This window comes from Pelobates fuscus, chromosome 8 (assembly GCF_036172605.1).
Source record: "Pelobates fuscus isolate aPelFus1 chromosome 8, aPelFus1.pri, whole genome shotgun sequence".
Lineage (NCBI taxonomy): Eukaryota > Metazoa > Chordata > Amphibia > Anura > Pelobatidae > Pelobates > Pelobates fuscus.
In genome coordinates this window covers 151,388,414-151,532,592 of record NC_086324.1, presented here as the reverse complement: position 1 = coordinate 151,532,592, position 144,179 = coordinate 151,388,414, and the positions used below count along the sequence as shown (strand labels likewise).

The 144,179-nt window shown below is 41.3% G+C and overlaps 1 protein-coding gene across 2 annotated transcripts; it reads left to right on the top strand.

Moving 5' to 3' along the window:
- The first annotated feature begins 29,317 nt into the window (after positions 1 to 29,317).
- TTYH3 (tweety family member 3) lies at positions 29,318 to 131,936 on the top strand. 2 transcript variants are annotated; one of them, XM_063430436.1, is made up of 14 exons: positions 29,318 to 29,589; positions 63,417 to 63,586; positions 76,112 to 76,223; positions 78,210 to 78,430; positions 84,051 to 84,146; positions 99,381 to 99,453; positions 100,872 to 100,947; positions 109,709 to 109,764; positions 109,907 to 109,999; positions 110,311 to 110,403; positions 111,070 to 111,206; positions 114,470 to 114,643; positions 116,067 to 116,142; positions 129,005 to 131,936. In XM_063430436.1, the coding sequence occupies exons 1-14, from the start codon at positions 29,464 to 29,466 to the stop codon at positions 129,068 to 129,070; spliced, it is 1,569 nt and encodes a 522-aa protein (XP_063286506.1). In that variant the 5' UTR covers positions 29,318 to 29,463; the 3' UTR covers positions 129,071 to 131,936. The 2 variants fall into 2 exon arrangements, with proteins under 2 accessions (XP_063286506.1, XP_063286507.1); XM_063430437.1 differs by lacking the exons at positions 114,470 to 114,643; positions 116,067 to 116,142.
- Positions 131,937 to 144,179: the final 12,243 nt, after the last annotated feature.

Below are 144,179 nucleotides of genomic sequence, written 5' to 3'. Positions count from 1 at the left end.
CACTAAACTGAGAATTTAAAGTGAATTTCAAATTTAAGGCCAAAGTAGCTTAGTTAGAGAATTTGAAATCTGCATTGAATTCTCACTTCGGTAAATAACCCTGCATGAAAACAGGATTCACTTAAAGGGACACTATAGTCACCCAGACTACTTCAGCTCAATGAAGTGGTCTGGGTGTCAGGTCCCTCAGGTTTTAACCCATCACATGTAAACATAACAGTTTCAGAGAAACTGCTATGTTTACATTTGGGGTTAATCCAGCCTCTAGTGGCTGTCTTCCGGACAGCTACTAGAGGCGCATCTGTGATGCTGGAGGCGAACTTCGCCTCCATCGCGCAGAGCGTCCATAGAAAAAGCATTGAGCAATGCTTTCCTATGGACACTTTAAATGCGTGTGCGGCACTTGCCGCGCATTCGGCTCCAGGGACGTCAGACGGGGAGGAGAGGACACCAGCGCTGAAGGAGCACGGCGCTGGATTAAGGTAAGCTGCTAAAGGGGTTTTAACCCCTTCAGCGCCATGGGAGGGGGACCCTGAGGGTGGGGGCACCCTCAGGGCTTTAGAGTGTCAGGAAAACCGCTTTGTTTTCCTGACACTATAGTTATCCGTTAAAGAAAGTGCTTGATTGCTATACTTAATGACTGAACTGCATGCCATATAGCATTTAAATGCACAGAACAAAAGTTGCTAATTTACCTATTGTGATATCCCTTTTAACTTTGTTTTAAACAAATTGATATGTTAACAAATTTAAACCTATTTAGTTTAGAAAAACGTCGCCTGAGAGGGGATATGATAACATTATACAAATATATTCGGGGCCAATACAAACCATTGTGTGGAAATCTATTCACAAACCGGACTTTACATAGGACACGAGGCCATGCGTTTAGACTGGAAGAAAGAAGATTTCGTCTAAGGCAAAGGAAAGGTTTTTTTACTGTAAGAACAATCAGGATGTGGAATTCTCTGCCTGAAGAAGTGGTTTTATCAGAGTCCATACAGATGTTCAAACAGCTACTAGATGCATACTTGCAAAGACAGACTATTCAAGGATATAATCTTTCAATGTAGGGTAATAACTGCTTGATCCAAGGATAAATCTGACTGCCATTCTGGGGTCAAGAAGGAATTTTTTGTCCTAGCTTGTTGCAAAATTGTGCTTCAAACTGGGGTTTTTTTTTTTTGTTGCCTTTTGGATCAACAGCAAAAAACAGGTGTGAGGAAGGCTGGACTTGATAGACGCAAGTCTCTTTTCAGCTATCTAACTATGTAACTATATGTAACATTGTTGACTCCAGAAGCTCTTAGTAGGATATCAATATATATCCAAATACTAATCCCCCCCCATCCTTGGTATATAAAAGTATTTATAAATGGAATTTCGGCTTGATCATATATCAATAGAGCGGTTACATTTCTCCATCTTGTAATGCTTTGGCAGAAAGAATAATAAAGAAAAAAACATATTTTGTTTTTTAAATTTCTCCTATATGAAATCATTTAAACAGATCTGCACAGCTTTTGGTAACGAAGATGTTCAGATCCCAAGGAGGAAAATATATCTTTCAGGACAATATCTATGACTTTGGCACCCAGAGCTTTTGTAGTGGCCAATCCATCAGTTTGAGTGAAGAGTGCGAGAGGATTATTATTTGAATTTTTTATATAGCGCCATCAGATTCCGTAGCGCTGTACAATGGGTGGACTTACAGACATGTTAGATGATATGCTTGAACTTCTATTTGAAGAATCCAATGACTTGCTCTGGAATAATGAATTCCCTCTGTAAACCAGAGCCCATGAGGACAAAAAGGAACATTGCCAGAACACCGGAATTATGTTTATGATTTTTTTCTGATAACCATGGGAATGAGCGTTAAAGGACAAGACAGGCCAACGGAAAGTCCGAATGTACAGACAAGAAGTCCAAAATATTTGTCTGGTCCATTTTTATGGTGCCAACACAAGAAGCTTTTTGTTTTCCTTTTAAGCCATACTATCTACTATGGGAAAGCTGACCAATAAGCCTAACAGATGATTGTCTGGCCAGAAACTATTTTTTCCCCCAGCGTTGAGATAGCCCTATGGGCTTTGTACCTTATTTTCTGTTTACATAATCAGCTGTAGTGGTGATGTCTGATATCATCTGGTCCTAGTCTCCCTCTGGGTGTTTTCAAAAGAAACCTAGAGAGCTAATCACGCTGCTTTTATCTCCTTAAAATTTAAAGGCAGACTTAAACACCTTTTACCTTTAAGCAGTTAGATAAACCACCCAACCGAGCCTTAGGGCACCTGCAATTACAATTATCTATTTTATTGGCCTGAAAGACAATACTTCTGAACAGAAATCAGAAGTTTTCCAAATTGAAGTTTTAGAATCCATTCTTCTAGGACAAAACAGAAGATTTTCGAACAGCTTGTGAGAGGAGATAGCCTTTAGCAACTAGTTGTTCAAGTAAGGAATAACATAAAGTACAAGTTCTTAAAGCTAGGCCACCAAAACGTTTGTGAAAATCCTTGGCTAAGGAAAGACTGAAACTGGTATGATGCAATTGTGACCATTTTTAAATCCAGCTGAAACAATGTGTCTGGTTTACTTACTACAAAAGTACGAGAATAGGTTTCTAGATCTTGCTAGTGCACAAAAACAATTTCCACGTTGCCGTTTCCTTTCAAAGTTAGAACCTCTCAGAAAAGTGTTACTGACAGCTTCCTGGATTATACATTGGAATCTATAAACTTTTAGGAGGAAGACATTCGTAGTCTAGTTTATAGCCTTGGTGGATCATATTTAGAACCAAAAGTCCCGAATAGACCAAGCCCATACACCTACAAGGAACTGTAGCCATCCTCCCCCATTGGATACCTGGCATCAGAATTTAATTATTTTGAAAGATTTCTCTAGGATTTTTTTCTCTGAATCACTTGCTAGTTCCACATTTAGTATTCTTTTAATTATTGCATGAAGTTCTGAAAAAAACAAACAAACATATATTTGAGAATTAATTTCTCTTCTGGGGCACGTTTTTCTTTCCCTTCGTCATATTTTTTTCAGCAGATCGATTAGTGATAAGCCAAAAATCTTGCCATATTCTAATGGTAAATTACACCGATTATATTTTGAAACGGCACACACAGCCCGGGACTACAACCAGATGGCTCTCTTGCAACCGATGAAAGAGTCATAGATCTCACAGATAGTTTCAAGGCCTCTTGTCAATGGATCACAGAGGAATTCTCTGGCTTTTCCTTGTGGTATTCAAGTTTTATGAGATCGTTAGACAGAACTTTTTCTAATGAATCAAGCTATATATTTTGTGCCCTGGCAACTGAAGCACATGTGATCAAAGCTTTGAGCTGCAGTCAATAACAGCAAATCAGTCTCAGCCTTTTTGTAAATATGTTTTTTAAAACTAAATGTATTACCCAAAGGCAACATTGTTTTCTTCCCTAGCTGAGCATAGAATTTCATCCAGAGGTGTAACATCTTACAGCAAACGGCATTATAGCTGCCCTGTCATAGCCCGACCTTCTATTCAGTGTCCCCCAATATGTTTAATATTTCTATTGGTCCCCTAAATCAACTTTATTTGTTTGATAGATTGCGGAGCGAGATGCTTGTTTAATGCACCGCCATGATTAAGAGTCTGGCAATGACGAGGACGGGGACAAGAAGGCTCTATAGTGTTAACTTTTTTTTTATTTTATTCAAATTAAATTATGTGTAATATATACATATTTAATGTGAAATTAAAGCCCTGTTTCTCCTGAACAAAATGAAATATAATACGTGTGTGTATACTTAATATAAAAGAGGTAAATTATAGTTGAACAGACATATAGCTCGAATTCCAGGTTTTGTTTACATTTTTTTAACAGAACAAGTACAATTGCCTCCGTCCTTAAGGGGTTATGCCCCACCAATGGCCACAATTAGTCAAGCTTAGGAAAAATACAAAAGACAGAGTATTCCCTACTTTGTCTTATGTTTTTAAAGAGAAATAGAGCAGAAAGGAAGATAAGATCGGGGAAGAAGTGGAAATAATTGGGGAAAAGTACAATCGGGGTGACAGGTCCACTTTAACCACAAAGTGATTTTTGAACCCTCTTTTTATAAGACGCATTGCAAAGGGGAAGATTGAAATTGTTTTGTTTCTGAGACTGTGAACATTTCTATAATACCTCTTTATTAAATCAATCCAGATCTTTTTTTTTTAGAAAAATAAACTAATTCATTATTCGTCCTCAAGCAAGTAACTCCTCCTGCCAAACAGAATACTCAGAATCTGGATCCAACGAAACCTTCAGCCTCTTTCTTTTTTTGCTGAGCCAGTGAACCTAGTCACCTTTAACCCCTTAAGGACACACGACATGTGTGACACGTCATGATTCCCTTTTATTCCAGAAGTTTGGTCCTTAAGGGGTTTAACATACTGCAGTTCCAAGATCCAAGATCCATAAAAGTACCTTGTTTTGGCATTTTAACTGTTTTAGCTGTCGCTTCTGTACCTTATTTACAACACAGACTGCACACTTTATATGCATCTGGCACCACAAGACCCTTTGAAAAAGCTTGTGTGAAGGTGAAACGCGTTAGTGTTTTATACTATACTTTTGGTTGTAAATAAAACTAGTTTTTATTGAATTTGGACCTTCCTGTTATTATCTCTCATAACTCATACCTCAGTGTACTAGGTAGGGAAGATACCACCTAAGCTATATAAGATTGAGCATACCACCTAAGCTATAGAAGATTGAGCATAACTTTACTGTGCTCTCCTTTGTGAGTATACCTCCTTTTATTATTATTTTTTTTAGCTATACAGAGAGCACTATCTTCTGTTTTTATTTTCATTTTATACGCTGGTGAACTCTCACTGTGATAAAACGGCATATTGGAAGAGACCGCTTCTACGAAGCTGACCACCATACTCTGCTGACCGGCCAAAGGATACATTTCCACATAAGATCAAGACCGAGACCCAGATCAGTATATCCACAGACAGGGATTGTACCGTCCAAGCGCATATTTCTGAAGCAGACTTTCAGTTTGCATAAAGGCAAGGTGTAGACATACTAAATATTGCTGACAAGCATCTAGCATCCAGGAGCCAGCTGAGAGTGTTTAGACATCCTTCCACTGTTGTTTGATGGGTCAAAATAAGCCAACATAATTAACCGTTCTGTGCATGCTGCTCATAATGCATCTGGGTCAGCAGTGAAACTCATCACAACCTGTACATTTGTTCCACTTATAGAAGACCATCAGATTAAATAAGTATACAGTCCAGGAGGCGGTCTGAAACAACCATCTCAAAGCACACTTTTGTGGAACATATTGCTCCTGGAGTGTGTCCATAACTGCTGTAAAGCCAAAAAGTTCCTGCGACTCCACCATGCGCACTATAGAAAATAAAAACATGAGTTCTCAAATAAATAACCTGCCCTGCCAAGAGACAAATAGAATGCTAGAGATAATGGGGTTTTGGTAGAGGCGTATTGCTTTAATGATAAGTTAGGGGGGGACCAGCATTGTAACGGTTACAGATCTATTAGACTGCCATTTCTGAGAACTCTCTCTTTCCATATTAAAAAATGACTTAGTGACTCCTTAACATTTTTTTTATATATAGAATAGTTTTATATAATTAGCAGAAGGTGATGTCTCAGCTCTGTAGAACCAGATGGGCAAAATTCTGAATTGTGGTTGATTTGGACTAACGCCAACGTAGAGATTTGCAGAAACATTGACTTAAAGTGGACTTGTTCCCTAGAAACTGTATATCATTAATCAACACAGCAGAAAATCCATCTTTATGTTCTATGATTTTATTTATTCATTAAAACACTTTGAGTACTAAATGTCAACATACCTTCGTGGAGCCTTATATTCCTGGTGTTATAAATAGGACTGCTAATTACCCGGTAACCTTCGTCTTCTGAATAACTCCGTCCTTAATTCTGCACCAGTTATATGCTTTAGTTCTATGTATTGGCTGCTGTAAATATGCAGTCAGGGTTAATGGCATTCTAGACATGAGCATGGACTAGACATCACAGAAGCTTTTCAGGTTACGTCATCAGTCGCGTACATACGATGGGGCCCCAGTGCAAAAACTGATCCATTGGCCCTCCCCCCCCCCCCCCCCCCCTTGAGTGACGGGCCTGGTCTCAGCTGCGACCCCTGTATGTACGCCACTGTACATACACACATACATACATACACACACAGACACACACAAATACAAACACAAATACAGACACACACACCGACATATACAGACACACACATACAGAGAAACATTCATACAGACACACATATACAAAATATTTTAGTCACCCTCCTGTTTCCTACATTTTAGATGAAGCAGGGTAACTTCCATGGGGTCCAGTGGGGGCTCACCCTGATGGGAGTCTGACTCCCTCCTCTCTTCCTCCTGTGCAGCTCTGTCTGATAGCTGGGAGGAGTGACGGGGCAGTCACTTCCTACCCGCGTCTGATGTCAACACAGGGGGCCCGGTCATGTTAAAGCGCTGCAGCGCTGACCGGGTCCCCTGGAAATCCATTGCCATCAGGTGACCCTGACAGCATGGGCCCCTTCACATGCGGCCCCGGAGGTTCTACCACGTGGGCCGGGGCAGCAACAAATGGCGGCGGACACCCGGTCGCGGGACCACTGTATGTACGCCACTTGACGTCATGTCCTTTTCCATAATTCCATTGACGGTGCCACTGTTTCAGTGCCTAGGGTCATTTTGATAAAATGTCACTAAGCTACCCAGCACCATCTGTTACTGCTACTGGGGTTTGGCAATGCATTTTTTTTCCTGATTATACAGTATCCCATGTCTCGCAATCCTCCAAAGATAATCCAAATAGATTGTACAGAAGCAAATATTTTTTTTAAAATATACACATTAGGTTTGATAATGTAATTGTTTAATATTCTGTAGCTATATTGCTGCGTACAGTAAAGACAGTGCCATAATAACAGTGATGCCTGTATCTGAAAATCTACTTTAAGACGTGCATGAGCAAATAAAGTCTGTCTGCCAAATGAGGGACAGCAAACCTGCCTCTGGGACTTTGAGTGAAGCTTTTTATTTAATTTTTGCTGATTTATTTATTGTTACTATTACCGATCTCATGCATATGCATGTTTGGTCAAAGACACCTGGTGTTTATCAGCCATCCACAAAACAAGTGGATGACCATAGGAACCGTATGTAGTTATACAAATGACCTAAAACAGGGGCAGGTAACCACGGCACTCCACTATGCTCTTACAGCCACAGCAGGAATGCCGTTTCCATTGTTCCTGCAGGCACTCGGGGCGGCAAAAGATGCCGCCCCCAAATGCCCCCGTGTTTCCCCTGTCATGGGGGGGGCATCTGATGGACCCCCTGGCAGGCGCCTGTCTCCCGGTCAGACACGGCGAGGGAGCTGTGTTCTCTCTGCTCTGCTCCCTCGCGCACCGTTTGCTGATGCCAGGAGCCGGAATATGATGTCATATTCTGGCTCCTGGCATCAGTAGACAGCCGCGTGGCGAGAGGGAGCAGAGCAGAGAGACCACAGCTCCCTTGCCGCGTCTGACTGGGAGACAGGCGCCCGCCGCACTGAAGACCCACTGAACCCCAGGGACAGGTCCACGCCAGCTCTCCAGGTAGGGAGTCTGGGTGGACATTTTTAAATTTTAAAAAACAATAATGTGTGTTTCTGTGAGTGTATGTGTGTGTGTGGGTGTGTGTGTGTGTGTGTGTGTGTCTGTGAGTGTGTGTCTGAGAATGTGAATGTGTCTGTGAGTGTATGTGTGTCTGTGAGTATGTGGGTGTTTGTCTGATAATGGGAGTGTCTGTGTGTGTGAGTGTGTGTGTCTGTCTGTGTGTGTGTCTGTGAGTGTGTGTCTGTGAGTGTTTTTTTCTGAGAATGTGAGTGTGTTTGTGAGTGTATGTGTATGTGTGTGTGTGTGAGTGTATGTGTGTGTGTGTCTGTGTGTGTATGTGTATGTGTGAGTGTATGTGTGTGTGTGTCTGTGAGTGTATGTGTGTGTCTGAGTGTGTGTGTGCACGCGTTTATATATGCATACGAGTGTATATAATTTTTTGGGGGGGTGGGGGTAGATCTTGGGTGAGTTCCCACACTTTATTCCCCAGGACTTGACCCCTGGGCAAAACATTAAGTGAGATGGAGTCCACAACATCTGGCGTGCTAAAGGTTGCCTACACTTGGTCTATGTATTTTGATGGTGAAATCACAAGCAAATATAAAAATATTTAGACCTGCCCAAAGAGTTATTCTGCCTCCTTTAAGATGATCACTGTAATGGTTTCAAATGTTCATGAATCTGCCTAAAAAGGTTTGCCCAGTACCATAAATCCAGAAAGATGGCAGTCTATGTATTTGATCTTTAGCCCAAGAGCATGAAGTACACTATTAAACGGACAATATAAGCACCCAGAGCACTTCATCTCATTGAAGTGGTCTGGGTGCAGTGACCATGCCCCCCTTAGTCCTGCAATTTAAAATAGTGCAGTTTGTCTAAGACAGTCTCTAGTGGTTGTCTACCAGACAGCCACTAGAGGAGCTTCTGGGATTTTATAGGACATACGCCTAACTGACGCTGGACATCCTCACGCAAGAGGACATCCGGTGTCAAGAAAATCCTCATAGGAAAGCATTTATTCAATGCTTTCCTATGGGGAGAGACTAACATGCTTCCAGGGCTAGCTGCGCTGAAGGACAACGGCATTGGAATCGGGTAAGTGTTAAAGGATTTTTAGTGCCAAAGGGGGGGGGGGGGGGAGTTGAGGGTGGCAGGGCAGAGGGTACCATAGTGTTAGGAATACAGATTTGTATCCCTAACACTATAGAATCCCTTTAAGAATAAATATAGGGAAAAAATGACACCCCCTGCGCTACTACCCCCACCCCCCCCCATCAACATTATATTTAATTTTATAAATAATGTCCATGGTTTATGGAATAAGTAGTTTACCCACCACTCATACAAAATGATTGGATCTGCTCTATAAATTTAAGGCAGGCCTATTGCGGTTGCTATACAATTAAACAAGTAGTTTTCAGTTAGTGTTCAGTGGCAGACGGGTGAAGCACAAGTCACGCCAACATGTGCCACATTGACATCAGTGCTGTAAGTGTTGCAATGGTTTCTGAAATGTGCATGTTTTTACGTGTCAACAATCAGAACTGTGATTCTAATTTGGCTATTAATTAAATAATTACTAAACACCATATAAATCTGCTAGCCAACTGCCTGTGCTAATGTACAGACGAAATGGTTAGTACATTAGCACACGACTCTCACAACAACATTTTGCATGATGGGATCTCTTTAAATGCAATATCAGAATGTTTATTGTGAAAATATAATTTTATTACATGACAGGAGGCTTCGTATTTTGCATATCTCTCTTTACTAAAACTCCATAGCAGTAAAGAAAGTGATAACAAGAACCAATCAAAAAACAGTAGGAGGTATAGTATTCCCAGTGAACAGGCTCCTCCCCCTCTTTCTTTACTGCTCCATCAGCAGACAGGTCAGAATATTGAGCTCCTCATATTTATTCATTATTGATTTTATTTGACTTTGTTAACCTTGTTATTTTCTGTTTTCACTCTTATTTCTTATTGCCTCACTTTGCTTATATCTTATTGCCTCATTTTCTAATTTTTCCAAATTTGCTTGGGGCTCCTTTATTTACCTTTGCCCTTCTTACTCTGGGCACCCTGATATCCCTCCCGGTTTTCCGTTTTATTCCGGACATTTTCGCCGTTTTTCAGTCCCCTTTCTCTAAGGAAACATTGGCTACACAGCCCTCGCCACTCCCGGCCGCCTAACCGCGCGTTTTAACGCTCCGGCCGGCGGCCGGATCTACTTTCCCACACTTTCAGTGTGACGGCGGCCATCTTGGATCTCGCGAATCGCGAGACCCGCGGCCGCCATTTTGGAGCCTCACACACACTCGGTTGCTGAGATCTGCAGCTACTCGGATCCTCCAAGGTAAGCATATATATTTATATCCTTTTCTGCTCAGGTTTATGTTAATCCGCCTGTTGTCACATCCAGTTGCTCATACATACCCCATTACTATTTCAGATTGCTATCAACTCACATTGCTCTCATCCAGGCAGGGGTCCCCACAGACAGTCTCTGTTACTCCTGTGGTATATGTGCACTATAGGGCTCAATACCCTGTGCTCCTTGGGGTGAAACCCCATAAAGGTGAATGCCTATCAGAGCTCTACTGTTGTAACCTCTGTATACTGGGTGCTGCCCAGGCTGCCTATCAGAGCTCTACTGTTGTAATCTCTGTATACTGGGTGCTGCCCAGACTGCCTATCAGAGCTCTGCTCTTGCAACCTCTGTATACTGGGTGCTGCCCAGACTAAAAACCCAATACTACCCTGCTGGGGTTATATCTGGTACTGCTGGTACCATAACTACCGTAGGATACTCTCCTAACGTTGACCCCTGCCTTACTGCCCTTTTAACAGTGCCAAGTCCTTTCCTAACATTATGGAAGACTCACAAACTACCCCAGTGGATTTTCAATCCATGGTTAATGCAGCAGTGGCCGCGTCTATGGAAAAGGCCCTATCACACGTGATGGCCGCTCAATCAGAACGCTCCAAACCACGCCACACACGCCAAGACACTGAGTCTGAAGACTCTGAAACCCAGTCTAAAGACGACACCCGGGGTAGTAAACGCCATTGGAAAGGGGAAAAAGACCCCAAATTGAACAAAGGCAAAAGACCCACCAAGCGGAGCAAAACGACAACATCTGTCGCCCCTTGCTCCTACCCAAGTTCTATCCTCAGAGGAGGAAGAAGATATCGATGGCACTATGGCCATCTTGGATGAATGGCAGGCTAACGCGTCCCATTCTGACGACGACGCCTGGGACTCAAGATCTAAACCCTTTCATGCAGGGGATTCAGACTCTCTCGCTGCAGAATGGCAATGGACAGGGGACAACACCCTGCCTCAGGATGAAGCTATCCTGGACCCCATGGGCCAGACACTCTTCGATCCACGTAACATCAGACACCCCCGCTCGACAGACTGGACACCACCAGAACACCTGGCTAAGTTTATGCACTTATGGATGCGTAAACCCATGGACAAGGTAGTTCGTAACCGACTGAGATCGGAATGCCCCCGCCCTTCCCTACCAGATCAAGTAGCCATGACACCTGAATTTGACCAAGTAATCACTACTTTCATGAGTAGAGGCGGTCACAACCCCCGCCGCGGGGTGGAGAGGGGATTCAAAGGAGTCCAAGACAAACTCTTAGATACCTCCGGACCCCTATCACGCATCATGTACCTAGCAGACGATGCTTTCCAACGGGCAGACCAATTCGATGCCGACATGGTCAGGGAATGGGCTCATGATATCCGCGAATGGGCTCAACGCGGTTTTTGTTTCCTCGGAAACGCAAATGTGGCCCTCTCATCTGAGAGGCGTAAGGCAGCACTTCTCCGAATAGACGGGAAGTTGGTGGATTTGGGCACCAAGGACGTGGCACCAAGGACGTGGCAGATCCCGATTCACTCCAGGTAAGCTATCATCTACCTATGACCACTTTGCATGCAGGTCGTCTCTCTCTTTTCTTTCAGAACTGGACGACCATTTCGTCAGACGCTTGGATACTCCAGACGGTACAGGGATACATCATAGATTTCGTCAGTACACCTTACCAAGAGTCCCCACCACGACCGATCAACTGTTCGACAGAGGACTCAAAGCTCATCCAAGCCGAACTTCAGGAACTCTACAACAAAGGGGCGATAGAACCCGCCACAGACACCGGAGGATTCTTCAGCAACATTTTCTTAGTGAAAAAGAAGACAGGAGACCTCAGACCGGTCATAAACCTACGTACACTCAACGCTCACGTGGTCTACCGCCACTTCAAAATGGAGGGAATCCACCTTTTACGGGACCTCCTACAAGACGGCGACTGGTTCACAAGATTGGACCTCAAGGATGCCTACCTGTCAGTACCGGTACATATCGACAGCAGATACTTCCTCCGCTTCCTGTGGAACGACCAACCATGGCAATTCACTTGCCTCCCTTTCGGCCTCAGTTCGGCCCCATGGTGTTTCACCAAACTGTTGAAGCCGGTAGTTACTCATCTGCGCGCAAGAGGAATTCGCTGCATTATATACCTGGACGACCTCCTAATCTTCTGCTCCGTCAAGTCAAGACTCAGACTACACACACGTTTTGCCATGGAACTCCTAGAATCCCTAGGGTTTACGATAAACCATCAGAAATCCGCTACAACTCCGTCCCAAACCATACAGTTCCTGGGTTTCGAAATCGACTCGGTCTCCAGCACGCTCCGACTACCGACAACCAAGATCGCAGCGATTCGGAAGGAAATCCGCAAGACGATCCGATGCCAATCAGTTCCCCTACGCAACCTAGCTCGAATCGTAGGCCTTCTCTCGGCATCCATCCAGGCCATTTTCCCGGGCCCGCTCCACTACAGGGCGATGCAACGCCTCAAAGCATCCTTCCTCCGCCGGAACCCCACTTACGATCAACCCGTACCAGTGACGGCAGAAGTCCGGGAGGAACTTCAATGGTGGCTGGACAGCATGCAGGCCTGGAACGGCCGAGCTATCTTCGGCGAAACCCCAGATTTCGTACTGGAGTCGGACGCCAGCCTTTGGGGTTGGGGCGCCACGAGCGAGGATGTATCGACAGGGGGAACCTGGACTCCACAGGAACTCAACCTACACATCAACTGCCTCGAACTACTGGCAGGCTCCTTCGCCATACGCAGTCTGGCAAAGGACAAATCGAATTGTTGCATTCTCCTCAGGATGGACAACATCTCAGCCGTCCGCTACATCAACCGCTTAGGCGGAGCCCGCTCACGACTCCTATCCGAACTCACGAAAGAGGTGTTCGACTTCTGTCTCCCACGCAACATTTCCCTCAAGGCGGAATACCTCCCAGGGGAGACGAATTTAACAGCCGACTGGTTCTCTCGACATTGGAGAGACGGCAGCGATTGGATGCTGGATCCAGAGATATTCAATGCCCTCTCGAGAAGGAGAGGACCCTTCCATCTAGACCTCTTTGCATCCCGCAACAACAGACAAACGCCAGACTTCTTCAGCTGGCTCCCGGACCCAGAATGCAGAGCAGTGGACGCTTTCCTCCAGACCTGGCCCCCCTTCGGCGCCTACGCATTTCCCCCATTCGCCATGATAGCGAGGACTCTCCACTATCTGAAGACACACCAGATCTCTCTGCTCCTGATTACCCCCCTATGGCAGAGTCAACCGTGGTTCCCGGACCTGCTAGCGCTATCCTACGCAGATCCGCTCTTACTACCATCCCATCCGACTCTCCTCAGGGATCCGAAGGGGAACCCCCACCCGCTGATAATGGAAGAGAGACTCTCCCTGGTGGCTTGGACTCTTTCCGGGGCACCTGGCGAGTCAGCGAACTATCGCAGACTGCTAGGGACCTCTTATGGGAGTCGTGGGCACCGGGGACGAGACTATGCTACATCTCTGCTTGGACCTCCTGGTCCTCTTGGTGCTTGGAACGGGATCTCAATCCACTTACGGCACCTATTCCCACCGTCCTGAACTTCCTGACGTCACTTTTTACAACAGGAAAATCTTATAGGACCATTAACGTAGTCCGATCAGCGATCTCAGCGGCCCATATCCCCATCCAAGGAATTCCAGTGGGCAAGGATCCTATGGTATGTAGACTACTGAGGGCCATGCGACTCAAACGCCCTCCGGCCCCCAAATACAATCAACTATGGGATGTGGACCTCGTCCTCAACTTCTTAAGAGAATGGCCGCCTAACGACAGACTCTCACTCCGCCAACTTTCAGCCAAAATGACGGTGTTGCTCTGCCTAGTTTCCTTTCGTCGGGTATCCGACGTTAGAGCCTTCGAAGCCAATGCCTTCTCAATGGATCCTGAAGGGGTGACATTCCATGTCTCCCGACGCACCAAATCTAACTCTACCACTATTTTTTACCCCTTTTTCCTCACGGAACCCCAATTGTGCGTGGTCGCAACCTTACGCAGCTACATGACGGCTACCGCCTCTCTCCGCCCGACTCCCTCCGGTCAACTTCTGATCTCCTATGTCAAACCTCACAATCCAGTTTCCTCTACCACTCTCGCTAGATGGGTACGCTGGATCTTGTCACTAGCAGGCGTAGACGCCTCTTTCGGGGCACACTCGGTGAGAGGCGCGGCTGCTTCTTCGGCCTTTTCAGCCGGAGCTTCACTATCAGATGTCCTACGCTCAGCTGACTGGTCCCGCGAATCCACTTTCCGGACCTTCTACTTTAGACCGAACTCCTGCGCGGCTTTTTCCTTATTACATCAGCGTTAAAAATGCAAAATACGAAGCCTCCTGTCATGTAATAAAATTGAAGATTATGCTAGCTTTAGTGTACTAATAATCTTAATTTTAATAAAGACAGGAGGCGAGTATTTTCCCACCCATACCCACCCTTTCGGTCTTCAAATTTTCTATACTGTCCTTCTCCTATTCTCCTATCTTCTACTAGGATCTAGTCTCTGCTCTCCCTGCATATTCGACTGTTCTACGCATTCTGTAAATATCTTAAGTCATGATTGTTGTGCCCTATGTTTCTTTAGAAGGAAATGTATGTATTACCGATATATTACTATTTAATTATATAATCTTACATAAAAATACTGTACGAAAGTCTCCCATGCTTTCAAAGTCTCTCGACTAGTACCTAACCTATTCCACACTCTCGTTTCAGCGTAACTCAACGTGGACCTCCAACTATCGCTACGTGGATTATCCCAAGTTTATCCTAACTGGTTTGGATTGATTCCCCAAGTTTCCCTTACACTCCACATGGATGGTCCTAAGACTCTCGGATTTATTCTTCTGTTACAGACCCAAGACTGGCTTTCGAATCAACATTATTTGAACTTTGCCGTCTGCGATGTCGCTAGTTGAAAGAGGGGGAGGAGCCTGTTCACTGGGAATACTATACCTCCTACTGTTTTTTGATTGGTTCTTGTTATCACTTTCTTTACTGCTATGGAGTTTTAGTAAAGAGAGATATGCAAAATACTCGCCTCCTGTCTTTATTAAAATTAAGATTATTAGTACACTAAAGCTAGCATAATCTTCAATTGTTTCAATGTTCTGTTGATGCAATTCAGAGCACGCTTCCTGGAACCTCTTTAATAATGTATACATATAGGTACGCTAACCATACTACTAAAAAAAAATGTTCTCTTTAGATTGAACGGCGCACCACTTTATAAAGATGCAAATGCCGTAAGCACTATAGCAAACCTTCAGACTCGGTTCTTATAACGAAACAGCCTGATTGCTTTGTAATTGATTAAAGTAACTTAATGTTCCAGGAAAGAGTACATTAAATAATATTTGACTAACAAAGACATGCACAAGTTTGGTGTCCAGATTATAATACATTAAGACATTAATATGAATGAATGTGCACTAATGTCATATTTAATAAATAAAATGCACAGAAAACTAAAACCTCAGTAGTCAAATGTCATAAGAAATTAAGAAATTATTCAAAGTCATGTTCGCCCCCCCTAATACAGCTCTGGATCCCATCCCATTACATATTCTGCAGGGCAAAACGAAATCCGCACTATGACATGTAAACTATTAACAAAAAAAGGCCTTTTTTTTTTTTAAATAAAATGCATTGCCTTAAAGGATTACTATAGTGTCAGGAAAACAAACTTGTTTTCCAGACACTATATAATCCTTAGGTCCCCCCCTCCCTCATGGCCCCCCTTCCGCTGGGTTGAAAGGATTAAAACACCTTCAGCCTACCTTTACCCAGCGCAGGGCTCCCTCGGCACTGGTGACCTCCCCTCCCCCTCTGACCAGGGCCGGACTGGGGATACAAAGCAGCCCTGGAAAAGAAAATCTATGCCAGCCCCATAAGTCATTGCGCCATATATTGTCGCATGTAATATGTAAGGCTATGTCTTGCCATCCCAGATGATTGAGTAATATATATATATATATATATATCAAATATATATTGCTTTTTATAATATAAAATATTGGTCCTTTCAGAGTAAAACGTTTAATTATACAGTAAGCATACTCACATGCAGACACAGACAATCTCACTGACACACGCAAGCTCATTGATACACAGCATCATAGACAAACAATCTCACTGATATGGATAAGCTCATTGACATAAAAACACAAGCTCACTCACTAGCAGGCACACACACACACACGCAAGCAAGCTCACTCACTAGCAGACGCACACACACAGCTTAATGTAGTGGTTCTGGTGTCTACAGCCTGTCCCTGCAGGCTTTTCAATGTAAACACTGACTTTTCAGAGAAAAGGCAGTGTTTACATTGCTTCCTAGTGACACCTCTAGTGACAGACACTCATACGGTCACTAGAGGTGCTTCCTGTGTCAGTGCGGATTGGCTGAGATCATCAAGCTTGATGATCTCAGCCATAGAGGCAGGGCCAGTCGAGGGGAGACCAGAACGACGTTGGGAAAAAAAAAAGGTGAGTTAAAACACTATTTTTAAAAACACACACAGACACACAAATACACCACGACACACACACATACCTTGACAGACACACACACACACACCTTGACAGACACACACATAACATGACAGACACACACACACACCATGACACAGTCACACCATGACACAGACACACACCATGACACAGACAGACACACACACACACACACACCATGACAGACACACACACACCATGAGACACACACACACATCATGACAGACAGACACACACACCATGACACAGACAGACACACACACCATGACACAGACAGACACACACACACATCATGACAGACACACACACCATGACACAGACACACACACACACCATGACAGACAGACATAAACCATGACACAGACAGACACACACACCATTACAGACAGACACATAATTGTTGCTACCTGTGCTGGCGGCCGCAGGGAGAACTCTTCTGGCGGCCACAGGGGGAGCTGTCTGTCCTGGCAGCCGCAGGGGGACCTGGCTCTTCTGGCAGCCGCATGGGGGGCTGTCTGTCTCTGTCTCTGCTCCCCAGCGCGCAGCTTAATGAGACCGGGGCCGGAATATGACATCATATTCCAGTCCCGGTCTTATTAAGTAGTGCGCAAGGGCAGGGGAGCAGAGACAGAACAGCCAGCTCCCCCTGCGGCCGCAGGTCACCTAGATGTCTCCCCAGCCACAGGTGCCGACGGCCCACCGGGAAATTTCCTGGTATCCCAGTGGGCCAGTCCGGCCCTGCCTCTGACGTCCGCTCCCGAGTGGAGCCGAATGCGCATCCGTGGCCGGAGCCGAACGCACATTAAAAACACCCATAGGAAAGCATTTCTCAATGCTTTCCTATGGACGTTCTGCTTGCTCAATTCGATTTTTGCATTGAGCGTCGGGGAAGCGCCTCTAGCGGCTGTCAGGAAGACAGTCACTAGAGGCTGGATTAACCCTGCAATGTAAACATAGCCATTTCTCTGAAACGGCTATGTTTACAGCTGCATGGTTAAAACCTGGAGGAACTGGCACTCACACCACTACATTGAGCTGAAGTGGTCTGAGTGACTATAATGGTCCTTTAATATAGTCTGTTTGAGATGATTACATTGCATATCCCTGCTATTGGCATTATAGCAGCTTTCAAACTTAATTAAAAACACACTCCAAGCAAGTGGGCTATAGTGGTTATGGTGACAAGTCTTCCGGGCACCCTCCCAGAGTAAGTAGTCAAAATTTTAAAGAATGGTTACCTGACTTTTCGCTGAGCGCCTTCTTCCACCTCCACTGTCTCTGCCTCTGATGACATAGGAGGGAAGAAGTGACATTTGATAAAGGGGAGATAGTGCTATTATCTAAAGTGAAAATTCAAAGTGAATTTCAAGTTTAAGGCCGAAATAAGAGAACTGGAAAATTAAAATTAATTATATACAGTTTAATGCTTGACATGAAATGAGCTTAAAGTCTTAGTACAGGACCAATCAATTTAGGGCATCATAGGGCTGTCTAAAGCCGGAGAGTGTAACTAGCTCATGGCACAAAAGCACAGATATCTCAGTATGTTCAGGGTGTCAAGCAGAAACGCTACACATACCGACTCCTACCACCATGACCACTTCTAAAAGCAGAAGTGGTCATAAATGTTGGAATAAATATTTATAAATTGGAATAACCCTTTAAAGATATTTGCCTTTGAATATTTATAGTATGCCTCCCGACAGTCCTGCTTTTGGTGTGACACTCCTGATTTAGGGGTCCTGTCACACTGTCCTGTTTTAGTCCCTGGTGTCCTATATCTGGGAACACCAAAGAACAGTACCTGGACAGCACAGTGTGAGAGCATCATTAGGTATGCTGTGCAGTGGGCACTAGGACCATGCAAAGAGCGCTTTCGTATTGCTCCCCGCATGTTACTGTGGGGATGGCCAGGCATGCATTTCACAGATGGACTACTATGGGTGTTGCTGGTGATGCCCCCACACAGCGGTGTATCCTGGTTTTGTGCTGCCACAGGCACACACACTCACACTAACAGGCAAACACACACACAGTCAAACACACACACACACTAACAGACACACATTAACAGACACACACACTAACAGACACACACAGCCAGGCACACACAGTCAGACACACACAGTCAGACACACACAGTCAGACACACACACACACTAACATTAACATATATATATATTTTTATTTAACCTCCCCCCCAGCCTCTTTACCTTTGGGAATGCTGGGGGGGGGGGGGTCTCTTTCTCCCTGGTGGTACAGTGGCTGCTGGGCTGGTTGCAGGGCGGGCTGCTGGGCTGGCGGGCGGCGCTGGCGAGGGAGCTCTTCCTCTGAGCTCTCTGCTCAGCTCCCTTGCGCGCCGCCCGCAGAGTGAGGCTGGGAGCCGGAATATGACGTCATATTCCGGCTCCCAGCCTCACTCTGTGGGCGGCGTGCGAGGGAGCTGAGTAAAATCTTTACAAATGGTTTAAAACAGTTTTAAAAATGTAAATTGTTTACAATATATATATATATAAGCTTGGTACAAATGTATTAAAGAGAATACTCTACACAATTAGAAGACTTGATTCATTATACAGTTACTTTTTAATTGCTACGGTTACAATAATACAAAGAGAATGAATTCTCTTACAGATATTAATCATTATAGGCACCCAGACCACTTAAGCTCAATGAAGTGGTCTGGGTACCAGGTCCCCCAGGTTTTAACCCTGCAAAAGGGACACTATAGTCACCAGTAGTGATGTACCGAACTGTTCGCTGGCGAATAGTTCCCGGTGAACATAGCGTGTTCGCGTTCGCCACGGCGGGCGAACACATGCACGGTTCGATCTGCCCCCTATTCGTCATCATTGAGTAAACTTTGACCCTGTGCCTCACGGTCAGCAGACACATTCCAGCAAATTAGCAGCAGACCCTCCCTTCCAGACCCTCCCACCTCCTGGACAGGAGGACACCTCCTGGACATCCATTTTAGATTCATTCTGAAGCTGCATTCTTAGATAGAGGAGGGAAAGTGTAGCTGCTGCTCATTTGATAGGGAAATTGATAGCTAGGCTAGGGTATTCAGTGTCCACTACAGTCACTACACTACAGTTTTTTGTTTTTTTTTTCTGTGTAATGTAATTGCAATTGCCTGCCTGCCTGCCAGCTTCTGTGTCAGGCTCACAGTGGATACTGTGCCCACTTGCCCAGTGCCACCACTCATATCTGGTGTCACAATAGCTTAAGCTTGCATTTAAAAAAAAAAAAAAAATTTCACTGTAATAGATTGAATAGCAGTTAGTTGTCTGCAAGCATCTGGGTGTCAGGCCTTCAGCGTGTACTCTGCCAACCTCTGCCAGTGTACTTTGCCACTCATATCTGGTGTCACAATAGCGTGCCTTTAAAAAGAAAAAAGTTTTTCACTGTAAGCTAATAGCAGTTAGTTGTCTGCAAGCGTCTGGGTGGCAGGCCTTCAGCGTGTACTCTGCCAACCTCTGCCAGTGTACTTTGCCACTCAAATCTGGTGTCTCTATAGCGTGCCTTTAAAAATAAAAAAAGGTTTTCACTGTAAGCTAATAGCAGTCAGTGTCCTTAAAGCGGGTGTCAGGCCTTCAGCGTGTACTCTGCCAACCTCTGCAAGTGCACTTTGCCACTCATATCTGGTGTCACTATAGCGTGCCTTTAAAAAGAAAAAAAGTTTTTCACTGTAAGCTAATAGCAGTCAGTGTCTTTAAAGCGGGTGTCCGGCCTTCAGCGTGTACTCTGCCAACCTTTGCAAGTGCACATTGCCACTCATATCTGGTGTCACAATAGCGTTGATTTAAAAACAAAACATTTTTTTTCACTGTTATAGATTGAATAGCAGTTAGTTGTCTTCAAGCGGGTGTGTCAGGCCTACAGCGTGTACTCTGCCAACCTCTGCCACTGCACAGTGCCACTCATATCTGGTCGCACAGTATCTTGCACGCATAGTACCACTAATCCACAAACAAATGACAGGCAGAGGAAGGCCACCCCGCAGGGGCCAACGTGGTCGTGGTGCTGTGATTCCCTTTTGCCCTAGAATAATGCCCAGTTTTCAGAGGCCACGTACCCTGAACTTGAAAAGTTCTGAGGACATAGTTGACTGGCTAATACAGGACACCCAATCTTCTACAGCCGCTTCACTTGGTATGTCAGAGGAGTTATTTACACATCCGTTTGAAGAAAAGAGTGATGCGCAACCATTATTGCCAGAGGATGTAGATAACAGGGATATATCTCAGGCAGGCAGCATTACACACATGGACGTACGGTGTGATGAAGAAGATGTTGTACCCGCTGCTGCTTCCTTTGCTGAGTTGTCAGATACAAGTGAAGCGGTTGATGATGACGATGCATCCATGGATGTCATGTGGGTACCCGCTTGGCAAGAAGAAGAACAGGGCGAAAGTTCAGATGGGGAGACAGAGAGGAGGAGGAGGAGACGAGTTGGAAGCAGGGGGAGGTCGTCGCAAGGAGCTAGTGGCACAGTCAGACAGCATGCATCGGCACCCGGGGTCAGCCCGACAGCACGCCAATCAACGCATGCTGTGTCCACCACCAGAATGCCGTCATTGCAGAGCTCAGCAGTGTGGCATTTTTTTGTGTGTCTGCAACTGACAACAGCGATGCCATTTGCAACCTGTGCCAAAAGAAACTGAGTCGTGGGAAGTCCAACACCTAGGTACAACTGCTTTGCGTAGGCACATGATCGCACATCACAAACGCCTATGGGATCAACACATGAGTACAAGCAGCACACAAACTCAAAGCGGCCATCCTCCTCCTGGTCCAGCATCTTCAGCCACGTCAACCACTGCTGTCCTCCTTGCCCCTTCTCAACCATCCGCCACTCCGTCTCTCGTCTTGAGCAGTTTCTGCTCATCTGCCCACAGCCAGGACATGTTTGAGCGTAAGAAGCCAATGTCAGAAAGTCACCCCCTTGCCCAGCGTCTGACAGCTGGCTTGTCTGAACTATTAGCCCGCCAGCTTTTACCATACAAGATGGTGGAGTCTGAGGCGTTTAAAAAATTTGTAGCTATTGGGACACCGCAGTGGAAGGTACCCGGACGAAATTTCTTTTCACAAAAGGCAATACCCAACCTGTACTCGATTGTGCAAAAGGAAGTAATGGCATGTCTGGCACACAGTGTTGGGGCAAGGGTCCATCTGACCACTGATACCTGGTCTGCAAAGCATGATCAGGGCAGGTATATCACCTACACTGCGCATTGGGTAAACCTGCTGACAGCTGCCAAGCATGGAATGCGTGGCTCTGCAGAGGAGTTGGTGACACCGCCACGACTTGCAGGCAGGCCTGCTGCCACCTCCTCTACTCCTCCTACTCCATCCTCTTCCATAACCTCCTCGGCTGAGTCCTCTTCTGCTGCTGCGTCTTGCTCCACATCAACGGCACACCCCCAGCTCCCCAGGTACTATTCCACATCCCGGATACGGCAGTGTCACGCCGTCTTGGGTTTGACTTGCTTGAAAGCTGAGAGTCACACTGGACAAGCACTCCTGTCCGCCGTGAACGCACAGGTGGAAAAGTGGCTGACTCCGCAGCAACTGGATATCGGCAAAGTGGTTTGTGACAACGGAACAAATTTGTTGGCGGCATTGAAGTTGGGCAAGTTGACACATGTGCCGTGCATGGCACATGTGTGTAATCTGATCGTACAACGCTTTGTGCATAAGTACACAGGCTTACAGGACATCCTGAAGCAGGCCAGGAAGGTGTGTGGCCATTTCAGGTGTTCCTACACGGCCATGGCGCACTTTGCAGATATCCAGCGGCAAAACAACATGCCAGTGAGGCGCTTGATTTGCGACAGCCCGACACGTTGGAATGCAACACTCCTAATGTTCGACCACCTGCTCCAACAAGAAAAAGCCGTTAATGAATATTTGTATGACCGGGGTGCTAGGACAGCCTCTGGGGAGCTGGGAATTTTTTTGCCACGTTACTGGATGCTCATGTGCAATGCCATGCGTCCTTTTGAGGAGGTGACAAACCTAGTCAGTCGAACCGAAGGCACCATCAGCGACATCATACCATTTGTTTTCTTCCTGGAGCATGCCCTGCGAAGAGTGCTGGATCAGGCCGTAGATCAGCGTGAAGAGGAAGAGGAAGAGTTGTGGTCACCACCACCACCAGAAACAGCCTTATCAGCATCGCTTGCTGGACCTGCAGCAACGCTGGAAGAGGATTGTGAGGAAGAGGAGTCAGAGGAGGAATGTGGCTTTGAGGAGGAGGAGGAAGACCAACCACAACAGGCATCCCAGGGTGCTCGTTGTCACCTATCTGGTACCCGTGGTGTTGTACGTGGCTGGGGGGAAGAACATACCTTCATTGAGATCACTGAGGAGGAGGAAAGGTAAATGAGTAGCTCGGCATCCAACCTTGTGCAAATGGGGTCTTTCGTGCTGTCGTGCCTGTTGAGGGACACTCGTATAAAAAGGCTGAAGGAGAACGACCTGTACTGGGTGTCCACGCTACTAGACCCCCGGTATAAGCAGAAAGTGGCGGAAATGTTACCAAATTACAACAAGTCGGAAAGGATGCAGCATTTGCAAAATAAATTAAAAAGTATGCTTTACACAGCGTATAAGGGTGATGTCACAGCACAACGGGAATCTAACAGGGGGAGAGGTGAAAGTCATTCTCCTCCTCCCACGACCACGCCGGCAAGGACAGGACGCTTTAAAGACGTGTTGTTGATGGAGGACATGCAGAGCTTTTTAAGTCCTACGCATCGCCACAGCCCTTCGGGATCCACCCTCAGAGAACGACTCGACCGACAGGTAGCAGACTACCTCGCCTTAACTGCAGATATCAACACTCTGAGGAGCGATGAACCCCGTGACTACTGGGTGTGCAGGCTTGACCTGTGGCCTGAGCTATCCCAATTTGCGATAGAACTTCTGGCCTGCCCCGCTTCAAGTGTCCTGTCAGAAAGGACCTTCAGTGCAACAGGAGGTATTGTCACTGAGAAGAGAAGTCGCCTAGGTCAAAAAAGTATAGATTACCTCACCTTTATTAAGAGGAATGAGGGATGGATCCCGAAGGGACTGACAGTGGGCGATACATTCGACTAAAAAAGGCCTGATGAGATGAGCTGCCTTGGGCTAAAAATGGTCCACACGCTGCTGTATTTTAGCTCTGAATGCCGGTTGACTTGCGTGACTTATCCGCCACCAACTAGGGTTCAAGCCGCAATGTTTTAGGACACTTTCTGCCTGGGAAACAAACATCAATTTTTATGGCCGCGGCTGCAACAATACCTAATTTTTGTGTACATGCCTAATTTTTCGGCCCTCTGGTGCTGCACTGTGGCTTCAAAAACCAAACCAAAAAAAAGGCACATAACAGGGATTAAACTGATAGGAATAGTACTACTTAACACACCACTCCTATCTGGTGGCACATTAGATTGCACACGCAGTGCCCCCAAATTTGAAGTATGAGGACCAATCAAGCATCTTTTTCCATCTCCCGGTTCCTAAAATCGATGCCATATACACGTCCCCTGATAGGGCGCCAGCTCGTTATTCTCTTGGGCGCCAGCTCGTTATTCTCTTTTTCACTTCACTAGGGACACTTTACTGCACTATGGGCACTTAGACCCACTCTTTGTCTTGCACACTGTTATTCCTAGCCAGCATCTGTGATGGGAAATCAGGCAGTCATCTAAACGTTTAGACTGAGCTTTAGCTTAGAACACCCTTGAAAGTGTTTAAGGAGATTAGGGCTAGTTTAGAGGATTCTTCTTAGACCTCTGAGTCTTTATAGCCCTTCATTTCTGGAAACTAGCTAAGAGAAAGGGTGGCTGTGTGTCTGTGATACATTTAACTTTATATCACCTTATTGACACTTTATCACTCCAGTCTCCATACTCTCTGCCTATACCCATCTATTTAGAGGGAATTTCCTTGCCCCTGCCAACATTATATAATCGGTAATAGTATTACCATTATTACACAATTAGGTGTCTGAGGACAGGTGTCAATCCATATCTGCCAAGTGACCCTATGTAGGGGGAACAGTCCCTATTCTGCTCTGTGTCAGTGTGTATCAGGGATCCTTAGGATAGGTGTCAATCCATACCTGCCAAGTGACCCTATGTAGGGGGAACAGTCCCTATTCTGCTCTGTGTCAGTGTGTATCAGGGGCTCTGAGGACAGGTGTCAATCCATATCTGCCAAGTGACCCTATGTAGGGGGAACAGTCTCTATTCTGCTCTGTGTCAGTGTGTATCATGATCTCTGAGGACAGGTGTCAATCCATATCTGCCAAGTGACCCTATGTAGGGGGAACAGTCTCTATTCTGCTCTGTGTCAGTGTGTATCATGATCTCTGAGGACAGGTGTCAATCCATATCTACCAAGTGACCCTATGTAGGGGGAACAGTCCCTATTCTGCTCTGTGTCAGTGTGTATCAGGGATCCTTAGGATAGGTGTCAATCCATATCTGCCAAGTGACCCTATGTAGGGGGAACAGTCCCTATTCTGCTCTGTGTCAGTGTGTATCAGGGTCTCTGAGGACAGGTGTCAATCCATATGTCAAGGTGTCAATATGTCATATGTCAGGTGTCAATCCATATCCATTGTGATTTAGAAATGTTAGGTGATTTATGCCCTTTATGGATTAAAACCAGACTTTGCATCAACTGTGTAATTTTCCATGGGAGTTTTGCCATGGATCCCCCTCCGGCATGCCACAGTCCAGGTGTTAGTCCCCTTGAAACAACTTTCCCATCACTTTTGTGGCCAGAAAGAGTCCCTGTGGGTTTTAAAATTCGCCTGCCCATTGAAGTCAATGGCGGTTCGCCCAGTTCGCCGGTTCACGAACGTTTGCGGAAGTTCGCGTCCGCCGTTCGAGAACCGAAAATTTTGTGTTCGCGACATCACTAGTCACCAGAGCAACTACATCTTATTGAATTTGTTCTGGTGAGTAGAATCATTCCCTTCAGGCTTCTTGCAGTAAACACTGTCTTTTCAGAGAAAATGCAGTGTTTACATTACAGCCTAGTGATAACTTCACTGGCCACTGCTTAGATGGCTGTTAAAGCTGCTTCCTTGGACAGTGCTGCAGAGTAAGCAACACTGCCATTCTGTGTCTCCACCCTCTGCATGGAGACATTGAACTTTCCTCATAGAGATGCATTGATTTAATGCATCTCTATGAGAAGATCCTGATTGGCCAGGACTGTGTTTGACTTCCTTGACAGTTTCAGCCAATCCTATGAGGAAGCACTGTGATTGGCTCAGACCACCAGTTCTGATGATGTCAGCAGACAGGGTCAGTTCACAGGCAAACAGTGGCAGAGCCAGGAGCTGTAGGCTTGAATACAAGTAGGATTTTACTATATTTAGGGAGGCAAGAAGGGGCCAAAGGGGCTAGATGGTGATTTTAATACTATGATCTCAAGTATACATGTTTGTGTTCCTGACCCTATAGTGCTCCTTTAAAATATAAAATAAAATAAAAAAGTAAATCTACACAAAACCACCAACCATCTGCTGACAGCAAGTAAAACCCTACTGAGAGTTAATACACCCGGTCCGAATATGGTATAAAGTGACCTGAAAGACCTACGAGTTCTATAAGTACAATCTTACGGTACCAACCATAACAACTTGCTCAGAGACACGCGTGCCTCATTGCCTGTTGGCTTAAACGTCTCCTGTGCATGCGATGTGGGATTACAACCTGTAAACAAATACAATAAAAAAAACAGACCCCGTAGCCATATGATAAATAACTACACAGACCGAACCTAAATCACTGGGAACGCACCATCCCTCATAAAGCCGCTACACACTCACATATGTTTACATCTTGTCATTAATAAGGGTTAACGAAACTTGATTCAAAACTGGCATGTTTAACTCAACCGGACCTGCGAGTCCAACGCGGACAATGTATAAATATCAACTGTTCCTAACATTTCTGGAGGCCTGCGCGCTTCGCTGTTTGAATTGCTCATTTGTTCCATGTTAATGCTGCCATGAAAAATAACAAAAAAAAAACCAATAAAAATGATATTTACTTAAAAAATGTATCTAACAATAAAAGAAAACAAAAAATAAGCATGACTATAAAAATAAACAATATATACATATATGAGAATAACAAAAATGTTAGAATAAAAAAATAAAAAAAAGTAAATAAGACCAATAATATATACATGTAAAATTAACAAAGAAAATATAAATATATATGTGAATAACAAAAAATGTGAGCATGGAAAATAAAAAGTTAATTAAAAAGTGATTTACTAAACAATATGTTTATGAATACATTTCAGAGAAATTATAGTTTTTAACTTTTAATGTGGCCAGCTGCCACATAACATAATAACCCTGCTTGTTTTAACTATATGCCCACTCGCTATGAGAGCTGCCAGTGCGCCAATAGTTCAGATAGTTAAAATTTATTTCTGGATTTTAAGCGCCGAGGCTTGTATTTTATGCATTTCAGCTGTCCGCCAGCATTTGGTCCTGTTGAAATCCAGGTACAAATGTGGCTCACTCAGAGCCAGCATGGCAAAATCCAGACATTGTTAAATCTTATGAAGAATATACTTATTTGTATATAACCATAAGGTTTTGCCGTACGTAACCATAAGGTTTTGCAGTTCTGGCAAGGGCCACTGAGAGTTTTTGTGAATAACACTATGTATAGTCAAATTCAGGCAGAAAGAGCCAAGTTGTGACCACAGTAATTTTTGCCTACATTTTGACATTCGATTTTAATTTGCTAAAATTTAAAGTTAATTGAATAAATCTGTTCATGAACATTTCTTCCGCCTTTTGTATAAAAGTTTTTTTTCTTCATTATAAATGTATTTTTCTTCTGGCGTGTTCTTTTATTGCTAAACAACTCCAGTACTCACTCTCTAGATACTTACAGGAACGCTTCAAACACCAACGCCATTCAAACCGTTTTAGAATGGTTTGACTTCCCACCTGGAGTCCACTGGTCATTGTTCCCCTCCACAACTACAACCAACAGAGAGCTGGACATTCTCTGTCTGAGCTAAGCCCATTAGTGGAAGGGAACGATCAGCTAACCCTCTCAGCCAATGAGCTGGTCCTGCACTGTAGGGCTTAGCTTACAGTTACTAAGCAGGAGCTTCCAGCTCTTTGTTGAAAGTAGTGGAGGCGGGAAGTGGCGCCCAGCAGACACCATGAAAAAGTCAAACAATTCTAAAACAGTTTCACTTCTTACAACGGCCAGGATTCCAGAGCATTCCTGGCACCAAAACCACTACATCTCATGGTATTTCTAGTGTTCATTTAAAGGTTAGTTAAAATATATTAAAAATGGTGTTAAGAACCGTATAGTTATCAAACGCGTTTACTGCTGCCACAATCTAATGGTTGCGAGGATGGATAAACCTACAGCAAAGCTGAGTTAATGTAAAAAGATGTTATGCAAGGGTTGGTTATCAGTACAGCTACCTTTTTTATTTTTATGTGCCCAACACACCTACTGTCCCTAGTCTCTAACACACTACAGCCCGTATTTCACCCCTCTATAACACAACCCCCATCTCACTACACAACAGCCCTTACCCCTTACACTACACACAGTATAGTCCATTTACAGTGACACACAATACAGTCCATCTAACATTTAGACATGGGCACACTTGACAAAAAAAGGAGCACAAATCAATTTGCATGCACTAGAGGAGCTGCAGCCAAATCCTGCTATACCGTGTACAAATTTCCTAGGCAGGTAACAAGAGGTATCATATGCTCATTATGTCATCCCAAGTAAATGTTTTGTGGTAAGTAGGAAGATTTAGCAAAACCAATTTCAAATGGTTTGACATAACATTTAGAATATCCCATTATGGTCTGCAGTGGTTATGGTGTTTGTAGACTGCAGTGGTTATGGTGTTTAGAATATCCCATTATGGAGTGCAGTGGTTATGGTGTTTAGAATATCCCATTATGGACTGCAGTGGTTATGGTGTTTGTAGACTGCAGTGGTTATGGTGTTTAGAATATCCCATTATGGAGTGCAGTGGTTATGGTGTTTGTAGACTGCAGTGGTTATGGTGTTTAGAATATCCCATTATGGAGTGCAGTGGTTATGGTGTTTAGAATATCCCATTATGGAGTGCAGTGGTTATGGTGTTTGTAGACTGCAGTGGTTATGGTGTTTAGAATATCCCATTATGGACTGTAGTGGTTATGGTGTTTGTAGAGTGCAGTGGTTATGGTGTTTGGTGTAACACTGAGCTGTCAGTGATGTAGCAGCATTGTAGGATCCCTATGGCTGCTTTACAGCTGAACACAAATCATTTCCCGGAGGCCCCTCCCATAGGGCGTGTCTGCTGCCCCGAGCGCCCTCTAATGGCAGCAATGCTCCCTGCACGTGAATCATAGCGGGGCCTGCACGCTGTGCGAGGTATTACAGCCCAGGGGACGGGGCTAGTCAGGCAGTCTGTGTTGTCGACTCTGGGGGAGGAGTTCTGGTCAGGAGGGGGCGGTTAGAGGGAGGAGTTTAGCAGAAGCTGATGTAAGGGCTAGTTCAGTCATGGGGCGGGGACTTGTCCAAGCTGGGGGACGGAGCTATGACGTGAGGCAGTGTGTTGGGGGCGGGGCTATGATTCCAAGAGGGGCGGGGTCATGTTTGCGGGCGGTCCAATGAGGCCGTGAGGGCGGGGTCTCTCTGCGGGGGGCGGGGCTGCAGCAGATCGATTCTCAGGCGGACAAAGAGCCGGAGCCTGGCTGCTCTCAGTGGGTCTGGCGATGTGTTGGGCTCCCAGGGGCCGAGCCGGGGAATGAGTGAGCCCATGACTGGCAGGCCGCGGCTTTGAGCCTCCTTCACCATGGCCGCCGCCATCAGCTACACCCCACCATGGTGGGTCAACCTGCTGCACCGGCTCCCCCACCTCAACCTGCACTGGGACACCCTGGAGGGGGACTTCAAACCTGAGGACACCGGCTACCAGCAGGTAAGACCCCGGGGGAGAGGGAGGGGAGAGGGTCACACCATGGAAAGACATGGAAACAGGGGGCCTGGCCCTTTAAATGGCCCCCTCCCCCACTTAGCCTTGACTCTCAGAGAATTAAAGGAGGGGGGGGGATCTAAAAGGTAGACAGACACCTCAGCTATTACAGGACTACAACTCCCATGAGGCATTGCCAGCAGCTAGAGGGGGGTCTACCTCCCCCATTCTGCATAATCAGCTGTAATGCTGACCCCTCACTGTAACACAGAAGCTGTTCTCCTTTAGTAAACTGCTATTGTGTCTACATTTACCTTAATATTCTAAATATGGAATTCTCACTTTAAAAAAAAAAAAATATATATCACAAATACATCCCCTGACTGTAATGATTGCTGTTGCTAGTCTGTGTGTGTGATTGAGTGGATGAGATAATGTCCACATTAAGATACAATAGAAGGAAATACCACATATGGTGTCCCTGTGCTTGATTTGTAAATAAAGTATTTTCTCCATGCAGGGGGTCAGTTTGTTATATTTTCGAATTCACACTGTACCAGCATACTACATATAAACAGCATAACGATTCGAATGTCATCCTTTCACTGCTGAAGATCATGTTACCCATTGTTGAAAAGAATTTAAAAAAAAAAAAAAAAATCACTGTGTGACATGAGAATTATTTATTGACTTCTGTTTTTAAATGGCACCAACATGTTCTGCAGCGTGGTACATTGCTTATAGAAATGATGAGCATTACATAACCAAAAAGGCAATAAAGGCTTTACCCATGGGATCTTAGGGTTTGTGTGTACAGTGCTTTTTTTTTTTTTTTTTTTTTTATATAAAACAAGATACCTCTTACTACAGAGTTTCGTTTTCTTTTCTTTTTTATTTAATGGCTATTATCCATACATATGTGCTTTATATACATGTAATGATTTTAGTTAAGTGATTAGATCTCATGTCTAAAATTATAGCTACTCTACAGGATATATATTTTCTTTCTTATTTCTTTTTCTCCTACCGTGAGAACAATGGTCACCCTGTGTTTGTGTGTTCAATGTGACATTTGCTTGCTATTTTCCATTCGACAGAATTATCCATTTTGTTACAATATTCGTGGATTCGAGCAAAAAATGGCCGACAGTCAGAATGTACATCCCAGAATCCTTGTAGGTCTCCCCCCTCCAGTTTTAGGGTCTAGATTTTGTGTGATATCACTGTCATGCATTGAACGTTTGTGTTTTTTCCTACAGATCTCAAAATAAACCACATTCGTTTAACCCTAAAAGCAAGTCTACGCTATGACTAGCAGTGGGATTAATATTAATTTAGTGCTTAGCTGTCATGCATTGCTAACATTGGTTCCCATCTGCTCTGAGTCCTTCAGTATGTAAAAGTAAAAAAAAAAAAAGTTATTTTTTCATAAGTACGAATCTGCGATGTTTCCCACACCCCCACACATATATAGTGAAAAGAGGAACTTTTAATATTTTGAGATTCTTGTATTTTTTTATTTTTTTTTTAATATATTTTTGTATTTATCATCTAAAAGGAATGTTGTGCATTTGTGTTTCCTGTGATCCTGTGAGTCCTATGAAGTCATGTCAGTGGCTGTGATTTGCCCCCTAAAGCAAGTTTGTCACCTTTTATTTTCGTTTTGCTTTGGAGGAAAATGACCGGATTATTCACTAAACTTTGCGGTTTTGGAAAATTATTTCAGAATTGCAAAATTTAGACATATAGCTGCTCTGGAAAAAGTCAACGCTTGGCTATTTCAGGCTCCGTTTTCCAAGTCCAATTTAATTTGGTAAAAATTTGGAGTTTACTGATTAACTCTGTCAGTTTGTGATCCCAGCCAGCGGAGATTAATGTAAACAAAGGCCAAACACTGACAATCCTGCAATCTCATGCACTTCTTCTAACTGAATCGTGGTTAAAGTCACCTGCAATTGGTTTTTCATAAAGGTTGTTGTTGTTGTTGTTGCGTGATTTTTTTTTTTTTTTTATCACACTGGGTTTTCCAACAATAAAAAGAGAGAGAAGTCAAAATAGGAATTACTTTGTTTCATGTATCATCTGTTTTTTTTTTTTTGCCCTCTGTGTGGCAATAGGTTACGCTTCTCTAGACACATCCTGCCATTTCCCATCAGCTGTCGCTTGCAATGGCTGATGGACAAAGACAACATGTTGCACAGTGCGCTGTAGACTCGCATTGTGCCATTTTGTATTCACCCACATGTGCGACTTTTTAGTAATGATGGGTGCTCTTGGTGGCTCTATCTAGTTAAAGGAGAAGATTTCAGTTCCAACTTATCCCGTTGTAAATGGACGTTTTACGTGTGCAAAAAAGACCTAAAACTGAGTGTCGCTTTAAGATGCATTCTTTTGCGTGGTTTGTCACATCTGTGTGTTTTTATTTCATTCAGCTTGCACATATCATTATCAAGGTAGTGTTGGGCACGGAGGTTAGCATTGTGTGGGCATTACAGCCATTTTTCCACTTGTTCGGTGACCATAAAATTGCTAGGTTAACAAAATGTGGTGGATGCTAAGCCTCTAATGAAAGCATCCATTCTGTAGCACTTTAAAATGGCCTTTGTTTTGTGCCATCCTTTTACTTACTATGTATTGTTTTTACATTTCTGGATAAGCGTTTCAAATGTTTTAATATTTTTGGCATAAACATTTAAATATATATTTTCTTTTCTTTAAAATATCAAAAGATATACATATAAATATTGTTCATAATCCTTCATTTTAAAGGTTTTTTTTTCCCCCCAAAAAAATTAATTCGGGACCTATAAGCCTATATTTCAACTATACAGACTGGTTTGGTGAATCTTCTCAAATGCTTTATTAACTATTGGAATAATTCGGCACCTCCTGAATCAGAATGCAAGTTCCTATGCTGTACGGTGTATTATTAACCATCCCCTTTTGTGAATTTATACAATGATAATGTTCGTACCTGGATACAACTGAAATGCCTTCTGTTGCCCTTCTTGCCTCCTCCAGACTTCATACCTGCATTTTTTTTTTTTTTTTTTTTTTTGGGAAATGGAGAAAACGTTTAGTAAATTCTTCCAAACAAATTGTATTGTATTGCGTAGTATCAACAAGTACATGGTTATTCAAGGGGCCCAGGAATTCTACCATTGTCTGAATTTTGGTTGACACTGTCATCTTGTTTAGCTAGGAGTCACTTGCAGCCATGGATGGCGTGAAGTGCAATATAAAACCTTGTAGTATGTCTTGCTAAATTATTAAGTACGGTAGTTGCGATATAAAAAAAGTAATTAAACACGCTAATTTAGACAGGCGCTCTAACAAGTGGTTATGGTATAAGATGTTTCTGGGTAATAGCCACAGGTAGCCAAACCTATTCTTGAGTAATTTGACAAAACCTGGACCCTTGGTACTGGAATTGCCAAAAAAAAAATTCATTTACATTGTCTCATAAAAATGCAAGGTTAGTTAAAATACAATGATACAGAGATCTCCATGGTCAGGTAGCTCTGCGCGTTTAACATATCATTGTCCAAATTCCACACGGATTATATATATAATTTTTTATTTATTTTTTTTATTTTTATTTTTTTCTTATCCGTGTGGAATTTGGACACTAGGGAGAACCCTCTAGAAAAACATGGAAAACTGGGCTGTAGTGGTTTTGGTATTCTGAAATGTAGTATTGTGCATCAACTGCATAGCCAAAGGAAAATCTACCTCCGGCACAAAATCTCTAAAAAGTTCTGCTTTAGGGACAGTCAGTTTAGGTCACACTGCTTGAAAAGGGTCTGTGATGGAGCAGTTCTCCTTTTGTGCTCCCCCCCATTCATTCCTTCCTGCATTTTATTCCCCAATGGACTGCATGTAAAATAAATACACTTTCTTAGTGTAATAAATCTAAATTCACATTGTTTTCATTTTATAAAAGGAATATGAGATATATATATATATATATATATATACTTGTATTTTTTATTTTAGTTTTTAACCCTGGCTGTGGTGGAGCAATTTTTTAAAGTGTATTTTGTGCTCTAGTCTAGATGGCTTCATGCTTTGACTTTGTTTCACATAGTTTAATTCGCTTTCTCACCTTCTGATTGCGTAAAATTGTTACCCTCTTCATGAGGATAATGAAAGAATCTGTGCACAGCTGTGAGTAATTCCCTTTTTTCTATTGCACTCTTCCTGCCCAAAAATGCTAGAACTTCTTCCGTCTATATATTGGTACCTAATGTCTGGGGAAGGATCGTTGTTATTTGTGGCTTACCTTATAACCCACAACATGCTAGAGTGGCTCAGGGTTATTGCCGGTAAAGAATGTTTTGTAAATGCATAGGTGGAGGTGACACAATGTAAGCCCCATTCCTCAAGAAACATGACCTTGGTCTCTGTATTTGCTGAAAGAGTATATGTTTATGAGGCTGGATTTTAAAAAGAGCCCACAGTGGGACATTTGTGTGTGTGTGTGTGTTAGTTAAAGTACAGCATTATCTATTGGAGCAAGCATTACAGCAGGCAGTGGTTAGGGTAGTGTGCTTTCGTTAAAAAACAAAAAATTAACCATACATTAGACATGTATTTTTTTTTTTTATTAAATCTTTGTCATTTACCAGACAGTTTCTTAAAGGGACACTATAGTCACCAAAACAACTTTAGCTTAATGAAGCAGTTTTGGTGTATAGAACATTCCCTGGTAGCCTCACTGCTCAATTCTCTGCCATTTAGGCGTTAAATCACTTTGATTGTGAACCCTAGTCACACCTCCCTGCATGTGACTTGCACAGCCTTCCTAAACACTTCCTGTAAAGAGTCAGCTAAAGTTTATCCTTCCTTTTATTGCAAGTTCTGTTTAATTTAGTTTTTCTTATCCCCTGCTATTTTAATAGCTTGCTAGACCCTGCAAGACCCTGTATGTGATTAAAGTTCAATTTACAGAGCAAGAGATGGAATTGTTTAAGGTAAATTACATCCCATTGAAAGTGAAACCAGATTTTTTTTTTTTTTTTTTCCCTCACAGGCTGTGTCAAACATAGCCAGGGGAGGTGTGACAAGGTGCTGCATAAACAGAAACAAAGTGATTTAACTCCTACATGGCATTGAATTGAGCAGTAAAACCTGAGAAGCATGATCTATACAGTAAAACCGCTTTATTCAGCTGAAGTCTTTTAGGTGACTATAGTGTTCCTTTAATTTTACAGGCTTTCAGCTGCTCCATGTGCTTCCTATCAGGCTGTCACATTATGTTAAATGTACTTTATGACCCCCAATCAAAATGTAATTCATTAATCAAATAATAATGTCCACATATAAGTATACAAGAATTGAGATTGAGTTATCTGCAAATGGGTTACAACTAGGTGAGAATGTGTAAATAAGATAGTCAATGATCTATGGCTTTTTATTTAAATGTGAAGCTCAGTATGTAAATGGCAAACACTGACTCCTCCCATTATTTCTCATGTACCCTGTGCTAACCTTATTAATCTTGCCACCTGGGTATATGTTTTCCTTAACGTGTGTTCTAATACTGCTTAGATTACTACGGATTTACATCTATTCTAATACTGCGGTATATGAACAGTGCTGCCCAGCAGTTGGTAAGGTTCACATGATGTCAAAGAAATCTGTTAATTTCTGCATGTTCTATGCTTTTATTATTAAACCTGAGAATCACATATAGCTCCTCGTACTGGGATTGGAAGTTAGTGGCTGCGTGAACGCAGTCAACTTGCCCTCGAATTACACCCACAAAGTGTTCTTTGCCGTAGTTCCACAATCAGTTTCCGGTCGCGAAAAACTCATTCCAGCAGAGCTGATTTTCTTAGTGTGCCGACAAGAACCTTTAGTGGTGTAGACGATGTAAGCTCGTTAATTGCATTTTTAAAAAATGTATTTATTTTTCCTTCAGTCTAATTCTTCGTTCATTACCAGGCGTTTGTGCTGTGCAGTGATTATGATTTTCATTTCTCATCGGGTTAAAAGTAATTGCCTGCTGGCTCCTAGACCTCTTTACGCTTCCCTCCTGACATCATAGAGGTTAAATTAGATCTGCTGCAATCCCTTTGGTGGAAGACACAGAATTCTCAGCTAGTGCTTCTTGTGCTCTTAAATACTACATTAAGACAAGATCAGAGTGTTTTAATGTCGATGTATGATGGATACTGTGTTCCCTTGTTGAAATAGTATTTCTCGTTCATTTATTTCTGTATTGTGGTTAGTGATGTTAATGTGTTGATGCAAATGGACCACTCTTTCAATTTTAAATAGATTGTATGTAAGACATTTACGTGTCTGGGTCTGAGAGCAAAATGATTACCGTACCCCTTCTAATTCGGACTACCCATTCTACTTAAGTCATAACTAGCATGATATGTTCATAACTAGCAACATGCCTACGCAAACATACACTGACGCACATAGAGATGCGAGAGCACTCTTGTACAGCAAGAGAGGGGTTCTGGTTTGCTCCCCGTATTGGAGTGTAGGTATGTAGTTACATAGTAACAGGCATTTAAAAAGCACAAATGGTTCCTTCCAATATTTATAGGAAAGGCAAAAAATAGGGGTAATGTAACTGCCAACTTTATTTGCTGGACTGAAAACTGCTACAAATAAGATCATTATTATTTTATTGGAAGTTAAAGCAGAACCAAGGACTGTTTCGTGTTGCTAGTGAAAGTTGTATATAGAACCTCACAAGAAATCTAACAAGGCCATCCACTAAACTGGGAATTAATGAAGATTCGCCTGTGTAACTGCAGATTGTAGGCCCTAACCGATAATTAAAAAAATAAACTAGGAAGTGAGAGTATTTCTATATAAACAGACATGTGAATGTTTGTTTATTTTATAAACCGCTAAAGGTCAGCAGTTTTGCTTTAGTCCATAAGACTAAACAATGCACAGGAAATTGTAACCGGCAACAAATTGAGATCTTGCAAAAGGAATTTTAGATCTAAGAAGCTGTACTGTCCTAAGCGAAGTGAAGTTTAAATCTGCACAGCAGTCCATGTATAAATGTATCTGATTGGTGGACCATTTTGGGAGTTGTAGTTATGCAACAATTTAAAGGGACTCTATAGGCACCCTGACAACTTCATCTCGTTGACGTTGTCTGGGTGCAGTGACCCTGTCCCCCTTAGTCCTGCAATTGAGGCAATGCTTTTCTAAGGGAAAAGCCTAATGCAAGCGTGGCACTTGCCACACATTAGGTCTCCCTATTGGACGACGTCGGAGGAGGCAGAACTTGACAAAGCGCCGAGAGACATCAGCGCTGGAATCGGATAAGTGAATAAAGGGTTAATTAACCCTTTTATGTGCCATATGAGGGAACTACAAAGGTGAGGGGTCCAGAGGGCACTATAGTTTTAGGAATGGAGCTGTGCATTCCTAACACTATTGTTTTCCCATAAAATGACTGGGACACTACACCCAGACTACTTCATTGAGATGACGTGGTCTGGGTGACGTTAGTGGTCCCTTAATCATTTTCATAGAATGGAACCAAACGTGGCTCTGCATCATGCAAAAATAACCCTGCAATGACTTTGTAAATATTAATGGAGTGTTCGCTTTGTGTTAGTTAAGCTATAGATTCTATGGTATGTAGATATCCATTGGGCTATCAGACTGAGGGAGAAGCACTATTGAACCTTAGATTTGACAAAGGGTTATTTAAATTCTATACACAAAGGATCCGCCACCTTTCTATAACTAGAGTGGTTAGATAATCATATAATAGAATACAGGCGGGGTAGGGGCTGCATGAGAAGTACAGTGAGCTAGACCCTTTTGATAGGTGAAAAGTAGAAATGAACTGTTTGCCAAAGAGTGGACTGTTAAAATAAATGTGGTGTGTTGCTGTCCCTTTTAAAACCACATTCCAATCATGAGATGGACTTTAGTTTGTTTTGCGGTCTATTTCTACAGTGATTGTGACCCAGCTACAAAAGCCATTGCTTTCTTTGCTGAACTCCTATTTTTGTCCTGGCTGGTTCCAATTTTATTCGTTTAGAGAAGCAGTTGAGCGTTTCTTTTTTTTTTTTTTTTTTTTGCTTGTGTTTTATATTTATTTTGTTTTTTACTCTTCTTTTCTAAAAACACAGATGCATATGATCTCATTCATATCAGTTGAAAACAGATGGAAATGGGTAAAGGAAATCTGGTTTTATTTAGCATGTTATCAGAGGGGAAGGGTGTCCAGAACCTTCAAAACATTGTGTATCTGGGTGAAATGGTACAGCAAAGTTAGAAAAACTGGCTATTGCTATAAACTATGCATTTTGTGTTCATGCCTAGAAACATATTTGTTTCCTTTAATTAGAATTGCAATCTATTCCTTGTTTTGAGTGATGCACCAATTAACCCCTTTCACACTTTTATTTTTTTATTTTTTATTATTATTATTATTATTATTAATTTTGTTTTAACAGTGTACCAGATTTCCCAGTGCCGGACAATATAATACTGTAGCAGAAACAATCTGACATTTAAAAGGTCACTAAAAGCACCATATCAATTGTCCACCACAGCAGGGAGTTCCTTGCACCCAGTCTCCTTGGTTAGAGTGGCTTTTAACTGCAGTGATTTACAAAAAAAGCGCTGCAGCTATATAAGCCAGCCAACCCCCGAATCCCCCAGCTCTATCCCCCAATGAAGGAATTTGGTTTTGCGTTTCTTTGCCTTTATAGATCAATCCAGCTTTTGCCTCTGGAATCCACATACCGCACTCAGAACTTGAGTGGACTGGCATCTCTCCCTTTCTCTGGAGATAGCCCAAGCACAAATTCAGCAGCTCAGGGATCACTTGTTTGCAAAACTGTAAATAGCCTGATAATTGCTGCAATATTAAATAACACTAATTAATCTCCCTTCCTACCATGCACTTTCAAACTTACTGAATAGAAAGCAAAACATAATTGTTAATCAACCTTTTGAGTACTTACCCCTGCACTGCCCTACTCTTGGCATCTCTGTGTATAACTATGCTTTTCCTTGTGAATGGGTTATGTGCTATAAAGCAGGGGTAGGCAACCTCTGGCACTACTGATGTTGTGGACCTCATCCCCCATAAAGCTAGCAAAGCATTGGGGAAGATGTACTTCACAACATCTGGAGTGCCAAAAGTTGCCTACCCCTGCTATAGAGAAATTTGGATGCCACGTACATACCTTCTGGTAGTTTATACCCAGGTCCATTTGTAACCAATTCATTCTGAGCACTTGCACATATTCCAAACCCAGGTACATAATCTATTATCAACAACTGATGTGTAAGGCACCATGTGTCTAAAAGGACCACTATAGTGCCCTGAGGGTGCCCCCACCCTCAGGGTCCTACTCCCGTGGCGCTGAAGGGACTCTCCTCCCTTTTCTTCAGTCATCGGCTGAATGCGCATGCTGCGCGCGCATTCAGCCAGTCTTATAGGAAAGCATTATCAATGTTTTCCTATGGACGCTGGCGTCTTCTCACTGTGAAAATCACAGTGAGAAGCGGCTGTCGATGAGACAGCCACTAGAGGCTGGATTAACCTTATTATAAACATAGCAGTTTCTCTGCTATGTTTACAGCAGGCAGGGTTAATCCTAGATGGACCTGGCACCCAGACCACCTCAGTAAGCTATAGTGGTCCTTTAACCTACTTCGGGGGGAAATTATTTTTACCTGGAATCCTAGTACTTTTCCCCAAAGCCCAGCAAGTTCTTGCTACTGATCGTTCGTCAATGCAGTGCTTTATGCTAAGTTTGTGGTGCTGATGGTTACTTCATTGGAGATATCAAAACTTGATTGCTATGAAAAAGATACATTTTTTGCACCTCGCACCAGCTCTTTATTGCTGCCATCTTCTATGGGGTCATTTACCAAACACTGTCTTGTCTCAGTTTGACCCCCGAGTGGATAATTACTCTCTTTGTATTTGGCAATCTAAAAAGGGAAACCTTCTTCAACTTGGTATAATGGGACTGATTGTGTTGGGTTGACAGGGATACACTAAAGCAGGGGTCCTCAATCTCCGCCCCCCCCCCAGATGTTGCTGAACTACAACTCCCATGATTCTCTGGCTATCTATGTAATTCAAAGAATCATGGGAGTTGTAGTTCAGCAACATCTGGGGGGCCGGAGTTTGAGGACCCCTGCTCTAAAGGTAGATCCCCAGATGTTCTATAGCTACAACTTTCATAATGCTGTCATTCCAAAGGCATGCAAAACATCTTTGTAGTTGTAGTTCTACAGCGTCTGGGATCTTCTTTTTGGGCACCCTTGGGGTAAAGGAATCAGACTTCCCAGGATCAATCTGCAGAGCTGGAGCTGTACGGAGATCAAAGAATGTCCAGTGTCATTTTTTTCAGAGTTTCTTTAGGTGTGGAATATCCAACCTTCTCCTCTTATTGTTCTTGAGTTCCCAGTTTCTCTCTGCCAACCAACCTGGGAAATAAAACGTTAGAACTTTACTGGAACCAGTCTGGCACGGCTTTCAGCAGAATGGCAATCTGTGTATTTATTAAGATGCTTCCAGCAAGCGTCCCTTGCATTCCTTTATTTATTTTAGTCTATTAATTAATCGGTAAATTATGCCAAGTTTATGGTAGAATTCATGTAATCCAAACTCCGATACGCTGGGAAAAATTCTCCAAGTCTTATTTTGGCCAATAACTTTTGCTCTGGCATCGTCTTATATTGTTAATTAAATAAAGCCATTTAGCCAACTCACTCAGCAGCTAAAACCCATGATTTAGTAGTCACTATATCTGTATGTGCCTCTGTTATCTATTATTTTTCAATGGACTATAATTTATTCATAAAAAAAAACACACCTCCCCTTTCTTTTTAATACTCTGGGTAATCCAGGCTAATTTTCTATTTAAAGCCCAGCTGTCTGCTCATCACCTTGAAATGGTTGGTTCTAATTAAAATCACCTTACACTTTTAAGGCTGCCCGAGGCTATGAAACTGTTCAATCACAGCTGATTTTATCTTTAGGAAGAAACGTAAAACTATAATTTACCTTTTTTGTTAAATTTCCTCTAATCCATTCTACATCCCAACTCCTTTTAAAATGTGGTTGTGTAGTTGACATGCTACACTCAGCCCTTCATCTCTCATTTAATTCTTTGGTTTTCTGAAATGTTTTAGAATTGACTATATTTCCCCAAGATCAATACAGCATTAACTTGTTTGTAGTTCTTTTATCCAATTATAGCCAGCGTGATATGTGCATCAGCTAGTAACCTCTATTAAATATTGCATAGCAATGGTGTAATGGTCAAGAGACCGTGTCTTATAAGCAATAATGAACTATTAAAATACATTTATCTGGCGCCTATATTCTTACATCACTTTGTCATCTCTTGCAGCAGAGAATACATTGTTTGTTTTGTTTTTTTTCTGTTTCCTTTTCCATTAATAATAGCAATATTTTAATAATTTATTTGCAATACCTTTCCTGTGTTTTATAACCGAATACATACAAAAACACAATAGGGGTGGATCTGCTAGGAAAAATTAGAAGAAAGGCACAACATGTGTTGGTTAAAATTAGTATCAGATAGACTTGGCCACTCACACTTTGAATGCCGAATCCTAGCTTTCATTGTATAAGTGATGATATCAATGGATTCTCCTGTTGCTATGTTACAGCCTCAGTATCCTCAGTTATATTGGACCATAGATGTCATAAAAAAGTGCAAAGAATAAAGTGCTAATTGTTTGTCACTTGCATATCAGTTAAAAACAGCATGTGTGGTAATGAAATACCAGTCCACCAGTCCTACGCGTTTCGTCCCAGCAACGGACTTGCTCAGGGACAAGGAGCTGTGCAGACCAACAAAATACAGTACAATTAAACCTCCCACCCCTCCTCCTTTTAAAACCCCTTGATTGATTCAAAGTTAATTCTTGTTGGTTCCTTTGTTCTTCTAACAGAATGCATACCTGCATATTTGTGATATTCGCTCTTTCGGTAGTCCCAACTTCGAGACCCAATTAAGTCACAGTTTACTAATGACTGCATTATATTATTGCATTTTTAACGGAGAATGAGCATCAGTTAAAGGTGAAGCTGCATTTTTTGGAGACATCGCACTGCTACATTTTCACAGATCACGTTTAAGCCCCGGGGGTTGTTATTGAGTTTAGTGCCACTTTGTGGTTGTCGTTACAGAAGATGTTTAGCTACATTGTGTCTGAGCTTGTCAACTAGTACCTGCTTTTGACACCAAGCATTTAACAAGACTTGATAAATGTTTCTTTAAAAAAAAAAAAAAAAAAAATCTACTTTTTCAAGGGACTAAAGTGGCAACCCAAGGTACTTGCCCTGATTCTAAATAATGCTAATTACAAAGAGTGGGGCCTAGAGCTAGGGACAAGGACATGGCCATTTGCTAAACTAATTTTCACTAGTTATAACTGAGGTGAAAATAGCTGATCTGGAAATATTCAGTACCTGAAATAGTTAGAATAACAATATTTTTCCTTCAATTTTGCCATTTGGATTTATTTTGCAAAAATTCCAAGTGTAGTCTCTCCTTTTGTCTGTGTGTGTGTGTGTGTGCTGCATCTAATATCTGTGAATAGTGTCTGCTGGCTGTATGTAACATGTAAGATACGTGTTACCTATATGTAGTGTGTGTATGTATGTGTAAACAAGCTGCCTGCAATATGTGTGTGCTGGCTATATTTTTTTTTTTTTTTTTTTTTTTTTTTTAAATATGCATGCATTTAATTATGCAGGGTTTTCTTTTTTTCTTTTTCTTTTTTCTTTTTCTTTTTTATTGGATTTATCTAAAACTGATTGCATAAGCTGCAGATCTCTTGTTTTCAGTCTTTTTTTCCAAGCCCCTTTAGAGTTTGTCTGTTCCGAGGAAATTACCAATCGGAGGCTTCTCATTGAGCCAAGCACTCTGAGCCAGACACGCAGAGTTACACTGAGCTCTGGGGACGATTGCACACTCAGAGACTCACTGTGACTTAGGGGAGAAGGCAATCGCCCCCTAGCTCTGTGGAGGTAACCGGATCAGGAAGATAACCTGGCTGTCTGAGTAGAAATTTGCTATTTTATAAACTGCAATTAAAATGAGCATATCCTCACACATAAGCAAACTGAAGTGCTTTCTGTTTGTGGAGTGTTCTTTTAAGGGGCCGCTATTGGCAACCAGCCCACTTCAATTTGATGAAGTGGTCTGTGTGTGTGGCCCTGTAGTCTTAGTTCTGCAATATAAATTTTCTTCATACATCAATGTATCTTATTGCTGAACTAAACACACCTACCTCTAAGGCTGTCTTCCTGAGCCTCAAGAGGTTGCTTCTGCTGCAAGGAGGTAAAGAAAGTGACCTTAAAGGGACAAAATAGTCACCAAAACAACTTCAGCTTAATGAGGCAGTTTTGGTGTATAGATCATGCCCCTACAGTCTCACTGCTCAATTCTCTGCCTTTTTAAGGTTGACATTTTCCACAGAGGTCATGTGATGAAAGGGAATTTATAGTCATGAAAAATGAATATTCTTTAAAGGGACACTATAGTCACCCAGACCACTTTAGCTCAATGAAGTGGTCTGGGTGCCAGGTCCCACAGGTCATAGCAGTTTCGGAGAAACTGCTATGTTTACATTGCAGGGTTAAAGGACCACTCTAGTGCCAGGAAAGCATACTCGTTTTCCTGGCACTAGAGTGCCCTGAGGGTGCCCCCACCCTCAGGGACCCACTCCCGCCCGGCTCTGGAAAGGGGAAAGGGGTAAAAACTTACCTTTTTCCAGCGCTGGGCGGGGAGCTCTCCTCCTCCTCTCCGCCTCCGTTCCTCCCCGTCAGCTGAATGCGCATGCGCGGCAAGAGCTGCGCGCGCATTCAGCCGGTCACATAGGAAAGCATTCATAATGCTTTCCTATGGACGCTTGCGTGCTCTCACTGTGATTTTCACAGTGAGAATCACGCAAGCGCCTCTAGCGGCTGTCAATGAGACAGCCACTAGAGAATTAGGGGGAAGGCTTAACTAATTGATAAACATAGGAGTTTCTCTGAAACTGCTATGTTTATAAAACAATTAGTTAACCCTAGCTGGACCTGGCACCCAGACCACTTCATTAAGCTGAAGTGGTCTGGGTGCCTAGAGTGGTCCTTTAATGCAACCTCTAGTGGCTGTCTTCCTGACAGCCGATAGAGGCGCATCTGCAACGTTGAATGCGTAATTCGCATCCAGCGTGCAGAACGTCTATAGGAAAGCATTGAGAAATGCTTTCCTATGGACTGTTTGAATGCGTGCGCGGCTCTTGGCGCGCTTTCCGCTCCACTCGGGAGCTGACTTGGCAGGGGAGAAGAGGTCACCAGAGCCGAGGGAGCCCGGCGCTGGATCAAGGTAAACTGCTGAAGGGGTTTTTAACCCCTTCATTGCCATGGGAGGGGGACCCTGAGGTTGGGGGGGTTGAGGGGGGGGGGGGGGGGGGACATTCAGAGATTAAATAACTTTTGTTTCTGTTTTTGTACCCCATACCGCACATTTCCAGTCTATGACACAACCTCCATTAACAAAACAGTTTAATTTTAATCAGACCTAATCACACAGTGTGTTTACTTTAAAAACTATCTCCTACTCTGTTTATTGAGCTGTAATCACACATGGGGCTGTTGCATGTTGTTTATTAGCAGTAGATAAGAAATTTAAAATTAATCATACTGTGCAGAGGGAAGCTAACATTTTTAGACTTTTTTTTTTTTTTTTTTCAGGAAGTGCATAGGGAGATCTCAGCCAGGGGACTCGTGACCAGGGATGCATAAGCAGAAACTAGTGATTTAACCCTTGAATGGCAGAGAATTGAGCAGTGGGGACTGCAGGGGCATGCTCTATACACCAACACCACCTCATTAGGCTAAAGTTGTTTTGGTGCATAGGGTGTACATTTATCTATGAGCTGATTATAGAATTGAGCCTCTGATGACTATTCTAGAGTTTGTTGTAAAGTTCCAGCATTTTCTAATTGTGTTTTTAAAAACTTAATAATAAGTGTCAGGGTGAAGTGACGCGTGGCGCTTTAGAGTCGGAAACGAAATCACATGACTTCCCTGGAGGTAAAGAGACATTCAGAAAAAAAAAGCAAGCAAGCCATAACAGACACCTTGGGCTTATTTGAGTCACTTGGATTTTATGTTCTGCTTCACTGTCTCACGATGTGCAGAGCCACCAGTGCCTGACTCCCATTCTACAATCTTCTCTGAGATTTTCTTTTTACTGGGTTGCTAAGCAGCCGAGAGGGAGAATAAGGAAAAAAATCAGTCTATTAATAAAGTTATTTTAATTACTGTGCAAAGCAAAGTACACGAGCATCCCACAGTATCACTCATTTCATGTACAATGTCTCTTTTGTTTAGTGTATCTTTTTATACTTCTTAAACATCTTCTTTATCATTTGCTGGTTCTTTCTCCGAAAATGATCTTTCCATCTGTCATGCACAGTGAGGGTAATTTTTATTATATATTAAAAAAAAAAAAACAAGACTCATATATAGTTTTATGTCCAAATGCAAAGTAAAGGTTGTCAAAGTAACATGTTGGTGTCAAAGAACTGTGTGTGGTGGGTTTTTGGATCTAAATGGAACCCTAATTACCCAAATATGGTCAGGATCAAAATGTTACTTGCCCAGTTTAGGTCTGTAGAAATACAGGATCTGGGTTTGATTCTAGAGAAGGTGTCAAAGCTGAATTCTGCTCGACACACAGATCAGTGTAAATCTCGCGAGTCCCGCGGCCATCAGACTGCGAGATTTACACTGGGGAGCTGAAGGGAGCTGCTGGTAAGGTAAGTAACAGCTTGCTGCTGGCCCCCCACTGCTCAGTACATGCCACTGGACCACCAGGAAATGCCATAGTCCCCCTCCCTGGCCAGGGAGGGGGGACAAAAAAAAACAAATATTTAATAAATAAAAATATTTAATACTATAAATAATAAAATAAAAATGCCCTCCCACACACTCTGCATTATTTGTATACACACACACACACACACACTCTGCATTTTATATATATATATATATATATATATATATATATATATATATATATATATATATATATATATATATACACACACACACACACACTCTGCATTATATACACACACACACACACACACTCTGCATTATACACACACACACACACACACACTCTGCATTATATACACACACACACACTCTGCATTATATATACACACACACACACTCTGCATTATATATACACACACACACTCTGCATTATATATACACACACACACTCTGCATTATATATACACACACACACACACACACTCTGCATTATATATACACACACACACACTACATTCTTCATATACACACACTGTAAATAAATATTCAACCTACTGATGCCTCAAATAATGTAATTTTATTGGGATCTATTTTTATTTTGAAATTTACCAGTAGCTGCTGCATTTCCCACCCTAGTCTTATACTAGCGTCAATAAGTTTTCCCAGTTTTTTGTGGTAAAATTTATACCGTACTCTTCCTTACATACACAATATACACATTATGTCGTATTTATTTTAAAATATTATTTGCTAACTTCAATCACACTCGATCTACGATATGGGATTAATTTAAATATCGGTGTTTACACGTTTCATTTGGAGTTTAAATATTTAGGAATGGTTTTTAGACCTGCACAGGTACTTCTCTGTAAGCGGTTTAGAAACACTGTACTACACGATCTCAAAATGCTATTGCTGGCACCCATATGTTTTCAATTATCTTCTGTACAACTATATAACTTTTTTTTCACTTCACTAAGGAAACTGTCTCTACAGAAATGCAAAAATGTATTCACTCCAGTAGAGTAGGAATTGTCAAAAATTCTAGGGCAAAACAGTTGAACTGAAATCATAGCGGACTATTTTTGCTTAAAACCTGAAATTTACTTTATCCAGTTACATTTTAGTGAATAGGTGTAGAATATAGCTATACGTATGTTCCCCTGGGATACTGGAATCTGGTGCCCTAGCCCCTGACCTATTTCACAACCCTAACTGGTAACATTAATGGACAATGTAGACTGAAGTAAGTAAAAAAAAAAAAAAGCCTCCAACACTATTTAAAGCTTAGCAGATATTGATTATCTTCTGGGTTAGGCTGTACTGTCAACCCAGTGAAAAGATATACTGAGAGAAAGTAGGGATCAAATCTTATCCCATGAACACTTATCGCAACAGTTTATCACAAAGAAAAGTTCCAGTCATCAAATAGGACTAGTGGATCTGCTCTGTAATCTCACAACTGCATACCACAGCTCCTATCCATTCACCAATAACCTGGTGTCCAAGTAGGCGCAGCTGTTTGCACAGCTGTAGTCTGTGCACGTGAAATTCCTCAGCCCAAATTGCTGCAGTCTTCTGCCACCTTCAGCTGAGAGTTGGCTCTGGGTTCCCTTTGCATATCCAGCTTTGCTCTGAGGCAAAGTTGTGATGGTGCTTTTTAACCCTTTAGGGACCATTGTCCTATATTGCACAAGTCGCTTGCCCACTTCCCAAAAATCACTGCTTAGTGATCAAATGCCAGAGGAAGCTAGTGTTTCAATATTCGTTGTACTGTCTATACATCCCCCCTATACTTGTAAATCTGTCTCAATGTTACAGTGCAATCCATTCAACATAGAATTCTTGTCACTGGGAGGGTTACTGATTCTATTACTGTGCAAGCCATGTAATAAACTTCCTTCAAGTATTTGTCGGGTGGGGGAGGGGGGTACTACTTTATTACACAATGGCTAGCTGCAAGAGATCTGATTTGACTGTATATATGATCTCATTTCACAGGAAGCCAGTTTGGCTTGTAGCCTGTGAAGTCTGCCTGACAACCAGAAACGCTAATGGCAAAATCTAAAGATCCTCATTGTGTGGTCTTCTGAATTTTGTTGTGTGCAATCTATTCTTATGGAGTCAAGTGCAACTTTAGCCGTTTTATTCCCCTCCCTCCCCCCCCCCCCCCCTCCACACTACCTCTCAATTCCACAAAGCACCAATTATTTCAAGTGAATAGTGGTATTACCAATGCTGAAAGGAGTAAAATATGTCATGTGTCAGATTGTACAGTTGGCAGTGCACAAGTAAGAATTTGGCAGTCTGTCACTCGTCTGATTTTAATTAATTTTTTGTTACAGGGACACTCCAAGCTGGAGATGACTCCCATTAGATAATGCATTAAACAGCATGCAAGACAATTGTTATAAAAAAGGTACTTTAAAGGGACACTCCGAACCGCTGAAGTGCTTTAGGTGTAAAGAGTGTGTCCTTTTTGTAAAATACCAATAGAAATGGTAATTTTTATAAATGAATCTGGTTACACCCCCACCTGGCTGTCGCTCAGACAGCCAGTCCTGTTACTTCCTGGTTTGGTTAGCCTAGTTGCACTGAACTCAAGAGGCAGCAATTGCCCAAAGCACCTGCCTTGCAAAGACTTCTCATTGAGTTGTATTGGGAAGTCTGTGATTGGACAGCCAGAAAAGGTCTGTTTTGGGTTAGAAGGGTAAGGTTTACAGAGGCAGCAGACAAGAGGAGTGCAGGTTTTGTAAGCTATATATATTACACTCCAGCAATGTGGAACAAAATGCAGGTGTGTTTTCAATGGGAGCATATCTACTAAACAGTGTTTGTTGTCAATGGAGTGTCCATTTATCAGTGTTTCTGCTTTTGCGGCAAACTCCAATTTTGTTGCTGTTTTCTAGATTGATTTTCCCAGACTAGGACGTAGTTAGCCAATCCTAACTTTCTCATTTTCATTTGTAGTTGGCAGTACTTCCATTCATCAGTTAAGATAAATTAAATGTCGGCCTACGAAGAAAGCATGTTCATCATTCAACGTTTTGAATGGTCATGGGAGCATATTCTTTCTTTAGAGATGTCTGTGAGTGAAGGGTCAGCTTATAGCTGCTGTGATTTATGAAAGGACAAAGACAAGGGGCTTTCTTGTGCCACAATCCGAGAATTCCAGGTTATTCTTATTAGACACTCATTTCTCCCCCACTCAAGTTCATGCGTTCTAAAAAAAAATATATTTTAAAATGATCAGTAATCTAAACCCATTAAAATAAAAATACTGATAAAAATCCAATAACCCTTTAAACAAATGTTTATAAAAAATCACCTTCAACTAACCAATCCGAGATGAGCGTTTAACCAATCCCTTGCAAAGTAACTCTTCTACTAGATTTGGTATCTGATATTGTATGGAATATGGTTCTCATAAGCCTTCTCCCGGTTATATATAAAGAATATCGCTGCTAGAAGGCAAGATCCAATCCTGGTTTCTGAATTCATATGTTTCAACATTTAATATAACAAAGTTACAATCAAGTGGCTAATTAGGAAATAGAATAAAATACTTTTGTGTATGTGACCATGTGCTGGAGAATTAAAGGGCCTTTTGTGGAATCTAAGGACTTTCTATTTATAACTAGGAATGATCTAACTCTTGAATACATATTTTGAAAAATAATGGCATTACTTTTAATATTTTAATGTTAAGTTTCTTTAATAATAATAATAGATTTTAGTGTTGTAGAATTTATAATGTAAAGATTTTTTTTTAAAAATGTGTTGAATATTGTTGAGTAGGAGGGAAAGAAAAAGCGTTGTTTTGTGTTAGCCCATCACTCTACAAAGACGTTCTTCTGTGATCACCACGGAAACAGGTGAATTGTTACCTGGGATAAAACAAACAAACAAAAAGGAATAAGAAAAATAAAGTCTTGTTTATAATAGATGTACAAGGAATGAGGCTAATGGCTTGTATCTCTGCAATGACTCGAGTGTGGAAAAGAAAAGTTCACAGACGGTAAAAGACAGACTGCAGAGCTTGAGAATTTGGAAAGGCTGACTTTCTCATTTAAAGTTACACAGGAAACGGAGGGATTAGGGGAATAGAACTCTGCCAAGACCGACCACAGCTTCAGTCTCCAAGCCAGAGGATTGTGCGATTGATCCACTTAATCTTTTTTTGATTCACTTTCTTGTCTAAAGGAAGGAAAGTTTTAAAGTGGCACTTGGCTTGTAAAGTACCCCCCTTATAGGGCGATCGGATGGAATGCAATTTTACAAAATAGTGAAAACAAAACACTTGATAGTTTTTGAAGAATAGCCCATGCTTCCCCATTAGTGGAAACTGCACGGTGCAATAGGCTGCTCTGTTCTCTAATTCGTTACACCCATTATTAAATCCCCCCCATTACTGATCTCATCTGAAATAACACATCTGTGCAGTTGTTTAATCTCACCTGTCGGCCTGTGCAGAATGGGGCAAAAAGCTGTATTAAATAATAATAGTGTGTGTGTGTGTGTGTGTGTGTATATATATATATATATATATATATATATATATATCTATATATATATATATATATCTATATATATATATCTCTATCTCTCCCAGTTATTGTAACATTATCTATCTGTTTGTATAAATGCCCCAGGCATTATCATTCCCTTTTTAAAGGTAGGCTTTACATTTGACATGAGTAGACTACACGGTGTGTTTTTTTTTTTGTTGTTTTTTTTGTTTTTTTTTTAACCAAACTGTGTGTTTGGGGAACTTTTGGAATTTGAATTTATAGTTTCCTTAAAAATAAATGATTTGCAGATGGTATTAAACATATGTTTGGCTCATATACCTTTGCGAATAGCCAATATTCTAACCAAGCAGTAATATCACGAGCCAATACTTTGGGGAAGGAGTGTTGTATTTATTTTAAAAGGGCACTCTCTAAACCCATAACCAATGAAGGTTAATGGTGGTTCTTAGGAGTAAATCTTGTGAATCCCCCACTGTTCCAACCGTACAACAACAAAAACTGTGCTCTCAGAGCACTCAGCCCAGCCTCTTGCCCATTGCCAACAATGAAATTCAGAGAGCACTGTAATCGCTAGCTTGGATGGAATTGGTATTTGTAATGAGAAGGTATTTATGCATTGTCAAGGCGGCTGAAGTAGGAAATGTCTGTTGATGCTACGGAGAGCACAGTTTTTTTTTTTCAAACCTCTGCAAAATTGACAACCACAAACTCTTTGCATAACTATACACACTGTGCTGCAGTGGTTATGGTGCTTGTAGCTCTGCTTTAATTCTGCCAGTTATATTCATGGTTCTTTTCTCAGTGTCCGTTTGTTCTCCACTGGAGAAGGCATTTTTGCTGCAGAAAAAGTTTCCTTTGCAGTTTCCAGGGGTCTGCTTAAATATTGTATCTGTTAAGAACCCACTAAAATGACACAATTTTGGGTCCTGGACGTTTTTTTTTTTTTTTGAAGCTGTATTTTAAAATAATTTTAGTTTTTTTTTTTAATCAATTTATTCTGAAAACAAGTTAGTCCCAATATAAGGATGTCTGGTTTCCTTTAAATAATGAGCCTGATTTGGGAGGAAGAGCAAGTCTTATGTTGCACAATTTTGTATTTTTCGTTCATAAACCGGATCAAAACAATGTGAAATTATAACTCTGTTCCTCCTCGTGAATGGCTTGAATTACAAAGCGAGCAGCGCGTACAGGAATAGCTGCATTGTACAATAAATACACGTTTATGCTGTCGCTGCAATTTCTTCAATAGTGCCTAATTTATTGGAGTTGGCACTTGCCAGAGATTGGTTTGAATACCGCAATATCCTTTATTAGAACTTGGAATTTTGGTCATTGTTATTATTATTATTATTGCCATTTATATAGCGCCAACAGATTCCGTAGCGCTTTACAATATTATGAGAGGGGATTTAACTATAAATAGGACCATTACAAATAAACTTACAGGAACAATAGGTTGAAGAGGACCCTGCTCAAACGAGCTTACATTCTATAGGAGGTGGGGTGTAAAACACATTAGGACAGGAATTTGCAGTCAATAAGGTGGGCTGCCCTTTAGGAGAGGGCAAGAGACAGGTATGTGAGGTAGGGTTAGTCTTGGAGGCCATAAGCTTTCCTAAAGAGATGGGTTTTAAGGCACTTCTTAAAAGATGCAAGACTAGGGGAGAGTCTGATGGCGGTAGACAGGCTATTCCATAGGAAGGGAGCCGCCCGCGAGAAGTCCTGCAAGCGTGAGTTGGCTGTACGAGTGCTCCTGTAGATCTGCTACAGGAAGTCCCCCTGGAAGAGAGGGGTTCACTGCTTCTATAAGAATAGAGCAGGCTGAATGTAGCTTGTATCTGATCTAATAAAACTTGTCCGTAGCTCTATAGAAGAAGGCTGATTCAGAGTGCGAGCAGCGCTGTGCAGCCAGACAGTTTCCTGGCCCTGGCTGTAATTTGAACTTGGAACAGCCCATTGAAATCTGTTTAAAATAAGCTGCCCGAATGATGTAAGGTGCTTAATTCATGCCCCGCCGATTGTATCCAAGTCTAATGAGAGAAGCCCACACATGACTGGAGAGGCTGCACTGTGCCAACTTTTCCTGAACAGTAGTCGCTCATTCAAGCAGCTGTTCATGTGTCCGCTCTCAACTTAACCCATTAAAAGCCACCATGGAAAGAAATGTAAACCCTTGCCGCCGATTTAGATTGGGCGGTGGGGATCCTGTAACCAGTTCATCCTCCAATGATGCAGCCCACCCCCCGCCATCCGAAATGGGGGCTTTTTAAAAGTAGCAGCTTAACACTTTTTTTTTTTTCTGGTCAAACCGCTACCAAAGTGCTGTAGTTGTTATGGTGCTAGATGAGCAGATGAGAGAAGTAACGTTTATTAACATTAATTTTATTGTTATTATATTGCCCTGGTAGATTCTCCTGGGAATGATCATATGTCAGTTGCTAAATTACAGCAAGCACTTGAAATTTGTCTAAATAAAATGAAGGCAAAAATAATTAATTACCGTTTTATTACTGGTGCTTGCTAATGAAATTTCTATAGTGTAAATATTTACCTAACTGCTTCCATGTTCTGGTCTGTCTTTTTATATAAACCAGATGTGGTCACCAAGGAGACATTTCATTTAATTCAAAGTTGAAGACGTAATGTTTTAACAGTAACCAGTGTGGCATCCCTAAGGGCTCTCCTTGACACCACAACTGCTTTCAAACTTCACTTCCCAGAATGCTCAAGCAGCACTGCTGTCTAAGAATTGTGGGTAATGCAGTCCACAGGTATCTGGGATTCCAAACATGAGCCATAGCTGATCATGTAGGAATTTAATTGGCATTTAAAAAAAAAAAAAAATTTAATGCTGGGGGAGGGTCATTACTGTGAATTGGGGAAACTTGCCAAGGGGTTTGCAGCAAGCCAAGGTAGAAATAAAATGCAGAAGAGCTTTCTTAAATTCAGTTTTTCTGGCCTACACCTTCTAAGTTCTACTCAATTCACTGTTTAGCATGGTTTATTTTTTTTAATGTATTTATTTTTCGTTGTTTGATTGCACAAGGACATATGTTGTCCTTTAGACTGACACACAGCAGATACACTGACTACTGATAAGCGTTTAACAAATATAATAGAACAAACCTTTTCTGCACAGGTTTACCCTTCCGCAGACCTTTGTTCTTGGAGCTGAATGAGTCATAATCTATTTGTAATTTGTTGATACCCATTTTAAAGATGTAATGTCACAATTTGGCTGTTCTGCGGTGTTTTTTTTTGTTTTGTTTTGTTTTTGCTTTAGTAACTGCAGTTGGAAGTGTTTACCTGGACGAAGTGTTCAGGTTATGGGTGCCACCACCCTGCACCCCTATTTTTGTGACTGTTGTCATCATATAACGGACTACCTGCATGTTTTCGATCCCAAAGCATTCTGGGATAGATGGTGTAAAAAACAAACCAAAAAAAATATATATATATATATATTTTTTTCCCATTTAAATAAAACATTTTTGCCCTGTTCTTCAAATTCAAAGTTATTGGCTTCACTTGGCCTAAGTTGGGCTGCCTACTTGTTGCATAGTTAGGGTACAATTTAGAGTTTCAGATATTTCATTATGCTTTTCTTTAAATAGGCTTGTCACTTGGTATCGATATCAACAAAAACCACTGCCTTAACATGTCCATCTGTTGGCAACATCTTTTTCCTAAGGTGCAATGGCAGTGTTCTAGAACTTTTTGTGGTACCATATGTGATATCATAGGCTTGATCACCGATCATCACGGCGCAGACTTTGCCATGACATGCTTACATATGATATAAATCCAAAAATATAAAAAAAAAAAATTGTTGTTCTGCCAGATGTGTGCCACTCCATTTCCTCAGAGGGTTAAGAAGGAAAGCCAATAATTGAATACTTGGATATCCGGGTGTGCAAGTATCCCAGAAGTGACAGTTCACCTTTTAACTGGTTGAATGACTCCTACATTTACTTTTTTTTTTTTTTTTTTTTATCTAGGTTGCCCGGTAGCGTTTAATAAAACTGTGGTGTGAATGGGTTGGAAATCTCGTGTAAATTTCACAGCAGTGACTTAATTTAGCTGGCCTGTTTTTTTTTTGTTTTGTTTTTTTAGCTTTTTGTGCCAACGTTCATTTGTATGTAGGAGTTCTCACGCTGCCTACAGAAAGCTTTGGAGTCATCGCTCCCGGGTTTAGTAAATGGTCGATAATAAATTCCACCCACTTTGTTACTTATCTCTTGCATACAGATTTATTTATTATTTTTTTTTTTCCATCTCAAGGCCTAGAAATATCAGAAGAAAATATTTTAACGTGTTTCTCTTATCTGAAGACACACAGAAAAGTGAGCCTAAACTTAAAAACAAATAAATCTTCTTTAACAGAGACAAACGCACATTGCGACATTAAGCATTTATCTCGCATTTTACTTGATTTTTACTTTTTGCAGGTCATGTGACCCCCATGCTTCCAGCATCTGTACCCATCTCTTGTTTTTTTTTTTGTTTTTATGTAAAATGGCATGTACCGTTAATAGTACATATATTGTACCAAAACATAAAATCACTATTAAAAATACTATTCCAAAACATTTTTGACAAAATTCTTTTATATCCGTTGTAGCATTATACATTGTGATAACCACTACTTTGAGCTTAGTGCCCCTTTAAAAACCTTTAATAAAAGTTAATATGTATTTTATTTATTTTTAACTCAAGTTCTGTGGATCTCGTGGTTTTCTTTTTTTTTTTTTTTTTTGCATGTTTATGTGAGTGCATGTGTCAGTTATATAAGCGTATATAACTGCTTCATTGATGTTTCCATGGATACATTTCCTTAAATTGTATTGAAGACAAAATCTTGGTGTGTACTTGCTTTTATTTGAAGTAGTTAATCAGACCCATAGTGTAAATGCTTAAAGAAATGACACACCAAGATGTGTTTAAAACATTTTAGCCAACTACCTCCATTACCATTTACCTATACAAACTGCAACATATTAATTCTTTTTCCGTTTTGTTTTGTGTTTTTTATTTTTATTTTTTTTAATCCAACCTTTATTATGATTTCTGGCAATTACGTGTGCGAACATACTGCAACACTTGAGTTGTTGGTTGGATATTTCTAATGTTAATCTATAAGCAAAGTGTGGCATGCCAGTATGACGGTTAAAGCACTTATTTTTTTGAAAATGATGTCATTAGTCACGACGAATGAATTAATAATTGTCACTTGCTTAATGGTGTCTTCTACTTAAAACAAACAACAACAAAAAACTCCTGCACATAAATAGACCTGATTTCTGACTGACTGCTCTGATAGCTAATTTCTTCAAAATGTATTCTACAGGTTTTTCAATGTAAATTTTTTATTATATTTTATTTTTTTTGTGGTGAAATTAGCAGATTAGTGTTGCGTCATTATAGATAATGTTTTTTGTTTTTTTACGCAATCTGTATTCACTCCAAGATGCAAGTTATCCAGTTATGTGACTTCTCACTCTTTCTAGGTTTTTTTAATTTATTTTTTATTACTTGATTTATTTTAAAACTGTTATCTTATGCGATTTAAATGTGTGATCCTGCAATGCTAAAAACAGCATTATTGTGATCATGTGTAATTTGTTTGTTGCATATAACAAACTAGTTTATATAAATATCTTGCGATAGAACTGTGAACTTAAAGGACCACTCTAGGCACCCAGACGACTTCAGCTTAATGAAGTGGTCTGGGTGCCAGGTACCTCTAGGATTAACCCTTTTTTTTTTTTTTTTTTTTTTTTGTAAATATAATTTTTATTTCAAAATTATGAGCTTCATTCCGAGACGTGCAAGTCTCCACGTGTAGTTGTTAGCAATATTTAAGACTCAACATGAGTCCAACCATAGAAAAACAGTAAAGCACAAATATAAACTCGTGGGCGCGCAGGCCCCATGTATTAGTGGACTCGCAGGTCCTCGTCAGTGATCAAGACTGCTGTGTCGTATTTCACATATCCATATTATCAGTAAACAAAAGAAAACAATAACAGATTCTTGTGGGCGCGCAGGCCCTATGAAGCTCAGAGCTCACAGGTGTACTTCAGAATTCTGCAAGCAATATTCGACTGGCCAGATCCGTAGTTATCATGAGTTAGGTCTGGTGGTATGTAGGATCGTAGTGGGCATTGCGGGTTCGGCCCCCGACCAGGTCTTCAGGTGTGTAGGTCGGTGAGGCCGATGGGCATAGTTGTGTGCATTAGTCGTCAGTGCCCAATGCTCGTGTTTATGCAGCCTAAAGTGTCTGCTTGCTCTTGGTTACATGTTTCCGTCTCTCTAGTCGGTCCGAAGTAAGGGAGTCAGGGAAAAAAGGGGGGGCAGGGTCCGGGTAGGGAAGGGGGGATAGGGTTAGTCTACTGTCTCTGCTTTCGTTAGTCTTGGGGTATCGGTCGTGTAGTCCATAAGCATGGTCTGGAATTCCGGTTTCGTGGTCAACAGTATCCACTGCGTCCATATGTCTAGGTAAGTCTGCTGCTGTTTTTGCGGGCCAGCCGCGTACATGATAAGTTCCTCAACTGCTCTGAGGTCCTCCATTTGGGCAAACCACTGGGATAAGGGCGGGGCCGTTTTATTCTTCCAAAACTGTGGGATTAATTGTTTTGCTACATTAATGATTCGGATCGTGAGTGTCTTTTTATATTTGGACGTGGGGGTGGGCGTATGGTGGAGCAGCATAGCTGCCGGTTCAAGGGGTGGGGGGTTATCTGAGAAGCGGGCTATGACTTGGTGGATAGTGCGCCAGAACGGTTGAATCAGTTCGCAGTTCCACCAAATGTGTAAGAGTGTGCCTATCTCCTTCTCACACCTCCAGCATAGGCGGGAGTCTTGAGAGTTTATGTGGTGCGCAGTAGCTGGTGTGTGGTACCATCTCGTGAGCAGTTTATAAGCAGTCTCCTGACTCTTGCTAAATGTTGAGCAGTGGTGAACATTATTGCAGATCTTTTCCCATTCAGGGGCGCTAAACGTCTTATTTAGGGATTCCTCCCATTTCCCCATAAAGTTAGGTGTCTCTACTGGGGTTTGCATTTGGAGGAGGGAGTAGAGGTATGAAATTCCATGTGATAATGGGTCAGGGGCTGAGCATAGTCTCTCAAAAGCTGTGAGATCTCTGCCCAAAGCCTGTCCCTGCGGGAGGAGTTTTATGTAATTGCGTACTTGTGCATAGCGAAAACGCGTTAGGAAGGACTGAGGGGTCGCCCCACGTAACTCTGTCAGGTCTTTCAGTCCCCGGTTGGAACAGACATGTCTCAGTCGGGGTAGGGGGTCGTCCACTAAAATTTGCAAGGCCTTCGGGTCTAGGCCTGGTTGGAAGTCCGGGTTATGGGTGAGAGGCAGAAGGGGGGAGGGGTGCGTACTAAGAGCATGACGCCCCATACTCCTTCTCCATACCATCAGAGTCGCTTTTGTGTAGGGTGTGTAACGGGCTTCCCTCCCAGAACCTCCCGCTGGGAGCCATGGGAGTAGAGCGGCGGGGACTCCCGCTGCGTGTCCCTCAAGGGATTTCCACAGCTTGTGCACCCCTAGCTTGGACCATTCTACTATTCGTTGTAGGTGACATGCTTTGTAGTATAGCAGAAAGTCTGGGAGGGCTAGTCCTCCTTTGTCTTTGGGCCGTGTAAGCAGTGAGTATTTCAGTCTGGGTCTCCTCCCGTTCCACACGTAGGACCCCAGTGCTCCCCGGAGTGTCGTGAAAAAAGAGGTTGGGATCAGGATAGGCAAGGCCTGGAAGAGGTAGAGTAGACGCGGCAAAAAATTCATCTTCACCACCTGCACCCTACCTAACCAGGATATGTGGGGGAAGGCCCATTCCCTCATTTCTTTCCGAAATTGGGTCAGTAATGGGGTGAAGTTTGTCGCGTACAGGGTGTTTGCGCTCACTGTCAGCCAGGTACCCAGGTAGCGTATCTTGTCCGAGGCCCATTGGAATTTGTAGCTCCTGCGCAGTTGGTCTGCGCGAGGTATGGGTACACTAATGTTTAAGACATAGGATTTCGAGAAATTGATTTTCAATCCCGAGAGGAGTCCGAATGTGTGAAAGGCCTGGACTAGGTTGGGCAGGGAGACCTCTGGATGTGTGAGGAAAAACAGTAGGTCATCCGCGTAGGCGGCAATTTTGTGGTGTGTCTCCTGTGTGAATGCCGGTAATGTCGGGATGATGTCTGATGGTGTTCAGGAATGGCTCCAACGCTAGGACAAAAAGTAGCGGGGAGAGGGGACATCCCTGACGCGTACCGTTAAATATAGGGAACGGGTCTGTTAGGGCCCCATTGACCAGTACGTGTGCTGTCGGTTTGGAGTACAGGGCTTTAATCCAGCCCAAAAGGTGTGGTCCCATTCCCAGGTGTGTTAATGTCCGGAACATGTATTCCCAATTGACCCTATCAAAGGCCTTCTCCGCGTCTGTGGAGAGTAGGAGAAGGCCCGTGTTCGTCTCGGTATTCCTATGCATCAGTGTCAGGGCCCTGATAGTGTTGTCCCTAGCCTCTCGACCCAGCACAAACCCAACCTGGTCTGCGTGGACCAGACCGGGAACATGCGTCTGGAGTCTAGTCGCCAGGACTTTTGCCAGGAGTTTTATGTCCGTATTAATGAGGGATATGGGTCGGTAGCCGCCGCAGTGCTCTCGATCCTTCCCCTCTTTGGGGATGATAGTAATGTGCGCCATTAGAGCCTGTCCGGGAAGTTCGTGTCCCTCTCTGATCGGATTGAACATGTCTGTCAGTGGGGAGTAAAGTATGTCAGCGTATGTCCTGTAATATTTTAGTGGTAGTCCGTCGGGGCCCGGGCTTCTCCCTGATTTGGAGCTTTTAATCGCTAGCGCAAGTTCCTCCGTGGTAATGGGTTCTTCTAGTCGGTTTGATATGTCAGTCGCTAGGGCGGGGAGTGTATGGGCCGAGAGGTACTCATCTATAGAGTCACGGAGTCTGAGATTGTGCGTGTCAGTGTGCGGTCGTGGTAGGGAGTATAAGTCTGCGTAATATGATCGAATGATCTCCTGTATCTTGGTGGGGTGTCTGTGGAGGTTCCCGTCCTTGTCCCGAATGCGGTCTATGTATGTGTCCCGTCGTCTTTTGTTGAGCATGCGTGCTAGGAGCTTCCCACTCTTATTACCGTTTACATGGAAGAATGCCTTGTGTCGTAGAACTGCCCTATGATGTTGGGATTGTATGAGTGTGGTCAGTTCCCTCCTTAGACCTAACAGCGTGGCTTGGTGGGTAGGGAGTTGGAGGCGTTTGTTGAGGGTATCTAGGCTGTGTATGTCTGCTAATAGCGAAGTCATGCGTGCCTCCCTCTGTCGTTTCAGGAGAGCGCCCTTTTGTATGAAATGCCCCCTGATAACACTTTTGTGAGCTTCCCATCGTATGGTGGGGGACGTCTGGTCGCCATTGTGTGTAAAGTAGTCCCGGAGTGTGGTGTCTATGTCCGCAGTCAGTTCTGGCATGGCAAGCAGGGCTTCATTCAGTCTCCACTTAGAGACCCTAGGTCTGAAAAGGGGGGACTTCAGGGTGACCGACACCGGTGCATGGTCCGACCACGTTGCGGTGCCTTGGTCAGCCTGGAGGGCCAGTGGGAGGTGATATTGTGAAAGGAAGAGATAGTCAATGCGAGTGTAGGAATTGTGCGGGTGAGAGTAGAAGGTATAGTCCCTTTCGTCAGGGTGTAGTGCTCTCCAGCAGTCCACTAGTCTCTCCCTCGTCAGTAAGGCCCTGATTGCCGCGATGTGTTGGGTAGGGACGGGTGAGCGTCCTGAGGAGGAGTCCCATTTGGGGTCTAGAGCTACGTTTAGGTCTCCCCCTAGGACCAATACCCCTTCAGCGAAGCGCCGCAGTGAGCGGAGTGTCCGGGCCAGGAAACGGTATTGTCTGCGGTTTGGGGCATAAACATTAGCGAAGGTGTAAAGCGTGCCCGCTATCTCCCCCTTTAAAAAGGTATATCGACCCTCTGGGTCGGTTTGTACATCTTTTTCTGTGAACGGGATGCGTCTATGAATGAGGATCGCAGTTCCTCTGGACTTTCCCCCCTGGAAGTCGCTAAAGTATCCTATGGGGTAGTGGTGGTTCGTTAGTGTGGGACGTGACCCCTCCCTAAAATGCGTTTCTTGTACGAACACAATCGATGCCTTACGGGAGAGAAATTCCCTCACCGCTCCCGACCGTTTCTCGGGTTGATTAAGGCCTCTGGCGTTCAGGGACAGTATCGTGATGGGGGCCGGGGCAATGGACATGACCGGGGCTTTCCTAGCAGTCGTGTATCAGCGTAGGCTTGTCCGTCCGGCGGACAAGCGGGAGGGTGGGGTAGGGAAAAAGGGGGGGGCACAGGAAGGCTTGGGTTAGGCGGGGGGGGAGAAAGTCAGGAGTCAAGAGTCACAGTCGGTAAGTCTGAACAAAATCGCTATAACCAGCGGTATCGGAAAAGAGCGAAGGGGGGCTGGAACCCCCCCGTCCGCTAGAGGGCGGAGGGGGACCGCTCACCTGATTCTGGTCGCTCACTCCAGTAGGGCAGTCGAAGGGGGTCCGGGAATCCCAAGTGAGTAGGGTCCAGGGGGTCAAGTGCGCTCTCAAAAAGGTCGTCACAGACCACTGTGACCTCTCGGGGCACCACCCAGTTAGGATCCATCGTCTCCCCGACTTACGGCACAATCTAAATAAAATTCAGCATGAGTGTCAACCTCACCATATAATGCAGTAAGAAACAGTAGCAATAGTATTAGCCATAACATAAAACACATCAACATTTCAAAATTACCCTCCCTCCCCCCCCCCCCCTGTGCGGTAGAGCCCAGCAGGTCCACTGGCCTACAATTCCGCCTTCCTCCCCCCTCCCAAGTCCCTATCGCCCACCCCCCTCCCGCTCCCAGAGCTAGACATCCCCTCCTTCCCCAGCCTAATGTACCGATCTCAGTTAATATAGAAGGCCCTTAAATGTTAGAATAGTAGAGAGTGGGGGGTCTTATAACGGGGCTATGAGGTGCGTTGCTCCTAATGTTTTCCCTCCCGGGCCTAGGCCCTTCGTGGGTCCCTTTCCTCTCTGCGGCAGTGTGGGTATAGCACCCCTTTCACCCCCCAGGGCAATCTTAGCTAGGTCTAATATTCCCCCCCCACACCCAAAGTGGAGGTACAGTTCCCATAATACTTGCTGTGACCAAATGACAGTCAAAGTTCACAATAACGGTGAAGCGCCAAGGGTGGTCTGCGGTGGGTGGTATAGTTCATAGTCTGCTAGTGTAGTCAGCATGGCGGTTCCGGAGGGGGGGGGGGGTAACCTCCCAGGAATGGAGCGGGTTTCAGATGGGTGTCCCCACTGGTCTGGTCGTTTGAGTACGGGGAGGACGAATTCTCTGAGGGCGAGGGCCCGTGTCCTGTGATCTGGGGGCAAAAGCGTAGAAGTTGAGTGGGTTCGGCCATGTCAGGGTTTCTGGCGAAAGGTGCAGCTCTCTTTGCAGCGCCTGGGCGTCTTCTTCCCCCAGGATCGTGAAGGGGCCGTTGGGCGTAGCAACCTGTAGGCCCGTGGGGAAGCACCAGCGGTACCTCATCTGGGCTGCTTGTAGCTGCCTTGTAAGGGGTTTCAAGGCTCGCCTAAATGATAGCGTGGCTGGGGATAGGTCGGGAAACAGGTGGACTTCCGAGTTTTCCAGTATTATTTTATCTGTGCCCCTTGCTTTGCGGAGGATTTCCTCCTTCAGTGGAAAGCTTTCCAAACAGCAAATAATGTCACGGGGTGGCCCGTCCGGGGGGCCCGGAGGCCTCAGGGCGCGGTGTGCTCGTACAAAGCTAATGGGTGTCTGGAGAGGTCGCACCAGCAATTTATTAAATAAGTCCAGCAAGGTGTCTTGGATCGGGCTTTTCTTGTCCAGCGCCTCTGGCACCCCTCTGATTCTAATATTTTGTCTCCTACCCCTGTTGTCCAGGTCCTCAATGTGGAGCGCCATTTGTTGTAGTATCTTGGTATGGGATTGCAGTCTGTCTGTGGTTGCTGCCTGAACCGCAGACATGTGGTCGCTGTCAGCTTCCAACTGAGTCACCTTTTGGTTAAGGCCTTGTATGTCCTCACGCATGGCGTGTAGCTCAGCGGTAATGGACGCGCGGAGTTCCGCGTTTGCAGTCTTCAGATCCGCTTTAGTGGGTAGTTGCTGCAGCATAGACATTATGTCGGGTAGGGAAGCTTGGGAGGTCGGCAGTGAGTGGTCACCCTGCGGGGAACGCGGGTGGGAAAGGCCGGAGGCCGTGGAGTCGTTCGAGGCCTGGTCCAGATCCGCCGGTGCCACGAGGTATGGCTTCACGGAGGGGGTCACAGTGCGTTTCGGGGTGTCCCCGGGTCTTTGGGTGCTCGATGCGCGGTGTGTTTTCCCCATTTTCGGCTATTATTAGTGTGGTCGGTGAGGTTGAAAGTTAGGCCGGCGGGGAGCTCTCAGTTTATGCTGCCATCTTCGCGGACCTCCAAGCCACGCCCCACCCTTTTTTTTATAAACATAGCAGTTTCAGAGAAACTGCTATGTTTATAATGAGGGTTAATCCAGCCTCCAAATCCTCTAGTGGCTGTCTCATTGACAGCCGCTAGAGGCGCTTGCGTGCTTCTCACTGTGAAAATCACAGTGAGAGCACGCAAGCGTCCATAGGAAAGCATTGTAAATGCTTTCCTATGCGACCGGCTGAATGCGAGCGCGGCTCCTGCCGCGCATGCGCATTCAGCCGATGACGTCGCGATCAAGATGGAGAGGAGGAGGAAAGCTCCCCGCCCGGCGCTGGAAAAAGAGGTAAGTTTAACCCCTTCCTCTCTCCAGAGCCCGGCGGGAGGGGGTCCCTGAGGGTGGGGGCACCCTCAGGGTACTCTAGTGCCAGGAAAACGAGTATGTTTTCCTGGCACTAGAGTGGTCCTTTAATTTCTATGGTTTTGGGTTTTAATCAAATAAAAGTTTGGCTGTTTTTTTTTTTTTTTTGTCTCAAAAAATATATATCCACTTTTAATACTATTGTCAAGATAACATAGCACACTAATGTTTAGAATTCTTATTAACTTGGTGTACGTAACAAAGATCACTACCCATAGCTTGAATGCTAAAGCAGTAGAATATAACAAAAAATTGTACCAATCCAATATCAAAAATATTTAATGTCTTTTCAAATGTTCGATGGCTCTTGTATGTGTATTTGCAAATGTGCTATTTTCTTATTATAGAAATATCCTGCTGCTAGAATGTAACAGCATGTGGTTGAGCATACATCTCAAATCCCAAGGTAGAATCCCTAATTTTAAATATGCCCATGGTAGCTATCAAATATTTCTCTCTGTCCCTCAAGTTGAATAAAAACGAAATAAAAATTGGTGGTGAAGAGCATGTGATTGGGGATACCACTCTGATGTCACTCTAATTATAATTTGATCGCGTAATAGAGTCTGTAGTCACTGTAGGTGAATTTAATGTGACTTTGTCTCTATTCCAGTCCCTGATGCTCCTGGGTTGTGTTGCACTTGCCTGCCTCGCACTTGACCTCTTGTTCCTGCTTTTCTATTCATTCTGGTTCTGCTGTCGTCACCGGAAAACAGAAGAGAATACCAATGCAGATTGCTGCTGTACTGCCTGGTGCGTCATCATTGCAACCCTTGTTTGCAGGTAAGAGAACTATGGGCAAATGGAAGAATCAGCGGATTTAAAACCTTTGCATGCTAGATGTGCAGGTGTGATTGGATTCCAGCCTGGGGGTTGGAAGTCTGGAACTTCAAAAAACGAAAAACAAAATTGACAGACTGGGCATGAAGTATTCTACTTGATGACAAATACCATGAATTTATATATACCTCACAAAGATAAGTAGCATGTATTAGGTGTATTGGGTTTACAAGTTAAAGGGACACTCCCGGCACCAATACAGCTTTAAAGGGAAACTACAGTGCCAGGAAAACAATCCATTTTCCTGGCACTGGAGGTACCCTCTCCTTCCCTCCCCCCAATCCCCGGTTACTGAAGGGGTGAAAACCCCTTCAGTCACTTACCTGAGGCAGCGTCTATGTCCCTCGTCGCTGTCTCCTCCTCCTCCTCCTCCTCCTCCTTACTCCGTCGGCCGGTTGGCGAGACTGATTCCGCCCACCGGCCGAGGAGACCTAATGAGCATGCGCGGCAATGAATTTCAATACTTTCCTATGGGGAAATGAGTGACGCTGGAGGTCCTCACACAGCGTGAGGACGTCCAGCGACACTCTAGCAAGGAAAATCCTTGCTAGAAATCAGGAAGTGACCTCTAGTGGCTGTCTAGTAGACAGCCACTAGAGGTTTGAGTTAACCCTGCAATGTAATTATTGCAGTTTATAAAAAAAACTGCAATAATTACAGTTGCAGGGTTGGGAGTAGTGGGAGTTGGCACCCAGACCACTCCAATGGTCAGAAGTGGTCGTGGTGCCTGGAGTGTCCCTTTAATGCATTTGATAGATTTTTGTCATATTATTATGCTGTATTTTTCTGTATGATCAAATATTTATAATTTTTACACACTGAAATTAATGTTTTGCAGAACGCTGCACCATAGACCTGCCTTTGTGGCCACGTTTCCTCATGCCAGAAAGGCTTCCTTATTAAATGCATGTATACAGTCTCCGCCCCAACAGCACCGAGTGAGTGGCTTTTAGTTCACAACCTGGCTGTAGAGAGTCAGAGAAACCGCAAACCAGTACTAATATCCTTGCTATATGTCTTGCTGGGTGTCCCATTCTTCTGATGTAGGTTGTCTTGCAGTTCAGATCATTCAGTACGGTCCATGGCTGACCTGTGTTACATACGTTCGATAAGGACGTTTTATTGTGCTATAAGGGGGCATGTCTAAAGAGGCAGGCTTATGGTCAGCATTCTGCAAAACCTTTATTTATTTTTATGGAGAAACTATAAAGATTTGAACATGCAAAAAATGAAGCATAGTAATGAGGCCAAAGCCTATAAAATGCATTAAAATTGTATTAGTGCCACATTCTAGGAGTGTCCTAAGTTCAGTATTCATGGATTTATTTTTTTGACGGAGTTGGTGAGATACATGAGATGAAAGTGGCACTGTCATGTCGAACTTGCCTTTCTCCTATTGTTTCTTCTTCTCTTCCTCTCATAATTGGTTCTTCTTTTCTCTATTTCTGATCTATAAATAAAAAAAAAGACAAAGTAAGGACTACTTGGTCTTATGTATTTTCCCTACGCTTGACTTTCTTTGACCAAGGGAGGAGCTTAAGTCAGCTCCATTTCCTCTGTCAAGGAGAAGAGCGAGTACTTTCTCTGATACAGGAAATGGAGCTGACTTAAGCTTCCCACGACGAAATGCCTACATTTCAGGATTAAAAGTACAGGACCCTGGGGGTGGGGGGGGGGGAGCGGAGCCAAGCTACTGAACTGAATGGGCGCATGTTGTCCGAGCTCCGTGCTGACAACTCATCCACAAACGATTGAGGGTTTATATAATTCCAAAAAACATGCAAACCAACCCAGGAACTGACCCTCACGATATGAAGAGGAAGAACAAAAAAACCAAGACCAGAGAAGCCAAGCATGAATATCAGCAACTTATGGCGCCAGGCCCGGAGTGAGGTAGAGCCTAAAATGGACGACTTCTCAGACCTCAGATGACTTTTCACTGGGAACGGTAGGAGGACACACAACGGAGCGGGGGGCTCTCAAACCTACCGCCTCTCACGCGTATCTCCGACATACAATCCAAGCAGACATTGCCCAGCTCCGACAAGAACTGCACGGCCTAACGAGCCGCATGGGGGCTTTAGAAAGCGACACCCAGCACACGGCCCAACTTCAAAAGGCAGTGCAAGAGCTGCAGATCCAGCCGGCAAAAACAGATCAGAGGTTTGCAGTGCTTGAGGACCAGAGGTGCAGACTAAACTTGAAGATAAGGGGTATTTCGGAGGAGACCCCGGAGACAGGGCTACCACACCTGCTGCAGTGACTTCTCACAGCACTGCTACCACCAAGCAAACAAAACAGGTGGGCCTGGAGAGGATGTTCCGCCTGGCAAAATGAGCGAAAGCACCGACCTTAGCACCGAGAGACCTCGTGCGATTTCCAAACAGCATGGATAAAGCCGCTATCATGAGCGCAGTCCAGAAACACTCACCACTTGAATGGTTCCTGTATGCCTGCAGATACAGGCTTGCACTATCCCACCACAAATGTTTCATATATTTTCTGTTGACGTTAAGATGTTATAATTTTTTTTTTTTTTTTTTATCATGCTCACAGAGAATGATTAGTATAGGTATTAGAAATCCGGACATGGACACAGAGGGCAGGGCACAAGAACCACATTCCTACTCCTACATAGCACAATGCTGACGCATGACAACCCCTACGACACCTACAACCATAGGGTTAGGGGATGTACGCACAACACAGAAGCAGTGCTCTACCCCTTGTACTACCTAGAAGGGACAAGACTCCCTCACAGCCCCACAGCGCACAGCATTTAAGAGGCATTACCCCACCGGGGCCACACACACAACCCCGACTGACACAGGCTCTGACGTTAATACTAATATTGGTACGACCACATGATACACCCCGACCAACCCTATGCACTTCGACTATGCACACACGAACAACCATGCTTCTCAACATCCACACACCCACGATGGCATCGACACCCCCCCTCATTTTAATCTACCTCCCTTTGTTTTCCACTGAGATGCCCATTGTTTGCTGTTATCTGCCATTACCCTTGGTATGTACATAAAGGATGAAGGAGATCTCTGAGCTACGGTGTTCCTGGCATAGTATGATCCTTGTACTTTTTTTGGAAACCAGCAGGCACCTTTTTATACACCCGCTAAATCAAACCCTGTGTATCGTTTTACTGTTCTGTTCTAGAACACCCACACACATTCTCCATTACTGAATCCACATAATTGCTCTGGGAATCTCTGCTCTGTATGCCTCGTTTTCAGATATGCTATGCCGTTTACGTCCTTGTCTTGCAATAACACTTAATTGGATATTGCAATTTTTTTTTACCCAAGTCTTCGTGAGTCTCGCTATTTCCCGTATTAATCACACTTAAAATAATGCCACATAAACTATTCACACGTGCCACACTCTCGCACAATGAGCCCACGTACCCACGTACCCACAGACACATAGACCTAAAACTAGCCACTTGTACTCCATGAACACTTATACCCCTACACCCAGTCACATGGAACACAAACACTGTTTTAATTCAATGCCCCTGCTGCTCCTCTCTGCTGGTAGGGAAATTAGAGTTGGAATGATCTACAGTGCTGTCCCTTGAACCTAGCAAGAAATGGACAGTCTCTCCAACATGTCATTTTACATCCTAACAGCACTATGAGTCATGCCACGAGGGAGTGCAAGGGAGTCCTGAAGCTGTCTCTGGAGCACACGGAGACAGCCCACTCACTTCCGCATCACGGAGAGCCATGGGGAATGACAGGAACACAAATTCTCAATGCCAAGTCTCATTTCATTGTCACTATGGCAACCTGGCTCTGACCGTGTCAATTCTTGCCTTGGAGGTATATGTGTTCCATACCCCTGCATTTGCAAGTTGTGCATCAGGGATAGAACAGAGTTAAATTATATATAGCCTTTGTCACTAAAATATTTTAGAGAGCGAAACAAACTGACAAATTATGCAATATTTGCCTGAGATATTAACTGATTGATGCCTTGGCATTCAAGTAGTTAACTTCTTTTTCTTTAAAAAAAAAAATGTTGCTTTTCCATGAAATTCATGCTTGCGGACTTTGGCAAGCTGGATAAGGTACATATTGAAGTAATCATTTAACAACCCCAGCAGTGCTTAATTGTTTCACGCACCATATGATCGTCATTCCGCTGAGGGCATTTTAGGAATGTAAGCACTCGAAATGCACATTTTAGTCCTGGTTTTATGCTATTTTTGTCAGAGTTGTCTTCCTTTTATCTTCAGATAACTTTCCACTAGAGAAATTATTTTCATTTTATTTTTATATTTTTTTTTCTTCCCTCCAGCAGTGTTGAAAATTTGATTGAGAAACTATAAAATAACGGGCCACTTTACACCGCGTTCGGCGTGGATGAGGCTAATATGTTGTTCAAATGCTTGAAACCAATGTTAATCTTGAAGGGAGGGCAGGATATCCTGGTTGCGTACATTTTAATAGTCATTTAAGGCAGCAGGAATGAGCCTGTGAGCAGGCCAGATGTATGCAACGTGACTTGCATCTATTAAAACGCCATGACCTATTTTAAAAGAGTAATAATTTTATCTTTCCAGGGATCAGTTTAGATGGGATTAGAGCTCCGTTACTAACTGCATTACCTTCCTTAATAACAGATTTCTGTATTAACCCGATTGGAATCCTCCATTTATTTATTTGTAATTTATTCTGGCAAATCCTAACCGTTACTGTAATGCAGTGAGTGATATTTGGCTCTCCGGATGTTTGTGAACTTAAATTTCACATGGTGCTCGACTTACTGACCTCAAAGGAAAAGTAATGCCATGATGTTTTGAGGAGGTAGCCAGTAATATGTATGCATTTCTGGATTTTCTCGGAGCCTGGCCTTGAGGCACTGGAATATGATTAATCAATTTGAGTCTCAATGCGTCCCTGAAGTGATGCTGCACTGGTGTACACTACATGCATTCAGAATTCAAAATAATATCGGTGTGTATTTACATTACCCAAACACACGTATTTAACCCCATATTAAAGAGCCAGGAAAACAAAGCGCCTATGTCCCTGGGCATGCGCACCAGTGGCCATGCTCACATTACTATTTCCACCCATAGGAAAGCCTGCTTAATGCTTTCCTATGTGGTTTTACATGACGCTGGATGTCCTCCTGCATAGACAGCCACTAGAGGTGGTGGTAACCCTTTAAAGGTAATTATTGCAGTTTATTAAGAACTGCAATAATGACCGTTGCAGGGTTCAAGGACCTGGGACTATGCAACCAGACCACTTCAATGAGCTGAAGTGGTCTGGGCACCTATAGTGTCCCTTTAAAATTAGCCTTTCTCTTATGATTGTGCACTTACAGTGGCTGAAGAAGGCTTCTTGGGGAGATCCAGCAGAGTTGCATGACATTGACCGTTGTAGAGTGTGCTTCAGCACCAGAAGTTTAAGGCAAGGCTAGGCAACCTTTGGCACTCCAGATGTTGTAGACTACATCTCTCATGATGCACTTAGGGCCATAATTCTGGGAAAGGATCAGAGGAGCTAAAGTCTACAACATCTAGGTGGCCTGCCCCTGGTAGAGCAATTTAGAGACTGCATAAAAATTGGCAGATTAATGACCAGTAGGGTTACATGTATGAGGGCAGGACCTAATATTGTATGTTAATATTCTAACCAAACTCCCACTACATCTAGGCGGCAGCAATAACCATAGTACACCCCATGCATAACATTAAAAAAAAAACACAAAATGACTTTCACACTATCCACAGTTGCCAACTGTCCTGTTTTTGCCGGGATAGTCCTGGCAAGTTGGAGACTGTCCCGGGTAATTTACTCTCCCGGAACCGTCCCGCCCCCCGCTGCAGGACTCTGAGATGTGCCTGCTCACAATGCTCTCCCCGCGCAGTAATGCTCTGAGGAGTGGAGCCTGAAGTGGGCGGGGCATGTGACATCACTTCCCTTCCCATCAGGCCATGCTCGAGATTACCGAGCAGGGAGAGCCGTAAGAGTCACTTTAAATCCACTTATACCACCAACGGCAAGCAGTAATGTTTGATAGTATTTTCTAATTAAATAATTATGTATCTATCTATCACATGTCTTATTGGTGCCACCTCGTTTCTCTTCCCCGTATGCATCTCTCTCCCCATGACTAGCATCCTTCCCCCTCTCCCCATCACTTACAGCCACCCCCTCTGTGCTTGTGTGCTTGTGTGTAGTGAGCTTGTTTGTAGTGAGTTAATTGAGAACACATGAAGAGGCCGCCAGCACTGTAACATGGCTGGGTGATGCAAATACAAACATGTAAATTAAGCACTGCACTTAGTGCAAAATAAAAGGTAAAAAAAAATCTGCTATAGAATAGTATTTACAACATTCATTTTAACCCTCTGCCTCCTCCTGTTCTTATTTCTTGACTAAAGTTTGCTTTAGAGTTTACTACAAACATTTTGTCTTTCAATCACTTTGTTTGGTGATTCGTTGCAGCGTGGGAAGTGTGGACCACTGAGTGTATTGCCTCCATTTTAAATAAAATGTTTCTTCAGTTCCAGGCCTTTTTTTCGGATAGTAATTAGACAAGCAGATTAACACCTCTCATGAGATCTCTGTATGTATGAAATGCCTCCAGGTGAGAGCTCCTGTAATTTAATTTGAACTCATAGCTGTTAAACTCTTAAGGGTTTTTCTATATTGTGAACTATGTTGAATTAACAACCAGGATTGCAACATTTATATAATTGGAGTTGAGAATGATCTCTACCATCCCTAAATGTAGCAAATATTCACCAGAAGAATACCACATATACCAACCATTCACGGGTCTGAATAGCAGTATCTGGTGACACAGTGGGGGAGCCCCCAATCAGTGAATCACAAGCACATCGTTAAAGGGACAATCCAGGCACCCAGACCACTTCTACCCATTGGAGTGGTTTGGATGCCAACTCCCACTACCCTTAACCCTGCAACTGTAAATATTGCAGTTTTCATAAACTGCAATAATTACCTTGCAGGGTTAACTCCTCCTATAGTGGCTGTCAACTAGACAGCCACTAGAGGGCACTTCCGATATTATAGCACACATTCCATGTGCTATAGTGTTGCTGGACGTCCTCACGCTGTGTGAGGACCTTCAGCGTCGCTGAAATCCCCATAGGAAAGCATTGAAAGCATTTTTCAGTGCTTTCCTATGGGGAGGTCTAATGCGCGATAGGTCTCCTCCGCCGGATGACGGTGGGGGAGGGGCGTAGGCGGAGCCTGACCCAACGCCGAGGGACATCGGCGCTGGATACAGGTAAGTTACTGAAGGGGTTTTAACCCCTTCAGCAACATGGGATGGGGGGTTGGAGGGAGCGGGGACCTGCGGTGCCAGGAAAACTGTTTATTTTACTGCCACTGGAGAGTCCCTTTAGGAGCTTGCACTATATTCCACAAGGCTTTAAGACCATGTTCTATGGTCCACAACCGCGCTCTGATGCAAGGTTATATATTTATGGTTGCAGCTCTTCTCCTAACTTGCTTTATTCAGTGCGCCCATTCTGATGCCACTTGTCCATCTCGCTTCATTATTGATGGAGGCTGTCCTACTCATGCCCATACTGACATCATGTCACACCATAGTATAATTTCTGACACTGAACCCTCTGTCAACACACACACGTTCTGGACGCACAGAAATAACACAGGATTTCATTGACTAATATATACGTCGGTCGTCTTATGCTCCTTGCCCCGTTGCGGTCCTAGTTTGGTCCCAATAATGTGTTATACGGTGTTCTGATATCTTGATTTCCTAACCCGGCTTTCCATTGACTTCTCTGATTTCTGACACCCTTGACACAGTCTCTTGTTTCTCTTGACTTTTTCTTGTTTACCGTTATACTATTGCTCTGCTTAACATTGGGCCTGGCCACCTTGAAGAACCGGTAATACATTCTTATTTCTGTTTAGCTCAGGGTTGTTTCATGCTCTTCGTGTAGGCGTTCTATCCTGTGATGTCTGAGCCTGGTCGTAGCCAATGACTGCTGTCCAAATTTGGACTAAATTGATATTTCCAATGCAAAGGCAATATGCAAAATGATGGTCCACTCCACAGCTGCCTGGAGGGCCCTTAATATGTCAAAGTGCACAAAAACATGTTCCACACCAAGGAGGACAACGCCGGAGTAATCTTGGCACAATAAGTACTACAGTGGCATGAAGGGGTTTTGGTGTCTAGGGTGCCCCAATCCCATGGTGACATGCCCCTATATGTCACTTTATTATCCTTTACTGGGGTGAGAGGTTGTCAGACGTTCATGAAACGGACTGTTTCTCTCCAGTAAGTAGACTACAGTGCCTTCTTGGAAATGATTCTTGTATGGTCATCAAAATGTGTTGGTCTGTGATCTGCCCACGTTTTAGAATTGTGTAGTCAGTTTGAATTATACCATAATCACCTGAGATTAGAGGCACTGTGTATCATAGAAGGAATTTTGTCAAACGCTGAATATGGTTAAAACAAAAAGGAAAAATGTAGTTTATGATCACGAACACATTTGCTGCGTGTTAAACACATGCTAGGCTGACTGTCATGTGACCTTTAAATGCACACTGCTCATTTCTTTGCGATGTACTGTTGTGATAATGTAATATACGGTGCCAATTGCTATGCTTTCCTGTCACCCCGCATATTCTTTATGTAGAGCTCTGTGTTTTGTTCTTGTGAAGTTCTGTGATACATCTACACATGATGGCCATCCCTGTGCATATTATTTCTGTAGAGCTCTGTAATACACAGTGCATATTACCATGAGTCTTATCCCTGTAGAGCTTTATATACGTTCATACACATGATATATTAGTGCGGGTTTTATTGCTGGGAGCTGTCATATACGAGGTTATGCTCATAATTGATAAATGGGAGGAAAGAGGAACGCCATGAATTAACGCCAAAAGGGTAATTGTGGATGTGAGGTCCTAGTTTTCTTTATACACGGGAATCATGTATATTGGTGTCCCAATGATCAAAACCCTGCACCAGGCTAGTTAGTATTTTCTGATATTTAACTGGCAACTATCTCTGTATTTCACTAGACAAACAAATATATCAGCTCTTGCTCAGTGGCTTAGAATAACTGACTAGGGCTGCTTTTTTTTTTAATTTTATTTTTTTATATTTTTCGTACACTTTTACAATTAATATTTTTGCATGAACTTGAAAAACATTTTTTTTTTAAAGATTTGATAGATACAGTACAAATCATTTTTTTTTTTTTTTTAGAATAATTTTACATTTTTTTATGCAAAAATATAAAATACGGGAGTTTGAAAAGCTTATCTTACAGTATCTAATCAAACAAGTTTTAAATTGGGCATTCAATGAAAAAAATAGATTTTTAAAAAAAAGGCTTGTTGATACCCCATTTTCTTTTGTTAGTCTCTTTGTACTAAGAAAGAAAATCAATATGTTGTACGCCATCAAAATAAGAAAACCGCAAGTCTTTCACCGCTGTGTAGAATGAAAAGGTAGAAAAATATTTCCATCGCTTTTCCCTAAAACTATATAGTTGATCTGCGAACTGCAAATTTAAGGTCAAACTAGCCAATCTCTATAGTTAGCTGAGCATTATTTATTCAGAATAATTTATTTTACATTATTATTTATTATTATTGCCATTTATATAGTGCCAACAGATTCTGTAGCGCTTTACAATATTAAAATGTTAAATCCCTTTTTAGTTCCAGTTCTAGCGAATAAAACCTCTTTATAAATAAATCGAATGAACCTGTTTATAAATAAATAGAATTCTCTTTAATTCTATCTCTTGATGTCATATCAGCCGTTCGCACACCGCTTTATTTATTTGCTTATTCCGAGTACCAGCAATTTCAAGTGGTGAGTATTCCAAGGAAAATCCTATTAATCTGCAAGCTGGATGTCGTAACCTAAAACTGCATTATTAATAGTGTACAGAACGAGTCAGTCGTTTCCATTTGTCATTATAACAACGTGAAGAGGAGAGGGTTGGCATGTCCTTTTTACAATAATGTAGCTTCATGTTTTCCTGCTCACTTGAGATATAGGTCAATGGTTTTCCCCTACACTCACTTTTTTTTTTTTTGCCATCCCTTATATTCTACCATATATAAACGCTTGAGCAGAGAAAGCAGCCCCGCTGCGTATATAGCTGATTTTTGACCAGGAGAAGAATCCCATTCAGAAAATAGATGTCAGAAAGGCAATAAATCCCCTGGATTAGCCATTAACTCTTGCAAAACATTTACTGGGTTATTCACAAAAATGTAAATTGTTTTGTATTCAAAGCAAATTCAAATGGAATTTCCAATTTTAGACCAAATTAGTCAAAATGGAAAAATTCTCAAGCTTTGTTTTCAGTTCTGCTATTTTGGCCTTAAATTTGAAAGTTCACTTTGAATACCAGGCAGCTTACCCTTTTTTTTTGATAATAATCATGTCAATTCTCAGCCCCAGCCTCAACAGCACTGAGTGAGCTTCTATTAATACAGGATATTAATCAGGCCAAAACAAATGCATTAAAGTTGCATTGGTTCCTGGCGTGTGCCTTTAAGGCACCAGAGAGCCATGGTTCCTAAACAAAGCACTTTATTACCTAACGTTTGTGAATATTTTATGTATGCTGCAGTATTCGTAAGGCGCCAAGATATTCCACAGCGCAATACAATTTGTGAAAAATACGGTACAATACAAAAGGTAAAGTGAGCTGAGATCTAGCCACTGGAACTAATTTAAACAAAGCTAGTAGATAGTTTGTGAGCTTCTGACATTACGGCTTTATTTTTTTACCACAAGAGGAAAAAGTCTTAAATTAAAGGGGCAAAGGTTTAAAAACAATATCAGGACATTTTACTTTACTGAGAGGGTAGTAGACGCATGTAGACGCCTTCCAGCTGAAGTGGTAGAGGTTAACACAGTGAGGGAGTTTAAGCATGCGTGGGATAGGCATAAGGCTATCCTAACTATAAGATAAGGCCAGGGACTAATGAAAGTATTTGGAAAATTGGGCAGACTAGATGGGCCGAATGGTTCTTATCTGCCGTCACATTCTATGTTTCTGTATAAGCTTACAATGTAGCATAAACTGTAAATCTTGTGCAAAGTACATGCCAGATACACCCAGGCTTTAAAAAAGCCTACAAGAGAAAATTCCAAACTTTTTGCTGGAGACTCTTAAGTCGGGGTGATTAAATATTATCATAGCACAGTTTCTGCTAATTGTTTGGCATACGTGTTTTCACACCCGCTTTTATTTTATCAGTTTAAAAAAAACAAACAAAAAAAAATATTCGGTGGAACAAGGCATTTTATATAATCACTATTTGGTTTTCTTAGGTTTTTTTTTTATTTTTTTAATCCCTTTTCCTGGAGATGAAGGTTTATCTCTGTATACCAGTGAAATCCAGTTATTCTTCTCTTTTTGGCCTACTGTTCATCCATCATCATATGAACGCACCGAGAATATGTAAAATGGCAGCCAGATGTCCTAAAAAAAAAAAAAAAATATTTTTAAAATAAGGAGGAGGATAAAAGGGAAAAATATGGATACTTGGCTCAGAATAAGCTGTTCTGCTTTGAGTCAAACGTATCTTTTTATTTTTAGGGAGAGAAACAAGATGGAGTCATTGACTCTTTTTGTACTGCATCACACTAGCTAGTCTGGCTTCCATACCATTGATGTCAATATGGTCCTGCATTAGTTCAAATCTTGAACCTTGTCGTCTCAGAGCAGGCTTTACTGACTGAGCGACGACTTTTTCAGTATCCATGATCCGAGTAAACTATACCATGGTGTTCAATATATCTTTTATAGGGTTACTCCAACCACCATGACCACTTGTGCTTTTTGAAGTGCTTGTGGTGGTTGGAGTTTGTATGTGCAGTGTTTCAGCTTTAAACTCTTCCCATACTGAAATATCGGAACATGTGTGCCGGGGACTAGTTACACCCCAGGCACATGTGACTTTGGCAGCCCAAAACGTGTGTTTTGTGCTTAAAATCTGTCCATCGTCTGCACACACTGCATGTTGGACACGGACATATTGAGCTTCCCCTCCAGGCATGGTTTGTAAGGGGAAGCCTGGATGTCCCCCTCCCTTCTTGTGTGCAGCCTTCCCGCCTACCCAATAAGCTCAGATTTCTTTATTTTTTTCCCGTCTCCCTACCCTTCACGTGGGCCAATAAAATGTTTCTCTACGAGCAGGCTTTATTAAACCTTACATGGCTGCCGTGACCTCATAAGAGGGCATGGAAAGCCGCGTCTGGAGCTGCGCCCGGCGCTGGCTTTCAGGTAACTGAAGCCCCTTTTTTGTGTCGATGAGGTTCATTCTTTTTTGTGTGTGTGATTATAATAGATGGGGATGGTGTTTCTTGTATTTCATTTGAATTTGAGGGTAGAAATATAATAATAATTTTTTTAAAAAAAATCCTTTTTTTGCTTTCTTCTCTCAGTGCTGGCATTGCTGTTGGTTTCTATGGAAACGGGGAGACTAGCGATGGCATCCACAGAGTGACATATTCACTCAGACATGTGGACCGCACCGTGGCTGGAATCCAAGATCGGGTAAGTAGAAAAAAATAAATCCGTGTTTAAAAAAAAAAACAAAATAAAAAAATTCTCTTGGTTGCCATGTCAGCTGAACTTCATTCCAAGTGTGAACTGTATGTAACGTGAGACACAGACCTCATTCAGACATAGCATTTTACTGTTCCACTCACAAAACGATATGGCTGCGTTACAAATTGGAACTCCATGCAGCCAACAAGAGTGCTCATGTAACGATCTTTAAACCTATTGTTCCGAATACCCATTTGAAAACCAAATTGCAAAATGTAAGCTACAATAACCAAACTATGGAGTATTTTATCGAATACACTATTGTAACCTAAATATTGCAATTTACTTTTCAGTTTGCTAATTAGCAATTAAAACCACTGTGAAAGAAGTGTCTGGATTTTACATAAAAATCATTGAATAGAAATAATTTGTATTCCTCGCCAAGTGTTTACAGGGACAGTAAAGCCTGTGTTTATTTTCTGGACAATACAGGCATATCTCTTAAACTGCTGATCTTTTGAGGTTCCTCTCTGGCAAACAGACAATAACAAATAAGTTACCTTCTCAGCTAGGATAGTCAGACTGCCATACACATTGTTTGAAACAAGTAAGGATCTCAGACTGCTAACGGAAGGTTTGTTAGAGCTGTTGGTTTGGCATAGTCATTATTTCTTCTTATTATTATTACGATAGACTACTAAAGGCATCCAGACCAATTAATTTCAATAAAGTGGTCTGGGTGCAGTGGTCCTGTAGTTTTCTAGAAACTGCAATGTTTCCATTGCAGGGTTAACACAGCTCTAGCGGCTCTTCAAGGCAACCACTATAGGCACAGCCTAAAAATCACGGGTTCCACGATGTTGATACACTATGACAAAGGGTTCCACGGAAAAAAATTAATTGGGAACCCCTGCTCTAGGCCATTCCTACATTCCACTGTAGTAGTTATGGTGGCAGGCCTCCCCTTGCATTGTCCAACAGTAAGTGGTCAAACTTTTTTTGGAATGGCTTGACACATACAGGTTTCTCCTGTCTGGCATCTCTTCAGATATAACGAACATTCAAGTACTTCCTTCGGTATTAGATTTATCAATATATTTCCTGTTTTGCTGGAATTCATCGGATGAGCAAACAAGTGATTAAGAACCACTAGTCTATGGTCTTGTGTCATAGTAGGAGGTATCACCACCTCTAGGAAATGCCATAAATTACCACAGAGGCATAGCGTGGGGGGGTGCAGGGGGGGGGGCGGCTGCACCGGGCGCAACATCTGGGGGAGGGCGGCATTTTCCAGGGGGCGGCAAAAAAAGCTGCCCCCAAATGGCCAAGGCAAATGTCTTGTTAGCCTTGCGGCTAACAGACATGCCGGCGGGCTGCTAGGCTGGGCGGGCGGCATTGGTGGGCGGCCGTCGAGGGAGCACTTCCTCTGAGCTGTCTGCTCAGCTCCCTCGCGCGTCACAGAGTGAGGCTGGGAACCGGAATATGACGTCATATTCAGGTTCCCAGCCTCACTCTGCGACGCGCGATGGAGCCGAGTAGACAGCTCAGGGGAAGTGCTCCCTCGCCAGCCTGCCGCCCGCCAATGCCGCCCGCCTAGCAGCCACTGGACCACCAGGGAGGAAGAGAACCCCCTCCCCCCCCCCCCCCCAGCATTTCCAAAGGTAAGGATGCTGGGGGGGGGGGGGGGGGGTTACATTTAAAAAAAAAATGCGTTAAAAATGTGTGTGTGTGTGTGTGTATGTCTGTTAGTGTGTGTGTGTGTGTGTGTGTGTCTGTCTAAAAATCCACGGATTAGGGGGCGCAAATTACTTGCCTTGCCCCGGGTGCTGACAACCCACGCTACGCCACTGAATTACCATGAAAACAATTGACTTTTGCACCACAATTAAACTTTTTTTTTTTTTTTTATTCAAATATTGTACCTACAGTGAATGGGATTTCTATTTTTTTTCTTTTACCTTTTTATTAATAAATGTATTTCTTGCGTCTCAGGTCACTGTTACAAATGTAGCTTTGAACGAAACTGTGGATCCAAGTCTGGTGGAACTGGAATCTATGTTTGCAAAACAGGCAGATTACCTCCATATTGTTCAGAAACTTCAGAGCCTTCTCTATACTCTGGTTCAGCAGACCTCGGCGATCCCTTTCTGGAAAAATCCTGGCATTTCTCTGGACGATCTGGCAGCCCGGATAGATCTTTATGACTGGTATCGGTAAGCAGCTGACGATATTCCTCTCTAGAAATGCTCACATTGCTTATTACACAATCTTAGTGTATTATTTGTAAAAATTAAAAACAGTCAGTGCAATATTGTTGTGCTCCAGAGGGTAACAGACAAAAGGCAAGGTGGTATTAGAACAAAGTGTTATAACCAAATGACGCATTCTATTGCTCCAGACATGAGATTTTCTTTTGGATCAATTCATTCAATGACCTGAGGAACTGTCACTGGTGATTGAAATGTTGTTTTATGCTCAAAATACATGGCTGTTGAACCAAATCATTATTTTCCTTATTGCTCCTAAAGATTAGAAAAAAAATGTGGAAGTGTGCTAACATGTGTTTTATGTTAATCTTTTTGTGAACCATCAAGTCTATTGTGCTGATTTATAGAAAGATCTAATATCCTATTTATCGTAATATATAGAATTGTGTTGTTTGATTAAATATAAATAAATAATACGCAGTTATCTTGGTGACAAGAAGTGAAACTTTATTTTTTATTTTTTTTTAATCTCCCTTTATAGCAGAAATACAGGCATTTATTCATTAAACCAGGAACATTCGATAGTTGACAAAGGGTTTTTTTCAATAAAGACTGAATTGTAGTGAATTGAAGACCGATTGGCAACGTTTAGACAAGACCGTCAAGCTGTGAATATAGTCTTGGACTTGGATACATTTTGTAAATTGGCTACTTTAACCAACATTTTGGTTAAAAATGTGGTTTTTAATTCCGTTAAACTGTAAAATATATATATATATATTTTATTATTTTTTCTCCTCCTTTGGCCTAAAACAAAGAAATCCTTTGTCTGTTCTTGTCAGTCAATTAAAAAAATCAAGAGTCTTTTGTTTTTGTTTCTTTCTCCAGCATTTCAAGAAATATGCTGCATTGAAGGGGTATATATAATATAAATATTCTGGCTGACAAAGACAGTCAAAGCTCTTCTTAAACATTGAGACCTATTTGAAAAGTAAAATATTTTTGGTAAACCTATATTAAATACTACTGGCCGATCCCTAATTCTCAAAAGCAGGCTGGATTATAAAAGGACAGTTTCTCCTAAATCATGTGTCATTGGCACATGCTTTAGGGGCGTCTGTGAATTAAACCAGGTACTCTTAATCAGAAACAGGCACGTTGCATTGGTAGGTTATATGAAACACGCTGTTTAAAGCACGTTTGGGTTTACTTCTTCCAAAAACAGTTCTTTTTAATCATAGCCTTTTTTCTTTTTTTTTTTGTGTTGGCTTATTTTCCTGGCTCTAAGTGTCTACTAAAACCAACGGGGACTGGTGATTTTCACAGACTGACAGTGAGTTGGCGATGTAGTTGTTGTTGTTGTTTCTTCACTGTGTTAACAATTAATAGAAGACAGAACAGCAGTACTAGAGGCTTCTATAACGGCGCAAACGTCTTTGAATGTTGACGTCTAGTGGTCTGGGTCCTAACTTGGATTAATTCTATGGTTTTCGTTTTCTTTACATTCTGAGAGAGGGACTGTGTGGAGAGAAACACACTGTCTCTGTTTGCACAGCCCCTCTCAATGCATGTCACAAACCGCTGTAAATAGTAGAAGGTTCTCTGGAGTGTAGCTCCCACCACTCTTGGGCAGACTATATCTTGGTGCTTCGCTGAGATTGAAGGATACTGTATATGACCGTGTCACTCAAACCATGCTAATTTGCTTTTTACTGTACAGTGTGATTTGACCCACCGTGAGTACAAGTTTTGAAAACTTTACCTGCCCATCTCCTGCAGATCTGCATGTCTCTTGGAATGGCTTTTTGTCCTTATTTACTGAACTCTTGGTCAAAGTGATAGGCGTTTGGGTACTTTTGTTGAACTGGAGTGCTGGCATGATGTGAATAATGAAAGATTCGCTGAAGCTGTTTTCAGCATATGTCCCAAGAAAAAAAAGAAGCCTTGTCTATTGTCTTCTACTCTGATAGGATCTCTGATCTTGGCTTTAGTCCCATCTTAAAAAGGGATAAGTGAAGCTGCATACCCAAGAAGATTCTAAATATCTAGACTAGACTGTCACTTCCAGCACCTCAATCTGGCAACGATAAATGGGACACAAACCACAAGAGCATATCCAAAGCTTTTTTTTGTAGGGCTTTATTTCTAAAAGGTTGAATGCTGTTGTGCACCACCATATTCAATAGTAGCTTCATGATTTAGAAGAGTTCTTTGCCTGTTCTTCAAAGTTTCACCAATTTAATATTACCTTAACCATGTTACCTATTTAAATAACACGGGCCTTTCAGCACTAGTATAAACTATGGGTCGCATACTACCATCTATAGCCTGTGGACTGTGTTATTACAAGGTCCGTGGGTGAGGTCAAGCAGATCGCATACATAAACTTTGACAAAGCTGAGGACATCTCTAAAGGAATTTTTGTTTTTTAATAACTTACTGCTGCAAAGCACCTTCTCCTGCTATACACAACCTTAAATGCAGGGATAGCCATTCTAAAGATTTTTTCTGGGCGATGAGGTTCTGCAAAATCTGGCGATCTACCTTATGGCCATCCTTATCTTCCTTTGGTATTCTACACATTAAAGCGGCACTGTCATGCCGAACTTACCTTTCCTCAATCTGTTCCTCTTCTCCCCCTCTCTCGGGATCTGTTATTCTTTTCTTCCTGTCTTCTTTAGTTTTCTTTAAAATCATAAGACAAAGTAGGGACTCTGTCTTATGGAGGATTCCTCCGCTTGACCAGCTCTGACCAGCGGAGGAGCAAAGTGTGCTTCATTTCCGCTGGTCAGACCAATTTTCCCATGATCCCTAGCTTTCCTCCCAGTTCCCACAATGCTTCCTGTCAGTATTGCCGAACGTCCTTTCACTTAGACAGAACGCCGGCAAAACTGCCGAATTGCATCCTAACAGAATGAGCACTGTTTCTCCATTGGTGTTAGGATGCAATTCGGTACTTTGTTCGGATCGGAATTTCATTCAAATGAATGAAACTCCGATCCTATTCATTGCTGTGGCTGCATCTTGCAGCCGCTTAGTAGATAACTCCCTAATTCCCACGGTATCAGGGAGCTATCTACTAAAAGGCTGAAAGACCTAAATTGGTCTTTCAGCCAAATGTACTAATACTAAGTAAAAATGACTTGGTATTAGTAAATAATATGCCCCTACTCGCTATACCGCGAGTAGGGGCATGTCTAGTAAGCAGTGAGCAGCCTGTGGCTGCTCACTGTAAAAAAAAATAATAAAAAAAAAATATTGCCCCCCACCCCTAAACGACGGGTGGGGGCTGTAAAGTAAAATAAGGGAGGGAGACCTATTGTCCCCCCCCCTGAGCGGTGGGTGGGGGCCATAAAGATAATGGGGGGGGGACCTGCTGTCCTCCCCCCCGGCCCCCAACCCTGGGCGGCGGGTGGGGGCCATAATGGTAATAAGGGGGGGGGGGGGGAACCTACTGTCCTCCCCCCCGGCCCCCACCCCTGGGCGGCGGGTGGGGGCCATAATAGTAGTAGGGAGGGGGGAGGGGACCTACTGTCCTCCCCCCCGGCCCCCACCCCTGGCCGGCGGGTGGGGGCCATAATGGTAATAAGAGGGGGGGGGACCTACTGTCCTCCCCCCCCCGGCCCCCACCCCTGGGCGGCGGGTGGGGGCCATAATGGTAATAAGAGGGGGGGGGACCTACTGTCCTCCCCCCCCCCCCCGGCCCCCACCCCTGGCCGGCGGGTGGGGGCCATAATGGTAATAAGAGGGGGGGGACCTACTGTCCTCCCCCCCCGGCCCCCACCCCTGGGCGGCGGGTGGGGGCCATAATAGTAGTAAGGGGGTGGGGACCTACTCTTCTCCCCCCCCCCCGGCCCCCACCCCTGGCCGGCGGGTGGGGACCATAATGGTAATAAGAGGGGGGGGCCTACTGCCCCCCCACCCCTGGGCGGCGGGTGGGGGCACTAAGTAAATTCTCCCCCCCCCCATCAAGGTGACTAGGGGTGCCCAAGCCCCTAGTCACCCACCCCCCACCCAAATAAAAAATGCCCCTACCTACCCCCCTCACCCTAAAAAATAGTGAGGGGGGAATAAAATTGCTAACTTACCATTCGACGTCTTCTTTTTTCTAAAATCTTCATTTTTCAGCCCCAAAAAAGGCCAAATAAAAAACCATCATAGCCGTCGAACTAAAAATAAAATAAAAAACCCGAGCGCAAAAAAAAAAACCTGACGAAAAAGAAAAAACCCGAGCGCACAAAAAAAATAATCCATCTTCACCCATGGAGGGCTCCGCGCAGACTGAGCTCCGCAGGGCGGGGCAAGGCTTATAAAGCCCCTAGTCACCCACCCCCCATGTCCCCCCCCCCCCTACTACTATTATGGCCCCCACCCGCCGCCCAGGGGTGGGGGCCGGGGGGGGAGGACAGTAGGTCCCCCCCCCCTATTACTATTATGGCCCCCATCCGCTTCCCAGGGGTGGGGGCCGGGGGTTGGAGGACAGTAGGTCCCCCCCCCCTTTATTACTATTATGGCCCCCACCCGCCGCCCAGGGGTGGGGGCCTGAGGGGAGGACAGTAGGTCCCCCCTCATTCCCATTATGGCCCCCACCCGCCGTCCAGGGGTGGGGGCCGGCGGGGGAGGACAGTAGGTTCCCCGTAACCCCTTATTACCCTTTTTTTTTTTTTTTTTTTTTTACAGTGAGCAGCCACAGGCTGCTCACTGTTTAGTGGACATGCCCCTACTCGCGATATAGCGAGTAGGGGCATTGGGGAGATTTTAATCTCCCTTGTGCTATTATGGGGGTCATATTGACCCCCATAGAGTGAGGAGGGGACCTGGGGGGCTTATGAAGTGGTGGGGAGCACTGCTCCCTGCCGCTTCTGTCTTTACATATTGCAAGGAGGGAGCTGCACGCCGGTAGCTCCCTCCTTGTAATAAACCGAACAAACAAACGAACACTGATACACAGTGTTAGTTTGTTCGTCTGATTTTTTTCTATTCATTCATTCGTCTGTCTGATGAATGAATGAATAGGTGAAATTCCCGTTCGCATGTCCAGATGTTTCACTGGGCATGTGCGGGAATCTCAGGGCTATCTAGTGTGGGTAGATGACGTGTCCCACAGGGACTTCACCTACCCACACAAAGATGGCGGCGCCCTGAATATAGATCGGGGCAGAAAATAAAGAATAAAAAATAGGTAATGTGGGGGGCATAGGGGCATTTGGGGGTGACTAGGGGGTCGATTGGATGTAGTTGAGGCGGGAGGGGGGTTAATAAAAAAACGGAATTCGGCATGACAGTGCCGCTTTAAACTGGACGGTCAACTTAACCATAAACAAACACACTTTATTTTTATTGTTTGCCTTGCCATTTGTGAAACTTCCACTGTATTGTTAAAAATTCTAAAATAAGCAATGTTTAAAGAGGCAGTATTTAGCAATGAGATCTATTCCTTAATTGCATCTAATGTGTCCTATTACAAATTGTCCACTCGGACAATTCAAACTACCTTAACCCATATTAAACACTATGATTAGAACGCACTCTTCACACATACACTATTTGATTGGTCTAGTACTAAATTAACCATACCGGCGCTACACTTACTTGGTAACATTGTATCTTCTCTTTTTGTCTATAGGTGGTTGGGTTATCTGGGATTGCTACTTTTCCACGTCCTCATTTGCTTGTTGGTGCTATTTGGCCTTATCCGTAACTCCAAAGCCATCCTTGCAGGGTAAGTAGTCTTTATCATATTTTTTTCTTTTTTTTTTATTGTGCCCCATATTACATAGTAATGTACACTGAACATGCAAAAGATCACAAAATAGATCTCATTTATAATTTCTGTTCACTGAATACATTCTATTGGCCATGGTGGCTTTCTAGATCCAATTTCATTGCAATCACTGCTTGGTGTCATGGAAATTGATTCTTCTTTTTTTTTTTTTTTTTTTTTTTTTTTATATCTGTTTTAAACCGGGGTATAGAACCCAAATAGTGCTGAAATGTTTCATAAAATTTTCAACATTCCCTGTCAAACTGTATTGGTGCTTTGTCATTGGTTAACATGCTAACTAATACTAATGTGTTTACGGAGAAAGCCGTGTTGAAGCTCTGGAGATGCCTGCACACAGCTCCGTTCAGTAAATGGTGTATGCTTTGCAAAAACTGATAGCAGCTCCAGTATCAAGGGAAAAACAATTTATTCCCAAATTCCTTGCTGGACAGCAGTCTATTGCATAAGAACAGTTCACATTTAGCATAATGAGACTCTCCTGATTGGAGAATTTCTCTTGAGTGAGAGCGGCATGTGTCTGTAGGCAGATTAACTAAACAGTGCATCTGAGTTTTGTTTTTTCCCTAATTTTTTGTTTTTTATTCTTTCTTTTATTTGTGCAGTCGTTGAACAGAATACTAGCACTACCACAATAGCTGGTGCCAACATTTTTCAATCACAGATGTACATGTGGCTACATAGACATTGCACTTTTTTATATATGGTGAGATAATCAAGCGTAAAACCAAAGTTTCTCAATAATAAGATAACAGTAGCTCAGCAATACGATGTGAGGTGTATATATATATATATATGTGTGTATATGTGTATATGTGTAATATATATATATATATATATATATATATATATAATAAGTAATAAATGTAGGCTTGCACTCACGGTCTGTAGGTGGATAAAATTTCTTGTTTATTTCAATTCATTTAAAATATGGTTGCTGCCATTATCGTCAACGTTTCAGCCACTCCTGTGGCTTTCATCAGGACCAATTCAGCATAAAAGCTTTTATGCTGAATTGGTCCTGATGAAAGCCACAGGAGTGGCTGAAACGTTGACGATAATGGCAGCAACCATATTTTAAATGATTTGAAATAAACAAGAAATTTTATCCACCTACAGACCGTGAGTGCAAGCCTACATTTATTACTTATTATATTTTTTGGCTATGGCTTTTTGAGCACCCGGCACTTTATAAAACTTTGAGTGTGTGTGCTGGGAAACACTGCATATTATATATATATATATATATATATATATATATTTTGCCTAGTCTAGACTATGCTCTCGTCAGAGATGTGGTCTGGAACAATTTTTGTAGTGTAAGAGCATTTTCATGATTGTGGCGTATTTATAGGCTTAAACAGGTGTGTATCGTTGACAGGCTAAAGAAGTATGTTAGGTCACTGCGTTGCTATGTGGTAAACTGTAAAATACTAAACATAAAACATAAGGTTAACATATGCTGCATTATCTAGCCCTTTAGTGTGTGGGTGCTTCTCCTCGCTAGCCATCAGGTGTGTGTGAGGCTGAAAGTGGAACTTAGTGGCATTGTTGTCATGCTGTAGAGCCTGATGTATGAGCTACGGAGATATAAAAACCACTATAGCTAGTGCAAACATGTTGGTGTAAAATTAGAAACATACAGAAACAATAGGCCAGTACCAGTCTCTGATAGGGGCAGTGTGAGGTGTAGGGAGGTTATCCCACAGTGTCACGGTCAGCCAACTCCCGTCGGCGGTATATCGCAGTCTCGGTCTCTGTCGCCACTGGTGCTCGGGAGGTTCCCTCTTTCGCGTTGGGGTGTCTCCGTTGGTCCGACTTGATGATGTCGCCAATTTGGGCCTCGTGTCTCGCTTTTTCCACTGCCGATCGTGTGTTGCTGTGTTCTCGCTGAGTCTGTTGCTTGTCATTGCTTGTTTGTGTGTATAGCTTGATTAGTTTGACTTGGTCGCACTCTTGGCCCTGTTGGTTGGTGTCAGACTGCCTCTGGGGTCATTGGGTCTCCCCGAGCTTTTCTTCAGGATGGCACCCCTGCGGCACCGGCCATTCGGACGCCTGGAGCTTGCGAGAGCGTTTGCTTTCCACTGTGCGGTCACCCGATGTGGGCTTTATAGCTTGCCCTTTGCCTGGGTCTCCAGGTGGGGAGGTCGCATAAATGCCTCAAGCTTCTCCCAAAAGGAATCGAAAATTGCAGCCAGTCGGAGCTCTGTGTCCGCTGCCATGTGGGAGGCCTCACAGTCCGCCGCCATCTTGGAGGCAACGTGTGCCGGGTTGCCCCTCTGTGTTGCAGGCTTGGCCTTATGATAGAACTTCGCCGGGCTGCCCCTGTTGTCCAGGGGGGACCGGAATATCCCCCGCCGGTCAAAGCGGGGTGGGGGGTAGGAAGCCAGTGTGTCGAGGGGTCCGTGCGCGTCTTCGCTGTCGGGTTGAGCGGCCGCTTCTTTCCGTCTCAGCTTGTGAGGGTTCCCGGGGAGTGTTTGTCTCGTCTCGTCTCGTCTTGGGGGTCAGTAGATTCCCCCGGGTTTCCCCTGCCTGCATCGTGCCTTTTTGCCATTTGTGCTCCGGTTTGTGGGGTGTCTATCCCCAAATCAGTCGCTTGTAGTCGGAAGCTTGTAATCGCTCAATGCATTTAAAATATGGGGTAATTTTCTCCGTATAATTTCCCTTTAAAGGAGAATTGCCACTTCTAGGAAAATCGCACCGTTAAATAAAACATTTCCTTTAAACTCATATTAAAGATTTAACAAAATCCCATTCAGACATGTCCAAGCCAGTGCAATCAATGTAAATGAATAGGACAGATACAAACATTGTTTAATGTCTCCTATTCCCTATGCATAGGACAGAGGTTGTAACCATGATTGATACGCACTGTTGTATGATTAAGAGGTGTGGATTTCTATATGTGTTGTTTTTTTTTTTTTTGTTTTTTTTACAACTCGCAAATACTTTATTTGTTAAATATCAAGCATGAGTTTCCCCTTTAACCTCTAGTTGAACATAGAGCAAGTAAGCTGTGACCAGCACCACCGCCACTCTTACCATGACTGTCCTTGAGTGCCCGGTTACAGACTATAGACAAAAGGATATGAGGTCATATTCATGTTGCAAGTAAGCAGGCATCAGGAATGGGAGTTATAGTTTTACCAAAAGCTGGGGGTTAAGCCAACCCTGTACTCATTATGCATGGCTCTGAAATGCAAAACTTAACTTTAAATGTCGCTCCGTCGCTCCATTGCTCCAGCTCATGGCGAAGCGCGGTAATGATTTCCATTTTCAATAGCCACCAATTTTTAATTTGATTCTTAATATTCAATTTATTTTATTTTATTTATTACCATTGAATCTGTATGTTGTGCACCGCTGAGCTTTCTGTTATGTCACCAGTCACCCCTCCTTTCTCCTGTGAAGTCGCACTCCCTCCGGCGGAGAATTTTAACGATTCTCTGTTTCAGTGTTACAGTGACAGCTGTTTTGAAGTATTTTTAGGTATGTAAGTAGGTGCAGGAGCCAAACAGATGCTCAAAGTAAGCTTTTTGATATCAGGTCTACAGCAAGAGGATGAACCATGCAGTTTAGTTTTAAGTGTAGTTGATCGACACAATAAAATACAAGCACTAAACATATGCATTTGTTTTTTGTGGGTTTTGTTTTTGCTTGACCAATAATTACAAAGAACAGCACGATCTATTAAAGGACAGCTGTCACTTCTATATAAATTACACCTTTGAATATGAAATTGAAAATCACCTTAGACTTGTTACCTTTTTGTCACACGGTTTTCTTTTAAATTCTATTAAAAATGTAAGCAAATCACTTCACAATCCAGTTCCTGTCAGGCACAGCAACTGTATTCATTGCAAATCAAGGCGTGAAGTAGAAACCTTAATTTCCCCTCTTCTCTGTATGCTTTCGCTATGCTGACCATCTCGTTCAAAGGACAGAGCTTATAACATGACTGATAGGGCGCTAAGATGGAAGGGCCCATTGCAAGATAACTAGATATCAATTTCTGCATTTTTTATTTTTTTTTTTTATTTTTTTTTTTTTTATAGGAGTAAGTCAATGTAAAAATAAAATTACCAACAAGTGACCGTTCCCCTTTCAATAGGAAATTATTTGAGACTTTATTTTGTGTGCATATTTCATTTTATTGATTTTATAATGTACAGCACTTACTTGACAGCATTAGTGTGTGAAACCACCAAAAACCACACTTCTCCCAACACGGCACTTCTACCACTAATAAATATTACCTCGCCAAGAAATCCTACGGAGTCTATTGACTTTGACTTGCTGTTGGCACTGTCCCTCTTGCTAATTTGCCAATTCACTGTGAGCAGCAAGTTTTCCTGTAATAGACAGACAGTCCAGTCTCAAACAATTGGCTCCACCGAACAGGAGCCTCTCATAATGGGGTTTGATTTTCTCAACCGAAATTTCTGGAATAGGCCGTTTAGTCCCCAGCACACCAATTACAAGCGTCTTGTAGGGTGTGTGGAATTGTTTAAAAGCGAATTGCACCATACCATGGCTGTAATCAAATAAAAGGGTTACTCCAACCAAATAACAATGTTTTATTGCATCACTATTCTTGGTTATATTTTTGTGATTAAAGTTTTTATATATATATTTTTTTTTTCAATACAATAACAATAAACAGGGTTTTAAAGGCAAATACACAGGGATGTCCGAGTAGGACCACAAATACTGTCAGATCACAAATTGGTTCACGTTGGATACAGCAGCAGAAAATTTGATTCTAGTACTGTCTGCTAAGACCAAGAAGATAAGGCTATAGAGAATACATGACGCCAAATAACTGAAGACTACAAAAAACACACTCTGCTTTTGCAATTATGGTTTCCTACTTGTGTAGTGTAGGGTCAGAATTTGACGTGAGCTGCATGAATCCGTGGTTCAATCTTGCTTGTATCATCAATACAGGCTCGTGATGGTGGCATAATTGTGGGGAAGGGGTCTTTATTCACATTAAAAACAAAAAATCACTTCTCTAGAACTGGTAGTTCCTCATTTCCTCACCCCAGAGAAATGCTGTGTGATGTGGATATTCGGTCAGTTCTTCCTCATGCACACATGATGTGGATATGGTGCAATAGACAACATCTCGGCGTGTGTTGTTAAGCGGTACCCCTTAATATCTACGGGTATGCAGACTATTGTAGTAACAATACTATCCAAGGGAATTAAATAAAAGCTGACCTTAAGCTATCCAGTTATGGAAAGCATATCTATTGTTTAAGAACACCGTTGGACTCTCCCGTTAAAGACCGTACATTGTAATACGCTTTGATTTCTAGTAATGGCCGCCTATTAAGGGGCTCTGCGAACTCGCCTTTTTATTCTACCACCAATAACATCTTTACTGCTCTTTAACAGTCTATAACAATTTGCAAGGACGAACTACTTATATATTCTTTATATAGAAATGTTTTATCATCTTATGTACTCGGTGATCACTTTATTAGGATCACCGATCTAGTATAGGATTGGACGTCATTTTTCTTCCAGTACAACCTGAATTCTTAGCTGGATTAATGCTACAACAAGCTAAATGCATGTCTTTGGTCTATGCTGCTTAGATAGCATTATGCAGGGCTTTAGATTTTCACTAGACATGTGCATTTGTTTTGTTTAGAATCCAATTTCATAGAAATTTCAAAATTCGGCCTCAGCCAAAACACAACAAAACTTAGGGACTAAAACCGCAAAACTTATAAAACCGCTTCTCCCCCCCCCTCCCCTTAATTTTGATCTTTTAGCTGTTTACTAGATAGCTCCATAATCTGGAATCTCCATAATTAGGGATTCCAAGTTAAGGACTTATGTACCAAAAGCAACGAAAGATCGATCAAATTTAAGAAAAAAATATTTTAGTAAATAATTCAGAAACATAGAATGTGACGGCAGATAAGAACCATTCGGCCCAATTTTCTATATACTTTTATTAGTCCCTGTCCTTATCTTATAGTTAGGATAGCCTTATGCCCATCCCACGCATGCTTAAACTCCCTCACTGTGTTAACCTCTACCACTTCAGCTGGAAGGCTATTCCATGCATCCACTACCCTCTCAGTAAAGTAATGCTTCCTGAAATTATTTTTAAACCTTTGTCCCTCTAATTTAAGACTATGTCCTCTTGTTGTGGTAGTTTTTCTTCTTTTAAATATAGTCTCCTCCTTTACTGTGTTGATTCCCTTTATGTATTTAAATGTTTCTATCATATCCCCCCTGTCTCGTCTTTCCTCCAAGCTATACATGTTAAGTTCCTTTAACTTTTCCTTGTAAGTTTTATCCTGCAATCCATGAACCAGCTTAGTAGCCCTTCTCTGGACTCTCTCTAAAGTATCAATATCCTTCTGGAGATACGGTCTCCTGTACTGCGTACAGTACTCCAAGTGAGGTCTCACCAGTGTTCTGTACAATGGCATGAGCACCCTTTTTCTAGTGCCTCTCCTTATACAACCAAGCATTCTGCTAGCATTCCCTGCTGCTCTATTACATTGTCTGCCTACCTTTAAGTCATCAGAAATAATCACCCCTAAATCCCTTTCCTCAGATGTTGAATATTCTGTACTCTGCTCTTGGGTTTTTACGTCCAAGATGCATTATCTTGCACTTATCCACATTAAATGTCAGTTGCCACAACTCTGACCATTTTTCTAGTTTACCTAAATCATTTGCCATTTGGCTTGTCTCTCCTGGAACATCAACCCTGTTACATATCTTAGTATCTTAGTATCATCCGCAAAAAGACACACCTTACCATCAAGACCTTCTGCAATATCACTAATAAAAATATTAAAGAGAATGGGTCCAAGTACAGCTCCCGGAGGTACCCCACTGGTAACAAGCCCAAGCTCTGAATATACTCCATTGACTACAACCCTCTGTTGCCTGTCACTCAGCCACTGCCTCACCCATTCAACAATATTGGAATCCAAACTTAAAGATTGCAGTTTGGAATTGAATTTAGTACCCTAATTTCGGATTGCCCTATATAAACTTACTCCATTAGTGCGCTACATTACAGGTTGTGCTTTTTGTTAAAATTCACAACTATTTGTTCAAATTTGCTTTGCACACTATGTTGTTCCAATACAGCCAAAGGACATGATGCAGATTACTTGACACGCGCAGTGTCGGAGTTGGGCTGTTTATTTTGCAAGACAATGTGAAAACGGGGCCTTGCACCGTAGTGAAAAAGCCAAGAAGGAGGTTATATTGTCTGGAATGATTAGCCAGCACATCGTCTTCCTGTTACTGTATTTTCACTTCCTATTCATTGAACACAGTAAAAAGTACCTTTTCTTCCCTGTGGATTGAGTGTTCCTTTTTAATGGTAGCTTTAAAGTACCTTTCCAAGTTAAAGGGAACTGGAACTTCAATCAAGAGGGGGGGAAAAAAAAAATACGAACTCAAAGCTCTAACCACTTAAACCTATTGATAATCTGAATGTTTTTCTCATATTAATCCTTTTGAAACTCCAAGCTTTCAACCCATCCTGCACCATCTTCGAGTGGCGGGTCTGTTTTCCTGCACTAGATGCATCTTTGGGATACTGAGCACTGTATTGATAACCTGCACCACTGATGTGTGAGCGTTCAATGGAGCCAAGATGTGCAGTTTGAGACCATGCACCTCCTCCTTGTTTATCATTCAGAGCTCTAAATACAAGGCTTTTGGTTCATTCTGCTGTCATTATTTCTTCTATTTGACTTTAGTCTCTCAGCTGGTTCCGTATATTGCACTTTTTTTGTTTCTCTTCACCATGAGCTTGTATAGTTATTGCTTTGCTTACTGTCTTCATATCTACTTTTGGCTTCTACATTATCTGATATTATGCAACTTCTCTATATCTGCGTTTGGATCTCACATTGTGTATCCTGATTTGGGCTAAATAACTTTTCCAGATCTGATTATTTTAATATTGGGCACAAAGCACACCTTTTAATTGGATAATGCATCATTTTAGATGCAACCGGGTCCACTTGGTTTAGTTTGGTGAGAAAAGACCAATAGTAGGGTCTCATCTCCTACTAGTTATAAACAGATGGAAAAACTGCCAGTACAACTTTATTTTTATTAAAGTGGCAACGTGCGAATGATAAAGTCTACCTCAGGGCCGGATTAACATAGGGGCTGATGGAGCTGCAGCTCCAGGCCTAGGCCCATTTAAAAAAAATAAAAAAAATAAAAAATAAAAATCACACCCTACTCTTAGGCACTGGCACAGCTGATATTTGAGGCTGCCTGTCCAGTGCCAGTATTGCAGTAATACTGGCAATACAAATGCAGGTATTTTTCGCGGAAATTGCGGAAATTGCTCTGCAATACCAGCACACTGTGTGTGGAGAGAGGCAGGGATAGGAAATAACAGCATATCCCTCCCTGCCTTTCTCTACTACTCACTGATCCGTGGGAGAGCAGGTACACAGCACAGTCCAGACAGCAGCTCTACAGCTCAAGTAAGTGAGGGATGGGGGGAAAGGCAGCATGGAGACATGGGGACACTGTGACACTGAGAAACTAGGGGTTACTGGGAGCCCTGGGGACACTGGAAAAGACGGGGACACTGAGACACTAGGGGACTCTGGGAGAAATGGGGACACTGAGACATAGGGAGACACTAAGACATAGGGACATTGGGAGACACTTGGGACACAGTGTCCCCTAGTCTCCCAGTGTCCCCTAGTCTCCCTGTGTCCCCTAGTCTCCCTGTGTCTGTGTCCCCAAGTGAGACATGGGGACACTGGGAGAAATGGAAACACTTGGACACTGGGAGACTAGGGGACTGGGTGACATGGGGACACTGAGATACATAGGGACACTGGGTGACTTGCGAGACTGAGACACAGGGAAACAGGGAGACACCGGGAGCAGTCCATCTATACAGCAGAATCAAACTGTGAGTAGTTTGTTGGCGATTTTACCTTATGTCACTCCTGGTGATTTACATAATGTGATGTCACGCATAACTAATTATACAAATGTATAAGGCTGGTATTTTTTTCCAAGAAAGGTAGCAACCCTAACTACTCTTCACATACGCTTGCTTAACCCCTTAAGGACCAAACTTCTGGAATAAAAGGGAATCATGACATGTCAGATATGTCATGTGTCCTTAAGGGGGTTAAAGGAACACTATAGGGTCAGGAGCACAATCATGAATTTCAAACCTTATTATGTTAAAACCACCATTTAGCCCCCCTGGCCCCCTCTTGCCTCCCTAAATATAGTAAACTCTTACTTGTATTTAAGTCTGCAGCTGCTGGCTCTGTTCCCGTCTGCCTCTGAACTGAATATGTCTCCTGACATAATCAGAAGTGGTGGTCTGAGCAAATTACAATGCTTCCCCGTAGGATTGGCTGAGATTGTCAACTAGGCAGATCAGGGGCAGAGCCAGCACAAGTCAAAACAATCAGCATGTCCTCATGAAGATACATTGATTCAATGCATCTCTATGAGGAAAGTTCTGCATGCAGAGGGTGGAGACACTGGATGGCAGTGCTGCACACTAGGCAGTACTGCCTCAGGAGTCACCTCTAGCAGCCATCTAAGGAGTGGATATCAGAGTTATTTTCTCTGAAAAGAAAGTGTTTACTGCAAAAAAACCTGGAGGGAATGATTCTACTTACCAGAACAAATACAATAAGCTGTAGTTGTTCTGGTGACTATAGTGTCCTTTTAAGTTTGGAAGCTTAAGAGGGATGCATGGGAACAAAACCTGTGTGGACTGGCTGACCATAAAATTAGTTTAGATAATGCAGACTTTGGTCCCTAACACTGTGGCATGTCCCCTTTCTTCTACACTCACTACATACACATTTTCTCTGTCCCAGACTATATACCAGGAACTTCTGCCTGCTAGTAAGAAGGTAAGGAGACAAGTGGACCAGCGAGTGCTAGGGGACAGTCCTTAGAAAGTGTGGAGTAGGTGCATCATTTGATGCATTTATGTCAAGCTCAGGGTGCTGCCTGCATAGTATGCCCTTAGTTGGACACCCTGCAGGATTGGCAGGCAGCCTGAAATGCATTCATGCCAGTCTGACCTTCCAATTCTTTGGACAAACATGCCCCCTTTTTGGGCATGTTCACCCCTTTTGGCAGGTCTGGTCGTGTGATTTGTGCCAGTGGCACACCCTTTTACCGCGCCCATTGACTACCTGCTTCACTGGACACTGCTGTTAGGGGATATGGATTTACTTGAAAGATGAAAGCATAAATTAGAGAGAGATTAGCATAGAGCAGTGATGGCGAACCTTTTTGAGCCCGAGTGCCTAAACCGCAATACATGCCAACTTTTTTCCCCTCAAAGTGCCAACATGGCAATTAAACCTGAATACTGAGGTTTACGTTTAGCAAAAACTACTCGTACAGTTAACAACTTTCTTTCACAACAGAGTTCAATTATACAAATTTTAAATAATGATATAAATAAAGCTTATATTTATTAGCATCTCCAACAAATGCAATACATACACACAGACTGCTAAACACATTCACACACCAACTGCTTAATACATACACACACCGACACACAGACAGACTGCTAAATACACACACACACAAACACGCACACAGTCCGCTGAATACATGCACACTGCTGAATACACACACACACACACACTGCTGAGTACACAGTCTGCTGAGTACACACACACACACACACACTGCTGAGTACGCACGCAGTCTGCTGAGTACGCACGCAGTCTGCTGAGTACGCACGCAGTCTGCTGAGTACGCACGCAGTCTGCTGAGTACGCACGCAGTCTGCTGAGTACGCACGCAGTCTGCTGAATAAATAAAGACTGCTGAACACACACACACACATATACTGCATTGAGGGGTACAGTGTATGTGTTTGTGTGTAGTGGTGTGTGTGGGGGGGATAGTGGTGCTGTTTGTGGGGAGTTGGGGTGATGTGTGTGGGGGGGTGGGGTGATGTGTGTGGGGGGGTGGGGTGATGTGTGTGGGGGGGTGGGGTGATGTGTGTGGGGGGGTGGGGTGATGTGTGTGGGGGGGTGGGGTGATGTGTGTGGGGGGGTAGGGTGCTGTGTGTGTTTGGGGGAAGGGGTGCTGTGTGTGGGGGGTGTGGGTATGCAGCACAGGAGGACAGGTCCTGCAGCTCTCCTGTCCTCCCGCGCGATGCTGTGTGGAGCGTTGCCCTGGTAACACACGGCAACGCTCCACACAGCTCGAGGGAGGACAGGAGAGCTGCTTCCTTGTTCCCTCCCCCCTGCTTCCGGTCCTCCAGACACGGAAGCAGAGTAGGCACCTGCCGTTTCGGGTGCCTACTCTTCATTGATGGCAAACCTATGGCCGCGTGCCCACAGAGAGGGCCTGGCGTGCCACCTGTGGCACGCGTGCCATAGGTTCGCCATTACTGGCATAGAGTATGTGTTTTCGTATAGCTGCATCATTTGAGTTTCCCTCCAGCACCATCTCCATCAGATACATGACGCTTGGGAGGTATGATTGTTTCTGTTTTTGGTCGATAAGATTCTGTAAATAGGCCCATCATAATTGTCAGCACCAGGTCCACTGGGCTTTTAATCTGGCCCTGTTCTACCTCCGATAAATCGGTTATCCATCTTTCATGTTGACTCTTTGCATCATTCCTGCTTCCCATATGGACGCCGAACTTCATTCTTCGGTTACTCTGTCTGTTTGCAGACAATCTAAGGACCGGTACATGCTTCTGTCCTGTCTCTACAAAAGTGTTCGTGTTTGGCTAGCCTTGACCAAATCTGCGCAATAGCCATCAAATGTATGGATAAAATGTTTCACAAGTCTGAATCTTGGGCTTTTCTATGGGCTTTGAAGAATAAGAATGCTGTCACCATAAAATGTTAAACATAAAACCAGCACGGAGCTATAGGGAATAAGAACAGAAATTAGCCCTGCGTTCAAACGCCCTCTCCTCTTGGGTGGCTGCACCATGCGTATGGAGCTGCAGGGGATAATTAATTTCCAAGCTTTGCCTGATGCGCATACTGGCCCTACATGAAAATTCAAATAAAATTAAATCTAGTACAAGTTTAGTTAGCTACTTGGTTGTGCAGACATCTCTGGAGTGACCGTACCTCTTTAAATGGACATAGGGGCTTGCGATTGTGTGCACATAACTTTTCGGTTTTTGGTTTGTTCATGAAATTAAAGAGTCAATTCTCTGCACAGATGCTCATTCATAGGCTGATATAATTCAGTTGATGTTCTCCGCTTATAAATGAGCATCAGGATTGGCATCTGGCTTCTGCAACTTTGCCGAAGCTGAACGAGGTCCAGCTGCCATTACAGGAGTCTCGGCACTTGGTGGGATCAGGTATGAATGAAACTGTTGCAGAATGGTTTCCCCCATTACTGGAGAACTGCGCCACGGTAGGTCTCACATCATAACCACTACAGCTGGCCGAATTGATTACGATGCTTTGAGCAACTAAGGTTTGCTTTTTAGTTTTCAATTCGCAGCGGTTCGGAGATTCATGTATAAACTTCAGTCTGTCATTTTGTGCACCCTGTTTTATGTTTTGTCTCTTATTAGAATGCCCTCCGCACAACCTTCTTTTAGCCCAGTAGTTAAAACAAGATGTATTCTTGTCCCGATGCATCTGATTTATTTATTTTTATCTTCTATCTTTGTACTGTAGGATTTCCCCGCACTTCCACAGGTTACTTTCACCCCCTTTTGATTTGGATTTTTATTTGGCTTTGAGCTCAAAGCATTTGAAAGTTTGTAAACCTCATTACTAATTCAGAGGCAACGTCGTACTTCGAAGCTCCTTCTCTTTGTTTCAATCCTCTGCCTTCGTCAAGGCATCCCGTTGCAGGTCATATGAGGAGACGAATGAGTCAGATTTGAAAGTTTCTCACTGAAGTAAGAGGTTGCTCTGCTGTAACACGGATATTTTTTGTTAACGCATTTCCCTGGTGTTTGTTCACCTACGGGATTCTGATCGGAATTGTGCAGTAATTTTTCAGATTTGAATAAACTTCTTAAAGTACCACAAAAGTTACCAAGATCACTTCACCTCAAGACCACTGGGTGCAGTGGTCTTGCCATTTTAACCCTGCAATGTAAATAATTGCTGTTTTGCAAGGTTAAAGAGACACTATAGTCAGGTGAGTAGAATTATTCCCTTCAGGATTTTTGCAGTAAACGCTGTCTTTTCAGAGAAAATGCAGTGTTTACGTTAGACTAGGGATACCGCCACTGGCCACTCCTCAGAAGGCCACATTGTGCACCACTGACATTCAGTGTCTCCACCCTGAACTTTCCTTATAAAGATGCATTGATTCAATTCATCTCTATGAGGACATGGTGATTGGCCAGGGCTGTGTTTCACTTGTGCTGGCTCTGCCCCTGATCTGCTTCCTTGACATTCTCGGCCACTGCTATGGGAATGCACTGTGATTGGCTCAGAGAATCACTTCTGATGATGTCCTCCTCTTAAATCAAAACTGCTGATAGCGTTTGGTGCGCATGCTAAGTTCCAATCCATTGCTTCTCTTTGGGAAACAAAGGATATAAGGAGCTTGCGGTTGATGTCAGTTTGGATGCTGACAACACTGGAGGCAGAGATAGAGGCTGCAGCAGTGGAGTCTCGGTACTGCAAAGGAGGTGAGTAATCCTTTATTTTATTTGGATTCCTTTTTTTTTTTTTTAGGGGGACAAAGGAAGTAGACAGAAGGGGATTTATAGACCCCACCAAAAATTTTTTATTTTTGGTACTGTATATTCCCTTTAATTTCTAATTAAGTTTTGGGGATTCTAGTTATGGAATTATCCTGAGAGATTGTTAGACATGTTGTATTTGCTTTACATGCTGTGCTTTTTCCTTTCGTTATGTCGTGTGTTGTTTACTGTTTATTGCTGTCTACTGTGAAAATAAATCAGTCCTCTGGTAATTAATACATTGTTAAGCTACATTATCTACTACCAACTACTATTTATTGGGGAGGGGGTTGGGCACCATGTTACAAATATATTGGCAGTTCCATCATGGTATGTTTTTGTGGCATGATAATTAGCTCTGTGTTGTGTGTTTTATGTCTATTTTTTGGAATCCATAGCTTTAAAATTGGCCTAATTACAAAACAAAGAAAAGGGAACATTTTCTTACAGAACGGATAAAATTGCTTAGCTCAGCACCAGGAAATCCACATACTCCAGGACTGTTAAATCTGAATGTAGGAAAAAAATAAAGAAATGAGTGCTTCTTTTCCTTTTTTTTTTTTTTTTTTTTTAACTACACGTTTAACCCTGTTACTGCCTCAAGGGTTTACTTGTCAATGCTGCATAATTGCAGGTGGGTAGCTTTGTGTGTAAATTTGTATTGTGTACAAATATGCCTCTATGCAGTGCATGTACTGGCTAACAATTGTTCCAAGGGGTGCCATCTTTGAATCCTCTTTGTGAATGGATTCGACGTTTAGGGATGTTTCTGTCAAAGTTGAACTGCTAACGATACATCTTCATCCATTTTTTGATGCCCGCCTGCAACGTGCATTCAGTGCCAGGGTTCATGAATGTGCACTAGCACATAACCTTGGATTATACATTTTGTAAACATAACCTAAAATGCTTTCTTCCTATTTACGCTCTTGGAGAATTTTGCCTAGTCTGTTGGCACTATGTAATACAATTGCAAAAATATAAAAGTTTTTTTTTTTTTTCAATGCGTTTGGTAATTTGATTTTCTGTGGATGGACCCTCTGTATTATTTAACCTGAAAGTGTCCTTTGTGATATGCCTGAGAGTGTGTCTAATGTTACCCAGAAGCTGTTCCAGGTGAGAAATCATGGTGTTTTTGGAAGAACTGCCTAATTTCAGGCCCTAAAGGGGTCCCTACTATTCCCCGTGACAGTCTCTCTCTCCCACTCATTCCTTCACCTTGTAGGGTAGTAGCTGATCTATGCAGAGGTTCCTAGGACTCTCTAAAATAATGGGCAATGTCTTCCTGCCCCCCTTTTTAAGGGGAAAACAACAGGCTGAGTAGTTCCTATGATGTTTATTACACTGGGTGTCTGATAGAGGAATATTGTATCCATTTTCAATTTTGTTAATACAGAAGATGATGTGATTTGATTGGATGTATGTTTTGTGTTAATACAGTGTATATATTAACCTGCCCATTTTTCTACCCTATCTAGTGTGTGTTTCCTTGGAGTCTTGGCTCTGATCATAAGCTGGGCGTCCATGGGTCTGGAGCTAGCGGTTGCTGTGGTGAGTATTAAAAAATGTTCACACTTTTTTCCATCATGAGTGTGTTGTTTTTTTGTTGTTGTTTTTTTAAAGTCTTGCCTATCATACGGATATTAGCGTCCAGGTTGTTAATTCCCACACGGCATTTAAAAATTCTATCATTTGACATATTACATATCTCCAAAGTGTTCCTATTCTGGAGAAATGGTTCCAGTTAGCCCCGCCACACCCCCTAAAATGAAAGCTTCCTAATGTGGCCGTTTGAAAGGACCAGAGATATGGTATGGTTCTGCTGATGGACACAATACCTAACAATGCTAACAGGTGAAATGTCAATGGATGCCTCTTGGTATCACTGCTGGAATGGTTCAGAAGCAGTAGGGCCCTTTTGTGTGCTGTAAGTGCATGTTCAGTTAACCTTTTAAATAAACTGAGTACTAGAACGAATATTGTGATTTAACTACAGAATATGATGCTGCTTATAAGCCATGTTACCAATACCATCTAGCTTTGGAATGATGTAAAATCACTGCACACGTAATGTAATGCAATGTATTTTAGCTTGCTAATTGTCTCTTTGGGCTCATAAGGTGTTACTAGATTGAGTGTTGCTTCATTCAGTGATTCTTTGTTCGATGAACCGTTTATCATGAAGTATTAAGTGATTCCCAATGTTCTCAATTTCCGTTGCACATCAGACTGACAGAAGCTCTATTTTAATAACTGTGCATCATTTCAAATTGGAAGAAACATCTTTAATAAAACTGTAAACAATGGCGTTTTCAGGCCTAGACCTACAATGTGACAAAGAGACTTTAATGTGTCACATGGCACAAGGTGCAGAGCCTCCCCCCATGTGGAGAAATCTGCCTGGCAGCTGCTGTTTGAAAATAAAGGTTGTTGCTGTTTTTAGCAAGAAATAAGCTGGCTGTCTCTTTCCTTGCTGTAACTATCCAAGATCTGCTTTAAAGGACCGCTATAGTCACTCAGACCACTTCAGCTCAATGAAGTGGTCTGGGTGCCAGGTCCCCCAGGTTTTAACCCTGCAGCTGTAAACATAGCAGTTTCAGAGAAACTTTCAGCCCAGCGGGAGGGGGGGCCCTGAGGGATGGAAGGACCTAAGGATTATATAGTGCCAGGAAAACGAGTTTGTTTTCCTGGCACTATAGTGGTCCTTTAAAGTGAATGCTGGTGGATAAAGAGACTCCAAGCCCAGGTCATAGCACTTAGTATAGTGATCAGCTGTGCAAGCTAGTGGAAGTACCCACGGGCGATATTAGTCCATATAGTCACATACACACAATAAAAAATTAAAGCACAACTTTTTTACTTTAGTTTTAATGAATTTTAATGAATTCACTCATTCAGCTTTAAACTAATGTGTTTTTCCTATTAGTGTGCCTTTCTCACTCTCCCCCTCCTTTTCTCTCCTTTTCAAGGGCTCCAGTGACTTTTGTGTGAATCCTGACACCTTTGTCTCCAAAGTGGTAGAAGAAAAGTCTGTGCTGGGTGCAGGTGATTTTAATTTTATTTATTTTAAGCATGTTTCTTTGCCATCTGAAGTAGGTAAACTCTTCTTGCTCCTGTTAATTGCTGTGCCTTTCACAATAAAAAAATATATGAAAGAACAGGGTTTTTGGAGCAAATAAGAAGTTTTGGACGTGAATATCAGTTTATGCTCAACTATTTCAGAATCCGCATTAGGCAGTGCCCTTGCTATGCCAGTATCACTCCTGGAGGGGTTATTGAACCATTATTTTTTTTTCGTTTATTGAATTTCATGTGTTTGAAGCAGGAACCATGAGCATGCAAAAAGATCTGTGACTGGCGAGGGCCCAATAGTGATGGCTAGACGACTAGGTCAGAGCATCTCCAAAACGGGGTGTTATTGGTGTGCAGTGGTTAGTACCTACCAAAAGTGGTGCAAGAAAGGATAACCGTTGTCAGTGTCATGGGCACCCAAGTCTTATTAATTGCACGTGTGGAGCAAAGGCTAGCCCGTCTGCTCTGTTCACACAAAAGAGCTATTGTAGCTTAAATTGCTGAAAAACATATTGCTGGCTGTGAAAGGTGTTAGAACACACAGTGCATCACATTTTGCTGAGTATGGGGCTGCGTAGCCACAGACTGCTCCGAGTCCCCATGGTGAGCCCTGTCATTATGACCCCCTTGTCACTCCACTTGGAGGGTTAAAATTGAACATCCCAGTAAGCAAAGCATTTTATTGGTACAACACTGTTATTTTCCTCTATGGATCTCTAGCATTTTCTTTTAGTTGCAGGAATGTTGACTTCCCACAGGTATTTGCACGTAATTGTTAGAAAGCCATTGGAACAAAATATGTGCTTGTCGGCACAAATAAATTGATTTTGACTTTAATGATCTAATATGACATTGTAGGAATAAACTAGGCGGCTATGAGATTACGGTATGTATAAAAAGTGACGCACCTTCTATCACGTTTACAGCAGAAAATAAAATGCACATATTTTTTCCCCCCTGACAATTGTCCACCACAGTCAGACTGGCAGATTTTCTGAAACCGGTCTTTATTCAAATTGCAAATGCACCCTATCGCTCTTCCCTAGTTGTAGTACTCATTTGTCTTTATTTTGTGACTTTAATCAATGGTAAAATCATTAAGGGGAAAAAGGAGCAGAAAATCTAAACGAGGAATAAAAAGTGGCCGTATATTGGATTATTTTGTCACATTACAGAAAAAGCAGGGGAAAAAAAATTAATGCATGGACGTGCATTAACCATTGTATTCATAAGAAAATGGCACATTCACACAAAACTGCCTCAAAAGTGAAACCCCATTGTGGTTTTCTCTGTAACCAAGTTAAACGCAAGCATTCATAGACCGCGAAAGCGTTGTTGGAGTTCAGTTCTCTGGTATTGTAGGGATTTGTTACTTTTTTACTGCTACCAAGTTGAAGTCCACCTTCAACAATAAAGCGCGTATGTTGAGGGCCGTGTAAATATTTAGGGTAGGGCGGGTCTCAGGGAAGTAGTTTGGACAAATGCCCACTTTGCTCAATCTTGCTTGGAATGTGGACGTTTACAGGAATTTAATTTGCTAAAAGTTGGAGTTTGGTGAAGAAATCTGTGGGTGGACCCATCGGTGGCTGGAATTTTTAATGTATCTTTTTTTTTTTTATATTCTTTATTTTTGCAATGACATCGTGTAAAACATTTTGTGTAGGTTGGCTCGTGCAAGAGCTTAGTGGCATTTTAAGATATCAGTAGGAGATTAAAAGGATGGTTAGGTATACAACCTAGGCTCAAACATTGGTCCCATCAGTTTACATTTCATCCAGCATCATTGTTTTTATACAAACATTGAGTATAAACAGTTTAGAACATAGTTTACCTTTTATTATAAAACAGTGGACCGGAGTACTGGTAATCTCAGCCCAGCGGTGGGTGGTAGGGGGGAGGGGAGTAGTACCTGGTTATTGGTCTGTTTGTTGTGTCCCCGTATGTGTCTACGCCTTTATCAGTCAATGTAAGTTTCCCATAGTTCCCAGGTCCTGGTGAAAGCTTTAGTGGAGCCTCCTACTCGGGCCGTAAGTTTGTCCATAAGATGGCATTCTTTGATCTTATTGATCACTGTGGACATTGGTGGAGTGTCTGGTTGTAGCCAAGTTTGGGCTAAGGCCCTTCAGGCCACTAGAGTTTTTTTTATTTAACAGTTGCTGGTCTGGTCTGGGCCAATCATCGTGGGGTCTGGTTTAGTTCTATCGGTCTGTCCATAATTTGGGATAGTAGTGTTTGAATTGCTGTCCAAAAGTCAAAATTTTAGGGCAGAACCACCACATATGGGCGTACATATCCGCAGTTTCGCCAACAGAGGTCTGTGGGCGTCTTTCATGTCCTGCCAGTCTATGCCATCTAAAGTTTCCCCCAAGACGGTTTCCCATTTGTCGGTGTAGTGGAGGGTGCCCCATTCCCGTGTGGTGGAGTAGAGGCGGGAGATCATGCCCTGTGGGTAGTGTTCTGTTTGGATATATTTTTAAAACATTTCATTTTAGTTTTGGCGGCTGTTTTCAGACTCTTGGTTGGCGTAGTTTCATAGCTGGAGGTACCTGAAAAAAATCTGAGGGGGTCAGGGTTTTTATGGTTTGTAATTCCGTGAAGGGAATTATTGTGTCGCCTATGTACAATTTAAATGTATCTTTTATTCCATTGGCATTTAATTTCTTTGTTTCAACTTAAAAAAAAAATGAAAAAAAAATCTTCCATATAACTGTTATTTTAAATAATTTAATTACGTCTCATTGTTCAATTCTCTTTTACCCACTCTACAACATGGAATGACGGATGCGTCATAGCTGTTAAATAATAGCATGTTGCTGGGTAATATTTGTAGATATACCATTGCTGAGTGCATTACTCACAGCTTTGAACAAAGCATGTGAACGAGATCTCACATTTCCCACACGTTACCGTGCTATCGTTCCCCGCCCCCTTACACTCACCCCCTTGAAAACGTTTTTGTCTGGCAGGGCCACATCTGCTGCCCAGCCTACATTAACAAAGATTAGACATCATCGTGCTCGAGTTCAACGGGGTTAAAGGGACACTTCCATTAAAGACCTAAGAAGAAAGCATGCAATATGAATAGCAACTTCAACATTAACCTTGTCTTCACTTAAGGATTTTGAGATGCATTACTCTAATAGGAGGACAGTGCATAGCAGAAAGAAGACTAGTAAGTGGTTCTCATCTTAACCTTTTCATTGCCACGCCCTTAAAATGCCTTTTCCAGCTGATAAATTATTCAGAAAGAGAGTGCTTTGCATTATATTTTGTTTAAATAATATTTGGCCCGAATTCATTTAAAGGTAAATAGTCATAATTTTTATTCGGTCTAAAAAATAAAGATGTAATGTAAGATAAAGATTATTATTATTTTTATGATGCATGCATGAATGAATATATGTTAACTCGCTGTATAATCTGGCTTACACTATTAGAGCATTTTTTAGTGCATGATGTTTGGATTTGTGAGCACACACTGGCTCGCCATAACATGCACAGTTTTTGGTTAGATCAGTGACAAAAGAGAGAATTTAGTGGTGACTGCCTTATTGTTATTACTGTAAACAAAATCTATTCCTTTGCCTTAGACTAAATCTCCTTTCTTCCAGTCTAAATGCCTGAGCTTATGTCCTATGCATAGTCTTATTTATGAATAAAGATCTTGCGAAATGAAACATTGTATCTCTGTCTCTATGCAGACCTCCATGTGCAAAGGACAGAGTTTATAACAATGATTGACAGGGAACTTAGATGGCAGGGCCCACCAGAATATTAAAAAGATATGGATTTCTAAATGTAATTTTATTTTTCATACCTCACAGATCCATATTTGTTAAAAAAAAAAAAAAAAAAAAAAATAGGGGATAAGTACACATAATTAAAAAAAAAAAATCCTCTGGAATGATCAGCTCCAGATATTTATTTTCAAAGGCATTTGAATAAGATAATTCGTATTTAATCACCACACACAAGGAATTTCTATATTTGAAAGAACATATAAGATTCAAATATATTTCAAAATTTTTTTGCTTTTAATTTGCATTTTAAAATGTATTTGTGCTGCTACCACCCTTGTTTCTAATAGGGTCAATCACTAAAATATGAATTGTCAGGAATTTACAGTGAACTCAAATTGATTTTTAAAAAGGTAAAAATTGCTCATTTAAATTAGAATTCTGTTTTGACATGTAATTTAAAATTCACTTGAATTTCCAGACAAGTTACACTACAGTGATTAGCTCTCATTGAACGATAAAAGGATCAGGCATGCAATGTAAACAGTGCATATTGAGCTGCAACCTTAAAGGGATACTGTAGGCACCAAAACAACTTTTAGCTTAATAAAGCCCTTTTAAAGTATAGATCATGCCCCCGCCGCCTCACTGCTCAATTCTGCCATTTAGGGGTTAAATCACTCTGTTTATGCGGCTCTAGCCGCAAACAGAGAATGTTTAAACTTCCTTTATTGCGCAGTCTATTTAATTTAGAATTTCTTATCTCCTGCTTTGTTTAATAGCCTTCTAGACCCTGCAGGAACCTCCTGTATTGGAATATAGTTGAATTTGCATAGCAGGAGATTAAAACTTCTTAAGTAAACTGGAATCTGATTGAAAATTAAACCATTTTGTTTTCATACAGGCTGTGTCTGTCACGACCAGGGCAGGTGTGGCTAGGGCTACATAAACAGAAACAAAGTGATTTAACTCCTAAATGGTAGAGCACTGAGCAGTGAGACTTCAGAGGCATGATCTATACACCAAAACGGATTCATTTAAGCTAAAGTTGTTTTGGGGACTATAGTGTCCCTTTAAGTGCTATATATAAATCTCACGTCCGCAATCAAATCGCCACGCGACATTTGTGTTTGCATATGTGGCTGTGGCTGCTAGCACATATCCACGTGTACAACACACATTTTTCTGAAAGTGAAAATAGATTATTTTTTATTTTTTTTATTTTTTTCGTTTTCGTTTTTTTTAAACATTTTGGGTAACATTTTGCCTACAAATGTGCCTTTGATCCAGAATACAAGTTAAAATGAGCCCCACACTTGCAGAATTAACACTGAATTTGATGTACTAAAAATATCATTAAAAGGCTGTAAGAGTAAGCTACAGAATTCAAGTACTTGCTCTTGCTGCAGATTAAGAAATTAAAGCCTGTTTGATGAACTCAGCACCCCAAATATACTCCCATATCCGTTCATCCCTAAAAAGAGATTGATGTTTGACTTTGTAGAGGAGACTTTCCTCTGCACAGCCTGTCTTGTGTTATCCAGTACCCTGTCATATCCGTACTGCTTGATATGCATCCCATTTAAATCTGCAGTTTTGTGAAATATGGGAGTCTATAATTTTTCATGGAGGTGAAGTGCTTTAATTATCTTGGATGATAATGGTGTTTGCCCAACCGAATGTCGAGTAGATATCGAGTGAAGAAAAGCTATAACCGCATTGCATTTATGAAGAACAGAGTAACCCTTTCAGGAGTGAATGGGCTAAATAAAGGATTACATGACAATCTGCATTATGCTCTCCTAAATATTTTTTTTTCTATGTAATGGTGTGGATTGTATTGCCAATTCACGTTAAGCGAGAGGAGTCACACTGGTGGAAACTTAATAATAGAGTTGCATAATTCTATTCTGTCAAGCAAGCTAGGTCATCCTATTAAAGACCCCCTCCATGGTGATCATGTCATAGAGGTGTTTATCTGTCCCATTGGTTCAAACAAATCATGCGTTCTCCAGAATTTAAATACCTCCACTCCTTTTGTTACTTTGTGTCTCGACTTGCACCTATGTTTGCAGCTCACGTCAGTAAATACGGACATCCTCGACCCCTGTATGGGCTGATAACTTGGTAATCGATTGTGTTAGGTGTATGGTCAACTACATTGTAAATCCCTCTAAAGCTGGGAAGACGGTTTATGCTGTTATTGCTAATTTCCTTTTAATGGCTCAGTTGAGCAGGAGATACTAATTGTACCAGGAAGATTCTACGGGGAAGATGAGCAGCTGGACAAACTAGTCCCACAGTAGATTAATTAATTATAGATAACATCTGTCAACTTCCATTGCCTTTTTGCAGTAGCTGATCACCTGCTTTTTCTTCCTGCATCCCTATGCAAAGCTACGTGCGTTGCCAATTTCATGAAAATAACATGAAATATTCATTTTAGGTCCCTTAGTCATAAAAAATGTTTATTCTTGGATTGGGAAAGTGAGTCAAATTGGTGACCAAAGAGAGAGGGGAAAAAAAATCTTCTGTTTTTTCCTTTAATACACTATCATCAAACATGACTTTTCCTTTACCTCATGGACATCTTTTTCTGAAGGTTTTTACCTTTCCACTAATGAAAAGTCGGCAATGAGTAAAATAATGGCAGTAACCATTAAGTAGAACTCCTCAAGCAAAGAAGGTGCTAACTTCTATGTGGTTGATGGATATTTATGTTCAGAGCCAATATGCAAAAATAGACATGAAACTCTTCAAGGATAATGATAAGGCCAAAATTAACTTTTGTGTCAAGTGTGACTTGATTCATCTTGGATGGAGATCCATAATAGTCTGAGAGCACTTATAATTGCAAGCGCCTTTCATGAAGCCTTCCATACGACTACCATCTGTTTTGTATTGGCAAAGGTGTGTGTAAATTGTACTTTGCTCAGAACTTGAGACCATACGTGATCCTTGACTGTCCAAGGCTGAAGGCTGCTAAAGTCCAGAGCAGCAGCTACTATTGCCCCCTCCTATCAGACTAGAGCCTGTGTGTGTCTCACTTCTAAATAAATAATAGTTTATTACATCATGATTCACAGCCCTACCTGTCTGCCACAGTCCTACACCTTAAATATAATGTATTTCATGATGTATTTAGCTTTTATCAAGCCTTTATCCCGATGAACAGCCAAATCTGCAATAGGGCATCTCCTCTTCAAGTTTTCTGCGATTTTATTCTGTGAATCGAAAAGGTTAAAAGAAAACCGATCTGCTTGCAAAGCACAGCTCATTAATATTCTGAAGTGAATCGAAACTTTAATTAGAAGAGGGCAGGCAATGTTTGCAGGCTTTTATCTCCACTGAAACTTGAAGTGGAATCATCAAACTCTGTGTATCCCACAGCGCGTTCGTCATCATTTCACTGGGGTTAAATCAGGTTCCTTCCCACGTCTGTCTTTATTTGCTAGGTGATTCCGAACAAACAGAGGGAGTGTGTGAAAGTCCAAGTCAGCTAACCGCTGGCAATCCAGATAATGTGGGCCATGTGTCTATTGTTGGTGTAGCCCAGTGATGTACATTCAAAGCAGTGAATAGCTTGCAGGACTACAGTTCCCATGATCCTTGGCTTGCTTTAAGACCATGATTCAGGATGAAGAAGCTGACACATGACTGTTGACACGTGAATAGGAAACTTCAGATGTTGAAGAATATTTTCTATTGTTTTGATTGTACTTCGTCATGTCTGATAATACACTATATCCCGCAAACATCCCAATTCCTCCTGTTCATTTAATTGCAAATTGGTCAATATTGCTTCTTTTTTCATTGATCCCAAATCTGAAAGAAGGGAACATGGAACTATTTAAGTTCTTATCCTGTTATAAACCCTGTATATTTTTCAGTAGTGTTTCGCTGGCATTATCCCTTTAGATGTAGTCCCAACTTTGTTTATCAGAGGATTTCCTTGTTATGCCGAAAAGCATACTCTACAATCGCTACCAGTAGATATGGGGCAAAGTAGCAAGTGACTGTCCAAGTAATGTCCTACTGATTTGGGAAGATGATGTTGGGTACAAGTCTCCGACAGTAGCCTAGACATTAGATCTAGGTGGACTTGCTGGCCTGTTCATCTAGTTATACATTTCAAAAAGTGTTGCAGAAGAAAGTCCCCTTAGAGCAAGGATGTATAGGTTTGCAACAGTTGTTGAGCTTTGATGGTGGCTACACGTTATTAGCGGGAGTGGCCCTTATCGCCATCTTTATGCAAGCTGATTAATAAAACTAAGTAAATCTTCCTGTCTTTCATTAGTGCCATTATTGTATACAAGCTTACAGGTTAATATATGCAATACTCTGTTATATGTGCTTGGTTCATTTGTGACCTGTGGTTCTACCATGCATTGATCTTCAATACATGGCACTGATTTCCTGTTTCCACTAGGTGATTACATTCCAGGGCCTACTTATGACAAACATGTCTCTCGTCAGTCCTGTAAAAATGTTTACCTACAGTTTTACTTCATATTTTACATTGTTACAACAATTTTTGAGAGGTGTGATGGGTGTCCTCAGCGACAAAATAAAATAGAGACTGACCACAAAGACTACTTTGTTGTAGGAGTAGGGATCTGTGATATAGTCTCCTGTGACTGAGAGCTGAACCTTAGAAATTGCTCCAAAGGGGCAAATAGAAGATTTATTCAGCTTTCCAAATTGGCACAGCAAAGGAACAAGTGTGTTGTGTCTAAATTCCAGCCAATGTCTGTTGGGTATGAATCGCGTCAAGGGCTACTGGGCTCACACATCTCGTGTTGATTTACTGCACTGTGTCAAACTTTTATTTGCACCTATTGTAATTTGTATCATACTGGAAGCGATTCCATCTATTTTTATTGTAAATGTTTTGTTCTTTCCCCCCTTCCCCCCCCCCCCCCCCATAAATGTACAAAAAAACAGAACACGCATTTTCATTTTTGTTCTTTTGGGTTTTTTTTATGTTTCCTTTTCAGATATTTTAAACTATTACCTGATCTGTAACACTGGATCTGTCAACCCATTCCAACAGGTATGTCCTGACTTTATACACTTGACACAACTATGGTTACAAAATGATCAAATTACCCCTGGGAATTCATCCCCCCAAAACACCACTTCTAAAAATGACTGTGTTTTTGACATAAATCTTCTTATCGCTCTGTCTCCAACAGATGCTGTCTAGCGGGCACAAAGCGTTGGTGGAAATGCAAGATGATGTTTTGGATTTATTGCGTTCAGCTGTGAAGGAATACCCCAAATCTAAGGTACGATTATCTGTTATTATCCACTGAACAGCTGGATTTGCCATAAATGATTTTATCACAATGACTTTAACCTCTTTTACTCCTTTAAAGTGAACCTGTCATGCAAAATATATAATAAAACAAATGCATGGACTCTTAAAAAGTAAAATGAATTCATATCCACAAATATAACCTTAGCAGTTTTAGTCACCTATTTTTTTATGTTGTATAATCTAGTGTAACATATAGATCAAATATATAAATAAGAAACAAGTTGATTGTAGGTGCTAAATCCAGATTCTCACTGAACTCTCACCTTTTCTTATCTTCAGGATTACCTTGTTCGCACCCAGGGAGTACTTAATGCCACTGAGATCAACCTGCAGCATTTAACGGCACTAGTGGATTGCCGAGGTTTACACTTGGTGAGTCCTGGGGTTTGCCTAACCATATTGGCGTACTGAGTGGGATTTATGTCTTCTACGCATTTAAAGAGGTAGTATCGGTTGTCTTTCTGTTAAAGGTACACTTTTGGAAAACCTGTTATGAACATGAAGTGTATTTTCACATCCCCGTAGTCCAGATAATTTTATTTACATGTATGTGATCTGATGTTTCATCCTAATATTAAACTATAGTAGCAACCTTTTATCAGAAAATAAAAGCACACTCTTTTAAATACTCTTGAATATAGCAGACAACATCTGCTCTTCCTGCACCTACTGCCCCTGACTGAAAACACCAGAGAGGGGTCTCATAGGCTAGCATTATGTCTCGGGGCTGAGAGTACATCTCTATGGTTTCTTACTGAATTCTGAATTCTTTTCTGCCAGACCTCCAACTCTATATGATACTTGTGAAGCAGCACACAAGTCTTCCAGTGCAGTTCATACAAATTTGGAAAGTGACCCAATGATTTACAAGGACAATCATGGAGGATACTTAGTGACTTAATAATCTTAATGTTACTGTATTTAAATCCAAGATCAATGAACTATGCAAGAATAAAGACTTTATTATGCATAGTACTTCCATTTTGAAATTGCAGATAATAATTTTAATATACAATTATTCTCTCTCGTTCTCCTAAGGACTACGTCCAGTCTCTCACGGGTTTCTGCTATGATGGAGTGGAGGGACTCATATACCTGGTTCTCTTTTCTTTTGTCACCGCACTGATGTTCAGTTCCATTGTGTGCAGTATTCCTCATACCTGGCAGCAAAGGAGGTATGTCTCACAACCGGGTTTGTGTATTAGCAAGTTCTCTGCTCCAACTACATCATCTGTGTGAGTGCAGGGGCAGCACTGTGATATGTTTATACCAGTGATGACTGACCCCTGGCACGCCAAACACCTTTGACTGGATGGTTTACAACAGCCAAAAATCTGTAAATTTGGACCCAGATAAGGAGGATTTCACTATCTATTGAAAGGGAAATTTACACAGATATGGATATGGTGGGGTTGAGAACAGTGATTGGCATGAAATTAGAAATTATATGGTGGGTGTGGAAAGAGTTTAGTCTGTTATGACATTGACAATGATTTGCTGAGTAGGGTATTGGTACTGTGATTGGCATGAAATTGATCATAGTATGATGGGTACCGTGATTGGCATAAACTGGATTAAATGGGTATGGGAAGGTTACAATGATTGACATATAATAGATCATGTGGGTATGGGAAGGGTACAGTAATCGGCATAAACTGGATAATGTGGGTATGGGAAGGTTACAATGATTGAAATGAAATCGATAATGTGGATATGAGATGGGTACAGTGGTTGGCATAAAATGAATAATGTGGGTAATTGAAATAAAAAGGATAATGTGGGCATGGTAGGGTACAGTGATTGTCAAGAAATGGATCATGTGAGTATGGGAAGGGTACAATGATTGACATAAAATGGATAATAAGCACAAATCACCCCAGGTGATAACATACATTCCTTAAAGGCTCAATTGATAGGAATGCAAAGTGAATTTTCAATTTAAGGCCAATTTGGAAAATACTCTCCAAGTTAGCTGGGTTTTCTTTAGCCTAAAATGTGAAATTCACTTTGAATTCCTGGCAGTTCATTATTTAATGTGTAACCCTATCTGTGTCTAATACAGTTCTCGCAGCCCAATACCAAGGGATGGATATTGTTAACAGAAGGATGGTGGGGGGAATAAGAAATGGATTTTTCAAGTAGGTGATTGGAATGATGGGTGCAAGGGATCGTGATTTGTGGGGGTTTAGGAAATACATTCTGAGATTAAATCAAAGATTGTGTGGGGGTGTAGAGAGGGCCGGCGCCAAGAGTGATATATTTTGCACAGCTTGAAGCTCACCAGGTTAAAATATAACACCAAAAAAATCCTTCTGTACAACCCCCCACACCTCTTAACTGAGCAACTTTGGCAATTCATTCATCGTTCCACTGCGATCTTTTAATTGAAACAATACTAGTATAAAATTTGGAATCGTACAAACCACAAACGTATCACACAGTATTTTTTTGCCGCCTTACTATAAAATTCCATATAATTCTAGAGAATAGAATTTCCTTATAACATCCAATCGGATTTTATCTTGCTTCTCCTCTGTGTGGGCAGTCAACCATAAATGGGCATTATAATCCCCCATAGTGGATTATCACACCAGCTAAAACAAAAGAATAGTTGCTCTGATCTTTGGGTTTTTCGTGTTTGTATTCGGTAAAATCTTTGGAGTAGTGGCAGTTTGTCCAGTAATGGTAAGACATTTACACACATCCATTAATCACTGGTTTTATTATTATTATTATTATTATTATTATTATTATTATTATTATTATGCTTCAGTTTATTTCTTTGTGTTTGGTGGCATGATCTTTTCATACCAATGGGAAAACAGGCTTGTTACAAACCATTTTAAATGTCATTTTTCAGTAACAGTGTAGCTTGGCTGGGGAGATAGTTATATTTTTTTTTGCTGCCACCTAGTGGCTGTTTGTAAAGTTAGTGTAGAAAAATCTCCCTGTAATTCACAAGGCATTCGTGCTCTCACCCATCTGTAATTCTACTTTTTATTTATTTATTTATTTTGCCTAACTTAAAGTGTCATTTTATTCCATTAATCCTATTCACTGGAAATGGTTGACAAATTATTGCCACTATTGACAACTGATTACAATAACTCTAAATGCCATTGAATAAAAATGTGTTTATATTTTCATTGCTCTGTTGCAGTCTGGATATAGTTATGATTTAGGCTACTGTTGTCCCTTTTGTTCGAGAGAGTATTTATTTGTATTTATTACATTTCAAACGGTTTTGTCATGCCTTGCAATGCATGCAGTTGATATTTAAGGTTCTGAATTAAGCTCCCTTTAGATAATTACATTACTAGATAATTTTTCAAATCATTTCTTGTTTGGGGGGGGGGGGGGGGGGTGTGTATGAATAATCAAGGTTGCCACACAAACATGTCATTAATTGAGTATCATACTTTAACTACAGGAACAGACTAACTGCTTAACCACTTGTCTCACAATGTGTGAGGGTCTAGTACTGAAGTTGCATTCTCAAAATGCAGAGATCTCGGGGGAGGGAGGGAGGGACGACGACAAAAGTCTCCATTATTTCTTCATTTCTAACTGTTTTTTTTTTAGTTTTTAAAATATAAGCCAGAGCTTCCAATTTAATGAAGGCAGATGTCCAGACTGAGCATTTCACGCTGTAGCAGTTATGGTGCACTGATGTTAAATAATTTTTAAGCAGATTGGCATAAACTGGGGTACTCTTGGCACCCACACTCCAGCTTTTCTATTAATCACTTAACTAATGTGGATATTTTATCCCAGCATCCAGGTTTGGACGACTGTCAACAGTTAATGTAACTTCCACATAACGTTCACTCTGAAGGGCTGGACTTGGGTGTTTAGAGAACCATATTTTTTTTTTTATTTTAAAAATAAAATGTAAAAAAATAAAATTTAAAAATCCCTTTAATTCAGACAGGCAAACTAGAATCTTTTAAAGGAATTTGAGAGATTGCTGTCGCTGCCCATTTAATAATTAATGCTAGAATTCCATCTTTTACATCTAGAAGAGTCCATGTTCAAGAGATGTAGAATGTTTTAGTTCTGGAATGGCTTTTCTTTGTTTGTTTGTTGTTGTTTTTTTGCCTTTTACATTTCTATTCTTTTTATTTTTTTTTTATGCCATTTTGCTTGACCTCAATGTCCTTTCAGCTGACTGGGACCCTGACCGGACCAGTGGGCACATCTTTGTCGGGTCTTGTTTAGTCATCGTTCTATACATCCAGTTTGTAAAATAAAATTGTTCTATTAAAAATAGTGAAATGTAAGTCTGGAATCAGAAAGTAGCTGTTCATCTACGGTAGTACTGGTAAAGAAATGATTTTACGCAGGCCCTGCATTTAAAAAAAATAAAATAAAAAAGGTATAAAAAGCAAAACAAATTAACACCAGCGTCCCCTCTCATTGGCTTCTTTCCTTCAACCAGGGCCAATTATGAAGAAGAGGAGGAAACCACTACCCCAGGGAATCGACAAACTCATGATAACCTGTACAGGGTGCACATGCCAAGCTTATACAGTTGTGGGAGCAGCTATGCTAGTGAAACTAGCATCCCTGCAGCGGCACACACAGTCAGCAACGCGCCAGTGACCGAGTACATGTGAGTAACTGTCAAAGAACCAGGGAGACGGGCCTGATGCCTAGTCCTTCCCATGCCGGCAGTGAGGGAGGACTACACCTCCCGAGCTAAGTAAGATGATTGAGTCTACTGTGAGTTGCAGTCCACTGCAGCTGGAGTGATAAAAGCTGCATGTACTTGGGTTCGTTTCTACATAAAGGTTAGCTTATGGAGAGTCATTGTCTAGTGGCTAGGCTTCATGGCTTGCATATCTTGGTTACCATCCTACCCGTACTGGCCCCTAAGTAGATATTTAGCAGCCCTTCAATCATTCAAGTATATCACTTGATTTTGCTAGCATAAAGCTAAACATAAAACCAATTGTAGCGTGTTAGTTTTTAATTTATTTAAATTTTTATGGGGCTATAGGTGGCACATAATTGCCGACTAACCCTCATCCTTATATTTTGGATAGAGTTACTTTTTCTGTGTTCTGCACAAAAAATAAGAAATATTTAAAGGGACACTATAGTCACCAGAACAACTACAGCTTATTGAATTTGTTCTGGTGAGTAGAATCATTACCGTCAGGCTTTTTGCTGTAAACACCGTCTTTTCAGAGTAAATGCAGTGTTTACATTACAGCCTAGTGATAACTTCACTGGCCACTCCTCAGATGTCTGTTAGAGATCCTTCCTGGGTCATGGCTGCCTAAAATGCATCCAAACATTCAGTGTCTCTTCCCTCTGCATGCAGACACTGAAATTTCCTCATAGAGATCCATTGATTCAATTAATCTCTATGAGGAGATGCTGATTGGCCAGGGCTGTGTTTGAATCATGCTGGCTCTGCCCCTGATCTGCCTCCTTGTCAGTCTCAGCCAATCCTATGGGGAAGCATTGTGATTGGATCAGGCTACCACTTCTGATGATGTCAGCAGACTGCTTGTTGTTTTTTTTGTTTTGTTTTTTTAGGCAATCAGCAGGCAGATCTACAGCTTTAGGCTTGAATACAGTAATAATTTGCTATATTTATGGAGGCATGAGGGGACCAGGGGGGCTAGATGGTGGTTTTAACACTAGTGTCAGGAATACATGTTTGTGTTCCTGACCCTATAGTGATCCTTTAAACATGCCCAATTCGAGTATCTTGTCTGTAAAGTTTTGTGTTTTGTGCTGGTACATTATTTTAGCACATAAAACAACATGGTCATTGGGGTAAATTTTTAACCCTTTAAATGTTTAATAATATGGTCATATTGGCCGTCCATCCAATAGGAAGTTTCTGGTTTTTAGATAAATCATAAGAAAGCTGGTGTGGGAACTGTAGACAAGTATGTAGCGAACTGTATACATTTTATTTTTTTTTATTTTTTTTTTTAAACCCACCCTGTCTTTCCATCTTTTCAACGTGTCTTTTTTTTTTTTTTTTTTTCTTCATTCATTTATTTATTTCTTGTCTGCAGGAGTCAGAATGCAAATTTTCAAAACCCCCGCTGTGAAAACACCCCCTTAATCGGCCGTGAGTCACCACCTCCTTCAGTAAGTTTACTAGCCCTTCAGTTGATAAGATTTAACTTTGAATGGAAGGTGTGATGAGATAGGCTGGTTACTGTCTGGTACTTGCTGACCGTTGGTAACTCAGTTGTATTGAATTCTATGTGGATTAAAAGGGTACCCAAACCTGTCTGAATACTCTCATCAATCCCATGCTTCGAATGGACTGTCCCACTTTACTCTGAATTCAATATATCCCACTTTCTCTATACTGCAGATTCTAGTGTTGTGTATAAAGCCAAATATATATTTATTTATTATAGTCCCGCTGGGTTAAAAATAATAATAATATATAGAATTACTATTTCCAGGGAGCAATAAGCTTCCAACACAAAGGATCTTCCTTCCAAAACTTGTCTCCCAATAAAGTGAATATTTTTTTTTCTTAGATGTTCTCTGTATACTTCACAAATGCCTGAGGAAGAACCCTGTTAGGCTGAAACATTATCATTAAATTCTGCATTTTCAGTATGCTACGGGCATGGTTTGATACAGAATTGGGGATGGTGCCAAGGGTATGCTGATGTCATAGCTACTACAGCAGACTGTAGGGGTTATGGTGCATAGAGTGCCTTTTTAAGTAGCAGTGTTGTTAATCGAATTGTTGTGAATTAAACGGGAATCTCAAATATTAGAACAAATTTACTGAATTGGGGGGAGGGGGAAAATCTCCAAATGAACGGTTTTCAGGTTGCACATTTATGCCTACATTTTTAAATTTACTTACACGACAGTTCACTTTTTTTTCTCGTATGGGAAAGACATTTTTCATATGATTTACAGGATAGGCAGATCTCTCTGCTATAATGGTCCAAGGGCGCATACCATCCGAGTCATATGAGATTATGACTCCAGGCTTGTGAGTGATTTTATTGTGTGTATATCCCTTATTTTATTTACATTACTGTATTGCACTATGGTATACATTCTATTTTACAGAATATCTGTTATACTGCCATTTTAAGAAGCTCCATCCTGTTTATGTACGTATATTGTTGATTTTTAAAGTGGTATAGGGGGCACCACTTTGAGGTGTTAGAGCGTCTTATTGACTCTTTTCCACATTTTGCACATTTTTGCTATATTAATAGATATTTCTGCTAATACCTGTTAAAGGAGCGCTCTAAGCACTATAACCACTACAGCCATCTCCTAGTTCTGTTTAAACTATTTTTGAGAGGATTGATGGACACCAAGCACCTCCAAGGCTCTGTTACACTTACACATTAAAGAGCAAACATGTGAACCTTGTGCAAACCAACCCACAGAAAATCCTTAAACTTACTTGTATGAAGGATGGATTCCCCAACTTTAAGTTTGTAGGTTGATTATTGTGACATTTTTTTGAAGTATTGTGGAGTTTTAAGGGAGTTGAGTGCTGAAAAGTGTTTGTCGATTGATGGACATATAAATACGATCTTTCGAAAATCCGTTGCACTGAGCGATCAGACAAAACGCGTTGGCTTGGTTTTTAGTTCATCTGAGACTCTGTAGTTGAGGTGGTCCATACCCAGAGGTGGCTTGCATCCAGGGATTCTCTGCCTGTTTGACTATTTACCGCCCGGGTGCGTCAAATAATACAGGGAAGGGCAAAACCATGGACTTCAACCGGAGTGGTGAACATTATTGTGTGCTTATTCACTTGCTATATAAGCTGTATACCAAGACTCCAGGTGTTAAAACAGGAGTCTTCAAATGTGATTGTATCTTGTGTGAAGGGTTAGTGCTTGCAGATTATAGCAGACAATCTTGCGCTATGTATATCTGTATATTTTTTTCTATTTTAAGAAATGCCTTTGTGGAATGAAAACCCCAAAAAACGTATCTGTGGGTTGGTCCTCTACACAGGGTCCACATATTTGTACGTTGGTATTTTTCTCTTAAAGGGATAGTGTACATCCTTTTATTGTACTTTTGCTGCACTGGTTACACTCTTTTTTTCACAATTTGATCACTTTGTTTATTTTATAGTACACTTGTATATTAGTCATATTAATTCCATCCATATTAGGGTGACCCTCGTTGGCAGAGTACATCAGCTGAGGCGCTTAGCCACTGACTGACGTCCACAAATGCGAATATATAAATGGAACTTTCACAATAGCAATATGCTAATCAATGGGCTGTGTCATGGGATCCCAGGAACTCTTCAGTTTGCTTTAAAAACGGTCTGTCACAGAATGATGCCAGGGGCAATGCTGGCACCATAACCACTACACCCGGCTCTGATGGCTTTTGGTGCTTAGTGTCCCTTTAAACATATGGTAGCAGTAGTTAAAATGGTTGCTCATAAAGGTAAAATTAGATAAATTATGGCTTTATTTACCAATGACATTACTGACAATTTCTGCCTTCTGTCATGAGCAATGGGCAAAGGTTTGCATTTTTTTCTGTTTTCTTCACTTCCTCAGTGTTCTATGCAAAAATATATAGTTTTTAAACAAAATAATTTTATACACAACATCTTAATCCTGTTAATGGCTGTCTCCGATTTTGCATCATGGTGTTAACATATTCAAATTTTTTCAGGTCAGTTAACCCACCATCACATCCAGGCTGTGTAAGGATGACAGGCGTTGCTGTCTGTTTGCCGAGCCTGTTGTAGTTAATGTGTAAAAATAAACAGTTTCTGTGTCAGATAGGCAGTGCGTGGCAGAGCTCCTCAGCACTACATATTGCTGAAATTAATTTTCCCATAAAAGCTCGTAATTTTAAAAATCCACAGAGAAACACAGTATTGTTAATCACGAGGACTTGGACATGTGTTCTGACTACAAATTGTTAGTAGCCAACCAAAAAAAGAACGTGACCCTCACCAAAATAATCATAATAAATTGCATCATTTCCTTTAGTTACTAGCAAACTTTATACAAATAGTTACTAGCAAACTATATACAAATCTTTACCTGGGGAAAAAAGTACATAACATGTACAATGCTTATTTAAAGGCATGTCAATCTGTCTCGTTCAGCGGCAATATATATGTACTAATCGCTACATATAGAACGCCGTATTATTATAGATCCTTCACCATGGCAGGAACACGTTTACTAACTCAGTAGAGGAGCTTACTATCTGATTGCAAGATTTTGCAGAATAAGACCATCTGCAGAATCTCAGACTGTGTTTTGTGATTTAGCTATTAAGTCCGGAGTAACTACAATAAATTTATCCCAGTGCCGTTGGTTATGCGTAATGAGAGAATTCACCAACTTGCATCTTTTGCATTTTTTTCCCCCCTTAGCCCACTCCCCAGAGGCTGCTCATTAAAGAGAAAATGAAATGGGTGATTGGGAAGAGTAATGCAAAGCTTGACTAATTAACGGGCATTATTCTGACAGCCGTGAATGCATCTGTTTATCAAGCCATGGGCTATCGAGATGGGCAGGCTTCTAATTTAACTACACAGAGCAAATATTCTAGTGACTTAATTTTTCTCCCTATCTTATATCTAAATATTTCTAACCATAGTGTCCACATACGAATAATCCTTCTTGAGTTCTGAGACTGCAGATTTCAGTAGAAAACCATAAATGTAAATTTGATAGTAATAGTTACTTGTCAAATCGTCATACAATGGCTTCTACTGCACTAAAAAAATAAAGTTTAGGGTATTTTAATGCCACAAGATGCATGAGCACATTTCATTAACGTTAACTATTCCACCTGTTTTTTTTTTTGTATACATCTTACAGTAATGCCCCACTGTATGTAGAATTCATGTGCTGCAGGAGATCACAGTGATTATAGACATTTGAAAGCTTTTTACTGCAGGGGAGCATGTTTCCTGTACTGCCCATCAATTTTCTATAAGTGATGTGTCCGGATAACATGATGCATCTGACAACCCTCTATTTCATGAGTTTATTGTCGTCAGATTTCATAAACAAGTGTGCAATGCTCAGTATATTTATATAACCCTTTCATCCCAAAAAAATAGTTCTTTAAAATCGCATGAGGAGGAAGGTGCCAAAATAGGCCTGGTTTGAGGACTTCACTTTCAAAATGTAACTTCTAAAATCACATTTACCTACAAACTAACTATATGCAGTGTATATATTAGATCACAGTTATGAGATGTGATTTTCTTGTTTGTTTTTGGGTTATTTTACTCTTATTTTGGACAAAAGTCCTCATTATGATTACAGGTTGACCAGACTTGCCTTGTTCTCGTCCTATTTATTGACATGTGGATGAAGGATGTATGTGAGAAAGTAAATTCTTGCAGGCTTCTTTACTGTAAATATTATATATAGAAAAAAACTATAATCTTACCAGTAACATCTTTAAGTGCCTTCCCTGGAATTACCCTGTGTGCAATCGATGTAGAAGCAGATGGGATTAGCCGAAGTACAAAACGGAACATAAAGCAGTTTGCTCCGGCAATAAATTGCTTACTAATTGAAGGACCCTTTATTGATACTGCCCATTCGAAATCTATCCCCCGGTGCTGGGGTCAACAGCCAAAATACAATTAAAAAAATCTATTTGCTAATCTGGAAATGTTGTCCTGCAAGATATTCACTTTATGTAATTATTATTATTATTATTATTACTGTGAGATTGTTTGTAGGATTATTGAAATATATATATTAATATTTTCTTTAGTTTTAACTGCTCGTAAAATTAGTCAATCTTTAAGAGGTTTGTGGTATTGACTGTCTTGTTACAAAGAGTATTCAACACCTGATAACTCCGTACTTTGTACTGATTTGTATTGGTGAAAAAACAGACCAAGATATTCTGGCTGCTTTATATCCTGTAGTTATGTGTATTCAAACCACTGCCCTCAGGGCACATTGTGATGGTTTGTTCTGTTTTTAATACTGTACCGTACTATAAGTGTGTTTGTGTTGCACATTAAATAGAGTGATCTGATCATACACTGCTAGAGCACCTTCAGCTAGGTCATTTTGTAATGTTGTTATGGTGACCAGGTACTCCCATTAGTGGCCGTCAGAAACCATATAATCCTGGAGCCGCTATTATAGAGGAACAAAACGTGGGTACTTAAAAAGTTGAATTAGGCATTGTATCAAAGAGTATAGGATGAGGAGTTTAATGTTGGAGTAGTTTATTCTATATTTAGTGACAAGAGTGGGTTCATATTCTCTATTGGATCATTGTAGCTGCAAAGTGTTTTACCAGGCAAGAGGACGTTGAGATATTCTCTTGTTATCCAGTACAGTATTCCCCGGGGTGTAAATTAAATTTTTACTTATATTTACCCAAGTGAATTGTTGATTGCATGTAATGAACAATATCATGCTTTTTATCGGGTACGGTCAAAATCAAGTCACCGTTACCAACCATGATTTGGAAATGTGGCTCAGATACTGATATCTGAAAGATCTATGTTCTGTTACAGAAGAAACATTGTCTCTCTCTCTCTCTCTCTCTCTGTATTGCAGCAAATAGATCTTTGAAACCAATTACATGCTCAATTGTTTGTCAATTTTTGGTGGTATTTTTGTGTGTGTTTTTTTTTCCATCCCCAGTCCACCCTAACCCTGTGTACTCCCTGTCTGAACCAGGGCTATTCCTGTAGGCCGATAGAGCGCTCCCTCTTACTCACACATTGGTCTACAGTCACTGTGGCGTGTCGGCTGCACTATATCATGTTTAATGCACGTTCAGGCTCCACTCTCTTTTTCTCTCTCTTTCCTGCAACATCACAGTTGTATTTAGCTGCAATGGACAGTAGCAGCCATTTGAGCTGGCGATTTAAACCCTCGGACAGTGCAAGGACGTACTGGTAACCGAACCTGCTATCGGAACAGGTACTGAAACAAAAAAGGTCCTTCTATCCCTCACTCAACCCTTGACCTATCCTCCAACCCTGCACTGTTCTCCTGAACCTCCCTGGCTAGAATCCTACTTTATTTTACACTTTTCCAGTGAGCCCGACACACCTCTCCTCTAGGGACTGAAATGGCATTAAACCAGCTCTGCCAGCAACACTGTACTCATTTTGAATTAATATAGCAGACCGAGTTAGGCCAAATTTTATATGAAATGCCTTGAGCTTATCAGTCATCATAATCAGGAAGGGGGAAATGTCCCGTTTTGGTCAAAGCTTATAGAAAATAGTACTGTAGTGCCATCTACTGGTGTATCTAGATACTGTCGTTTATATCCATAAGGGCTACGGGATTCTCCTCAAATGGCTAGTATTCAAACACACATGCAACAAAAACTGTATATGTAATAGCAAATAGAGCACATAGATTCAGTGAAATACCTCATTCAAAAATAAATCTAAAATAAAGATATGTAATTCAGTTGAAATGCAGAACTTATCTTGTTTAAACATTTTTTCAGACTATAAATTAGAGGGGTATATCTGTGGGGAAAAAAAAAAAGTTTGTTGCTGTGTTCCATAAAAAAAAAACAAAAAAAAAAAAACCCTAAAGCCCTAATAATGGTACTCATGATTTCATACTGCCTCCAGGACCATGCTCGTTCTTTGAAGACATGATAAACTAATATTTTTGACATCTTGGACTTCATTCCTATAGTACAGTAGTTGGAACAGATTTACTAACATAGGCCTCCATTTAATATTGTTGGACGATAACTATCTAATATTTTTGGATAAACTTAATAAACGATAGATAATAAATATAAATAAATATATATATTTCAAAACCAAAATATTTTCATAATATTTAAATTATTTTAAAAGTATATCCAAAAATATGAAATCATTTGGAAAGTTATCGAACAATAATAAGCCGCGGCCATAGTTCTGATTTAAAAAAAAATGTACTTGATATGTACTTTAGCCCTAAAGATTTGAACATTCTCCTTATTTAAATATTTTTAACATGGGATCATACATAGCCACTCATAATTCTTTGTTTCTGATCCCACAATGCATTGCATGTAGGTGCACATGTCACTTAGTAGAATGACTTAAGATTCACCAAGGCATGTGTCTTATTTAATTAATGATGCTTTGGTCGGTATATTTGCTAGCAGTGTTATAAGCACAATATAGAATTATTTTATCCCTTGTGCAATGTATCTGTTTGGACACATTGCCTTTAAATTGCACCTAGCATACATACACGATGGCACTTTAACTGCTTATTAAGTTGTACTTTGTTTTTAAGTTTTAAAGTAGAACGGTCACTTCTTGCTATTGAAGTGTTGGGTTGCACAGTGCAGAGGAGGTAAGTTCAAATAAAAACACCCACTATTTACCCAGGTCTTCCATGTCAGGGTGACATTGCCCTGGGCTCCCCTGGCACGCCTAGTCCAGCTCCTCTTCTATGAATTATGTAAAGCATAATTTTCCCTTGCGCTTAGATAGATATATACATTTTGTGCCTATTTGGGCTTGGATCATCTACTTTCGCTCTCTGTCAATGAAGTCTGTCCAAACACAAAAGAAATGGATATTGTAAATATCACATTAAATTTAGTTTAAGAAATATTGAAGAAAATAAGAAAGTCTGATAAAACACTTTTTTTTTAGCTTTGGTAAGGAAGGAGTTATGAAAGGTACAATGTGACAACACATGGAATCTGTAATTCTCGATTTGTGTTAAGCAAAATATTTATAGATTTCCTAATCCAATATACAACACGATATTCTGATGTCAAAGTGGGCTACTGGTCAGCTCTGAAATATATACGAAAATATCGGGAGATGGGACAACATCTAAGATTTCTTGCAGAGGGCATGACCTACTTGAGGTGTTAGATGCTATCAACAAGGTTGGCACTTTTTTTTTTTTCCCCACCAATGTTGAGTTTTTGGGAGTCCGTATTGGTTACTGAATACAAAAAAAACAACAGGTCCTGCGCTCAAACTCCCACTACTCTTGGGCGGCAGCAAAGACTATAGTAAACATCAGCCCCAATACATACAGTAAAAACCAAAGGAAAAAAGTTACCTGCGCTCTTCCCAAATCCCTATGTATATTTAAACAAATGTAGGTTTAGTTACTCCAATGGCCATTAGAGGGAATGCCCACCTGCCACGTCAAGGCAAACCTGATGTGGCAGGTGGGCATTCCCCTCTAATGGCCATTGGAGTAACTAAATACCCTCCATTTGTTTAAACATACATAGGGATTTGGGAAAGAGCGCAGGTAACTTTTTTTTTTTTCTCCATTAGTTACTGAATGCTTATCTCTTGAGCAGTTGAAGGAAATACTCGCCAGCTATGTTAAATCCTGGTGCCCTGAAGGTGCACACAGTTCCTGTCTAGAACAGATTTCAGAAACCATTTCCTTTATGAAATGTAATATTTTCATTGTTTCCAATCCCATTTAAAGATTCACTTTTTCGCAACAATTAATATTGCCAATTTTATCTTGACACGAGTGGTTAGACTCGCAGGCATAGGTAACCTTCGGCACTGCAGATGTTTTGGACTACACCTCCCATAATGCTTTGTCAGCCTTGTGGGTGTAAGAGCATTATGGGGGATGTAGTCCACAACATCTGGAGTGCCGAAGGTTGCCTATCCCTGGAATGGCTAATATATAGGGAATGTTAACTATTTTATTTTTTTTGGCGACTTTATTGAGGAGAGCCTACTTATGATTTTGAAGCAACCTATATGTTACTGTGTACATTGTTTGCTGAAACTCTTTATTCGCCAAACATAGGTAATGTGTTTTACCAGAAAGGAAATCAAACCGCGTAATACCTACAAACAAATGGATAGAACCGAGTAGCTCTACCATATATATCAGTTTTTAAACTCTCTCCCTACTCTTAAAGTATGGTATTTGCAGTCCTTCTATCCAGCCTGCTTTTCTGTACCTGTGTGTTGTGACACAGGAGGACATGGTCCCCAAACGAACACTGACCAGCTTTGGTGCACTCCAGGTGCCATCAGACCAAATTCTATTTTACTGCACAACAAAGCATTTAAAGGGTGTGCCGTAGACTATTCGTATAACTAAACCACCAATCCGTAATACCATCCATTTTACAATGTCAGATTTACCAGTGATCATACATTGTATTTGTAAATTGATAATGAATACTCTCTGATGCATATTTAAAAAAAAAAAAAGATTCAACTGGGTTTTAACCCCTTAAGGACACATGACATGTGTGACATGTCATGATTCCCTTTAATTCCAGAAGTTTGGTCCTTAAGGGGTTAAAGTTCAACGGGACATTATAGGCACCAAAATAACTATAGCTTAATGAAGCAGTTTTGGTGTATAGCTCATGACTTACAATCTCACTACTCAATTCTCTGCAATTTAGCAGTTACATCACTTTGTTTATGCAACCCTAGTCACACCTCTCTGCATGTGAATTACAAAGCGTTCCTAAACACTTCCTGTAAAGTGAGATCTAATGTTTGAACTTCTGTTATGGCACATTATGTTTAATTCAGAATTTATCTCCTGCTTTAATAGGTTGCTAGACATTGCAGGAGACTCCCGGGTCTGATTCAAGTTCAATTTACAGAGCAGGAGATAAAAAACTTCTAAAGAAAGTTAACACCTGAAAATGACACCCTATTCCCCTGTTAGCTGTGTAAATCACAGCCAGTGGAGGTAATACTAGGGCTGCATAATCAAAGTGATTTAACTCCTAAATGGCAGAAAAGTGAGCAGTGAGACTGCAGGGGCATGATATATATAGATTATAACTACTTCAATAAGCTAAAGGTGTTTTGAAGCTTATAGTGTCCCTTTAAGTATTCTTCCAAAAACTCAGACTGAACAATAAAAAATATAAAAGATTTAAAGCCCCAGACAATGTAATTAAAAGTGCTTTAATACTTTGTCAGTAAACAAAGGCTCTATATCCATTGTGCAAGGATGTGTCTAACGGGCTATTGGTGTACCTCCAAATGCTACCTAAAAAGGCTCTACCCCATCAGTATGATCTAGAAATAAACTTTGCTGCATAAAAGTTATTTCTAGCATTCTATCCCCATGAAAAAGTTCAGCAAATGTAACCATTGTACATGACCCATACATCTGCTCTGCATCCGCGCTTTGACCCTCCCCACCAGATAACGTTCTTACACACTCTGCTGCTTATTGTGCTATGCTTCAACAATGCATCGTGGACCTCTTTAGTGTATTACCACCACTGGCCACCCAACTCCACCAGCAATGCTTTTCTGGGCTTGCACGTTTGTATGCATGAAGATTGGCTTACTGTGGTCATGTCTGCCATTCGATGCTGTTCTGTGTTCCTCATTATAGATAACACTTGGCCCTAAAATATTTGTGCTGTTTTTTTGTTTCCTTCCCCCATTCACAGGTGTGTTTTACTTTGACCTTCATTTTGCAGAAAACAATGATCATTCACTGGACATCCTGCCATGCTTCATTCATTGTTTTCGTAGATCCAGTTGTTTTTCTCGTAAATGAGGATGATTCAGAATTTCGGGGAGCTTGGGGAGCCATTAAAACAGACTTGTGTTTGTCTTTCCTATTGAATCTTTTCCGTTGATTTTGATTAGCATTACGGATTAAATGAGAGTCTCTCCTAACAAACTACTAATGAAGCAGAAAAGAAAATAATAGAGAATAGTTTTCTGGATTTTTTTTTTAAATTTTTTTTTGGTAACGCATTGCACACACACCCAATGTCAGTAAGCATTAATGAAATAAACATGGAAATATATCAAGCTGTTTTTAACTCCCTAGGTGAACACCTCCAGGAGGCAGGCAAATCTTCTATTGTGCCAGTTATTCTATAAGCTAGACTTAAAGGGTTAGAAAATGCTAACTAAAATCTTATTGATCCATGCTGTCCTTAAAATAATAAGTGTGTGCATGGTGTATAGATGGATACATGCAGATAATCAGAGGTTGCAATCAAACCATAGAGCACAAGAATGAAAGGATCTTCCATTCACTCCAGTGTTCTAACACCAACTCTCTGACATGGAATGTGGACTTAGAAGTAAATTATGAGCACATCGTGGCTTGTTTCTTCAGAAGTCTAAATTATACTTAAAGGGAGATTACGCATTTTTAATGCATTAGAACAATTATGCATTGGGAGTTAGGAGGGGGGTTATTCTCCTCTAAAGTGTTTTTGTTTTTTGTTTTTGTTGTTTTTTTTTAATGCAATGTTAGTGTGTAGACTCCTCATACACCAGGAAGTTAATCTTGTCCCATAAATCTCTGCACCCTCAGTTTAATCCACCCACCCTCTGATATTTCATCATCACTTACAATGTATCCAATTACACATAGCCTGGTTGACTGTTTAGTTAACTGGTTTGTCTTATGCTCTCGGCAGAGAGGAGTGGAATGTCTGTCTACTAAGGGATTGGCGAGAACAGCCCCAGATGTCCTTGCGGTATGCAGATTTTGCATGAAAAACAAGGATAAGACATAGCCAGCCTGGAAGCTGTCTCCAGCTGGCTGAGTGACCTGACGTGGACGTACACCTACATATCTACAAACTGGCCGCTTTTCAACCATAAATAGTTATGGTGCTTAGAGTAACCCTTTCAAGAGCCTGCAATAAGCACCACAACAACTGCAGCATTGCAAAGGTTATGCAGCTTGTTTCCCTCCTGAGAGTGCATTATAACTGTAGAATTACTGAAGCTATAAGGATTGTGTCCCTTTAGTGCTCTGAAGAAATGATCCACCAGGTGCAGTTCATGTTGGCGTCTAACTTGTTCATCCCGACGTGGACATGTTGAAAGAGAAGGAGGAGGAATTGAGCAGATTCTTCTCCTCCCTCTCTTCTCAGCTTTCACGGGGAAAAACCGAAAACATTCAGCATGGTGACTATCGGTAAGTAGACTTACGTAGTGTTATCCATTGTTTCCTGCGTTCCATATTTAGGATTTGCCCTCCATGTTGATTTCGATGTATATATCTGTGTATTTATACATTGAATATATATATATATATATATATATATATATATATATTAATAAACTGGCTCGTGATAAACATAAGTGAACACTGCTTACGGGTGCTTATTCCCGGACTCTCTAGCTTGTAAAATTAAATTGTAATACTATTGACAAGTTGGCACATTCTTGATGACATTGCAAGGTGTTTGGCCATTTCCTTAAGTAAGCGTGGAATTGTTTAGAAGAGCTTTTCTGTTGAATTATTATAAAAAAGGACACTCAACCTATTACTGCCCTCTCCTTGTGTCCTATGGTTAAATTATAGAATTACGGTAGCCTCTCAAAAAATGGGCGTTATTAAACTATTTATGGGCACTTTCAAGTGGCAGATATGGTGGGCATTATACTATACGTAGTTTTAAAAGTGACAAAAAATTACACTGTACATTCTTCAGTATATTTTTGTATAAGGACTGTCAACAGTGTGTTGAATAATAGAATGTGATCGTTACTATTGTGTGATCTAAAAATATTTTTTTATGTAACCAGCAGGTAAGTAACCTAGTGCAAATGTATGACCAGAGCAATAATTAGCTTTCATTTTCGAATCATGCTGCCGTATTGTGCAATTCTGCGGTTTATAAGAATCTTATGTATGGACACAATGAACAAGCAATTGAAAATCATGAAAAAGTCAGGAATATTGTATACATTTTTGCGAGTTGCATCCATACGTTGTCGATGCGTACAGGTTTATCAAAGGTGAATTTTGAAAGCCAATTAACTAAGTTACTAATTTTTTTCCGTCAGAGGGCTAAAATCTATCTTGTGTCTGTAACATGAGGCTGGATATGTACTTACTTTTAGTGAATCATCATAGCTTGGGTTATATCTAAACTGCTACTTGAAGACAACAGATTTGCTCAGATATTTCAGAATTTTGGTGACTGCGTTGCCACTGTATTTTAGTTTTCAACTGTATTAGTTGTTTAAACTGTTTGTCTATACTAAATTGTATTTTGTTCCTTTCTCCCCCAGTACACTTCCAGCATGAGAGCGAAATACCTGGCCACCAACCGGCCCGAAAGTGAACTTGCGCGTTAACTTAAGTCAACACCTGCTGGCTAAAACCCAGAACTGCGTGGATCATCCATTCTATGAACAGAATTTGTCATATGCCAACTCCCTCTTCAAAAATTTCCAAGTGTGACATTTGTGTGTTGTTCTTGTGCAACCAAAGCCTAAAAGAGCTACAGTTGGTTTGCAGGAATAAGTGAAGAAAAACAAAGAAAAACCTCTGTCTTCTGGGAATTGTAATCATCAGTTGTTGACCTTGAATTCTCCAGCTGTTGAATCTCCAGGATTTCATCCTTGTAAATGATGTTTGCTGTTTGTGTTCTTGAATCACAAACTTATCTATTTTTCGGGGTCACAGAACCACTGTATATAACAGAATCACCACTGAACCTAATTTTATTTTCTTTTTTTTGTATGCTACGGATAATTGGTTTTAACCTTTTTATTTCCCCTGTGGATTTTTTTTTTTTTTTTCGATGTTACCTTGAGCATCTGAATTCTGTAAATCCAGATGATGTTTTTATTCCCAAATTGTAACTTTCTATCTGTGTAAGGAATCTGTTTCGGGAGTACAAATAGGCACTGTATAATGTCTGTTTTATGAGTCTTAACTTTTGTACTTTTGGTGACTTTTTAAACATACCAATGGGATGAGAAAAATTTAACAGCTGTGTTGGCTCTTCTCTTTTTTTCTTTTTTTATTTCTTCATCAATGCTTCATTTGTTAAATTGTGTACATGACTTCCTTCAAAGCAGGAATAACAAAAATCCACTAACGAAGGAAACCTACTCTTTTTGGCTTAAACATGTGGAAAAAGAAGTAAAGCAAGCCCATCTAAAAGCAGTTGTCTACTTAAATCTAATCGGTTCCACAATATGAAGACCATTACTTTTTGTGAACCTATTTTTTTTGTTTGTTTGTTTCTTCCATCACAGTCTACACTTGTTTTATCTGCATATTACCACCCTCAATCCAGCCTACCCCATGAGAAGAATCCACTATATTCCTGGAAGAATTCTCACAGCTGCCCTGAAAATGTAATGGGTTTTACTCTTTCATGTATTGAAGGGTTTTGGCCAACTAGCATGTGAGTCTATAGAACATTCAGCTCATTCCATTTAAGTTTTGATCTTTACAGGTGGCGCATAAACCGCCTACCCATAGTTTAAGTAGTTGGAGAGTGAATGTGCTATATAGTTCATTATACTTTTTCAAGTGGCAGCATTAATTGTTTGTTTCTCCTGCCTCATTAATGCCAAACTTGGGTCCTGTCTGATCATCCTGGCTCAATTTATTTTTGGGGGTAGTGGCAAATCATATGTAAATCAAATCCCATGGCCATCTAACCCTTGCTTGAATAATTAAAAGTTAATCTGGTGTAGGTGATATATACCATAATAATGTATTAAAGTGGTGCTGTCATCAAAAATTGAGTCCTCATGCTATACTTTAAACTGATAATTTCATGTTCAGCAGTTTATTTTAAATGTAAACATTAATACACACTGAAAAGCCAAGAGCTACACTTTCGGATTGGAGAATCTGAAGGGCTGTAGACATCACACAATGTCAGCCGCCTTTTTTTTCTGATCTGTAAATGTTTTTGAGAATTTGATCATTATTTTAAAGTTACTGCCGCCACAATGAAAGCCTTAAACATCTTCATGTGCCAGTTACAGATACTTGGCATATATTGTTCTTCAATACAACAGTAAATTATAGTAAGAAAAAGCTAAACGTTACAAACATTGGAAATAGCAGTTGCACCAGATCAAAAAAAGTCAGATTGAGTGGGTAGGGTCACCATTCCAAAATCAATTAAGTTAAGAAAGATTTTGTGACAGTACTACTTTAAACATATCTTACCTATATGGCTTCATTAACCCCCTAGATTTATTTTGCAAAATGGGTTCCCTGTCTGTAATTACTGTCATTAAGATTTATGTGACACTTACAATTTGGTCTTTACAATTTTTTAATGATTGGAATTTTGTCGTCTGTGTTCTATTCTCATGTTTTGTTTAGTTTTTCTCGTGTTTTACATGTTTTAATTCGATAAATGTCTATATAGTTGATTAGCTTTCCATCATACTAACCCCGTCTTTCAATAATGTCTGTATTCTACCCTTGCTCTCCCCCCACCTGCCTTCTTAATTTATATATGGTTTGGAAACTCCAAAAACGTATCTATTTTCTGTGCTACCTTGGATGCCAACCTTGTCTTGGTGGGACAGTCATATTTTCATTTTATTTATTTTTTTTTTTTTAAATGTTACCATGCAAAGCTGCTTCGAGTGTCTGCAGATCAGCATGTCTACAGATAAACCTGTTAATATATTCAAACACAATTTCCAATCACAGAAGGCTTCATAGCATGATCTCAATCTCTACCTGTGGCGTTGTTACAACTGTTTGAAATGTACTTCTATTTATGAAGAGTGCTGATTCTATACCCATGAGGAACACCTTGATAATTCTGGCAGTGGTAAATGTTTAGTTTTGCTAAGTAGCCCTTCATCTTCTCAAACTGGAAAGTTCAGAATAAGTGTGGACCACAAGGAGAAGACTTTTTTTATTTTATTTTTTATTCCCACCTTATTGTAACACTATGGGTTGCTAGGTCTCTGCCTTGGGGAATAAAACATCTATGCACATTTTCACCCTATAAAATTGTCTGAGATCTATTTGAGTTACACCATGTACCGTGCTTTGCTTTTATGATGATGATGATGATGAAGATGTCTGGTCCATTTTTTGATGTCGTTGATGGAACACATAATAGAACATAGAAAAAAGTATCATAAAGGATAACTACATTAGGTGTGTGTTGTAGATGTAATTTGAATACACATCTGAACGTACGGATTATAAATGATTAAAAACAATGAAACATACAGTAGTTCTGTACATCTGCATTTTGGAAGCACAATTTTCTGTGATTTTGGCTTCAAGAGATCTTTTTTTTTTTTCTCTCCAGTATTTGTGTTGGAATTATTTGGAAACGTTCTAAAACAGTTCACCTCCATAATGTGAAATTGTAAATAGCATGTTGGGCTCTTCGGCCAGTGAACTAGATCACGGTGTACCTATATAAAGAATCAATTTCAAAATATTTTCATTAATCTCCTGGGAGTGTTCTATTGTAGTATTGTATCCTGTGCGTGAGATTGGTCCAACCTGCTTGCTGATCAAAAGAGCTTGGATTTACAGTTTTTATAATGGATCTAACCAACAGTTGTCGGCAATCAATATCGGAGACCGTGACACCAGTCCTTTATTATTTTACTTTTATTTTTTATGTTTTTATTTATTTTAATTTTTTTAATTCTGTCTTCTGGAGAGTGTGCATAATTTCCCTTACAGAGTAGAAGAACTGTTACATCATATGAACAAGATATTTCTATGTTCAAGACCAATTTTTTTTTATACTGCTTGATGTAATGTTAACAGTGTGTAGGCTTAGCTGGAAAACCTCACAATTAATTGTGTGTTTCACCCGCCTGTAATCCTGTTTTGTATAATTGTGATACATAAAACTACACACCTGGCTTTATTAAGGAATATGACAAATACAGGGTGTATTCTGATAATACACAACTATTTACATACGCTGAGATGTGTCCTGTTAATTTCATCTTCATCGTTTACTGTGTAGTGTTTGTAAGGAACACGTATACGACTCTGTATACAAATGGTGTAGATGTATTTTTCATGATCCATACCAACCTACTGGACTTGTGCATATTACGCCAGTAATGATTTTGGTAAAACTTATTAGAAATGTCAAGATTAGTGTTGGCAAACCGTACATGCCCAGATGTTGTAGAACTGCAAGTTCCATTCTAAAGGATAGCCTGGCAAAGCTTCATGGCAGTTAAAGTTCTACAACAATTATTGGGGATGTACCGTTTGCTCAGTCGAGGTCTAGAGGAATAACACCAGGTGAAAAATATACCACTTTATTACTTTATGTATTAATGTTTCTTTTCATGTTTTGATGATGGAGCAAATAAGGTCTAATTGCTGCTCTGAAACTGGAATAATCTCTTCACGTCCAGACTTTCTTGCAAGCATGGGCTATCTGTGTAGAGTTACAAAGGATGAAACCAATTACGACCACGCAGTGACATTACCTCCAGTGTTTATTGGTGCTGTGTAAACTTTCATACCACAATGAGTCACTATGCAATTCCAGGCTAGAGGTAATACGATTTGGCAGAAACTTCAATCCACCTGTTTAATTTATTTATTTTAATGTTTTTCTGATTGTGGCAGCGTTGCTAAGATCCTCGTGGGTGGAGCTATTGACAGAGCCTGGAGTTCATTGTGTGTGGCTTTCTCAGCGGTGTACAAATGAAATGATATTGTCTCTGGTTGTCTGTCATTTTGAAGACTTTGCACGCAGTTTGACAGAAAAACATGTCATTTGTCCTTTGGTTTCTATTGTGTGCAACTATTTTATATGTAGGGGGTCCAACCATTATGGTTGTAAATTCACACCACTTTATATACGTTGATTATAAATAAGGGATATATGAGGTTGTACTTTTTGGATGTCCACCTAAAAACCACTAGTGGTTCGCGTGTGGTCATCTTTGAATAATGAGATTTGGGTTGTATATAAAGTGACATACCCACTGTATATGTTCACTTATGCAATAGGACTCTGATTTTACTGCTAATTTTATTTTATTATTTTATAGATAACATAAGCGTTTAATAGTTAATTAGTGCAGTTGGATTTGGGAGCTTTGTCCAAAAGTGGTCTATGATTCTGGTTGAATCCATGGTGAATTACCAGATGCCTTTTTTAGAAATGTTCAGAAAGGAAAGTAAGTGTGCATTAGGTCTTTCGTATATTTTAGTTATTGCATGTACTGTTGTGATAATGGAATATGCCTATCGAGCACCTTGTGAACCCTGCATCAGGGACAGGTAGTAATTGAAAAAAAAAAAACCCTACGCTGTGGACTCCCAACAGATACACCGTTGGGACTTCAGTCTGCTGTAGCCATAGTGCCAGTGATACAGTATTCCTGCCCTGAATTAGTTATTGTTGAAGATGAATACGCTATTTAGAATTCTTTAAGCGCTTACAAGTGCAATGTGACTTGCAGATAAATCTCCATTAAATATAACAATCTCATGATGCGTCAAATTTACAATTTTGTATTAAAAAAAATTACTTTGCCGTAAGAGCAACGTTATCTCTGTCCTATTGCATAAATATATATATATTTTTTAATAAATTTGTTGATTGCATTACAGCTTACCTGCACTTAGCTAAATGTTTGTATTGTATTTTTTTTTTCTTGACTTTTTTTTCCTTTCTTTATCATTTTTTTTTTCCAGCTCTCTGGTTTAAACATATATGGAGACATGTTTAAATATTTCCTTTTATTTTCTGTCGAATTTGCAAGCCCCCCAGTCCCAAACAAAAGGGGTTTATAGCATTTTTTTTTTTTTTGTATTTTAATATTTTTTTTAATTATTTACTGTGCTTTGTTTTCTAAAAACTAAAGGTAAAACATAACTGTATTTTCTGTGGTTTCCATTCAACTTGAATATCATGTTTTAAAATAAAATTTAAAAAAAATGAAAAAAACAAATATGTCCAAAGTTGTTTTTTTTTTTTTTTTGCTTTTTTTTTTTCTCTCTTTACATTACGTTATGGGACTCGGATGATGCACTTTGCATTTCTTTATTGAATCACACTTGGAATTTCCCTCCTTTTTAAAATCAAAATTTAAATAGTTCACATTTTTTAATTAACATTTTTCATTGATGTTTTAAGGCATTACGATACAAGTTGTCAGAGTCCCAAAGCGTTAAGTACCCCCACAGATAATTAGAGAAAAAGGGACTAAACTGACTCTCATAAAACAATATAACAAGCATTATTAATCCACTGTAGTGTGGATAGGCTAATGAACAAGTGATCAGAAAGGGTAAAGTGGTTTCAATGCCAATGCTTCTCATTCCTAATCCAATACAAGATCTTTGCTCAATCTGCGCCTGTGAAGGCTGGTTGGTAAGGATTCCAATGGAGGAATAATCTTGGTACATGACCATCATGCAAGTGTGTAGCCTCTTCTCTACAGCCACGAAAGAAAGTAGAAACCAGACCGAGGTTGATAAGTGGCTTACTGGGAAGTGTGAATATTCCAAAATACCAGCACTTTGAAGCAGTACTCTTATCAGAGTTTATTGGGTGCATAATGCTGGTGAAGATGTCAGTCCAGTCGCACTTCTCCAGCACTTCCCCAAGCTCATGTTTCTACGTGGATGTGTAGTGCAATCGAGTGGGATACACATTTGAGATAAAATAGGAGTACGTATTGATATCAGGCCTGGCTTCTTATGTGATAGTCTATAATTGAATTCTTAAAAAGTAGAACCAACCTCTGGATGGACCCTTAAGGAAACATGCCTCAGAAAGCACTGTCTGAGTGAGTGCCACTAGAGGTTTCCCTAGGGCCCAGGGATAGGCAACCTCCGGCACTCCAGATGTTGTGGACCACATCCCCCATAATGCTCTTACACTCATGCTGGTAAAGGATCATGGGAGGTGTAGTCCAAAACATCTGGAGTTTGAGTTCTAGTAGACAGCCACTAGAGGTGGAGTTAACCCTGCAAGGTATTTATTGCAGTTTATAAAAAAAAAAAAATGCAATAATTACACTTGCAGGGTTAAGGGTAGTGGGAGTTGGCACCCAGACCACTCCAATGGGCAGAAGTGGTCTGGGTGCCTGGAGTGTCCCTTTAATCAGCATTTTAAGCTTTTTGATGGAAAAGTACAACTAGAAAATTAAACACCAAACCATCTATGCAATGAAAATTATATATCATAAACATTATTATTAGTCTTTGTATAGTGCCAATCGCTTCTGCAGCGCAATTATGCAACAATGGTATTTGCCAATAATTAATTGACAGACACGAGATAAGGAAGGTCCTGCACAAACAAGCACACAGTCTAGGCCAGGGGTGCCCTAAAGAAAGATCCCCAGATTTTGTTTAACTACAACACCCATGATAATTTGCATGCCTTTAGAATAACAAAGCATCATAGGAGTTATAGTTCTATAACCGCTGGGGATCTACCTTTTGGGCACCCCTAGTGTAGGGGAATTAGATTGGCCTGTGGACCCTCTCAAGCTTGGTGGAGAAGCTATAAGTGCCCAAAAGGTAGACCCTCAGATGTTGTAGAAATACAACTCCCATGATGCTTTGCATGTCTTAGAATGACAAAGCATCATGGGAGCTGTAGTTTTAAAGTATCTGGGGATCTACATTTTGGGCAAGATTAGATCCGGTGTCACTATACACTGTATAGGAGGGATGGCCAAAGGGAACTTGAATAAAGGAGATTGGTAAATTCAGTAAAAGCACAAACAAAATCAATAAAAGTAAATAAAGGGAGAGAATGAGGATTGTAGAATAACGGTAAGTGTCTCTGACATTCAGGCTAGTAAAATGACAAATCTACAAAAGTACTGAGGATCAAATAGGGAGGGTGGATGAAAAAAAAAATTGGTGGTTGCAAAGTTGGGCCGCTCAGAGGTTGGAAGAACATTGCTGGGAGAAATGGAACAGCATTAGGTAAATGAAAGAAGATGTAGACACAAAAATTCGGGTTGTGAAAATGGTTTAAAGTGGTTGTGGTGCAAGGAGTTTTTGGATGTTAGCCGCCTGTTTTCTGCGAAGCGTGTAAGAAAGAGATATTGGGACCAAGCCCTTTGCACTCCACTCCAATAATTTTTACATTAGTCATTTGATACATTAGTCATTTAAAGCCATCCAGGTTTCTGAGTGCTGAGGTTTGGTGAGCAGAGGAAGCTGATCAAATCCTAAGAAAAACATGTCATGGGGGCATTCATAATCCTTCTTGGAGCGTCCCTTTAAAGTGGGAAGCTAAACGTAATACTAGAATTAATTTTAAAGCAACTCTACATTAAATTGTCTCAAGATTTTTACCTAGTCACGCTTTTTCCATAAATGCCCACCAGGTGGTGGTATATGCAAACATAAAAGCGTCCTTTCGAGGTTTTTCATGGGGCTAACAAACTTATACATACTAAATTAGACAGGACATGAACTGCACAGCTCACATGTTGACTAGGAGTTAGGAATGAATTGATACCAAAACATCTTTTAATTAGGTCGAATAGCTCAAGAATTATTCCTAACCTAAACCAGAACAAGTGTTGTTTTATATTGGGTGCTGAAATTATTATTTATATAGCGCCATCAGATTCCGTAGCGCTGTACAATGGGTGGACTAACAGACATGTAATTGTAACCAGACAACTGGACGTACAGGAACAGAGAGGTGTAGTACCCTGCTCAATGAGCTTACATTCTAGAGGCTGACCTAAAACTACCAAAAACAATTCGCATGCTCACCCAAAATACACCTCTTCATTAAGGTTACATATTAAAAATAAAAAACGAATTACAGATAAAAATAGGGGGGCAACAATTTTGATGGATCCTAAATTTGTCTGAAAAATGGTAAACGCCATTACTTGCGTTGATGTCTTTCATGGCCCAAGATCTGCTTTCTGCCCATATTTTTTCATAGATGAATTCACTTAAAAAATGTCAAATTACAAATGTCTGGAAAGGTGCAAGTTATCAAAGGGACACCATAATGTTACATAGTTAGCTGAAAAGAGACTTGCGTCCATCAAGTTCAGCCTTCCTCACATATGTTTTTGCTGTTTATCCAGAAGAAGGCAAAAAAAAAAACCTAGTCTGAAGCGCTTCCAATTTTGCAACAAACTAGGAAAAAATTCCTACTTGACCCCAAAATAGCAGTTAGATGTCTCCTTGGATCAAGCAGCTATTACCCCACTAATTAGAAATGATATCCCTGTATGGTATGTTTTTGCAAGTATTTATCCAATTGCAGTTTAAACATCTGTATAGACTCTGACAAAACCACCTCTTCAGGCAGAGAATTCCATATCCTTATTGCTCTTACTGTAAAAAAACCTTTTCTTTGCCTTCGATGAAATCTCCTTTCTTCCAGCCTAAATGTGTGACCTCGTGTCCTATGTATAGCCCTGTTTATGAATAGATTTCCGAATAATGGTTTGTACTGGCCCCGAATATATTTGTATAATGTTATCATACCCCTCTGAGGCGCTGTTTTTCCAAACTAAAGAGATTTACATTTTTTAACCTTTCTTCGTAACTAAACTGCTCCAATCCTTTTATCAATTGTTGTGACAATTGTTGTTGTCACAATAAAAACAGCCGGGCAGCTTTATAGCGATGTTTATAATATAATGGTGGGTGTATATTGCGCAGGGTATTGCTCTAGTTTCAAGTATGCTTAAATTAAAGGGATATTTAGGATTTCTGATATACGGATAGGTATTAATATAGCTCTGTGAATAGTGTGTACTCTATCCTGTAGGTTTGAGGGTACCAAGAGTTACGGGATACTTATAGTTAAAGGTACATTGTCATTTCATTTTCCTTTTGGTTTTCCTTTCCTTATGCTTTCTGTATCTTTATGATTATCCTCCTTCCCTTGACATTTGCCTTTATTTCTATTTATTATCTTTCCTTTCCTGCAATGAATATTAATACCTGGGTGCAGCCATTTTGTTCTGCCCATGATGTCTGCAGTTTGCCCTTCTGTGGGATTGTTTTACTGATGGATTGTGGGTAAATTTGATTGGTAACGGAAACAGAATCTTGCTTAAAGCTCTGCCCATTGACAACTTTTGACAACTTGACTGCCATACAGTGCATAGCATGGGCAAGACAAGTATTGCGCCCCCTAACAAGTTAACAATTCCCTGAGTCCCTTAACATGCTCCTAGATAGCCTTGCTCCTCTTTCGCTACCTACCTCGTCTCGATGATGCGTGAGATATTGATAATTGCGTTGCGTAATTTTTAAAAGATTTTTAAAGGGAAGTACCTCAACTATCAGTGTCAGACACATCACAGAGACGAGGCGGGTAGGGAAGGAGGAACAAGGTTATATCGGCACCCGTGACCGGGTGTACTTGTATAATACCAATTAATCCTGCTGATATCTTCAAACGGGAAATTATCCTATTAATAGACATTATGTAATTCACTGATAAGGATTACATGAGGACAGTATGGCTATAATTAGCAAGAAAACCACTATAAAATGTTACATAGCGACATTTGTTTTCCCTGTCATGTTCGAACATTGGGAAATTTTCTGTGTGAGGGGGACGGTGTGCTATTTCCTCCATTATTACTTTATTTTCTTGTCTTTTGACAGTTTGTGCCCCTACAAATTTAGAACATAGGGCACCCCCCCCCCCCCTGTGCCCCCTCCACTCCCACCCCACCCACCCCCACGCTACGCCGCTGCTGCTATGCGGAAGGAAATGTAGTCCCTACTTTTCCTTATCTGTTGTATGAAAATGTTAACTTTAAGAGGGAAAATAAAAAGTGATTCAGCCACAGCTCTATAGAAGCAGATTAGAGAAACTTAAAATCCTTTAGACTTTCCTTTACCCTTCTAATCCAAACCTGAGCTCTACAGTATAGTTATACATATTTTTTATGGATAAAGCACTATTCCAACATCACTCTAACAACAGCATTTAAAGCATGCCTTTTCAACGGCGATTGCCAAAGAGAGGTTCTGCCATCTTTAAGATCACAGATTCACTAAATGCACCGAGCTGGGAGTAAAGTTTAATCAGTGCTCACTTGAAATTGTAAGCATATGATCTGCTCCCATAGCATGGTGGGAGATTTATCAAAGTTTTGCCAAAACATTTCCATCTAAATTTTAGCAAAGTTTCAGCACAATTTATTAAAGGACCACTACAGGCACCCAGACCACTTCAGCTTAATGAAGTGGTCTGGGTGCCAGGTCCAGCTAGGGTTAACCCTTTTTTCTATAAACATAGCAGTTTCAGATAAACTGCTATGTTGATAATAGGGTTAATCCAGCCTCTAGTGGTTGTCTCATTGGCAGCCGCCAGAGGGCTTCCGCGCTTCTCACTGTGATTTTCACAGTGAGAAGACGCCAGCGTCCATAGGAAAGCATTGCTTTCCTATGGACTGACTAAATGCTCTCGCGGCTCATGCCGTGCATGCGCGTTCAGCCGATGACGGGGAAAGGAGGAGGAGAGTGCTCAGGGCACTATAGTGCCAGGAAAACAAGTATGTTTTCTTGGCACTATAGTGGTCCATTAAATGTAGTTTTTTTTTTTTTTTTTTTTTATTAATTTATTTATTTTTGCGCCTTATCTGTAATTTTTTTAATCTGTGCCATATTTTCCCCCAATGCAACAGATCTATGAATTTTTTTCTGCAACTTTAACAGGCAGAAAAGTGGTGAAATTATTCTGCCACTATAAATTCGGCGGACCTCTGGGATGGATTTTTCTGCGACAACTGGTGGAATTTACTATAATTAAAACCATTACTTTTTAGACCACTTTAATAAATGTAATAAAAATAATGACAAAATTTAATGGCCACTTTTCAGAAAGCTTTGTTAAATACCCCCCATTGTCTATGAGAGTTGGGTTCAGCGCTAAACCCCAGTAGTACGTTATCTGTGCCTACAGCCTAGAAGCATTTTTGCAAGAGAAGGTGAGAGTTTTTTCTGCAATCGAGCAGTGGCCATATTATGTCATGTTCCAACACCTTAGCCAATGCACCCGTTGATCTATTGCCCATGATGCAATTGGCAAGACACAGGCCCAAAATCTATGAAAGTCCTGCAGGACTTGGGCTGGTTGGTAAGTAAATGTTTCGTTGCAGCAATGAAGAAACATATGAGTCAGTGCAAATAATCTTTGGAATTTTACCTTCAAAATGGCGGCACTAACTACCCTATTTGTGTGGCAAAAGTAATTAGGTCTGTAATTTTATATTTTTACACTCCGGGGAATAAAAAGGAACTTTCACAAACACTACAAAGCAGTTCCTCTTTAAGTGCAGGATTGAAACAATATTTTTGTTAAATGATCCTTTATTTGCAGAACTGTGGCCAACCATTGTTTTGCTGTATCAAGAGATATTCGAGTCCCACCCCCTGATCTCAGACCCCACAGTGTTGATTGCTTTATGACAAAGCCTCTATTATCCTTTCTTCCTGTACTTGTGTTTGTTAAATAGTCCTTGAATACTATTATTTAACTCAATGGAATAAGATAGTGCTCTTTGTTCAAACGGGAATTGTGGAGAATTGATCAGGAAAAAAAAAAATTGGTAAAATGTTCTGCTCTTTTGGCTTAATAAATGCAGTTCCTAATTTTGGTTACATTTTCAGCTCTTTTGGCTTAATAAATGCAGTTCCTTTGTAAAAACCAACTCAATGTCAGCTTTCACAAATTAAAGTTTCATTTTGGGTTTACTTAAAAATAATCTGAAGTACAATAAAGACCGCCAGGATTCCAGAATTTATTTAGACAAGTTCACACGAGAGCAAGCTGCTTGTTCCCATGTAACTCTGCCCACTCCTCCATCTGACACTGCCATCTTCTCTGGTGCTAATATATACCACTATATCGGCTGTTACACCACCAGCAACCAGAAGAGAGGCAGGTCCCCTTGGAATACACAGTGCCTGTAATAAAACCAGACTACCCCCTGCTATGATTTCCTATTCCCTCATACCATCAACAGTGGTGTGTAGGATGAAAATGGAGAACGATGAGCCCAGAACTGATGCATATTAATAAATATGTATGTATAGTCTCGTCATAACCAAGAAGCAGACAATCTCCATTCCCCTTATCTAATGTAAGGGCATACGTTTTGTAAGGGGTTAATGAAATGGAATACTTGGGAATGTGCCTACCCACATGCACTGGTTAAAAATGAGTACGGGGGAGGCCAAATCCCCAGATTAGTACAGAGTTTCTTATCTCTCACCCTCAATATACATTCAGGGTCAGGGAGTGATAATTAATTTAGGACTAGGCTTTCCAGACCCCATGTTGCTCACCCCTCTTTCAGTCCCTATACTATTTCTGACACTATAGTGTTAAAGTCACAGTTTAGATCCCAAGCCCCCTTGCCTCCCTTTACAAAGGTAGTTTACGTACCAGTTTCCAGCACCACAGCTAGGCCCTCCCCGCTCCGTTGCTGAGATCATCAAATTAGATAATCCTAACCAATCCAATGCATTCCCATAGGAAGGCATTGAGAGGCTATTGTGCATGTGCTGCAAAATGCTGTGCTGTGCCAATCAGCATCTCTTCATAGAGATGCCTTGAATCAAGCTCCACAAAGCTGTACAATAGGAGGACTAAGAGGAAGCTTGGATACGTGCATGACACTTGCCGCGCATGCACATTAGGTCCTCAATGCTTTTCAGATTGGGCCATTGCCAGAGGAGGACATGCCTCCTTCGATTACGTTGTTGTAGGCCGAAAGAATGAGCAGAGCTTAGGGAGCCTCAGAGCTGGAAAAAGTAAGAAACATTATTTTAAATTTGGATAGAATTTTTATTACCATTTGTGTAATAATAACATTCTCCTTTAAACCACGAATTCGTGTTAGCATTGCTCTCACCAACTTCAGTTCCTGTACGTCCATCTTGTCTTTGTGGTTACTTGTATGTCTGTCCATCCATTGTACACTCACTGCTACAGAGAATGATAGAGCTTTATAAATAATAATATAAAATGAGAATATGTTCTTTGTCACTTGACATAATTATATCATCCTTTTTTATATTGAAGAAAAAATGGTGCCACAGAAATGTTACACCCTACCAGTTCAGCCACTTTAGAACATGCAAACGGACTCCTCCAAGAATTAGCCTTATTCTCTCTGCTAGCAGGTATGCGCCTGAACATTAAATAATATCAGCCTGCGCGGTGTCTGCAAGATGGGCAGGGTTAGTGTTCTGAGCGGGTTAGGTGGTTTGGAGTTATGCCATATTGCATCTGGTAGCCACCACAGCCACAAGTAGAATGACCAGTTTCGGATATTGACAAACAACAGCAAAAAGCAGAAATGAGGGACAAGTCAATGTAGCAACTCGAGTTTATTTTGAATAGCTTTGCATGCATGATCTTTAAGTTTCAGTACTGCTAACATCTACTTTTTGATTTGGAGAACAAATCAGTAATGAATCACTATATATATTTAGACTCGGTTATTCCCATGTTTGATGCTAGTAGACTACTAGGGAATTGAAAACAGATCTTCATTTTTCTATATATATATATATTAAGGTCCCAATAAAGTTAATAATACCTAAATGTACACGACAAGATAAAGCAATATGTGAATTACATAAAGAAGCCTTTTATTGAGATATTTACAAAACAGAAAATTGGAATGCTCGATTCTGTATAAAACCAACACAAACATTATAAAAGACTTGTTTTAGCATGACTTAGATAGAACATAATCAAGAACAAATGTGTTTGTTATTGTTACTTGGAGCACACATTATCTTGAGATAAGGCAAGGAAGATAGCTCTCCATAACCCTGCTGTTTTTGATACCTCAACAGTTTGTCCTTGTGTCCCAGCTTGACCATAATCTCTCTAGAATTTTGAAATGACACACAATTCTCTGGACTTTTTTTTAGTCAATTTTGAGCAATTGGTTGTTAGATATTTTTAAACCCATTCCACCTTTTTTTTTATTTTTTATTACTGTCTTATGCCTGTTATTTTCTCCTCTTCTGAAACAACCCTCCTATGTTTCAAGCCTACTTATAAGTCAGTTTTTGGCAACGAAAAATGTTTTTTTTCTTTTTGTTTGTTTTTTAACAAAGAGTAATGGCAGACAGTTTAGAGCAGGCTTCCCCAAACTCCGGCCCTCCAGATGTTGCTGAACTACAACTTCCATGATTCTCAGCCTATCTATTTCATTCATAGAATCATGGGAGTTGTAGTTCAGCAACATCTGGAGGGCCGGAGTTTGGGAAAGCCTGGTTTAGAGTCTACTTTGTGTTAGAGGTTCATGTAAAAGGTCAAGAAAGACTTTTAGTCCTCCAGCCCCAGTTCTTGCTGAACCCCGCATGATGTAATTCAACATTAACCTTCATTCAATACCATAGAGTAGCCCCCTCAACCAGGGCCGTTCATATAATCATCAATGTGATAATTGTTGCAACTGTGGGGAGAGAATAACCAATTCTCAAAAGTGTTACACCTCA

Coding starts and splice junctions, on each gene's coding strand:
- TTYH3 (XM_063430436.1), top strand. CDS start 29,464: ATGGCCGCCGCCATCAGCTACACCCCACCATGGTGGGTCAACCTGCTG. Junction 63,587..76,111: donor ATTGCAACCCTTGTTTGCAG/GTAAGAGAACTA, acceptor TTCTTCTCTCAG/TGCTGGCATTGCTGTTGGTT. Junction 78,431..84,050: donor GATCTTTATGACTGGTATCG/GTAAGCAGCTGA, acceptor TTTTGTCTATAG/GTGGTTGGGTTATCTGGGAT.